At 37.2% G+C, this 112500-nt stretch overlaps 4 protein-coding genes across 4 annotated transcripts in view; 3 read left to right on the forward strand and 1 right to left on the reverse strand.

Annotated features, from left to right (window-relative positions):
• Positions 1-2239, forward strand: part of ctsd (cathepsin D) — an 8351-nt gene extending 6112 nt beyond the window's left edge. The window contains exons 8-9 of the mRNA XM_067390233.1: positions 1278-1376; positions 1612-2239. Coding sequence (XP_067246334.1) covers positions 1278-1376; positions 1612-1779 — 267 coding nt within the window. The 3' untranslated portion in view covers positions 1780-2239. The remainder of the gene's footprint in view (positions 1-1277; positions 1377-1611) is intronic.
• Positions 2240-2844: 605 nt separating this feature from the next.
• Positions 2845-37187, reverse strand: slc6a15 (solute carrier family 6 member 15). Its single transcript, XM_067389239.1, has 12 exons — positions 37070-37187; positions 35255-35738; positions 30794-30951; positions 30489-30615; positions 30171-30352; positions 24480-24590; positions 22117-22358; positions 21783-21972; positions 19201-19393; positions 18175-18334; positions 16812-16974; positions 2845-4099 (listed from the first exon to the last, which is right to left on the reverse strand). The coding sequence occupies exons 2-12, from the start codon at positions 35562-35564 to the stop codon at positions 3710-3712; spliced, it is 2226 nt and encodes a 741-aa protein (XP_067245340.1). The 5' UTR covers positions 35565-35738; positions 37070-37187; the 3' UTR covers positions 2845-3709.
• Positions 37188-66487: 29300 nt separating this feature from the next.
• On the forward strand, positions 66488-95098 carry lrriq1 (leucine-rich repeats and IQ motif containing 1). The gene is made up of 27 exons (XM_067389240.1): positions 66488-66598; positions 66918-67026; positions 67113-67213; positions 67502-67595; positions 67758-67969; positions 68087-68158; positions 70259-71201; positions 71238-71593; positions 71685-71837; positions 72370-72520; positions 72990-73183; positions 73621-73748; positions 74021-74094; positions 74686-74779; positions 77368-77535; positions 80964-81299; positions 81592-81760; positions 82318-82437; positions 83077-83166; positions 83583-83707; positions 83807-83863; positions 83999-84087; positions 86232-86330; positions 90526-90625; positions 90767-90827; positions 91027-91144; positions 94214-95098. The coding sequence occupies exons 1-27, from the start codon at positions 66488-66490 to the stop codon at positions 94345-94347; spliced, it is 4458 nt and encodes a 1485-aa protein (XP_067245341.1). The 3' UTR covers positions 94348-95098.
• A 3953-nt stretch (positions 95099-99051) lies between these two features.
• alx1 (ALX homeobox 1) lies at positions 99052-104629 on the forward strand. The gene is made up of 4 exons (XM_067389241.1): positions 99052-99256; positions 100432-100724; positions 101587-101715; positions 104013-104629. Exons 1-4 carry the CDS (start codon positions 99052-99054, stop codon positions 104349-104351), a joined length of 966 nt encoding a protein of 321 aa, XP_067245342.1. The 3' UTR covers positions 104352-104629.
• The last annotated feature ends 7871 nt before the right edge of the window (positions 104630-112500 follow it).

The raw sequence follows: 112500 nt of genomic DNA on the forward strand, positions 1-112500 counted from the left end.
TAAAATTACACATTTTTTTACTGTCACTTGACCACTGTAATGCATCATTGCTGAATAAAAGTATTAAAGGTGCCCACGAACGTTTTTTTACAAGATGTAATATAAGTCTAAGGTGTCTCCTGAATGTGTCTGTGAAGTTTCAGCTCAAAATACCCCATAGACTTTTTTTTATTTTTTTTTAACTGCCTATTTTGGGGCACCATTAACTATGCACTGATTTCACTCGACGCCGCCCCTTTAAGACACGAGCTTCCTGCCACACGAGCTGTCAACTATATTACAGCCCATTTACAAAGTTCACACAGCTAATATAACCCTCAAATGGATCTTTACAAGATGTTCGTCATGCATGCTGTATGCATGCTTCGAATTATGTGAGTAAAGTATTTATTTTGATGTTAAAAGTTTAATTCTGAGTGAATCTGAGGCTGGGCTCCGTGGCTAACGGCTAATCCTACACTGTTGGAGAGATTTATAAAGAATGAAGTTGTGTTTATGCATTATACAGACTGCAAGTGTTTAAAAAATGAAAATAACGACAGTCTTGTCTCCGTGAATACAGTAAGAAACGTTGGTAACTTTAACCGCATTTAACAGTACATTATCAACATGCTAACGAAACATTTAGAAAGACAATTTACAAATATCACTAAAAATATCATGATATCATGGATCATGTCAGTTATTATTGCTCCATCTGCCATTTTTCGCTGTTGTTCTTGCTTGCTTACCTAGTCTGACGATTCGGCTGTGTGCAGATCCAGACGTTAACTGGCTGCCCTTGTGTAGTGCCTTTGATAATGTTGGGAACATGGGCTGGCATATGCAAATATTGGAGCGTACACCCCGACTGTTACGTAACAGTCGGTGTTATGTTGAGATTCGCCTGTTCTTCGGAGGTCTTTTAAACAAATGAGATTTATATAAGGAGGAGGAAACAATGGAGTTTGAGACTCACTGTATGTCTTTTCCATGTACTGAACTCTTGTTATTTAACTATGCCAAGATAAATTAAATTTTTGAGTCAAGGGCACCTTTAATTTCTTAAAAAAAAAAAAAAAGGAAAATCATACTGACCCCAAATATTTATAATTACAATTTTTATTTACTTGAATTATTAATTTGTTTAATATCTTTTTTATTTTATTATTTTTTTTATTTTTTATTTAAAAGATTACAAAGCATGCATGCTTAATGTGTTGTTTTCCATAGTCACTTTTGTTTGAAAATATAACATTTTGATAATGTTCTCTTATTAATCATGTGTCCTCCTGTAGTATATGGTTGACTGTAAGAAAGTGGCCACACTTCCCACCATCTCATTCGTCCTGGGTGGAAAGACTTACTCACTGACTGGAGAACAGTACATACTCAAGGTTAGTCTTGTTTTGTCACTTCAGTGCTGCTGTTTAGATGTTGTACTTTGCATCAGCAGAACTGTGAAACTGAGGTGTTGTTTGAGAAAAGGTCATGCATGAGTCAGAATAAAATCATGTGCCTGGTGTTTTATTTCTTGTAAATCATATGCAGCTTGTAAACACTGCAAGTGCTTCTTTCTTATGACAATGACATTCTAAATATTATATCCCTCTTTATCGTGTGTGTTTACAGGAAAGCCAGGCTGGAAAGGAAATCTGTCTGAGTGGATTCATGGGTCTGGATATCCCACCCCCTGCTGGACCACTGTGGATTCTGGGTGATGTGTTCATAGGGCAGTACTACACAGTGTTTGATCGAGAGAATAACCGAGTGGGCTTTGCTAAGGCCACCCAGCAGTAGACCTTAACGCTTCAGATGTGTCATGAGTAATAAGAAAACTAGGAATCTTTCAATATCATCTCTGTTTAAATGACAGAGTAGCGGTATGATTGTTGTGTTTGCACTGCTCTTAGCTTTCAGATGTTTTCGTTTTAAAGAGGCATGTGGAGATGAAATGATTCAGGGATAAGTCAAAAAGATGACAAGTTACACTCGTTTGTTTTTAGCAGAGGCTTATTTGAATATCTGTGATTGAACACCACATTTTAACATTTGTTTTATAATTGTTATGTCATTGATTTAAAACACTACCTGTTTTACGATTTTTATTGTTGAAAATGACCTTCCAATGACAGAACAAATCAAAATGGACAATAAAGATGTTTTAAACCCACTCATTTTGTTAAACCTTTTTATGTAAATAAGGGTGCAGGTTTTTCCACAGGTCTGAATATTTGAATACATGCACACATACATGTGTATATATGTATATATATATTTTTTATACATACATATATACATTTTATAAATGTGTGTGTATGTATATGTATAAATGCCTTATATATACATACATCCACTCATACACATGTATATATTAAATGTATTTATACATATATACACGTATGTATGTATGCATGCATGTATAACACACGCATGTATATACACACACACACACACACACACACACACACACACACACACATATATATATATATATATATATATATATATATATATATATATATATATATATATATATATATATATATATAATATGCATACATGTGTGTATATAAATGTATGTATACATACATTTATATCTAATATATATTAATTTATAATTATTTTTTTTGTTTGTGTGTAAATAAAGACTATTTGGCTGTTTCAGTTTATTTGCCTAATAAATGACAATTTAAATTTGACAAGTAGTCTAATTAATTTTAAGCACTGTATATATCAGCCAGAATTTTAATATTGGTGCATCCTTGATATTTGTCGATGTACAGTTCTCCCCCAATTCATATTTCATTCTAGGTCATGTTGTTGTGAAGCGCAACAAAGTAGTAAAGCAAAAAAGTGTGTCTGAATCCATTATCATTTAATCTCAATACTGAGAATACTGCGTCATTGGGCAAATTCATGAAAAATATTTACAGGAAGAGGGAGGAGTATCAACACTCCTTACAATGAAAGCACATCAGCAAAAATACAAACAAACAAAAAAAGTCAGCGCATTGGATTTTTAAGCATTTCTTACCAAAAACATGATCTGTATTCCAAACTATATTAGAATAAATTTATTCATAATATATTTACAGAATACCTTAAATGTACAACATTCACTCTTTGTATTCTATTAACATTTTTAGAATTAATTAGGCACACTTTTTTTTGAACGATGAGTTAGGGGTTGTAATAAATGCAATCCATACACTGATGCACAATGATTTAATTACATCCAAAAGAAAAGTATTGCATGTTTTCCACGTTTTACGCATACATTTACATTCTAGACTTTTCCACAGCTGCTAAGCTGCCTCTAATCTCGTTTTTTTAGGACAGTAACTGCCCTGACTTGCAACATAATCTGTTTGTACAAATAGCCATTCTACAGTAGAGCATAAACCAGGGGTCTACAGGCCCCTACAGAGTAGGGTAAGTGCGTGCAAACAGTTGGGGCAATGGGTCGGGATGGGGGTAGGGTGCGTTAGTGCTAGCTACACATATAATACAATTAGAAATGTTGAAACTTTTCTTCTGGACATGTGTGGAATGAAGATGGCTGTTAGAAAGAGAATAAGAGAATGCTGTCTGTTAGCATTCCTGTTCATCTCGACGAGAGGGAGATTGTGATTGGTTACTCAGATGACTGACATTTGAAGCGCTGGTTCTTATAGGGCAAATGAAATGACGCTGGTCCTCACAGTTACAGATTACACTGGACAGGTCCTCACAAATCAGATTCGGGCATGTCCGGAATATCTGTAATATTCGGCATTACGTATCCAGTGCTGCAGCTACCGTTGAGCGTGATGTCTGCACTTGAAGGAGGGCCGCTCTGCTTGCGGTAGTTGGCCGGCATGGGCGACGGGGCTTCGCTCGGTGACTTCGTGTTGAGAAGACTTGCGTCATCTTCATCGTCTTCTCTGGTCCTACAAGCGGTGTCTTTTATAATGCGGCCCTTTTTATAGGAGACGGTGGACAGGCCTCCTGCGTTATCGTCGATGATGTTCAGACAGCGCAGAATGAAAACCACAGGCACAGGGAGAATGGCGGTGACCACCAGTGAGATGCAGACCGCTAGGCCCCAGGGCGGATAGCTAAGAGACTGTTCTTGAGCCTGAGAACAGACACAGCAATTGGATTATTCCGGCAAAGGAATAATTCCACTTTAATCCTGTGGTAAAACTATGCGTCGAAGGCCTAAGAATGACCCTGGGCTTAAAGAACCAGAGCATTTCTTTTCAGTCAAATTTCTGTGTAATGGCATTAATTTATATCAAAAGTCACATATAGATTAGTGATCATAATTGCACAAGTCAGTCACACCATTAAATGTACCCTAAGCATTTTAAAACTGACAATTACTGTAATAAGATGCACTTTATCACTGTTACAGGTTTGCTATAAGTGATTCCCTACTATATAGTAGGTGAAAAAAAGTATGTGACAAGTAGTGTGACCAAATTCACAGTACTCATAAAAGCATACCCGGATGACCTACTACTTCCAGTGAGATTCTGAAGTGTGGATAATATGGACACTTTACTATCCCATGAGGCCACAGGAGAGGATTTGTGAATGGTAGCAATGCTGGTAGGTCACATGATAATGACAACATAGTGAATGTAGTTCGTCTGGAGTACTTTCATACTACACACACTCATACTCTATAGCACATACTTTTGTAGCAGCCGTAAAGTACTTATTCAATTTAAGTATCTAATTTGATTTCGGGCACAGCTAATGTTTTTTTTTTTTTTTTTCTCATTAATATGCCTGTAATAATGTCTGTGGTTAACACAAGCTCAAAATTTTTTAAAAATTTTTATTCTATGGCATAAAATACATCAATACCCTCTCCACCCAAAACCCCTTTTTAAGTGCCTTTTAAAAAAGGCAGTTGTTAAAGGGATAGTTCACCCAAAAATTAAAATATTGTCATAATTTGCTCACCCTCAAGTTGTTCCAAACTTGAATTTCTTTCTTCTGTTGAACACAAAATAATATATTTTAAAGAATTTTGGTAACCATGCAGTTGACAGTAGCCATCGACCTTCATTGTAAGTCAATGGCCACCATCAAATGTTTGATTACCAACATTATTTAAAATAACTTATTTTGTGTTCAGCAGAAGAAAGAAACTCATATAGGTATGGAACAACATGAGGGTGAGCAAATGATGACCAAATTTTCATTTTTGGGTGAACTATCGCTTTAATAAGTGGCTAAATGGAACTACCGAAATGTTACCGCTTTTACAGCCTCACAGAGCAGATTTTTCTGCAATAATCCAAAAGAATACGGTGGCCCAGTAGTGCACAACACAACGAAATTAAAAAAGCAAACATAAGTTCACAACACAACAAAATCGAGCCACAACACAATGGAATAAAGCCACAACACAACGAAATAAAGCCACAACACAACAGAATAAAGCCACAACACAACGTAATAAAGCCACAACACAACAAAATAAAGCCACAACACAACAAAATAAAGCCACAACACAACGGAAATGCTCCCGACCACTAGGGGGCTCTCAGAGCTCGGTATTGTTAGTATTCCTTGCCAATGTTTTATAGAGTCGGCAGTGATATGAATACCACGATTAGTTTCAACAGTATATAACCACTGTATATCGACATTAAATATTAATTCAAAATCACTTGAGTGCACAATAGCTTCATATTAATACCTGTGAATGATTTGACGCGCTACCACTGCGAATGATAAAGTGAACGTCTGACAACTCCACCAAGTGGTTAAAACGTAAAATTTGTATTCATTAAAATGACTTTTAACATTTATAAACAGACATGTTCAAATTACAAAGCTTACCAACAGGAAGTAACAAGCTTTGGAATTTGAACATGTCTGTTTTTAAATGTTAAACAAAGTCATTGTAATGAATACAAATTATACGTTTTAACCACTTGGTGGAATTGTCAGACGTTCCGTAGTAGCGAGTCAACTCATTCACAGGTATAAATATGAAGCTATTGTGCATTCAAGTGATTTTGAATTAATATTTCATGTCGATATGCAACGTTTACATACTTAAAACTAATCATGGTATTGATATCTATGTAAGACTGTCGACTTTATAGAACATTGGCAAGGAATACTAATATTAACGAGCTCTGAGAGACCCCTAGTGGTCGGGAGCATTTCCGTTGTGTTGTGGCTTTATTCTGTTGTGTTGTGGCTTTATTTCGTTGTGTTGTGGCTTTATTCCGTTGTGTTGTGGCTTTATTTCGTTGTATTGTGGCTTTATTCTGTTGTGTTGTGGCTTTATTTCGTTGTGTTGTGGCTTTATTCCGTTGTGTTGTGGCTTTTTTCCGTTGTGTTGTGGCTTTATTTCGTTGTATTGTGGCTTTATTCTGTTGTGTTGTGGCTTTATTTTGTTGTGTTGTGGCTTTATTTCGTTGTGTTGTGGCTTTATTTCGTTGTGTTGTGGCTTTATTCCGTTGTGTTGTGGCTTTATTTCGTTGTGTTGTGGCTTTTTTTCGTTGTGTTGTGGCTTTTTTTCGTTGTGTTGTGGCTTTATTTCGTTGTGTTGTGGCTTTATTTCGTTGTATTGTGGCTTTATTTCGTTGTGTTGTGGCTTTATTTCGTTGTGTTGTGGCTTTTTTTCGTTGTGTTGTGGCTTTTTTTCGTTGTGTTGTGGCTTTATTTTGATGTGTTGTGGCTTTATTCCGTTGTGTTGTGGCTTTATTCCGTTGTGTTGTGGCTTTATTTCGTTGTGTTGTGGCTTTATTTCGTTGTGTTGTGGCTTTATTTCGTTGTGTTGTGGCTTTATTTCGTTGTGTTGTGGCTTTATTCTGTTGTGTTGTGGCTTTATTTCGTTGTGTTGTGGCTTTATTTCGTTGTGTTGTGGCTTTTTTTCGTTGTGTTGTGGCTTTTTTTCGTTGTGTTGTGGCTTTATTTCGTTGTGTTGTGGCTTTATTTCGTTGTGTTGTGGCTTTTTTTCGTTGTGTTGTGGCTTTTTTTCGTTGTGTTGTGGCTTTATTCCGTTGTGTTGTGCCTTTTTTTCGTTGTGTTGTGGCTTTATTTCGTTGTGTTGTGGCTTTATTCTGTTGTGTTGTGGCTTTATTTTGTTGTGTTGTGGCTTTATTTTGTTGTGTTGTGGCTTTATTTCGTTGTGTTGTGGCTTTATTTCGTTGTGTTGTGGCTTTATTTCGTTGTGTTGTGGCTTTATTTCGTTGTGTTGTGGCTTTATTCTGTTGTGTTGTGGCTTTATTTCGTTGTGTTGTGGCTTTATTTCGTTGTATTGTGGCTTTATTCTGTTGTGTTGTGGCTTTATTCTGTTGTGTTGTGGCTTTATTTCGTTGTGTTGTGGCTTTATTTCGTTGTGTTGTGGCTTTTTTTCGTTGTGTTGTGGCTTTATTCCGTTGTGTTGTGGCTTTATTCCGTTGTGTTGTGGCTTTATTCCGTTGTGTTGTGCCTTTTTTTCGTTGTGTTGTGGCTTTATTTCGTTGTGTTGTGGCTTTATTCTGTTGTGTTGTGGCTTTATTCTGTTGTGTTGTGGCTTTATTTAGTTGTGTTGTGGCTTTATTTCGTTGTGTTGTGGCTTTTTTTCGTTGTGTTGTGGCTTTATTTTGTCGTGTTGTGGCTTTATTTCGTCGTGTTGTGGCTTTATTTCGTTGTGTTGTGGCTTTTTTTCGTTGTGTTGTGGCTTTATTTTGTTGTGTTGTGGCTTTATTTCGTCGTGTTGTGGCTTTATTTCGTCGTGTTGTGGCTTTATTTTGTTGTGTTGTGGCTTTATTTCGTTGTGTTGTGGCTTTATTTCGTTGTGTTGTGGCTTTATTCCGTTGTGTTGTGCCTTTTTTTCGTTGTGTTGTGGCTTTATTTCGTTGTGTTGTGGCTTTATTCCGTTGTATTGTGGCTTTATTCCGTTGTGTTGTGCCTTTTTTTCGTTGTGTTGTGGCTTTATTTCGTTGTATTGTGGCTTTATTCTGTTGTGTTGTGGCTTTATTTTGTTGTGTTGTGCCTTTTTTTCGTTGTGTTGTGGCTTTATTTCGTTGTATTGTGGCTTTATTCTGTTGTGTTGTGGCTTTATTTTGTTGTGTTGTGGCTTTATTTTGTTGTGTTGTGGCTTTATTTAGTTGTGTTGTGGCTTTATTTCGTTGTGTTGTGGCTTTTTTTCGTTGTGTTGTGGCTTTATTTTGTTGTGTTGTGGCTTTATTTCGTCGTGTTGTGGCTTTATTTCGTCGTGTTGTGGCTTTATTTCGTTGTGTTGTGGCTTTATTTCGTTGTGTTGTGGCTTTATTCCGTTGTGTTGTGGCTTTATTTCGTTGTGTTGTGCCTTTTTTTCGTTGTGTTGTGGCTTTATTTCGTTGTATTGTGGCTTTATTTCGTTGTGTTGTGGCTTTATTCCGTTGTGTTGTGGCTTTATTCCGTTGTGTTGTGCCTTTTTTTCGTTGTGTTGTGGCTTTATTTCGTTGTATTGTGGCTTTATTCTGTTGTGTTGTGGCTTTATTTTGTTGTGTTGTGGCTTTATTTTGTTGTGTTGTGGCTTTATTTAGTTGTGTTGTGGCTTTATTTCGTTGTGTTGTGGCTTTTTTTCGTTGTGTTGTGGCTTTATTTTGTTGTGTTGTGGCTTTATTTCGTCGTGTTGTGGCTTTATTTCGTCGTGTTGTGGCTTTATTTTGTTGTGTTGTGGCTTTATTTCGTAGTGTTGTGGCTTTATTTCGTCGTGTTGTGGCTTTATTTCGTCGTGTTGTGGCTTTATTTCGTCGTGTTGTGGCTTTATTTTGTTGTGTTGTGGCTTTATTTCGTTGTGTTGTGGCTTTATTTCGTTGTGTTGTGGCTTTATTTCGTTGTGTTGTGGCTTTATTCTGTTGTGTTGTGGCTTTATTTCGTTGTGTTGTGGCTTTATTTCGTTGTGTTGTGGCTTTTTTTCGTTGTGTTGTGGCTTTTTTTCGTTGTGTTGTGGCTTTATTTCGTTGTGTTGTGGCTTTATTTCGTTGTGTTGTGGCTTTATTTCGTTGTGTTGTGGCTTTTTTTCGTTGTGTTGTGGCTTTTTTTCGTTGTGTTGTGGCTTTATTCCGTTGTGTTGTGCCTTTTTTTCGTTGTGTTGTGGCTTTATTTCGTTGTGTTGTGGCTTTATTCTGTTGTGTTGTGGCTTTATTTTGTTGTGTTGTGGCTTTATTTTGTTGTGTTGTGGCTTTATTTCGTTGTGTTGTGGCTTTATTTCGTTGTGTTGTGGCTTTATTTCGTTGTGTTGTGGCTTTATTTCGTTGTGTTGTGGCTTTATTCTGTTGTGTTGTGGCTTTATTTCGTTGTGTTGTGGCTTTATTTCGTTGTATTGTGGCTTTATTCTGTTGTGTTGTGGCTTTATTCTGTTGTGTTGTGGCTTTATTTCGTTGTGTTGTGGCTTTATTTCGTTGTGTTGTGGCTTTTTTTCGTTGTGTTGTGGCTTTATTCCGTTGTGTTGTGGCTTTATTCCGTTGTGTTGTGCCTTTTTTTCGTTGTGTTGTGGCTTTATTTCGTTGTGTTGTGGCTTTATTCTGTTGTGTTGTGGCTTTATTTAGTTGTGTTGTGGCTTTATTTCGTTGTGTTGTGGCTTTTTTTCGTTGTGTTGTGGCTTTATTTTGTCGTGTTGTGGCTTTATTTCGTCGTGTTGTGGCTTTATTTCGTTGTGTTGTGGCTTTTTTTCGTTGTGTTGTGGCTTTATTTTGTTGTGTTGTGGCTTTATTTCGTCGTGTTGTGGCTTTATTTCGTCGTGTTGTGGCTTTATTTTGTTGTGTTGTGGCTTTATTTCGTTGTGTTGTGGCTTTATTTCGTTGTGTTGTGGCTTTATTCCGTTGTGTTGTGGCTTTATTTCGTTGTGTTGTGCCTTTTTTTCGTTGTGTTGTGGCTTTATTTCGTTGTATTGTGGCTTTATTTCGTTGTGTTGTGGCTTTATTCCGTTGTGTTGTGGCTTTATTCCGTTGTGTTGTGCCTTTTTTTCGTTGTGTTGTGGCTTTATTTCGTTGTATTGTGGCTTTATTCTGTTGTATTGTGGCTTTATTTTGTTGTGTTGTGGCTTTATTTTGTTGTGTTGTGGCTTTATTTAGTTGTGTTGTGGCTTTATTTCGTTGTGTTGTGGCTTTTTTTCGTTGTGTTGTGGCTTTATTTTGTCGTGTTGTGGCTTTATTTCGTCGTGTTGTGGCTTTATTTTGTTGTGTTGTGGCTTTATTTCGTCGTGTTGTGGCTTTATTTCGTCGTGTTGTGGCTTTATTTTGTTGTGTTGTGGCTTTATTTCGTTGTGTTGTGGCTTTATTTCGTTGTGTTGTGGCTTTATTCCGTTGTGTTGTGGCTTTATTTCGTTGTGTTGTGCCTTTTTTTCGTTGTGTTGTGGCTTTATTTCGTTGTATTGTGGCTTTATTTCGTTGTGTTGTGGCTTTATTCCGTTGTGTTGTGGCTTTATTCCGTTGTGTTGTGCCTTTTTTTCGTTGTGTTGTGGCTTTATTTCGTTGTATTGTGGCTTTATTCCGTTGTGTTGTGGCTTTATTTTGTTGTGTTGTGGCTTTATTTTGTTGTGTTGTGGCTTTATTTAGTTGTGTTGTGGCTTTATTTCGTTGTGTTGTGGCTTTATTTTGTTGTGTTGTGGCTTTATTTAGTTGTGTTGTGGCTTTATTTCGTTGTGTTGTGGCTTTTTTTCGTTGTGTTGTGGCTTTATTTTGTTGTGTTGTGGCTTTATTTTGTCGTGTTGTGGCTTTATTTCGTTGTGTTGTGGCTTTATTTCGTTGTGTTGTGGCTTTATTCCGTTGTGTTGTGGCTTTATTTCGTTGTGTTGTGCCTTTTTTTCGTTGTGTTGTGGCTTTATTTCGTTGTATTGTGGCTTTATTTCGTTGTGTTGTGGCTTTATTCCGTTGTGTTGTGGCTTTATTCCGTTGTGTTGTGCCTTTTTTTCGTTGTGTTGTGGCTTTATTCCGTTGTGTTGTGGCTTTTTTTCGTTGTGTTGTGGCTTTATTTCGTTGTATTGTGGCTTTATTCTGTTGTGTTGTGGCTTTATTTCGTTGTGTTGTGGCTTTATTTCGTTGTGTTGTGGCTTTATTCCGTTGTGTTGTGGCTTTATTTCGTTGTGTTGTGCCTTTTTTTCGTTGTGTTGTGGCTTTATTTCGTTGTATTGTGGCTTTATTTCGTTGTGTTGTGGCTTTTTTTCGTTGTGTTGTGGCTTTATTTCGTTGTATTGTGGCTTTATTCCGTTGTGTTGTGGCTTTATTTCGTTGTGTTGTGCCTTTTTTTCGTTGTGTTGTGGCTTTATTTCGTTGTATTGTGGCTTTATTCCGTTGTGTTGTGGCTTTATTTCGTTGTGTTGTGCCTTTTTTTCGTTGTGTTGTGGCTTTATTTCGTTGTGTTGTGGCTTTATTCCGTTGTGTTGTGGCTTTATTCCGTTGTGTTGTGCCTTTTTTTCGTTGTGTTGTGGCTTTATTTCGTTGTATTGTGGCTTTATTCTGTTGTGTTGTGGCTTTATTTTGTTGTGTTGTGCCTTTTTTTCGTTGTGTTGTGGCTTTATTTCGTTGTATTGTGGCTTTATTCTGTTGTGTTGTGGCTTTATTTTGTTGTGTTGTGGCTTTATTTTGTTGTGTTGTGGCTTTATTTAGTTGTGTTGTGGCTTTATTTCGTTGTGTTGTGGCTTTTTTTCGTTGTGTTGTGGCTTTATTTTGTTGTGTTGTGGCTTTATTTCGTTGTGTTGTGGCTTTATTTCGTTGTATTGTGGCTTTATTCTGTTGTGTTGTGGCTTTATTTTGTTGTGTTGTGCCTTTTTTTCGTTGTGTTGTGGCTTTATTTCGTTGTATTGTGGCTTTATTCTGTTGTGTTGTGGCTTTATTTTGTTGTGTTGTGGCTTTATTTTGTTGTGTTGTGGCTTTATTTAGTTGTGTTGTGGCTTTATTTCGTTGTGTTGTGGCTTTTTTTCGTTGTGTTGTGGCTTTATTTTGTTGTGTTGTGGCTTTATTTCGTCGTGTTGTGGCTTTATTTCGTCGTGTTGTGGCTTTATTTTGTTGTGTTGTGGCTTTATTTCGTTGTGTTGTGGCTTTATTTCGTTGTGTTGTGGCTTTATTCCGTTGTGTTGTGGCTTTATTTCGTTGTGTTGTGCCTTTTTTTCGTTGTGTTGTGGCTTTATTTCGTTGTATTGTGGCTTTATTTCGTTGTGTTGTGGCTTTATTCCGTTGTGTTGTGGCTTTATTCCGTTGTGTTGTGCCTTTTTTTCGTTGTGTTGTGGCTTTATTTCGTTGTATTGTGGCTTTATTCTGTTGTGTTGTGGCTTTATTTTGTTGTGTTGTGGCTTTATTTTGTTGTGTTGTGGCTTTATTTAGTTGTGTTGTGGCTTTATTTCGTTGTGTTGTGGCTTTTTTTCGTTGTGTTGTGGCTTTATTTTGTTGTGTTGTGGCTTTATTTCGTCGTGTTGTGGCTTTATTTCGTCGTGTTGTGGCTTTATTTTGTTGTGTTGTGGCTTTATTCTGTTGTGTTGTGGCTTTATTTTGTTGTGTTGTGGCTTTATTTTGTTGTGTTGTGGCTTTATTTTGTTGTGTTGTGGCTTTATTTCGTCGTGTTGTGGCTTTATTTCGTTGTGTTGTGGCTTTATTTCGTTGTGTTGTGGCTTTATTTCGTTGTGTTGTGGCTTTTTTTCGTTGTGTTGTGGCTTTATTTTGTTGTGTTGTGGCTTTATTTCGTCGTGTTGTGGCTTTATTTCGTTGTGTTGTGGCTTTATTTCGTTGTGTTGTGGCTTTATTCCGTTGTGTTGTGGCTTTATTTCGTTGTGTTGTGCCTTTTTTTCGTTGTGTTGTGGCTTTATTTCGTTGTATTGTGGCTTTATTTCGTTGTGTTGTGGCTTTATTCCGTTGTGTTGTGGCTTTATTCCGTTGTGTTGTGCCTTTTTTTCGTTGTGTTGTGGCTTTATTTCGTTGTATTGTGGCTTTATTCTGTTGTGTTGTGGCTTTATTTTGTTGTGTTGTGGCTTTATTTCGTTGTGTTGTGGCTTTATTTCGTTGTGTTGTGGCTTTATTCCGTTGTGTTGTGCCTTTTTTTCGTTGTGTTGTGGCTTTATTTCGTTGTATTGTGGCTTTATTCTGTTGTGTTGTGGCTTTATTTTGTTGTGTTGTGGCTTTATTTTGTTGTGTTGTGGCTTTATTTAGTTGTGTTGTGGCTTTATTTCGTTGTGTTGTGGCTTTTTTTCGTTGTGTTGTGGCTTTATTTTGTTGTGTTGTGGCTTTATTTCGTTGTGTTGTGCCTTTTTTTCGTTGTGTTGTGGCTTTATTTCGTTGTATTGTGGCTTTATTTCGTTGTGTTGTGGCTTTATTCCGTTGTGTTGTGGCTTTATTCCGTTGTGTTGTGCCTTTTTTTCGTTGTGTTGTGGCTTTATTTCGTTGTATTGTGGCTTTATTCTGTTGTGTTGTGGCTTTATTTTGTTGTGTTGTGGCTTTATTTCGTTGTGTTGTGGCTTTATTTCGTTGTGTTGTGCCTTTTTTTCGTTGTGTTGTGGCTTTATTTCGTTGTATTGTGGCTTTATTCTGTTGTGTTGTGGCTTTATTTTGTTGTGTTGTGGCTTTATTTCGTTGTGTTGTGGCTTTATTTCGTTGTGTTGTGGCTTTATTCCGTTGTGTTGTGCCTTTTTTTCGTTGTGTTGTGGCTTTATTTCGTTGTATTGTGGCTTTATTCTGTTGTGTTGTGGCTTTATTTTGTTGTGTTGTGGCTTTATTTTGTTGTGTTGTGGCTTTATTTAGTTGTGTTGTGGCTTTATTTCGTTGTGTTGTGGCTTTTTTTCGTTGTGTTGTGGCTTTATTTTGTTGTGTTGTGGCTTTATTTCGTTGTGTTGTGCCTTTTTTTCGTTGTGTTGTGGCTTTATTTCGTTGTATTGTGGCTTTATTTCGTTGTGTTGTGGCTTTATTCCGTTGTGTTGTGGCTTTATTCAGTTGTGTTGTGCCTTTATTTCGTTGTGTTGTGGCTTTATTTCGTTGTATTGTGGCTTTATTCTGTTGTGTTGTGGCTTTATTTTGTTGTGTTGTGGCTTTATTTCGTTGTGTTGTGGCTTTATTTCGTTGTGTTGTGGCTTTATTTCGTTGTGTTGTGCCTTTTTTTCGTTGTGTTGTGGCTTTATTTCGTTGTATTGTGGCTTTATTCTGTTGTGTTGTGGCTTTATTTTGTTGTGTTGTGGCTTTATTTCGTTGTGTTGTGGCTTTATTTCGTTGTGTTGTGGCTTTATTTCGTTGTGTTGTGCCTTTTTTTCGTTGTGTTGTGGCTTTATTTCGTTGTATTGTGGCTTTATTCTGTTGTGTTGTGGCTTTATTTTGTTGTGTTGTGGCTTTATTTCGTTGTGTTGTGGCTTTATTTCGTTGTGTTGTGGCTTTATTTCGTTGTGTTGTGCCTTTTTTTCGTTGTGTTGTGGCTTTATTTCGTTGTATTGTGGCTTTATTCTGTTGTGTTGTGGCTTTATTTTGTTGTGTTGTGGCTTTATTTTGTTGTGTTGTGGCTTTATTTAGTTGTGTTGTGGCTTTATTTCGTTGTGTTGTGGCTTTTTTTCGTTGTGTTGTGGCTTTATTTTGTTGTGTTGTGGCTTTATTTCGTTGTGTTGTGGCTTTATTTCGTTGTATTGTGGCTTTATTTCGTTGTGTTGTGGCTTTATTTCGTTGTATTGTGGCTTTATTTCGTTGTGTTGTGGCTTTTTTTCGTTGTGTTGTGGCTTTATTTCGTTGTATTGTGGCTTTATTCTGTTGTGTTGTGGCTTTATTTCGTTGTGTTGTGGCTTTATTTCGTTGTGTTGTGGCTTTATTCCGTTGTGTTGTGGCTTTATTTCGTTGTGTTGTGCCTTTTTTTCGTTGTGTTGTGGCTTTATTTCGTTGTATTGTGGCTTTATTTCGTTGTGTTGTGGCTTTTTTTCGTTGTGTTGTGGCTTTATTTCGTTGTATTGTGGCTTTATTCCGTTGTGTTGTGGCTTTATTTCGTTGTGTTGTGCCTTTTTTTCGTTGTGTTGTGGCTTTATTTCGTTGTATTGTGGCTTTATTCCGTTGTGTTGTGGCTTTATTTCGTTGTGTTGTGCCTTTTTTTCGTTGTGTTGTGGCTTTATTTCGTTGTGTTGTGGCTTTATTCCGTTGTATTGTGGCTTTATTCCGTTGTGTTGTGCCTTTTTTTCGTTGTGTTGTGGCTTTATTTCGTTGTATTGTGGCTTTATTCTGTTGTGTTGTGGCTTTATTTTGTTGTGTTGTGCCTTTTTTTCGTTGTGTTGTGGCTTTATTTCGTTGTATTGTGGCTTTATTCTGTTGTGTTGTGGCTTTATTTTGTTGTGTTGTGGCTTTATTTAGTTGTGTTGTGGCTTTATTTCGTTGTGTTGTGGCTTTTTTTCGTTGTGTTGTGGCTTTATTTTGTTGTGTTGTGGCTTTATTTCGTCGTGTTGTGGCTTTATTTCGTCGTGTTGTGGCTTTATTTTGTTGTGTTGTGGCTTTATTTCGTTGTGTTGTGGCTTTATTTCGTTGTGTTGTGGCTTTATTCCGTTGTGTTGTGGCTTTATTTCGTTGTGTTGTGCCTTTTTTTCGTTGTGTTGTGGCTTTATTTCGTTGTATTGTGGCTTTATTTCGTTGTGTTGTGGCTTTATTCCGTTGTGTTGTGGCTTTATTCCGTTGTGTTGTGCCTTTTTTTCGTTGTGTTGTGGCTTTATTTCGTTGTATTGTGGCTTTATTCTGTTGTGTTGTGGCTTTATTTTGTTGTGTTGTGGCTTTATTTTGTTGTGTTGTGGCTTTATTTAGTTGTGTTGTGGCTTTATTTCGTCGTGTTGTGGCTTTTTTTCGTTGTGTTGTGGCTTTATTTTGTTGTGTTGTGGCTTTATTTCGTCGTGTTGTGGCTTTATTTCGTCGTGTTGTGGCTTTTTTTCGTTGTGTTGTGGCTTTATTTTGTTGTGTTGTGGCTTTATTTCGTCGTGTTGTGGCTTTATTTCGTCGTGTTGTGGCTTTATTTTGTTGTGTTGTGGCTTTATTTCGTCGTGTTGTGGCTTTATTTCGTCGTGTTGTGGCTTTATTTCGTCGTGTTGTGGCTTTATTTCGTCGTGTTGTGGCTTTATTTTGTTGTGTTGTGGCTTTATTTCGTCGTGTTGTGGCTTTATTTCGTCGTGTTGTGGCTTTATTTTGTTGTGTTGTGGCTTTATTTCGTCGTGTTGTGGCTTTATTTCGTCGTGTTGTGGCTTTATTTTGTTGTGTTGTGGCTTTATTTCGTCGTGTTGTGGCTTTATTTCGTCGTGTTGTGGCTTTATTTTGTTGTGTTGTGGCTTTATTTCGTCGTGTTGTGGCTTTATTTCGTCGTGTTGTGGCTTTATTTTGTTGTGTTGTGGCTTTATTTCGTTGTGTTGCGGCTTTATTTTGTTGTGTTGTGGCTTGTTTCCTATGTGTTGTGGCTCGATTTCGTTGTGTTGTGAACTTGTGTTTGCGTTTTTAATTTCGTTGTGTTGTGCACTACTGGGCCACCGTAATACGCCAATGGAAAAATCCTATTGGGATTTTTTGCTGAGGGAACCAGGGTGATGCTAACTTCAGGTTTGGCCTGCAAAAATATGCCATCACTGTAGTGCTCAATAAATGTTAAATATATATTCAGTATGCGAACAGATGGACAAACGACAAATTTATTACCGAAATTGGTATCTATCTTACATCTTAAATTGAGTGATTTTTAAACGTTAGTCTTAAATATATTAAACATTAATGTTTCATGTTCACAAAAACAAAATAGATAATTAACAAAACCAAGTCTGAATGGAATTGGTATGATCTTTTCTGAATAAAAATGTTCTGAATAAAATTATGGCCATGTAACTTCAAAACATTATTGTATCTTAAACATTAAAGTTTACCCACCAGTTGCTGGTTCCATGCGCTGTAACTAGGTGGCGACAGTCCCAGTTGAATGATACTTGCGGCCAGAAGACCCAGCAGCAGCACTGGTGTGACAAACTTCCACATATAGTAATAGAAACGGTATGGAGTGAAACCAAGCATGTCCTTCAGATCCTCAAAGAACCTGCATGAACCCACAGAAGACAGAGAGGCATCAGTTCCACCATCACTGCAAATTAGCTTAGAGCTGCTGCTAGCTAACTTGTGTCTTGTGAAAGCAATAGATTACGCTTTTGTAATTACTTATTTTTTATGATTACTTAATTATAATTACATGTCATTATAAAGTAGTGGCCAAAAGTGATGTCCGGCTGAGAGAAAATTTACATCTTCACCCTTTATTTAAATGATTAAAAATGTGATTTTTTAAGCATAAGGCGTAGTTGTGCTTGTTGTCAATAGTTTTATTTGTGATAACACAATGAAACATGCAAAATTGTGCAGACATTACCAAGAAATTATGAACACATGCAAAACAAGAGAGAACCAATTACATATTAATAACTGATTGTTTATTCAATGAATGCTTTTTCCTGTGAGCTTTTTGTTTTTCTATGCTTTTTTTTTTTTTTAGCATAGCATAGCATAGCATAGCAAAATAAAACCTGTAGCTGTAGTTTGCCCTTTTTAGTGTGCCCACTACATTATGTAATTTAATTATAATTATAACTGCATTTATTTTTCATTGGTTAGTTTGTAACCATTACAAATTTGAATTTCAATAAATATATAGATGACAACAAATATTTTTCATATCAATATGAAGCTCAGTATTTAGTATATTAAATGTCTTAAATCAATGAGTTATTTTAAAATTTTAGTCTTAAATATTTTAAATGGTTTTACGTAAAAAGAAATACAATAAAATGAACAAAATGAAGTATGAATAAAGTCTGTACATTATGTTATCTGAGCAAAACCACAAATACATGTCCATATTTTAAACTCAAATTTTTTTTTCAAATATCTTAAGATATCTTTTTCAGATATCTTTTTTTTTTAATCTGAAAAAAAAAAAAAAAAAAAAAATCAGAAATGTGCCAATGCCACAATCAATTCAAAGTAGATTAGTATTTGCTTCTGATTTATGTGATTTAATTGGGTTGTGAAAACAATCTATGGGGTTTTGTAATTAGGCTACTTATTTTTTTTTAAGATTACATGATTATGATTACATTTTTCTTTGGGTAGTAAAAGCCCGTAACAAACTTGAATTTTAATATAATGTATGCAGTTGATAACAAAAACTCTTCATATCATTACGAAGCTCATGCCACCAGAGGGCGCTGTAAGCTCTCTAACGGAGGCTGAGAAGGTAACGTACTTGTCGGTGCCGTAGACCCAGGCCACAGCAATGTTCTCCAGAAGAACCACGATAAGCAGAGGAAGAGTGGCAGAATAGTCGTCAAACATGGCCACAAAGTAGTTCCCAGATCGCTGGACAAATATTAAACCAATACAGAAGGCAAGTACACAGCAACCAACTGTAAAGAAAGCAGAGAGCAACAATGTATGAGATTTAGCGTATTAGAAATCAATAAGTTGAACTGCCCACATGAAAAAAATACTATAGTGTTTTTGAACCATACTATAGTAAATTGTAGTATACTGAATATATTGTTGTATTTACAACACTTTGTTAATGAATGCTACAGCATACTGTACTAACTACAGGGAACTGATAAACTGTGATAAATACTGTAGTATACTTTAGTTTTTACTGTAGTGTGTACTGTAGTATAATATACCATAAGTAGAAAACTTGTTTATATTACTATAGTTGTTATGTTACCACAGCAACTATTGAATTACCACAACAAATTAATTCAAGTACATTACTATAGTATGGTTAAAAAAAAAACTAAAGTATTTACTATAAATTACTATAGTATTTTTTTCATTTGGGTGGAAATGGGAGGGGGTACGATCTTATCCACTCAGTAGTTTACGAAAGCCCTTAAGTGAAATGATTTAGGTTTAATCTGATTAAGTTTAAACAACAGCCATGCAGTATTACTGTTTAAATGGTTAAGAAATGTTTCTTTAGCACCAAAACAGCATATTAGATTGATTTCTGAATATGAATGATTTCTGTTTAAAAATTAAGCTATGCAATCAGACTAATTTACATTTTAAAATATATTAACATTATTATTTTTCATTGAGGGTGTCTGTTCGGGTCTTGACTTGCACATCACAGCATTTGATTATTGTTATTAGTTACTATAGCATGACTTGAATTATGTAGACCTTGTTTATGAAGCCTTGTTGTGATTACAGGAACAGCTAAAACCGCAATCTAATATGGCTTCAGATATTGCAGAGTCATGAGTTTTTGGCTTTGGCTGACCTGTGAGGTATTCCTTTCGTACTTTGAAGGTGTCCACAATGGGGGTGAGGATGCCCTGGATAGTCCCGAACATGCTGCCCAGTCCCAGATTGACCAACATAAGGAAGAACATGACAGACCAAAAAGGCGAGGCTGGGAAATGGGTCATGGCTTCAGTGAAGGCGATGAAGGCCAAGCCTGTGCCCTGCACTGCCTGTGAGAGAAAAGGTAAGGGTAGGATTCTAACATGCATTCAAAAACATGAACATATAAAAGCATATAAAAGACATTGTGTGATCAGTAACAACATTGATGAGTACTACTAAGTGTAAGTGTAAGATTAGGCTTGACTTGTATCATGACAGCTTGTTTTGCACAGGCAGAAAGAGTAAAGTATACTTAATCATATTTTTTTCCATTTTTAATGTCAAGGTATTAACATTAGATTAATGCTATAGTGCAGTGGCGGCTGGTGCAAAAAAATTTTGGTGGGGCACAATTAAGAAATAGAATTAATAGAAATGCAGGAATTAATAGGCTAATTGTTAAATAATCATTTAACAAGTGATATAATAATGTATCATTACTAATCTAAAACATGAAACATTCTGTATTTAAGGCATGCATAGGACTGGGATCTAAAAAAAAAAAAAAAATCTGTATTTAATTAAAAATAAAATGTATTTCATATCCTGCCCAATATTGTCCTAGAAACAATGTTCATATTGAAGGCTATAAAAACAAACATGAACTGTGTAGTATGGATCAAATAACATTAGGCCTAGGCTATATTCTAAAATTGTAACTTTACAATGTAAAATCAAAATGTTTTTTTAAAGCAGAAGTTAAATACACTCAACTAAAAAATGAAAATAAATAAAAACAAAAGAACAGACCAATTATTATTATTTTGAATACCCTACAACAGTCACTTTACACAGTTACTGCTATAGTACAAATACACTTAGTTGTATTTTCGAAATTGTACATATGGCATAATTATGTTCGCCAACAAAACCAAATTTTTAACTACAAATATTTTTAGCAAAATGTATTTTATAGATTGAACTCCGTCTGTTTGGCGCGCATGCGCGCGGCGGCGCTCGTTCACGGAAGTTTGTGCTTGCTGAAGACTCGTCCACGCCTGACTGCAAAATGGAAATATTTTCTCGACTTTCTAACATTTGCAGATGGAGAATATACCTGTGAAATGTAAATAATGGACTGAGAAAATTATTGGATGTCACTTCATCTTAAAGAAAAATATTAATGGAGGTATGTTTGTTTTCACTAATCGCTACACAAGTTAAGGTTACGTATGATGACGAAAGCACGTTAGTGCTAGCCCTCCCGGAACCCATAGAGATTGCATTGCAGTGCCTGCAGTTCGAAAAAAAAGTTCTTTGAATGGAAGTCTATGGGAGTAGTCGGGGCAAATCTCGGCCAGACTGAAATTGCCCAAAAAGAGGCGGTACTCCACAGAGCGTGACTCGATGCTGATTGGACTATATCCAGAAGCAGAACAAACAGCCTAGCAGTGACAGCTAGCGTAACTTTGGTTGATGTGATTGAAAAATTCGTCCCTTTCTCACTTTGGTGGTGCGTTGCCCTATTGCCCTAATGAAGAAACCGCCCCTGCTATAGTGATAATGTACATACATCTGTTTAATCTGTAGTGTTAAAATGCTGTATTTTGCCTCAGCATGAATGTTTTAGGGTGAGGGTTTACCTTGAAGCAAGCAGGAACTTACAAAAATAGATTTGGGTTAAACAAAACACATCAAAGATGCATGTGTAAAGAAAGAGCCTCATTTCTAGAAGGCTGCAGCCTATGACGGTACTTGAAAGTGTGTTTGTTGTTTAATCTGATTATGGCATCACCTCAACCAACATGTACCGCATTTATTTCCGTTTGTTTCATCATGCAGTGCCTCTTGATCTCCTACACACCTCCTTCCATAACAACACTAAAGTATTTCCTTTGCAGCTTCCTTTATTTTGGTCATAATCTTTTAAGCATTTATATATCCTCTGTTTATGGGTCAATTACAAATAAGGATTTCTGAGAAAAGAAAAAAATCTAATTTAAATAAATTAATTTTTAGAAAACATAATTTTTTTAAAGAATATTTTTTTTAAAAATATTATTTTTCTACAATGTATTTGAAATATACTTATATTAAATATTTGACAGCTGAAAGGTGCATTTCCTTCAGCCTAAAGGGGCTTTACATTGCTAACAGTAGAGTTTTATTTCTAAACAAACAAGTAAGCCCAGCCCAGGTGAGAAAAAGTAACACAAAAGTAACGTAACACATGACATCCCATAAAAAGTAACTAAGTAGTTACTTTTTTTAGTTCTTGTTATTATTACTTTTAAAAGTAATTTTCCCCAACACTGCTCATCATGGACCATATGGGTTATGGGTTTTAAAATGTCACATCTTGATAGAGATTGCTCACTTGTGTTGTATTAACTTTCAAAACAAATGGCTGGAGAGAGAGCGTAACCACCAGGGTTAAATTCCATGGAAAGTTTGTGTATATCAGTTGTCTCTAAGGTTTCCCCGTGGTGTATCGGTTCACTTTAAGCTCCTCCTCACCTTGTTCAGTTCCTCTTTGATGTCGCAGTTGTCTAAGCCTAGGCGTGGGTAATCGTTTTCCATCACGCCCCGGATAATGTTGGTAATTTGCTGGTAGTCCTCTGGGCTAACATGACTGAAGTTAATGTGATGTGGGATCAAGCTTGGATTGATCTCTTTGCCAAGGAAATCAATGATCTTCTTTGTGTTCCTAAGATACATTAAAGGAAGAAATTCAACTATAGGTCATTGGATCTTTATGCAGTTTTATATCATTTGTGGACTAATTTTTATTTATTAATTTTTTGAACTTGCTACTAAACTGCTCCTCATGGTTAATTTGCTTTGAACTTACATTTCTACACATTTGTCAATCATGACGTTGGCTTTGAAGCCCAGCACAGCGAACACGACTAGAGTGGCCAACACTGAGGTGAAGAAGTTAATGAAGGAGACCAGCACAGCATCGAAGTGGCAGTTGTTGTCTCGCTTGTTGTAGCTGGAGAAGGCAATAACACCACCGAAACCAAGACCCAGGGCAAAAAAGACCTGCGTGGCAGCTTCACGCCACACTTTGGGCTCCAACATGATTTCCAGCTGTAAGAAGATAGTGTAGTTTATTATTTGTCACATGCTCAATCGGGCACAGTGGTATGCTTTTAAAGGGTTATTCTTTCATTAATTATTAATTACCCTCATGTTGTTCCACACCCATTCGACCTTCGTTCATTGAACACAAATTAAGATATTTTTGATAAAATCTGATGGCTCAGTAAGGCCTCCATTGACAGCAAAATAATTAACACTTTCAAAAGGTACTAAAGACGTATTTAAAACAATTCATGTGACTACAGTGGTTCAACCTTAATGTTATGAAGCAACGAGAATACTTTTTGTGCGCCAAAAAAACAAAATAATTACTTTATTCAACAATATCTAGTGATGGGCGATTTCAAAACACTGCTTCATGAAGCTTCGAAGCTTTACAAATCTTTTGATTCAAATTGGTACAGAGCGTGTATCAAACTGCCAAAGCCACGTGATTTTAGTAAACGAGGCTTTGTTACTACATAAATGTTTCAAAACATTTTGAAATTTTAATGGTTCACGTGACTTTGGCAGTTTGATACGCACTCCGAACCACTGATTCGAAACAAAAGATTTGTTTTGAAATCGCCCATCAATAGATATTGTTGAATAAAGTCGATATTTTTTTTTTTCGGTGCACAAAAAGTATTCTTGTCACTTCATAACATTAAGGTTGAACCACTGTAGTCACATGAACTGTTTTAAATATGTTAGCTTTCTGGGCTTTGAAAGTGTTAATTATCTTGCTGTCAGTGGAGGCCTCACTGAGCCATCGGATTTTATCAAAAATATCTTAATTTGTTTTCCGAAGATGAACGAAGGTCTTACGGGTGTGGAATGACATGATGGGGAGTAATTAATGACAATTTTCATTTTTGGGTGAACTAACCCTTTAACGTGTTATATCTGAAAACATCTGAAAATATATTAATTTGCCTATGGTTAAAGTGAGAAGTCAATAATCTCAAAATGGATAAATATTTTTTTTAATCATCCTTCAATTGCTTCTTTAAACATTGGGCTGCACCACATATTTTAACATATTAAAATATTAAAGAAATACCTTGTCTTATACACTCAGTAACTCTCTAAAAGGGAAATTCTTTCATCATTTACTCACACTCATAACTTGGAACTCACACATTGCAAAACTGTAGGACTTATCCGGGTTTTTATCTAACTAAAACTAAAACTGAATAGATAATAATAGATAAATTACATTAATAGTAAAAAATAAATAAATAAATAATTAAAGTGACAACAGCACATAACTGTTTGGTTACCATTTTTCAAACATCTTTTTTTGTGTGTGTGTTTCGCAGAATAAAGAAATGCATCAATGCAAGGTCTGGAGCAAAATCAACATTTATATGTGAGTAAAAGCCTAAATTCTGGAGAGTAAATTATGACAAAATTCTCATTTTTAGAGTGAACTATCCCTTTAAATATAAATAGAAACATACTTAATCAGCTTTTTTAGCTACTGAATTGCACCCTTGATAACATAGATGTAAAATCAGCTCTAAAAAGCTTCTTCAATATATTATTTTATTTAATAAGAAAAATCAAAAATATTTCATTACCAAATCTCTTTTCCCCCCATTTCAGCAGTGCAGTGATTGTAATCGCTCTGTACTAATTACCATTTGTGTGTTAAGCAGAAGCAGTATTCTAAAGCAGAGGCAATTAATTGTGTGTTATACAAACCACCCTCTGATAAGACTCTGAAGTGACATATAACTCAACAAGGGACACATTGACAGCCCCTTGCACTGAAGAGAAATGTGACCACATCTTGTGTCTGTGTTGTGTTGTATTATGTAAAGTAGCTGGCACAGTGAGACGGTCTGCTGCATTTCAGTCTGTGCTGATGGAGGAGTTAATTCACTTCTGCCGAGTCACATCACAAATGCATGCTGGGAAATCTGGCTAGGGTATTGTTTCCATAGATACATCTACTGGACTTCACTGAACTGAGATGAGTGATACACGTGGGAATTAGTAATGGATGATTACTGTAATTCTCAATAAATTGGATTAATTGCTGCTGTGTGAACCAGAGCATGTAGAGTAAATTGGTCAAACTATTGTGGTAATGTGTTATCTGCTCACATATACACAGCGTCTTACCTTCGGGGTGAACATGTGGATGATGCCGTCTACAGAACCCTTGAGCAGGAAAGCACGAGCCAGGAAACAAATCAGCACCACATAGGGGAACAGAGAGCTGAAGTACATCACCTGCAGTCAGACATAACCAAACAGATTATCAAATAATGTCAGTGTAAAATTGCATCTCTTTTGCTATGTTAGTGTTTCTTAAAGGGTTAGTTCACCCAAAATGAAAATTATGTCATTAATTACTCAGCCTCATGTCATTCCAAACCTGTAAGACTTTGGTTCAATCTGAAAATCTGAGAGCTTTCTGTCCCTCTAGCTGCCTTTATAACTGACACTTTGATGCTTCAAAAAGTTCATAAAGAGACTGTAAAACTAATCCATATGAATTGAGTGATTTAGTCCACATTTTCTGAATTTCCAGTTGTGAAGGCTTTCTATGGAGGGACAGAATGCTGTCAGATTTCACCAAAAAGATCTTCATTTGTGTTCCAAAGATGAACCAAAGTGCAAATGATGACAGAATTTTTGTTTTTGGGTGAACTAACCCTTTAAGCTGCAGAATCATTTTCTGCACAGAGTATGCCCTCACTTGCTGACTTTGCTGACAAACTATGAGTCGACTGAATATGAAAAAAGTCGACTCATCATTGCGCCTGCTGCAGCCATGATACGGCAGCAAAGTTCCTTGATTATTACGCTGGAATGAGAGTATAGTTCCTAGCCATATCAGCCTAGAAAATCACAACTTTTCATTTTCTGTCGGTCTTAGTACACGATTTAACTACAGAAGAGTCAAGTTTTAAATAGGAAAAATATCAAAACTCTTTGGTCATTTTTAAGCGTGATGCTAACGGTCTAATCAGATTCAATGAACTATGCTAAGCTATGCTAAAAGTGGTACCGCCAGAACCAGAGATCGGCTGAATGGATTCGAAAACGGTAAAACTCAACTGTTTAACTCTAGGGGAGTTGGAAAATGAGCCTATTTTCAAAAAAAGTGGAGTGTTCCTTTAAGTTGAAGTATTACAATTACTAAAAGTAAATGAAATAAAAAATAAAGCTATATAGAAATATGTTAAAAACTAATACAAATGATACTAGAACTAAACCAAAATATTATTGAAATCTATTATTGAAACCATAAAAATAAAAGCTCATTCAAAATTCTATTAAATACTATAAAAGTATATTGATTATATACACCGATCAGGCATAACATCATTGACAAGTGAAGTGAATAACACTGATTATCTCTTCATCACAGCACCTGTTAGTGGGTGGGATATGTTAGGCAGCAAGTGAACATTTTGTCCTCAAAGTTGATGTGTTAGAAGCAGGAAAAATGGGCAAGCGTAAGGATTTGAGAGAGTTTATCAAGGCCAAATTGTGATGGCTAGACGACTGGGTCAGAGCATCTCCAAAACTGCAGTTCTTGTGGGGTGTTCCCGGTCTGCAGTGGTTAGGATCTATCAAAAGTTGTCCAAGGAAGGAACAGTGGTGAACGGGCGACAGGGTCATGGGAGGCTGAGGCTCATTGATGCACATGGGGAGCGAAGGCTGGCCCGTGTGGTCAGATCCAACAGACGAGCTGCTGTAGCTCAAATTGCTCAAAAAGTTAATGCTGGTTCTGATAGAAAGGTGTCAGCATATACAGTGCATCACAGTTTGTTGTGTATGGAGCTGCATAGTCGCAGACCAGTCAGGGTGCCCATGTTGAACCCTGTCCACCGCTGAAAGCGCCAACAATGGGCATGTGAGCATCAGAACTGGACCACGCAGCAATGGAAGAAGGTGGCCTGGTCTGATGGATAACATTTTCTTTTACATCACGTGGATGGCCGGGTGCGTGTGCGTTGCTTACCTGGGAAACACATGACACCAGGTTGCACTATGGCGGAGGTCGGCAACCCGCGGCTCTAGAGCCGCATGCGGCTCTTTAGCCCCCCCCCGGTGTCGTGCGACCAAAAGCTACAAGCTACTTTCCGTTTTGCGTTCTGACGAGATCGTCTTCAGTGTCTTCAAATCACGAACTAACATCGTGCATTACCGCCATATATTGTTATATAACGCATCTTGCGGCTTTATCAGTTAATTGGCAATTCATCGAGAAGAGATCGCCTGATGATTATGTAAGGACAAAGCATCCGTCAACTTTTTGAGAACAAAATCTTGTTATAGCTTAGTGCGCTTATCACACGGCTTATCTAATAAAATCGGTTGCTCGGATATAAGAATATTCATGCGAGAAGCGTATGATTCGCGTCTCAAAGCTTTATAACTGCATGCTGTGAGTTTGACCTGCATTTTTCTGTGTATCCAATTTAAGTTCCGGTTCGGTTTACGGTTATAATTGGAATAGAATTTCAAAAATATTGATACAAAAATTCTAATATTTTTCTAGTCTGCATTTACATTGCTTATTCTTATTCTTATTGCTGCATATTTTTGTCCCGTGTTATGGTTATGTTAGCAATTTTAAGCATGAATCCTGCATTTATATGTAGAAATCACTTCTGAAACTGCAGAGTGCAATTGGTGGTCGGTCCTCTCTTGGCATGAAAAACAAAATTTATATTAAAATTCTGAATGTATTATATATAAAGCGTGCAAAGAGAGTCAGTGTAAGATATAGGCTACATTTGAGTGTTGTATCTTTTGATATAGTTTACAAAATAAAACGGTACGCTTTGAAATCATAATTGTAGTGCGTTGCTTTGTTTTAAACATCTTACTTAAACCTTCTTCATGAACAGTTATCCAGTTATTTTTAATAAGCTATGTCATTTAAAAAAAAAAATCAAAGTAGTTTCAATGTAGCCAGCTACTTTTTGATAGTAACCTGTAGTGTAGCTAACTACTTTTTTAAAAGGGCAGCTTGACAGTAGTTTAACTACTTTAATTTATGAGTAGCTTGTAGCTTGTCAAACTACAGTTTCAGAGTAGCTTCCCCAACACTGCCTAGTGGCTCCCTGGAGCTTTTTCAAAAATGTATGAAAATGGAAAAAGATGGGGGGTGATATATATTTTTTTGTTTTTATATGGTTTCTGTAGGAGGACAAACATGACACAAACATTCTAAACGTTTTCCATTGCTGTAAAAATGTGTATAATAAATATTAAATTTCAACATTTCTGTCAACGAAGATTTGTGTCATAGAATGCGACATACGTTTCAACGCGGTGACGTCACTTTCCTGCCAAAAGCGCGCTCCCTCAGCTGGACTGAGTGGCAAAAGAACCTGCTGTGTGACTGGATTTAAACTGCGAAAACGCGAGTAAAAACAAACAAATTACACTAAAGGTTGGACTCAAAAGTGTTTCTTACAACTTGTCAAATAAACCTAATCCATGGATATTGACATGTAGCCAGGAGTCGTGTTTCCTGACATTTATATGTGCCTGATTTGATGCCGGGGAAATACATAAAGCAAATCTGCCTGTGAATATTTTATATAACTACAATATAGGTAGGTTTAAATCCGGGTAATCACTTATATCAATGTTATATATAGTACCATATTGTCCAGCCCTAAAACATATAGTTTTATAGTATAGCTTTTGTCAGTGTTTATTTTAAAACACACAATTATGCAGAATATAAGATGGAAAATATTTAATTGATGATTTGTCAACATAATATATAACAATACAATATATAGTCATAAGTCATTTTGATAGTAGGCTAATATAGCTAATATACACTTAGAGCCTGTGTTGCATTCATATAAGGCTTATACAAGGCTTTTAATTTTTTGCGGCTCCAGACAGATTTGTTTTTTGTTTTTTTTTGGTCCAATATGGCTTTTTGAACATTTTGGGTTGCCGACCCCTGCACTATGGGAAGAAGGCAAGCCGGCGGAGACAATGTGATGCTTTGGGCAGTGTTCTTCAAGGAAACCTTTGGTCCTGCCATCCATGTGGATGTTACTTTGACACATACCACCTACCTAAGCTTTGTTGCAGACCATATACACCCTTTCATGGAAACGGTATTCCCTAGTGGCTTTGGCCTCTTTCAGCAGGATAAAGCACCCTGCCACGAAGCAAAAATGGTTCAGGAATGGTTTGAGGAGCATAACAATGAGTTTGAGGTGTTGACTTGGCCTCCAAATTCCCCAGATCTCAATCCAGTCAAGCATCTGTGGGATGTGCTGAACAAACAAGTCCGATCTATGGAGGCCCCACCTTGCAACTTACAGGTCTTAAAGGATCTGCTGCTAACATCTTGGTGCCAGATACCACAGCACACCTTCAGGGGTCTAGTGGAGTCCATGCCTCGACGGGTCAGGGCTGTTTTGGCAGCAAAAGGGGGTCCAAAACAATATTAGGAAGGTGGCCCTAATGTTATGCCTAATTGGTGTATTTACAATAATACTGGTGTGACTCAGAACCTTGCGGCAATGAGAACAGTTTCTTCTCTTTATGAGTTCAGTACAATCATGAAGTCACACCCCAAACATAATTTCATAATGTTCTACTTTACAGGAATGATAATTTGGGGACTTAATGATTAATTCTTAACTTAATTCTTAAATAATATATATATATTTAATTTTATGGACATGTTTTAAATTGGTTCATATTATTAATATTTACTGTGTATTTTAGTTTTTTATGATCATGAAAACCTCCCTGAGAATGTGTGGACCATGTGTCCGATCACTCAATAGACGGTATTTTATATTTACGTTTATTTTGTAATCTTGCTTTTACTTTATAACCACAAAGCTCAAAAGGCTACTGACTCATCTCTGATTCATCAAGGGCGGACCGGACTTTAAACTTTAACTATCCCACAACTTAGAAGATTAAAAGACACTTCTCTGTGGTTCCCCAAAAGTGAAGCATCAAAAAGGTTATACAAAGATCCATTAAATAAATCTACCCTTCTTCCTGCAGACACAACTCTAATTCTACAGTACAGTATCCTCAAACACCAATAATTGTAGTTAAGTAAGGTTACTGGTTACAGTGCCACAGAACTGTGAATGGGGAAGGCGCATATAAAACCATGGCAACCGGCATTGCCATGCTTTTGTGCACACAAAATGACAAAAAAAGGAAGAAAAAAAGACTGGCAGTGTGGGATTTTTGTGTGTGTGTGTGTGTTTGTGTGTGTGTGAAATACGCTTTTGTGGGAATCTTGAATGAGAGATTGGTATTCTTTTGTGAGGTAAATCCCAGATTAGGCTTCAAAGACTGTCTTTATCCCCTTCAGAGTATAGCATATATATTCCATACTATAATATCCTTACTGACTGAGGGGCCACACTTACAGTAGAAGAGATTGCTGTCCTTTAACTGGCAATATATTGAAGCCATTTCACTGTATGTCACAATAGGGAAGAAAAGACTATTGCAACTTCCATTTCATACCAATATTAACTGCTGATCAGAAACCTCTATAGATGATGTATTGATGGGGTTAATACCCACATGACTTGAAAATCAGCTGTCTAAAGGGAACCAGGTCAAAAGTACACTGATGTCAGAGTACCACATGTGGTCTTATTCGTTTTGATGCTGCATCGCATTTCACAAAGTTATGCAGACATGAATCACATGAGAGGCCGATGGTTCTTATTGATATAGGAAGGGTCAGTGTTTGTCTCTGTGCTACTTTTAAGACATCCCTTGAGGTCTTTATTGTGTGACTAAAGGCAGACTTTCTTAGAACAAAATACAAGACACATTTCTTACCTTTCCAGAAGACTGGATACCCTTGATCATAGCAAGACACACCATGGTCCATGCAACAAACAGGCACAAAGTCATTTTCCAGTTAAGTCCTCCACTCTCAGAGATTGAATCAGAGATATCCAGGGCCACACGATACCAGTAGAATGTAGTAGCTGAACTTTTCTCACACTCTGGTTCAACATCTACACAATAACATGAAACTTATAATCTTGTAAAGCATTATAAGATTCATAAAATGTATTGTTTCTGTCTACATACAGTATGTCATATACTAAATGTATTTTAAAAATAAAAAGCATAATTTCATGGTCTTCTTACATGTATTTGTTTTGTTTTTGACCAGGGGACACTCGTGCCAAGGAAGAGGGTGCTGGAAGGACTGTGAGAAGTAGAAGAGACTCCAGCCGATGATGACATTGTAGTAAAGTGCCACAAAAAAGCACACCTGCAATAAGAGAGAATGCAGTTAACTGTATGGGCTACACACTTTACTCAGTCTACCCAAGCCTTTAAATGGTTTAATTGGTCACCTCTCCCCTGTGCAAAGACAGTGTCTGTCTTTGTTTATTTTTATATAGTGCACTTAAAATAACCTATGTCTACACGAAAGCACTGCTATTCACCAAACAGCTGGCGAAGCCGATGCCACCCAGGCGTGGACTGATGTAGTTCCACACCCCGATACTGCCCCGTCGGATGCGCTGGCCCGCTGCTAGCTCCAGGAAGAAGAGAGGAATCCCTATCGCTATCAGCAGAATGAGGTAGGGAACCAGATACGCTCCTACAAAGAGGAGAAATTATGGTTATTTATTTAGGAACCAAACTTCCACAATTTTATACACTGGACTTACAGTATGTCAGATACAGAGTATTCATGTCACAAGTGATGGTATATAAATGCAATTAAAGCAATTACCCATTGTAATCAACCATTCTTCAAGGTCAATGTTTGATCATTCTTGAACTGTGATTATTTGTGTCATATATCTCACAACATTTTATTTTACAGTTACTGTATATTTTACACTGTATTGATTGTTTTCCCCCCTTAGTTTTATGCTTATTTATTTGTCCAATTATTAGTTTGCTTGTTTGTTTTTATTTATTTCTTAACTTATTCTTATTAATTGATTAATTTTATTAATATATTTTCTTGGTTCTTGGTTTATTTATACTGCTGATTCTGTATTTTTTTTTAGTCTAATCCACTCTTATTTTGGTATTTTTTATATTGTATTTTTAATGAACTTTTATTTTAATATTTTCAGGTTTCATTTTAATTTAAGTTTTAGTAATTTAGTTTTCTTTTGTTTTATTATTATTTAGCTTAAAGTTATCTTTATTTTATTTTTAGTAATTCAACTTATTTATTACAGTTAGTAATCCAACATTTTTAATTTAAGTTTACATAAATTTTTCATCTATTATTATTAAATCTATTTTTCGATGTTAATAGTTTTAGTTAACAATAACAACATCTTGTAATTTTTGTAAAATATGAAAGAACTGATTAACTCACTGTAATTTTTTGCAAATATTTTCTCTCTTGAATTAAACTCTCATTACACAGAGCCAAATAAGGGCGTGACTGTCATTTCAAAACTGTTTAAGCATTGCCCATGGCACAGGATAGAACATTCCTTCCTTATGGGGAACAACTTTAATACAATGGCATTGCTTTGATAGTACTGTAGGTCTGTTGCTCTTTCAACATGTTGCAGTCATGTGCTTTAACACACAGGAACCTACTGAGATTCACAGACAAGTAGGATTATTTTAGACACTACCATCTGGTATATTTAGAGAAATGAATCTAATAATTGGAAACATAAACTACAGTGTCATTTACAAAAATGAAATGAGAGAGTAGGTACTGTATTTCTCAAGCTGTTCTGTAAACTGTGCTACATTTTATTTCATAACAGCTTGGTTTGTACGATCTATGTCTTCAACCTGTGTATTTTGTTGGGTGGCAACTATACAGTACAGGCTTTGGGATATCATGAAATGCCATTAACAATTTCAAGCCATTTTGTATTGATTCCCTTTGTCATTTATGCTTAATCCAATTTCTGGAGCACCTAACCCAGGCTCTACCAAAATGAAAAAACTGAGCTCCGCCACTGATTTCAGTGTTTTAACATTAAATTTATTTTGCAACCTTATTGTAGCCATCAATAGGGGTTTTTGATCTTGTGTTACCCAGGTAACTTTAAAATAGTAGAATTTCACCAAAATGATGTAATGTTTTTGCATTTCGTTTAAGGTTTGTAATGTAGGTCAGATTGGTGCGCTGTGAGACACTTGTTTAAAAATGTATGACTCTACAGGTTGTGCGTAAGATGACATCTGGCAGACTGGGGCAGCAAAACGTCATAGGTGTGTTTCTTTGAGGACAAAATATGCTGTCATTGATGGCACATACTATAGATGGTGTGGTGGTGTGCTTGCTCTGTGCTTGCTCTTGCTCAAAGACAGAGACGGCCCACACACAGTGGCCTATTTAATCTAATTACAGATCTGCACAGCAGGTCACAACACTCACTTATTATAACCTGGAAAGGAAGACACGGAAGGGTTGTGGTCATACTACAGTTTATGAAACCCAAATGGAAGACAGAAGCATTCCTTATAAAAAATGATAACTTTTGCATAGGTTGCTTTCTCTTCTGTCTTTCTTTCTAATACAGAAATCATTCACTCTGAAAGTATCTTCTGCAAATGTTACAAGGAGAACAAGGAGAGAGACATGGGTAATCTTATCTACTGTATGTCATTGCTCTCAGGGAGACCAAGGTAAGAAGCTGTAATCTGCTTTCTCTTGACATTAAACAGCTTTGTATAATCACAGATGGGTAATATAACCTGTGATTATCCTGCAACATGCAAAACGTTTCATTTCAATGCCATGCCCGACTAATGTAAGAACATAGATTTCTCAACTATTTCTAATTTTTTTTATTTTTTTTTATTGATATACACTATATGAACAAAAGTATAGGGACCTGACCATTACACCAACAGGGACTGCATTGGCATCACATTTTAAACATAGATATCAATACTGAGGTAGTCCCCCTTTTGCAGCTATAACAGGATTTCCACAAGATTTTGCAGTGTTTCTGTGGGAATTTTTGTCTGTTCATCCAGTAGAGCATTTGTGAGGTCAGGCACTGATGTTGAATGAGAAGGCCTGGCTCACAATCTCTGTTCCATTTAATCCCAAAGGTGTTCAGTGGGGTTGAGGTCAGGGCTCTGCATGAGCCATTCAAGTTCTTCAACATGAAACTCATTCATTCCCACAAGGTTGGAAGCATGGCATTGTCCAAAATGTCTTTGTATGCTGAAGCATTAAGATTTCCCTTCAATGAAAGTAAGGGGCCTAGCCCAGCCCCTAAAAAACAGCCCCATACCATTATCCCTCCTCCACCAACTTTTACAGTTGGCATAATGCAGTCTAGCTGGTAATGTTCTCCTGGGATCGTCAAAAACCCAAACTCACCCATCAAACTGCCAAATAGGGAAACGTGTTTTATCACTTCACTGAACATGTTTCCACAGTTTATGCTTAACCCCACTCCATCTGAAGCTTAGCATTGTACTTTGTGACGCAAGGCTTGCATGCAGCTGCATGGCCATGGAAACCCATTCCATTAAGCTCCCGCCACACAGTTTTTGTGCTGATGTTAAAGCCAGCGCAATTTTGGAACTCTTCAGCTATGGAATCAGCAGAGGTTGGTGTCTTTTACACACTCTGTGACTTTGTCGTCTTCCGTCTTCTTTACTTTGAATAGTATTCACTGAGCTCTTCAGAATGAGCCATTTTTCATAGATGTCTGTAAATGCAGACTACATGCTTGATCATATACACCTCTGGCAATGGGTCTGATTGAAACAGCTGAACTCAGTAATTAAGAGGTGTGTCCCAATACTTTTGTCCATATAGTGTATTTATTGATTGTAATTGTGGTAGGCTACTACTCTTATTTCAGTGACTTTCTATGGTCTCTACAGAAGTTACAGCACATTAGCTAGAGCAGGGGGTTTCAAACCCAGCACTGCAAATGTTGTATGTCTCTTTCATCTAACACGCCTGATTCAACTCATCATCAGCTCATTAGTACAGACTGCAAGACCTGAATTGTGTGTGTCAGGGAGACTTTCAAAATGTGCAGTGCTGGGGGGCCTCCAGGACAAGTTTGAAAACCCAGAGTGCATCACTTTATTATGGTGGATCTTTGTTTGTATTGACTAAACTTTAGATGTAACTTTAGTTGCGTCTTAATTGTGTGTATTTTACAAGAAAGACCTTTGGCACTGAGGTCTGGTTTCCTGCAGACACATGCAGGAGAATTGAAGCTCCAAAATACCATTCTCTTCTTTCAATTGTGTGTATTTTACAAGAAATACCACTGGCACTAAGACCTGTTTCCTGCAGAAATGTGTCTACAGGAAATGTATATTGAGATCTTGCAAATGAGGTGTCAGGCATATGTCTGACTTTAGGTTGTCGAGGTTTTGAAATGAGGTTCCTTTGTGTTTAAGCATAAAATCAATGGTTTATTTATCAAATTTAGAGAGGAATCAAAGGGGTTCTCACAATTAAAACAAAATAATGCTGCACATTTCTGTTTTTGTCAGAAGTTTGTGTTACTGAACTGAAACAGCTCACAGTTTCAGTTTCAATTCTTGGTCCACAGACTCTCGAAGATGCTTCATTCAGTCGTGCGTGTGTGTGTGTGCGCATTACCAAATGTATCTTTCATAAGAATGTGAATAGGGACTGCAATTTAGTATGATGGTCTACTGATGGGATATACGTTTAAAAAAAAAAAAAAGGAAATTGCTGATCATATATCCATATATAGTAGTGAACATTTGAAGTGGATCAAAAAAGTTAATCAAAGTTGCCCTAAGAAATAAATTGTCCTAAGAAGAAGGTTTTAGGACAATTTAATGAAAGGTTTTGAGCCACTTCAAATGTTGACTACTAGATATTAAATTGATAATGGCCATTTTTAGACATTCATTTGGAATTACACTCTTCTTATAAAGAATTTGTTTTGCTTTAATGCTTAACCTACCACCGCCGTTTTTCTGGCACAAATAGGGGAACCTCCAGACGTTGCCCAGGCCCACTGAGAAGCCCACTTGGGCGAGGATGTACTGGAGCTTGCTGCCCCAGGCGGGTCTCTCCTCCTCTTCCTCCTCCTCCTCCTCCTCTGAGCCCACCTCAACATCCTTCTTCTTATTCTGAGTAACATCTCCTACCATTAGAGAGCTCTTCTTGAAAGAGTCCTCACATGTGTCTTCATTGGAGAGCAAATCTTTGACAGATTCCGTAACATCGTCATCGTCAATCTCTCTCTTGATGGTTTTGCTGTTTTTGGGCATTTGAAAATGTCTTTTTTGGGCGATGGGGAAGGAGAGATTCTAGGAAATCCTTTTAGGCAGGGTAGGTTTAGTTCAAAAGGGCAGGCGTAGGTCAGAGAGGAGGATTTAGTCAACAGACAAAAAAAGTGTGGGTTGATGAAAAGTTTATCTTCTCATTTTCACGGTACAGGCTTCCTATTAGAACAAGGAACAGAAACTAGACAGCTTAGTTCCCCTAAAATGATGCAATATGACATTATTTTGCATGCTTTTTTTTTTTTTTTTTTTTTTAACATGACTTATATTTACGAATTATTTTAGAAACTATTGTTTGACTGAGTTGACATCAGGCACAAATTATTATTATTAATAATATTATTATAGTATAATTTAGCGAGACTCCATCACTATCTCTTCACCCTCTAAAGACAAATCAGACAACCAGATTTAAGCAAACCAAAGCTAAGGTGATTTACAGGCAGAGAACTGTAGTTAGGATAATTAATGCATTATGTTTAGGAAAAAACCCATAGAGAGTACTTTTAATTTCGCCTTCATTAACAGCAAACTTGCTATTGCAAAACGCAAATAAGGTACAATCCAGTGTTTTCAATATAGCAGGAGGCTGTGAGTAACAGCTTCCATTTGACATCAAATGTCATTCAAACCGACTGAATCGTTCGGAACACGATCATATTTCGCATCTAAATAATTTAAGCCCTTCTTCAGAGCACGAGGTCGGTTCATTTGCATACGAACCCAAACAGACAAGAGCGCGCGTTCTGTAGTCACGTGGCCGCAGCGCCCCAGAATAAAGGTTTGAAGACTGGATTCGCAATAGATGGACAGTAAAATAGAAAATAATAGTTATTTTACGTTACTAAATCAATCTTTTGTGCCTCAAAAGCTCTGGTTTTGTACATTGTATACTAAACCACGAGTGTCCAAATGTGAATGATGCTGCGCGGCCGCTCTCGGTCGCAGCTCATGTGATTAATAGATTTCTTTCAAGGCTGCACCTTTTTTTATATAATCAGCCTCCAGCAGAGCACATTTTGGCCTCTTCGTCATTGAATTTAATGTAAAATCTTTTTTAAAATTACACCTTAATTAGCTAAACTCTTTTAAAATGAGCTCATTCAAAAAAGCATCGTTAAAATAAGGTCATGAAATCCACATAGGGTGTAAATAATATATGCTAAAGTAAATAATTTGTTATTAGCAAAGCCCATTGTGTATATATGTGTGGATCTAATTTCAATTCCGCGTATTTTAGGAAAAAAATATTACAGTTTTATAGTCCACTGACTGAAAAAAGGCAATTACGTTTATGGGAATAACAATTATTATTTTCGAATGAAATACAATATATATTTGTAAAGAGCCTCCCCCCCCCCCCCCGCCCAAATTTACTATGTCACCCATGTGCGAGGTTTCATCATACACACTGGATGTGATTGCGCAGCCGTTCTCTCATCATTCTGTATGTTAAATAAGCACAATCGAATAGAAAAAATCATTCTTACCTTATAACGAATCAAAATGAAATGAGCAAAGGTTTTGAAATGAGCTGTTTCGACCTAAATTCGGGTTATATTCGATGGTTTGGACATCTCAAATAGCCTACAATCTGATGTAAATGTGATGCAGGAGGCGCAGATGCTCTTTCTACTGTATCAGTGCCGTCCGTCCCACACGAGATGGGGGGGAGAAACTGATTTGTGTTCCCTGAAGAACTGAAATAGGCGTGTCTTATGTAGGCTATTAATATAATTTCTTTAAACAGATCAAATAATATGACAACAGAATTTTGCTTTAAAATGTGTTTTTTATGTTTGAAAAATATTTTTAAATCTAACTCCCCCATTAAATAAAACAGAGTGGTACAACCCACTATAGCGCCCACAAGCTGATTTTTAGGGGTGTACCGGTATTGTAACCTCGTGCTTGGAAATCTTGCATCAGATTTACAATAAAATGGCTGAAATTACAGATTAACACGGACTTGATTAAAGGTCCACTAACGACGCTGGAAACGCTGCTGTTGTCTGGATTGTTATTATATTTTTTGCTTTGTTTTAGAACGAAATGTACGGATCTGTAAATGATAAAAACGTGAAATTTGGACTGAAGATCTGAAATGCGCGCTCCTATTCAGGGATAAATGAAGAAATGCTCTTAAATTGCACTTTTGGGGGCGCTATAGAGAAAACAAAATTAATATATTGAGACTGATTATAATTCATGAACAATTTATAATAGTAATAAGTGTTTTAATGCACCAATTCCTTGGCTCATGCTTTTCACATCACACCCATTTATTTCCAGTCAGGAATAGTCTTTTTACCTGAGCTCAACTAAACTGGTCCAGACAGATTTAGCCTATAGAATTCTTTTGTTAATAATTATCAAAAATATTTGACTTTGAGATCAACTTGGCTTCTCAGTGAATTAGTGTGAACTATTATACTACTTATTTTTATCATGAATTTGAGGAAGCCTGCAAAATGTGATGCTGTTTAGCCAAAGGTTGGCACTTTAAATGTACATTCTAAATGTAAATAAATAGACCCTTTTCACATGTTCGGGTTTCTCGAAGCAGACATCGTCATTGTTGAATGAGAGAATACATTAAATTGTGTCCCCATTTTCTCAAGCAAAAGAAAAACTCAACAGCAGTGTTTTCATAACTTTCAAAAAGAGGGAAAAAATATATAGAGATTGGTAACAGTCAGAAGAGAGAAAGATGTAAACTTTGCCGCTGTATAGAGTACCTCAGAGATGACGTGTTTTTGTATGCAAAACCCAGAAGCGAGTTAGCATTTTAGGACTTCTGGTTCCATCGCCCTAAAGTCTATGTTTTTTTTTGAATGGGTTTTTGCTAAATCGCCTGAAATAAGGCCTGTGGTTAACAAAGGGTTGGGTTAGTTCACCCAAAAATGAAAATTCTGTCATTTGTTACTCACCCTCATGCCGTTCTACACCCGTAAGACCTTCATTAATCTTCGGAACACAAATTAAGACATTTTAGTTGAAATCCGATGGCTCAGTGAGGCCTTCATAGGAAGCAATGGACGCTTCCTCTCTCAAGATCCATAAATGTACTAAAAACACATATAAATCAGTTCATGTGAGTAAAGTTGTTCAATATTAATATAAAGCGACGCAAATATTTTTGGTGCGCCAAAAATATTCTTCAGGAAGCATCGGAGCACAAATGAATCAGTGTGTCGAATCTTCTGTTCGGAGTGCCAAAGTCACGTGATTTCAGCCATTTGGCAGTTTGACACACGATCCGATTCATGATTCGATACACTGATTCATTGTGCTCCGATGCTTCCTGAAGAGTATTTTGAAATCGGCCATCACTAAAATAAGTCGTTACTTTGTTTTTTGGTGCTCCAAAAATATTCTCGTCGCTTTATAGTATTAATATTGAACCACTGTACTCACATGAACCGATTTAGATGTGTTTTTAGTACATTAATGGATCTTGAGAAAGGAAATGTCATTGCTCCCTATGAAGGCCTCATGGAGCCATCGGATTTCAACTAAAATATCTCTTGCAGGTCTTGCAGGTTTGGAACGGAATGAGGGTAAGTAATAAATTACAGAATTTTCATTTTTGGGTGAACTAACCCTTTAAATATTTTCACGTTTTGATCTATGACATAAAACACACCAGTTATAACTCACTTGTGATTTTTTAAACCTTTATTGTGTCTTAAAAACGGAGGTTGCTAACAAGTTGCTAAAAGGGACTACTTCCTTTGGCGGAGACTTTAGACGTCATCATAACAAACAGGACATTTGGACAGCATTTCTCATAAAAAGTGGATAAGTATTCACACAGCGCAGATCATAATCAGTGAGCATGTTTTTAAATAGAGTTGTTTTCTAAATACAGTTTGAGGACCCTTGGTGGTGGTGACGTTGATCCACGACCATGGTGTGCTGTAGTCCGTTTATAGCCTACTGTTAGCTTTTTATATCTGACGACTTTATTTAGGCTTCAAAATCTATAAATGTTGTGTTAACTTGTAAAGATTATCTTGATAGACAAAGCGTGTAAGTGTCTTAACCCTTTGTTAAACACAAAGCTTATTTTTTGCGATTTTCCAAATGGGAAAAATGCATAGGCTTTCGATCAAGGGAACCCGTGTGCCGCTAACTTCCGAGTTGGCCTACAAAAACCTGTAATCTCTGATACACACCCTCAGAGCAGTGTTAACTGTTAACTAGGTTTTTTTTTTTTTTGTAATTTCTTGAAAAGGTAATACAATACTAGTGTTATAAATGTAAAAAAAAAAAGAAAATATAAAAAACTTTGCAAGATTTATGATGCTAATGAACGCGTCATCACAGTCCGTGAAAGGGTCCATTGGCATGACTGGACAGTATTTATCTGTAAAACATACAACTATTGTAGTTTAGTATAAATAATAATAATAATAAAAAAAAATAGGTAAATGGTATAAAATTATTAATTTACACAAGCCCCCCTTTTGTACTTTGCAAGCTCATGCCTCATGTTCTTTCCTAAAATTTGTTAATTTGAACATGTGTAAAAGACAAGAAAAATACAGACAATTTGAGAAAACTTTAGAATGTGCTTGTGTTAGAATTTTAGTGACTCCCACCACAGAGGGACAGTCAGTGTGAAGGTTCTGGAAAGCGACTCTGAGGGTGTGTTCACACTTGTAGTTCGGTTCGTTTGGTTCATTTGGTCCGAACCAAAAAAGAAAAAAACAAACATTTAGTCCTGGACTGATTAGCATTCAGATTGGCAATTTCATCACCGAACCAAAAGATACCGAACCTAAAGGCATAGGGATACATTCACAACCTGATTGGTCGGATTTTATGACGTAGCTATTGCCTATTTTGAAACGGAACTTACCGAACATCCAAAACAATGCTGTTTGCTGAGGTAAATGTGCTTGTTGTGTGTGCGTAGCCTGCATGTGATGGTATTTTGGCCTGCTGGAAAATCGTGAAGAGCTTATAAAATGTGTAAAGTAGTCAAAACCGCGGCGGGAATCCCTCCGTCACACACACAAACGATCTGCTGCGTGGAGAAGCGCGTCTGATGCATGGTCTGATGCCTGTGATGGGCAAACTCGCGACTATGACAAGAAAAACCGACATGCGTGAGGATTCTGTCCTTTTCATATAGCCTATCATACGAACCGCACCAGAGTTTGTTTGGAAGCGGACCGAGTCCCATCTTTTCAGCAGTCTCGGTCCCCTTGTTTGGTTCGTTCACACATGTTCAAATGAACTGCACTAACAGAGCAATCGCGCCAGGGTTCGTTTTAATCGAACCAAACATGACAAGTGTGAACGCACCCTGATACATGCTGTAGTTGTTAATTGAAAAATGTGTGACTGATTTCAAAGTAATAACTTGTTATTTAAAAGGGCACTTTGATTGCTTTCTTGTTCTCATGCAGTATAGGCTATCATCTGTTTGTGACATGTGACTGTACTGCTGATAGCTGGAAGTGATAATAATGTCAGATGTTCCTGGAACATTATGTGTTGTTACATTGCACTCAGTACATTGTGATGAGCCACAGGAGCAGTTTCCTTTGGATAAGGTTTAATCCATGACATCATTAGATGAAACATAAAGCTAATTATGCCACAGACATCTCATAAGAATTAGTAGAACTATTTAAAATATTGAAATATAACTGCATAGGAATCATTCATTATACATGTATATACGTGCATTATACATCTCCCAGGGCATCATATTGGAAATGTTTCCTGCATGTGATGATAACAAACACAAACAGTCAGTCACAGATGGCAGGTTGTTCTATCTACCTGCTAAATATTTAATGTCCTAACTACACCATGAGTCAAGTAACATGATGCATGCTGCTGTCACAAGTTGCTCTGTTCATTTTTACCCCAATACCAGATGTCCATTTAAAAATTGTGGTTGTTTTGGTTACTTGCAGGAACAACCAAATTATAATATTTTGAGTCAAAGAGTTTAATTAATCTATATGACAACTAAAAGTATACAACTATAGACACTATTCAATACATAAACAATTATTGCTTTCTTGCAGATAAAAATACCTGTGGTATTTCATGAATCCAGTCTCAAGTTTGATCCTCATTTCCTTTACTGAAATAAGTGGTACTTCCTATATATTCAAAAAACATAATGCAACAGCCATGTAATAGGATTGTGAATAAATATGCATCTGAATCAAAAACATCCATTTTAAAGAGTCCTGTACTGAATGAGTGTCCAGCAGTCACAGGACAGTAAGAGGTTTTTCACAAGACCCTGAGTGAATCAGCATTTAATGTACTCTGACACTATTCACATACCATTGAATCCCACCCATGCTGCAGTTACCTTTATCCTGATGAAAAAAGATGGATAATACTCTCCCCTCTGCTTTTTCACTCTCCCTTTATCTTTATCTCTTTCTGTCCGGTACCCTTTTATCATATCTAAACTGTCCATGTTAAAAGATAATGGAATTAATGTGGGAACTGGAGTGGACAGCGGTGCCTTCACAAGATCTTGGAGATGCTTGACAATGAGAGGATTAATTTCAATGTGGTCTTAAAAGTTTTTTTTTTCAATTTTTTTTTGTATGTCATTGGGTTCAACAAAGTCATGGGATAATCAGAGGGTTGGGAATCGTTTAAGGAATGAAACCTATGGGAAATACAGAGATACCACAGACAAAAAAGGTTTTATATCAATAGGTTCACTTTGTGAACTGCAGTGTTCACATATGAAATGGAATATTGGGTCAAGAGGGCAGTGTCATGTATTTGCACCTCTGCAAACCCCCCCAAAAAGGCAGTTAAGGTTAACATTTATAGACACTACTAGCAACATGAATGTTAGTCACCAAAGTAAACAAGTGTTAACATGAACAGAAATTAGCTGAAGAAAATCACATGAAAATGTATCAAGTGTAACGAAGCGGGATTCAGGCAGGGATCCAATGGCGAGCTTTATTAGATAAGAGCGAATCATGGTCAGGATACAGGCAGTAGATCGGGGCAGGCAGAAATCACTCACAGGTCAGGAAACAATACACAGTCCAAAGTTAGGCGGCAGAGAATCGTAAACGAGTAACAGACAGGATCGGTGACAGACAGGCAGACAGGATAATAATGCTCGGAATGGACTATATGCACGGGTTACTTCCTGGTTGTAGTTAAGCCAGCTCGAGCACTTCCGGTGAACTGTTAGCTGTTCATTCTGTAGTCGTTGTACATCGACACAAAACCATCTATGGTTGACTTTTTAATGTTGTATTTATATTTTAATGTAGTTATCACATTTACCTAATTTGCCAATAAATCAGTTTTATTGATTGCAATAAAGACGAAGCTATTGGGACTGTTTAAAAATGCCTCACACATTTTTTCCCAGCACTTCAAATGTTATTTTTAATGTGATGACCACAAACATTATTTGTTCATCCTTCTGAGATTGTCCCCATTGTAAAACCGAGCGTTTAAAAATATAGTAAATTTAACATTTGATAGAAAACACTTATCTAAAAATAAAAAAGACAGTAATTAGCATTTTAACCACCAGATGGCGGCAAAGTAGCATTTATTTGCGCACATATCAGCCATTTCTTCTAAACGTTTTTCACTTCGTTTTTGACTAAATATTAAACATTATAAAATAACTAGGTTTAAAATACATTTTGTCAATGTGAAGTATGAAATACTCACAAAATCTTATGAAAAACAATAACTTTTATTGTGAATTACACAGAAAGCGAGCACCGTGCTCTCCCTTTGTAATCACAGCAGCTGTCAGTCAGTGCAGTGCAAGATCAATGATTTCAGCACACTTGTGAAAACACACATTTATTCAATTAATCTAACTAAAGTGCACAATAAATATTTAATTTTTGAAGCTTTTTTTCCACATAAAAGTGTGAAAACTAATGGTCGAATTGAATTTAGCTGAGGAGGAACATTGAGGTACGTCTTTATTTATTTATTTTTTATGCTGTCTTGCGTTTGAATAATTAAATTAATGCTATGCCACACTATTTAAGTGACTATATTCTGATTATAAACTAAGTATTACACTACTGATGCTCAACACACCAGCAAATGACATCTCACCGGAAGTTTTCGAGCTGGCTTATATTAATGCGGAAGTTCTAAAGAACGCTCCGTGCATATAGTCCATTGTACACAGGGTGAAACAAGACTTCGCAATGAGGTGATGTGTGTGTGAGTCTTAAATAGTCCAGATAATGAGCTTCAGCTGTATGTGGCAATTGGTGATTGGTGTGGAGTGTGTGCATGTGACTGGCAGGGAGGATTATGGGAATTGGAGTCCAGGAACTGACGGAAATTGTGACATCAAGATTGAACTGTATGAACTGAGTTTAGCCACAACTTCAGTTTTTACACGCAGTGTAAAGGGAGGTGGGAAATATTTTACATCAGATTAAAGCTTAAAATAAAATAAATAAAATTCCTTTCTGCTGTGCAAACAACATATGCAATATTACCAAAACATAAAGAACTTAAAATATATATAGTTTTAGTTTTTATTAATATTTTGAATTCATTTTTATTTTTATATTTTCAATTTTCATTCTCATTTTAAAGTTGTAGTCATTTGTGTATTTTGTCACTTTTATTTATTTAATTTAGCCATTGTGAGTGGACAATATGTGAGCCCTTAAAAATGGTAAAAGGAAGAGTATATCTGCCTGTCCCTATTCCCTGCCTGTTCAAAGATCACGATTCTGCCTGCTCTCTGCCATACCTGTTTGCCACGGTTTGACCCTTGCCTGTTTAACTACGATCTCTGCTTTAATAAAGCGTGCACATGGATCCAATCCTGAGTCCCGCCTCGTTACAGTGATAAAAAGTCATGAGATAGCTTTAAAGGTGCTCTAAGTGATGTCACGAGTTTTTAAGCCAAAACATTTTTGTCACATACAGCAAACATCTCCTCACTATCCGCTAGCTGCCTGTCCCCTGAAACGCGGTCTCTGTAGTCGCCACAAGCTCCAAAAAGTCAATAAAAACAAACTGGTGCAGCCTGGACCACGAAACATAATAAACATGATCCAGCCAATAACCGACAAGAATGAATTTAAATGCGCGTTCATGACTGTTTCAGGAAGCACAGAGGGGAGGGGGAGAAGGAGGAGGAGGGAGGGTCTAGCTAGCCTCTGTTTTGTTTGACAACACTTCGAACGTCAACAGGAAGTTACTCCACCCAGGATCACTTAGAGCACCTTTAATGTTTTTGTGACTGGGCATGTTTATGCATAAACATGCCCATTGAAGTCTAATTGAAAAGTCCTACAATATGAATCATAAATTCAGTGTATCTGTCACTTGCTTTGTGGAGAAGAGAAGTGAAGTATCCTCAGCTGAACAGGGCTGCTCACACTTATACTGTTAAAGTTATAAAATGTATGGACATTTTAAGAAGGATATCAAGAACCTGTTGATAGTGTGTTGACAGTTTGTGTAGTTAGATGGTTGTGCTCCAGAAAATCAAGAATGAGGTGGCTTTGAAAGGGTTGTTTTTTTTTTTTTTTTTTTGTCTTCTAAACATTTATCACATATTCAACCCTCGTCATGAGAATTAATAAACAAATCTCGCTGTATTTTTCATATATTTTACCTTTATTCTACACCGTTGTTTCCATTGTCATTTGAACGGAATGTTACTGTTGTTTGTTAGCTTTCAATACACGGTTTTATCCTGATTAAAGCTTTACTGTAGCCGAATACATGATTGAGTAGTAGTATTTTTGTAAAAGTATCGCTTACTTTATAGCATGAACAACTGTTTGTTTATGAACATAGAAGTTGGTTGGTGATTGCAATAACTAATCTTAGGTAATAACTAGATAATAACTAGTTATTATCAGTTATTACCTAGTTATTACCTAAGATTGGTTATTACCTAGTTATTCCTAAGATTAGTTATTACTTAGTTATTACCTAGTTATTACCTAAGATTGGTTATTACATAGTTATTATCTAGTTATTACCTAAGATTAGTTATTACCTAGTTATTATCTAGTTATTACCTAAGATTTGTAATTACCTAACTAGCTAATAACCAATCTTAGGTAATAACTAGGTAATAACCAATCTTAGGTAATAACTAGGTAATAACTAAGTAATAACAATCATAGGTAATAACTAGGTAATAACTAGGTTATAACCAATCTTAGTTAATAACTAGGTAGGTAATAACTAGGTAATAACAAATCTTAGGTAAAAACTAGGTAGGTAATAACTAGGTAATAACAATCATAGGTAATAACTAGGTAATAACTAGGTAATAACAATCTTAGGCAATAACTAGGTAATAACCAGGTAATAACAATCTTATTACCTAGTTATTACCTAATTATTACCTAGATTGTTATTACCTAGTAATTACCTAAGATTTGTTATTACCTAGTTATTACCTAAGATTGGTTATTACAAGTCATTACCTAGATATATAGTTACAGTTTTTTTATTCGCTTTGATACTATTTTCACAAGGTGTACATTTTCAAAACTGTTAGTACAAAAATCCAAACTGATCACACTTGTAACACTTGTGACACGTCCCCCCCACATTTCAAAATCTAAGTTTTGTCCCCCTCACTATTTCCCAATGTCAGATTTTGTTTTGCATTGCCTGCCTATCTCTGCCGATTTCAGAGTCTCCAAATTAATCCATTCTACAACTTTTAAATGCATAATTAAATTTTTAAAAACGAAATTATAGGCTTAAGTGCATGTTCTGAAAGTTGGTCGTTTTGTCGCTATGGTTACACACACACACACGCACTGTAAATTGCGCTCTTTTATATGGCAAAAGTGGGAGACATAGAGCAAAATAAGTAGACTAGCACCAATTAAGTTTTCGTGCACTATATTCAAAGTCATCTGAAGCCATTCCATAGCTTCATGTGAGGGACAGAAGAAATATACATCGATAAGTTCACGGTCAGAAACTCGTCTTCCCTCCGCTACAGCTGTCAATCATTCAGCATTTAAACAGCGCGTCGCGTTCGGTAATGACAGTCAGCACGGTAAAACTCTCCAATATGATATATTCCCATTATAATACTTGATATGTAGATAAAGAGCTGTGGATTTGCATAAAATGACTTTATCTTGCTGGAGTTTATTGCTGTTTCTGAATGATGTCATCATACTGGCTACAGGATGTCTGTTAGATCGCACAACACAAGGACTATGAATTCGTGTCACACGCACAATAACTGGAATTTAAAAATGAAAGAAACATATGATTAATAAACTGTTAGATACAGTCAGATGTACACAGGGATTCTCTTTGTACCGTGAACTTTTCAATGCGCAGCACAACTGCGCGCTCTGACTCGATATTGCTTCAAGCGCATCATTCTGCACCCGGGATGTGCATTAGCGTTTTTTTGCTGCTGTTTTGAAGCGTTTTATATTATAATGGTTTTGCACACTGAAAGATTATTAATAGCCTATTTTGTTCTGTCGTATCTATAGCTTGTTGCCCCATTAAAAAGCTGCACAATACATTTAAAATAAGCGTATTTTAATGTTACATTAATATAAATACATATAATTATTTACATATAAATCTAATTTCATAATACAAATAGTAATTTTAAACTTTTTATTAACATTTGGATTTATAAAATTACTGTGCAAAGTTTTTAGGCTAGAATATTTTTTTGCTGCTGAATTATATACTCGCCTAGTGTAACGATTCGGGACTCATGGTAAGATCCATATGCAAGCTTTTATTAAAGCAAGAGGGTGGTCGTACAGGCAGGGGTCAGATTACAGCAAACAGGTACAGCAAGGAACAGGCGGAATCGTAGTCAGGGTACAGGCAGAAGGTCGAGGCAGGCAGAAATCACTCACAGGTCGGTATACAAAGCAAGGGTCAGGACAGGCAGCAACGGGTCAATAAACAGGAAACAGACAGGAACAGTAACAAACGGGTGAACAGGGATATAATGCTCGGAAATGTCACACTGGGTAAACAAGACTTTGCGGTGAGGTGGTGTGTGTATGAGTCCTTTATAGTCCAGGTAATGTGTGGCAGCTGGGTGTGGTGATTAGTGTGGAGTGATTGTGAAGTGAGTGCAGGTGATGAGCAATGGAGGATCATGGGAAATGTAGTCCGGGATGTGACAGGAACAGACGTGATCATGACACCTAGTTTACTTATTTATTTATTGGTCAGCTTATGAATATATTTTTATTCATTTGTTATTTTTCTCTATAATGAGATGGTGTGTTTAGTGCATTCTGGATTGGTTAACAAATCAAAGATACAGGCTCCCACTAATAAATTAATTCAACAAAGGTAACCTCTTTTGCTACATATTTTTAATGGTTTAAATGTGTACTCTACATGTTTGACCACTTACGAACTCTCATTTAGCCTACTATATGTTGTGTACATGACTTATGTGCCCTACCATCACCAATAAATAAATTACTTTTAGAGCACAAAATTGTTTACAAGAGAACAAATTTCTTTATTGATCTAGTCACTTAATTTTGCTCTCAGAATAAACCATATTTATGCATTTAAAATTAAAATGTACAAAATTTTCCCCCCTAGATGTCCACCCATCCTGTGGCAAAGCAGCCATATTGTCCATCGCATCCAGGGCGCTTGAGTCCATGGCAACCGGTGAGCTTGAGAGCGTGGCAACCGGCGAGCTTGAGAACGTTGCAACCGGCGACCTTGAGAGCGTTGCAGCCGGCGAACTTGAGAGCGTTGCAGCCGGCGAACTTGAGAGCGTTGCAGCCGGCGAACTTGAGAGCGTTGCAGCCGGCGAACTTGAGAGCGTTGCAGCCGGCGAACTTGAGAGCGTTGCAACCGGTGAACTTGAGAGCGCTGCCACTGGCGAACTTGAGAGCGTTGCCACGCTTGCGTGTGAAGCGTCCGGCAGGCTTGAGTGCGAAGCGACGACGGCGCAGGGCGATCAGCAGAGATGTGACTTGGTGTTATGATGGTAACCGCCATCTTGTGAATGTCCTTTGGCGCGGCAGCCATTACATGATTCGGCGAAGTGTCGCATTCCTCCGCGGCACCCACAGAAAAGGGAGAGCCGCTCAGCTGCAATGCCAGATCAATATAACATTCCAATGTCCCACCAGGCTGATGTAATGGCATGACGGAACGAAAAAATATCATGAGGCACTCCTCATTAAAACAAGTTAACGGTGCCAGTTCAATAAAGTCCATGACATATTCCTCAATGGATCTGTCTCCCTGACGGAGACCTATTAGCTGAGCCGATGGGTTCATGTTAGAGGTGACAGAAACACTCACGGTAGCTGCTGGATCTTGGTGTGGCGAAGTATTCTGTTGTGAATAGGAGACTCAGGCTGGAGATCCAAGTGCAGCGTTTATTAAAGTAGAGTGGTCGTACAGGCAGGATCAAAACAGGAACAAACAGGAACAAACAGGAACAGTGAGGTACAGGCAGAATTGTGGTCAAGGGACAGGCAAAGATCAGGACAGGCAGCAATGGGTCAAAAAACAGGGAACAGGCAGTAACAGCAACAAGGAACAGGCAGACAGGGAATACAGGAAAACGCTTGGAATTGCAACAACAGTTAACAATACTTCGCGGTGAGGTGGTGTGAGTGGAAGTCCTTTATAGTCCTGATAATGAGCAGCAGCTGGGTGAGGTGATCAGTGTGGATGTGGCAACAGGTGATTGGTGTGATGAGTGCATGTGATGGGTAGAGAGGATTGTGGGAAGTGTAGTCCGGGAACTGACAGGAGCAGACGGTGATCATGACAATATATATATATATATATATATATATATATATATATATATATATATATATATATATATATATAAAACCCCCTGGCATTTACTGTCCCCCCCAGGTTCAAAATCGCTCCTGCGCCCCTGTTCATTTTACATAATCACTGTTTCAAACACAATATCATTGTAATATGTAATGAGAACATTTGGTTTAATCACCGAAACACAACAGTATGATCTTCTTTCAGTTTAGTACTTTTAACAATCAGTTCATTCAATAGCAAACAATGCAAGATACATGTTTCAAATCGCCCTTGTTGCTGAAACATTTACACAGGCTACAGATGCCACAATTAGAAAATACATTTACATTACCTAAATTACATAATTGACAGAAAATCCTTAAGGTTTGTAATAGTATCTATTCAGCGTGTTATCAAAAGTTGTGAAGAATGACACAGTCATGAGGTTTTATGCAGAACAGTGTTTGCTGCCAATACAGTAAGTGTTCTCACTGTACCATATGACTGAATCTATTACTGATCTTATAGACGTTATGTTGGTATATGTGGTTTACGGGGACTCTCCATAGGTGTAATGGTTTTTATACTGTACAAACTGTATATTCTATCCCCTACACTAACCCTGCCCCTAAACGTACCTATCACAGAAAACTTTCTGCATTTTTACATTTTCTAAAAATATAATTTCATTTGATTTATAAGCTGTTTTCCTCATGGGGACAAAATTGCAAAAAAATTCTATAGAAACTATGCCTATAGAATCAATATCTATAGATATCTATAGGTGTACCAAATGATCCATTGATTAACCATTAACACTCTCGGGTCGGCGGTCACGCTGGCGTGATCACTGCGTTTTTTTTCTAACCAGTGTGAAAGAGACTCAAAATACTCTGTCAATGTTGCACATACAATTAAGAGTTATACACCATTTTAATCTGTGGAATATCTTCTTTTATTTGTGTACACTCAGAGTAACAACAAAATGTTGTGCTTTTTGTAAAATAAAGAAAACTAACATGATGCGTGATCTCTCGTCTCCCTCTGAACAAAGTCCAATCTGATAGTTCTCAGAAAATGAACTGTAACTTAGTGAATACTAATGACAAAAAAATTAGACTTATGTCTAAAAAAAACGTTGAAATGTCAGGTTTTAAATCGTGTAAGTCAAAAACAAACATTCTGTGCTTATGTAATCTGTATGAAAAGAGAGCCATGTCAGAAATCCGTGATTCAGCTCATATCCGCTAATGTGGCCACGCCCACAGAGCCAGCGCTATTCAGACGCAAATTCTGAGTCAATACATGCATTCATCGTCTCAATCATGTATTTATTGTCTTGAAAAGTGTTTTGAATAGCCATAGTTAGCGATCTCTGGCCTCTGTTAGTTCAGTTATTTCCTGGATTGCCTATTCTTCTTTAGCATTGGCATTTGTGGACTAAAAGTGCACAGAGCGCCCTCCGGCTGCGAGTATGAATTCAAAACACAGTATCCAGCTCTCATAGTGATGACAATAAATCCTGAATAAATATTACTCCTCTGTATAGAAAATTGACAAACATATGAGAATCCATCAGTATTTCTCCAAATGTGCATGCTTTTAAGCTAAAAGCCTATATGAAATGCCATAAAGGTAACATAATTGTTCAGACACTTTGCATCACAGAAATACATTATATTTTAAAGAATATAATAGAATACCATTATTTTAAATTGTAATAATATTTCACAGTATTGCTATTTTTTCTGTATGTTTGATTTACACCATGATGAGATTTGAGATATGATCAACAGAGGGTTTTTTCACAGCCTACATGACTGAAAGAGCTCATTATTTATGCAGCTCATTAGAGTTCTTTATGTGATTCTTTTGTCTTCTCAGGTGAGAATCATCCATTATTCATGATTATTCACGCCTCCACGCTGTTACGAATGGGACTCACAGGCAGGAGATCCAAGTGCAGCATTTATTTACAAGTGAGAGTGGTCGTACAGGCAGGGTCAAAACAGGAACAAACAGGAACAGTGAGGAACAGGCAGAGTCGTAGTCAAGGGACAGGCAAAGATCAGGACAGGCAGCAACGGGTCAAAAACAAGAAACAGGCATGGAATAATGCTCGGAAATGACACACTGGGTAATCAAGACTTTGCGATTAGATGGTGTGAGTGAGAGTCCTTTTATAGTCCAGGTAACAAGCTGCAGCTGGGTGTGGTGATTAGTGAGGAGTGTGTGCATGGCTGTATGTGGCGATAGGTGATTGGTGTGGAGTGAACATGTGACGGACAGGGAGAATTGTGGGAAGTGTAGTCCGGGGAGTGACAGGAACAGACGGTGATCGTTACATAACGCCCCCCTCCCGGAAGGCGCGTCCTCACGCCGTAAAAGGAACAGCTAGGGAGGGGGGGTGGGTGCATTGGAGATCTAATGGCAGACGGGGACGGAATCTCCAATGCAGCCCCAGGGACTCAGGCAGCCACGGTGGGTCAGGTGGTTCGGGCAACCGCGGCAGGTCAGGTGGCTCAGGCGGCCACGGCAGGTCAGATGGCCTGGGCAACCACGGCAGGTCAGGTGGCTCGGGCGGCCACGGCAGGTCAGGTGGTTCGGGCAACCACGGCAGGTCAGGTGGCTCGGACGACCACGGCAGGTCAGGTGGCTTTGGCGGCCACGGCAGGACAGAGCCTGAAGAGGACCACGGCGGGTCAGGTGGTTCAGGTAACCACGGCAGGTCAGGTGGCTTGGGCAGCCACGGGAGGACAGAGTCCGAAGATGACCACGGCGGATCAGAGTCCATAAATGTCCATAGTGGGCCCCAGTCCATGGGTGGCCATGACGGTACAAAGGCCGATGACGGCAGTGGCCGGGCAGGGTCCCCACCCACAAGCTCCCCACCCACAAGCTCCCCACCCTCAGGTACACTGCCCTCCCCCAAAAAGTTCTTGGGGATTTTAGCGGGGCCCGTCGCAGGTTTGTGGGCAAGGAGTTCGGGTGGCGCCGGCAGGGCCAGGCGTGTGGGTGAAGCCGGCAGCGCAAGGAGTTTGAGCGGCGCTGGCAGGGCTGGAAGCTTTGATGGCGCTGGCAGGGTTAGAAGCTTTGGTGGCGCTGGCAGGGCTGGAAGCTTGGGTGGCGTTGGCAGGGCTGGAAGCTTGGGTGGCGTTGGCAGGGCTGGAAGCTTGGGTGGCGTTGGCAGGGCTGGAAGCTTGGGTGGCGCTGGCAGCGCAAGGAGCTCGGGTGGCGCCGGCAGAGCGAGAAGCACAGGTGGCGCCGGCAGAGCGAGGAGCTTGGGTGGTGCTGGCAGAGCGAGGAGCTCGGGTGGCGCCGGCAGGACAAGACGCTTGGACGTAAGAGGGGGAAGAACAGAAGGAGCCTTCTTCCTCCTCCTCCTCTTCCGAGGATGAGGCGATGGTTCACCGACTGGAGCGGTTTCTGGAGCAGACTCACTGGCTGAAGCGGGTTCTGGAGTGGACTCCATGGCTGGAACGCCCCCTACCTCCGTGAGCACCGAAGGGGCGGCCATCTTGCCCGTAGGCACTGGCAAAGCAGCCATCTTGTCCAGCGCGTCCAGGGCGCTTGAGTCCATAGCAACCGGCGAACTTGAGTGCGTTGCAATAGGCGAACCTGAGAGCGTTGCAACAGGCGAACTTGCGTGCAAAGCATCCGACGAGCTTGAGTGCGAAGCGTCCACCGGGCTTGAGAGCGAAGCGGCCGGCTGGCTGGGGGTGCGAAGCGTCCGGCTGGCTTGAGAGCGAAGCGTCCGGCAGAGGCTTGAGAATGCCAGCCGCTCGTGCTGAAGTCAGTGGAGGATCAGCCACACTGGAACGTAATCCTCTCCGCTTTCTGACTGATTTAGAGACGTGACGTGGCTCTGGGCGATCAACGAAGGCGTGACGTTGCTCTGGGTGATCAGCGAAGGCGTGACGTTGCTCTGGGCGATCAGCGGCGACTTGACGGTGCTCTGGGCGATCAGCGAAGGCGTGACGTTGCTCTGGGCGATCAGCGAAGGCGTGACGTTGCTCTGGGCGATCAGCGAAGGCGTGACGTTGCTCTGGGCGATCAGTGAAGGCGTGACGCTGCTCTGGGCGATCAGCGAAGGCGTGACGTTGCTCTGGGCGATCAGCGAAGGCGTGACGTTGCTCTGGCCGATCAGCGAAGGCGTGACGTTGCTCTGGGCGATCAGCGAAGGCGTGACGTTGCTCTGGGCGATCAGCGAAGGCGTGACGTTGCTCTGGGCGATCAGCTGGGACATAGACTGGTGTTGTTGTGATGGTAGCCGCCATTTTGTGAGTGTCCATTGGCGCGGCGGCCATTACGTGATTCAGTGAAGTGCCGCATTTCTCCACGACACCCACAGTAAACGGAGAGCCAACAGTCAATAGCGCATAATCCAGAAAGCAAGTAAGTGATGAACGCGGTCCCTCTTGTCTAAGTTTATTCTGAAGGGGTTGATTAATGCCATCACAAAAGAAGTCAATAAGAGCACAGTCAGGCCAGTCTGCATAATGGGCAATATCCAGAAACTTCTGAATGTGGTCCTCCAGGGTACTATTACCTTGATGAAGGTGGATGAGACATATAGCTGGATCCATGCTGATGCTGAATGTGACGGAAACACTCACGGTAGCTGCTGGATCTTGGTGTGGCGAAGTCTTCTGTTACGAATGGGACTCACAGGCAGGAGATCCAAGTGCAGCATTTATTTACAAGTGAGAGTGGTCGTACAGGCAGGGTCAAAACAGGAACAGTGAGGAACAGGCAGAGTCGTAGTCAAGGGACAGGCAAAGATCAGGACTGGCAGCAACGGGTCAAAAACAAGAAACAGGCAGGAACGATAACAAGCAGGCAGACAGGAATAATAATGCTCGGAAATGACACACTGGGTAATCAAGACTTCGCGATTAGATGGTGTGAGTGAGAGTCCTTTTATAGTCCAGGTAACAAGCTGCAGCTGGGTGTGGTGATTAGTGAGGAGTGTGTGCATGGCTGTATGTGGCGATAGGTGATTGGTGTGGAGTGAACATGTGACGGACAGGGAGAATTGTGGGAAGTGTAGTCCGGGGAGTGACAGGAACAGACGGTGATCGTTACACACGCATACTGTGTTTCTTGACCAAAGATGTTTTAGAAAATTTAAATCTCTCTATTGTTTTATATGAACAAGCAGGCAGCATAATTTTTACCTCATTTTGAAGCAATTTTTTTTTTCAATAACCACGCATAAACGTTATTCCTTCAAAAACACAAACATGTACATACATGTTCCTCACATATTATTGTAGCCGAGTTTGTGCTGAATACAGTGTAATGGCACTTTTTCCATTAATATGTTTATGAACAACAGAAAAAAGCACAAATGTCAGGGCATGTCAAAACTTCTCCAAGGCCCCAAAAATCCTCAGACCCCTGAGAGTTAAGTTCAGTTGGATTAAATAATCGACAGATGTATTAAACTGAACGAAAAGAGATGCAAATCACAAGTTTGATAGTAATAGCATTATGAAAAGCAGTTACTGTGAATGAAACATTTATATAGATGAAACACTTATTTTATGTAGTGAAAAGGATACTTTGTGATTTTGTGTATTGTACTAAAACAATTGAAAATATGCTGAAATGTTTGAAAAAAGTGCACTTTTGATGATCTGTTGTGATATTAGTACTAAGAGTTTTGAAAATGTACACCTTGTGAAAATAGTACCAAAGCGAATCAAAAAACTGTATTACCTAAGATTGTTATTACCTAGTTATTACCTAAGATTGTTATTACCTGGTTATTACCTGGTTATTACCTAAAATTGTTATTACCTAGTTATTACCTAAGATTGTTATTACCTAGTTATTGCCTAAGATTATTACCTAGTTATTACCTAAGATTATTATTTCCTAGTTATTACCTAGTTTTTAACCTAAGATTGTTATTACATAGTTATTATCTAAAATCATTATCCATGTCGGCACAAATGATGTTCGACTTCGCCAGTCGGAGATCACTAAAATTAACATTAAAGAGGTGTGTGAACTCGCAAATTCAATGTCAGCAAAAGTAATTTGTTCTGGCCCTCTTCCTGTTCGTCGGAGTGATGAGATAGTTAGCAGGTTATCATCACTCAATGGCTGGCTGTCTAAGTGGTGTGCGCAGAATAATATAGGTTTCATAGACAATTGGAAAAGCTTTTGGGGCAGACCTGATCTGTTGAAAAGAGATGGTATTCATCCCTCCCGGGATGGTGCTGCTCTTCTCTCTAGAAATTTGGCAAATAGTCTTAGAGCTGAAACATGACAAACCAGGGCCCAGATCAGGACGCAGACAAACTGGCTAAACCGACCGTCTGCTAGCCGCCTCACGTCACAGAACTCAGATAATTCACAGCACATAGAAACACTTTCACCTAGATATTATCACATAGAGACTGTGTCTGTACCTCGAACTAGTAAATACAAAAAACTTCCGAAACCTTTTAAGGGTAAAAATTTAATTGATGTTCAAAAAATGAAAATCACAGATAAATCAGATAAACAAATGATAAAGCTTGGGTTACTGAATATTAGATCTATTTCTTCAAAAGCACTTATTGTAAATGAAATTATCACAGACAATAAACTAGACTTGCTGTGTTTGACAGAAACCTGGCTAAAACCAGACGATTACATTACTTTAAATGAATCTAGTCCTCAAGGTTATGATAATCGACACAATCCTCGACAGAAAGGCAAAGGGGGAGGTGTTGCTGTAATTTATAGTAATATATTCAGAATCATTCAAAAGAATTTCAAATATAATTCCTTTGAAGTGATGGTGCTTTATGTAACATTATGTAAGTTGACATTTGTGCTGGCTACTGTATACAGGCCACCAGGGCACCATACTGACTTTATCAAAGAATTTGCTGAGTTTCTATCAGAGTTAGTACTGGCTGTGGATAAAGTCCTTGTTGTTGGTGATTTTAATATCCATGTAGATAATAATAAAGACGCATTTGGATTGGCATTTGCAGATATTTTAAACTCTATTGGAGTTAGACAACACGTGTCAGGACCCACTCATTGTCGTAATCATACCCTAGATCTAATACTGTCGCATGGAATAGATATTGATGCTGTTGAAATTCTACAGCAGAGCGATGATATATCAGATCATTATTTAGTCTCGTGTATAATACAATTAGCCAAGGCTACAAAACCACCACCCAGCCATAAATATTGTAGAACAATCACGTCTACCACTAAAGATTGCTTTATAAATAATCTCCCCGAGCAGTTTCATCGCCTTAGTATACCTGACAACTTAGAAGAACTTGATGCTGCAACAGAAACTATTGGCTCTCTCTTTTCCAGCACATTAGATGCAGTCGCTCCTTTACGTCTAAAGAAGATTAAGGGAACTAATCCAACACCGTGGTATGATGAGCACACTCGGGCTCTAAAACGAGCTGTTAGAAAAGCTGAACGTAGTTGGAAGAAAACAAAACTAGAAGTTTTTCGCCTTTCGTGGAAAGAAAAAATGATTGAGTACAGAACAGCCAAAAGAAATGCTAGATCTACTTATTTTTCAAATCTCTTAATAGAAAACAAACATAATCCTAGGTATTTATTTGACACAGTGGCTAAATAAACTAGAAACAGAGATTCAACTGCTGACGTTTCCATAGAGCACAGCAGTAATGACTTTATGAACTTCTTTACTTGCAAGATTGATAATATTAGAGAGAAAATTATAAACATGCAACCGTCTACAGTTTCGCTTCAGACAGTGCACTGTAGTGTCCCTGAGGTAAAACTAGAATCATTCGCCGCTATAGGAGAGGAAGAATTATCTAAACTTATCAAATCATCAAAATCAACGACATGTATGTTAGACCCAATGCCGACTAAACTACTGAAAGAAATGCTTCCAGAGGTCGTAGGTCCACTTCTTGATATAATTAATTCATCTTTAACACTAGGACACGTGCCAAAAACCTTTAAGCAGGCTATTATCAAACCTCTTATTAAAAAACCTCAACTAGATCCGAGAGATTTAGTAAATTACAGGCCAATCTCGAATCTACCTTTTCTGTCAAAGATACTAGAAAAGGCAGTTTCAACACAACTGTGCTCCTTTTTAGAAAGAAATGGAATCTGTGAGGATTTCCAGTCAGGATTTAGACCATACCATAGTACTGAGACTGCTCTCATTAGAGTTACAAACGATCTACTCCTATCATCCGATCGTGGCTGTATTTCTCTATTAGTGTTATTAGATCTCAGTGCTGCTTTTGACACTATCGATCATAACATTCTTTTAAAAAGACTTGAAAACTATATTGGCATTAGTGGAATTGCTTTGGCATGGTTCAAATCATACTTATCTGACCGTTATCAGTCTGTGGTAGTTAATGAAGAGATGTCGTATCGATCACAGGTTAAATATGGGGTACCACAAGGCTCAGTATTAGGACCGTTGCTTTTCACTCTGTACATGCTGCCCTTAGGAGAGATAATTAGGAAGCATGGTGTTAGTTTTCACTGCTACGCTGACGATACTCAGCTCTATATTTCCTCGCGCCCTGACGAAACCTACAAATTCACAAAACTAACAGAATGCATAGCTGACATTAAAAACTGGATGACAAGAAATTTCTTATTATTAAATTCAGAAAAAACTGATATCGTAATCTTTGGACCAAAAACTTCCTCACGAAAAAACCTTGAATACTCTCTAACACTTGATGGGTGCTCCATTAAACCTTCGTCCTCAGTTAGGAACCTGGGTGTGCTCTTTGATACCAATCTTTCATTTGAAAGTCATGTTTCTAGTATCTGTAAAACCGCCTTTTTCCATCTAAAAAATATATCTAAATTACGACATATGCTCTCAATGACAAATGCGGAACAGTTGGTTCATGCATTCATGACCTCAAGACTAGATTATTGTAACGCTCTACTGGGTGGTTGTTCTGCTCGGCTTTTAAACAAACTACAGTTGGTCCAAAATGCGGCAGCTAGAGTTCTTACTAGAACCAGAAAGTATGACCATATTAGCCCAGTTCTGTCAACATTACATTGGCTCCCTATTAAACATCGTATAGATTTTAAAATCTTGCTACTTACTTATAAAGCTCTAAATGGTTTAGCTCCCCAATACCTAAGTGAGCTCTTAATGCATTATAGTCCTTCACGTTTATTGCGATCTCAGAATTTAGGCCAGTTGATAATACCCAGAATATCAAAATCAACTGAAGGCGGCAGATCCTTTTCCTATTTAGCACCTAAACTCTGGAACAATCTTCCTAGCATTGTTCGGGAAGCAGACACACTCTGTCAGTTTAAATCTAGACTAAAAACACATCTCTTTGCTCTTGCATACACATAACACATTATCAATACATTAACATTTTTCAAATCCGTTAAAGGATTGTTACGCTGCAATAATTAGGTCGGCCGGAACCGAGAACATTTCCTATAACACTAGATATACCTGTACATCAGAATAAGAATGGCATCTACGCTAATATCTGTCTCTCTGCTTATACTGAGGTTTGCCGGGTGCTGGATCCAGGCCGTATCCAGATCAGATGGAGAACCTGCGTCTGGACCTGACTACAACGTAGCCCAGGAGACAATGGGCCTAAAGATCCAATTCTGGCTGCATCTATAATTCAGATTTTTAATCCCCGTATCCGCTTACATATATTTATATATAATCTATTTTTAATCTCTATAATAAAAATGTTTAATTCAGATTTTGATCTCCATATACATTTACATATATTATATATATCTTCCAAGGGGTTTTTTCCCTCCTAGGACTTTTTTCCCAGTGCTAGCACGCTGGGTTTTTCTCCTAGGGGTTTTTTTCCACCCCTGGAAGTCAGCTGACATTGGCTTAATGTAGCACCATCTTGTATATGTTACATATTACCACGCTTGTTTGTACAGTTTATTTTTAACCACTTCCCTTTTTTCTGTGCTTCTAATATGTAAAGCTGGTTTGAAACAATTACCAATTGTAAAAGCGCTATATAAATAAATTTGACTTGACTTGACTTGATTATCTAGTTATTACCTAGTTATTACCCAAGATTTTTATTACCTAGTCATTATCTAGTTATTACTTAAATAGTAGGTAATAACTAAGTAATAACTAATCTTAGGTAATAACTAGATAATAACTAGGTAATAACCAATCTTAGGTAATAACTAGGTAATAACTAATATTAGGTAATAGCTAGATAATAACTAGGTAATAACCAATCTTAAGTAATAACTAGATAAAAACTTGGTTATAACCAATATTAGGTAATAACTAGGTAATAACCAATCTTAGGTAATAACTAGGTAATAACCAATCTTAGGTAATAACTAGATAATGACTAGGTAATAACTATCTTAGGTAATAACTAGATAATAACTAGGTAATGACTTGGTAATAACCAATCTTAGATTAAAAACTAGGTAATAACTAGGTGATAACTAATATTTGGTTATTACCTAGTTATTACCTAAGATAACAGATAATAACTAGGTAATAACCATTCTTAGTAATAAATAGGCAATGACTAATCTTAGGTAATAACTAGGTAGTAACCAATCTTATGTATAACTATATAATAACTAGGTAATAACCAATGTTAGGTAATAACTAGGCAATAACTAGATAACTAGGTAATAACCAATCTTAGGTAATAACTAGGTAGGTAATAACTAATCTTAGGTAATAACTAGATAATAACTAGTTATTACCTAGTTATAACCTAAGACTGGTTATAACTTAGGTAATAACTAGGTAATAACTAATCTTAGGTTATAACTAGGTAATAGTTATAACCTAAGACTGGTTATAACTTAGGTAATAACTAGGTAATAACTAATCTTAGGTAATAGCTAGATAATAAATAGGTAATAACTAATCTTAGGTAATAACTAGATAATAACTTGGTAATAACCAATATTAGGTAATAACTAGGTAATAACCAATCTTAGGTAATAACTTGGTAATAGCCAATCTTAGGTAATAACTAGGTAATAACCAATCTTAGGTAATACTAGATAATAACTACGTAATAATCAATCTTAGGCAATAACTAGGTAATAACTAAGTAATAACTAATCTTAGGTAATAACTATATTATATAGTTATTACCTAAGATTAGTTATTACCTAGTTATTAACTAGTTATTACCTAAGATTGGTTATTACCTAAGATTGGTTATTACCTAGTTATTATATAGTTATTACCTATCTTTTTACCTATTTAATACCTATAGTATTTACCTATCTATTACCTAATTTTTACCTAGTTATTACCAAGTCATCACCTAAGATTGTTATTACCTAGTTATTACCTAAGATTGTTATTACCTAGTTTTTACCTAAGATTGTTATTGCCTAGTTATTACCTAGTTATTACCTAAGATTGTTATTACCTAGATATTACCTAGTTATTGCCTAAGATTATTATTACCTAGTTTTTACCTAAGATTGTTATTACGTAGTTATTACCTAGTTATTACCTAAGATTGTTATTACCTAGTCATTATCTTGTTATTACCTAAAATAGGTAATAACTAGATAATAACTAGGTAATAGCTAATCTTAAGTAATAACTAGATAATAACTAAGTAATAACCAATCTTAAGTAATAACTAGATAATAACTAGGTAATAACCAATCTTAGGTAATAACTAGATAATAACTAGGTAATAACCAATCTTAGATAATAACTGCGTAATGGCTAAGTAATAACTAATCTTAGGTAATAACTAGGTAATAACTAGGTAATAACCAAAGATTAGTTATTACGTAGTTATTACCTAAGATTGGTTATTACCTAGTTATTATCTAGTTATTTCCTAAGATTAGTTATTACCTAGTTATTACCTAAGATTCATTATTACCTAGTTATTACATAAGTTTGGTTATTACCTAGTTATTATCTAGTTATTACCCAAGATTAGTTATTACCTAGTTATTATCTAGTTATTACCTAAGATTAGTTGAAGAGTCCATTTGCAAAAACAGTTAACTCTATTTTTATTAATTCTCACAAATCATGTTGATTTGATGTTTTTTTATTGTGCATTCCAAGTAACATCAATCAAACTGCAGTTGGGTTGTTTTGATAAAGTAATAATAACTCTAAAAAATACAGGTAAATAAAAAAATTAAAGTTAATTCAAAGTATGTTTTTTGTATATATTAAAAGTTTGTTTTTTAGCAAAAGTAGATAACTCCAATAGTCGTTTTTTGGCAAAAGCAGATAACTCCACATTTCATATTTCACATGTTTCAGCGTTAAACGAAACCCAAGTAATTACTTTGTTATTGCATTTAAAACACACTCAAACTCACATGTACCTAAATAGGTAATAACTAGATAATAACTAGGTAATAGCTAATCTTAAGTAATAACTAGATAATAACTAAGTAATAACCAATCTTAAGTAATAACTAGATAATAACTAGGTAATAACCAATCTTAGGTAATAACTAGATAATAACTAGGTAATAACCAATCTTAGATAATAACTGCGTAATGGCTAAGTAATAACTAATCTTAGGTAATAACTAGGTAATAACTAGGTAATAACCAAAGATTAGTTATTACGTAGTTATTACCTAAGATTGGTTATTACCTAGTTATTTAGTTATTTCCTAAGATTAGTTATTACCTAGTTATTACCTAAGATTCATTATTACCTAGTTATTACATAAGTTTGGTTATTACCTAGTTATTATCTAGTTATTACCCAAGATTAGTTATTACCTAGTTATTATCTAGTTATTACCTAAGATTAGTTGAAGAGTCCATTTGCAAAAACAGTTAACTCCATTTTTATTAATTCTCACAAATCATGTTGATTTGATGTTTTTTTATTGTGCATTCCAAGTAACATCAATCAAACTGCAGTTGGGTTGTTTTGATAAAGTAATAATAACTCTAAAAAATACAGGTAAATAAAAAAATTAAAGTTAATTCAAAGTATGTTTTTTGTATATATTAAAAGTTTGTTTTTTAGCAAAAGCAGATAACTCCAATAGTCGTTTTTTGGCAAAAGCAGATAACTCCACATTTCATATTTCACATGTTTCAGCGTTAAACGAAACCCAAGTAATTACTTTGTTATTGCATTTAAAACACACTCAAACTCACATGTGCACACAAAAGCGCACACACACTAACAGATCGACACACACACACACACACACACACACACACACACACACCCATCCACTCACTGTGCACACACACACAGATCGGCACACAAGTACTCTCTCTCTCTCTCTCTCTCTCTCTCTCTCTCTCTCTCTCTCACACACACGCATCCATGCACGTGCGCGCGCACACACACACGCAAAAGAACACCCAAGATTTCTGCATGTAAGTCGTGTATGGTGTTCAAGAAATGTGTCAAGAAGTGTGAGTCGAAATTATAAATCCTTGATCACTTTTAGTCAGCTTTGACAAAACTTCCCTCAGCTATTGCGTCTTTTTGAAGTGACTAGAAGCCTTGTCACCTGACCTGAATACTATGCGCTGATTCACTAAAACGGACTTATCGGTTTCTGTACACCGCCCATGTAAAGATAGAATATTCAAGCCGTTTATCCATTTTTTATTTATTTATTTATTTTTTTTCATTTGGCGGATTAGAACGAAAAGTGTGATTAAAACGAAAATAAAAATATGAAAATACGACTCGAGATTTGTTTATTAATTCTCATGAGGAGGGTCAAATATGTGATAAATGAATGCTTACTTCGTTTTTCTGTTACCTTGATTACTTTCCCCATGTAAGCCCTGAGTTTTCCCAGTTCTGTGTTCAGTCTCATTTGCGTTTAAGTTGGAAGTGATTGTGTTTTTCCATGATTCTCCTGCAAGTTCATTAGTAGATTGTGAAATAAAGACTTTCTGTTTATTCTCCAATGTTGTGCCCTCATTACAGCCACACAACTGTAACAGAAGACCGAACTGAGATTGGATTTATTTTTGCGGCGACAAACTATCCGGTCCAAGGCACACCTCCCAGTGAATGGTCTTCGGGGAGATTTCGCCACGTTTGAGGAGTGGGTGCTGGTGAACAATGGGCTTTCACAATCTGCCCCACTGATCACTAGCCCCATTCTGGACCCAGAGCCCAGCCAGCCACCGCCCACACACTGCACGGAGTTAATGTCAGAGCCCACCACAGATGGAGAGCAAGAGCCTGCCACGATGCATGAGCCAGATAAGAAGACTGAGCACACCATTGCCCCGGAGCCCGAGCCCCACAGAGAGTCTAACCAGGTGCGTGAGCTAGGAATACTGTGCATCCCAGAAGGTGTGCTATTGGAGTACAAGGCCATGGAATGGAGCCCCGCCCACACTACTGATGATGAGGGTGAGCTGCATATGGCCTCTGGGAATTACAATGAGAAATTGGAAGATAATATTTCCCCGTGTCTCCTGTCCCCGCTGGTTCCGCCCAGCTTCAAGTCACCTGGGTCTCCGCTGGTCCCGTCAAGCTCCATGTCTCCAAAGATCCCAGCTAGCCTCCGTCTCCCACCTCCTTTGCCCATAACAGCCAGTTCCTCAGCCCACCTCCGCTGTTTCGCTTCAGTCCCTCGGCTCATCCTCTGACTCCACTCTGCTCCACGGATCCACCGCAACACAAGGATCCCCTGCCTCTGCCTTCAGCCGTCGAGCCTATCACTCCACCTAGGCGACCATTGGCGACCAGTCGGCTCCACCTTGACTCTTACCTCCCTCGGCTCCACCTGGGACCATCGCTCCTTATGGCTCCACTGGGCTTCCTTGTCCCTCTGGCTTCACCACAGACTTCTGGGTCTCAGGCTGCTCCTCGACCCTCAACCCCTTTTGCTCTGTCGGGTTCCACCTTCCTTCCGGCTCCACCTTAGTCCTCTGTCCCACCAGCTCCGCCTCAGTCTTCTGGCACCCTGGCTCTTCTGGCACCTCAGATGCTTGTCACTGCAGCTCTGCCTTGGTTGCCTGAACCTTCAGTGTCATGTGGTCCCATCAACTCTCTGTCTCCACTTGGGTCTCCACCTCCATCGGCTACAGCTCCGTCTGTCGCCCTCCTGGTTATACCTGCCAAATCTCCACCATGGCTCCTCCCTCCATTGATTTCACAGTGGGCCTTTCCCAGTTGGCTCATCCTGCTCCTGGCTCCTCCCACTGTCATTGCCACCCTGCGCTCTCCCTCTGTTATCTCCTTCAGTGTCTTACTCTTCGCCTGCTACATGTCCTCCTCCAGAACCCCCTCCCTCCTCGGTTGGACTTGTTACAGCGCAGGATGCGCCTTCTGGGAGGGAGGATTAATGTAACGTTCTATATCTGTTTAGTTTCATTGTGTTTTCACTCTGTTCCTGAGTTACCTCAGTTCTGTGGTCAGTCTCATTTGCATTTGTTGGAAGTGGTTGTTTTTCCGTGATTCTCTTGCATGTTCATTATTAGATTGTGAAATGAAGACTTTGTTTATTCTCCAATGTTGTGCGCTCGTTACAGCCACAAACCGTAACAAACGATATGGTTCTAAATAGAATTTTTGAGTAAAGAACCTTTAAAGGACCCTCTTTTTTAGATTGCAGTAATTCTATGTAGTTTATAATAGTAGCCTATAAGGAAGAATCTACAGTCACAGATAGCAGCCCAGAGCGAAGCCACCTTTTATTCAACAAGTTCTTTCTCTCTCACCCACTCTGAAAAAAAAAAACGAATGGAAACAATTAGCTTGAGAAGCAATGACCAGATAAAAGCAACAGACCAGTAACAGAAAACCCTTTACAGTATAAACACAGGGGCACTATCCAAACTTGAGCTCTGTTCAGAGCTGAGCAGGCTTTGACTGTCCTAATCTGCAGTGTAAATCTGCAGCCACTGCCTGTCTAGTCCCTGTCTGGGTTCCAAGCTCTCAGACAAAAGCTCGGGACACTTGCCCACTAACAAAGGGGTCAATGCCACTCCTCGCTAATTGAAGCGGACAAGGCTTGCTGATGGGGCCTTTTTGAGCAATTGAACTTGGTGAATGCTTCTCCAGGATCTGATGAAACATAGACAGTTGGTTTGACTTCAAAAGCAGACTCCTGCAGCCACTCAGACGAACCTATAATCAAAATTTGTCCAGTTTCTGGAGAATAAAATATGTATTTGAATGCTCTGGATGAATTAATGTAAATAAACAACACAATCTGTCATGACTTTGCTGGTCAATAGACCCTGTAAAAGTACAGTTCAGACCCAGCTAACAGGTAACATTCTCAGAACTTCTCTAACGTTCTGGCAAGTTTCTCTCAAAGTTATGAACAAGTTCTCCCTGTAATGATAATGGAATGTTGTTTCAAAGTTATCTGGTCTTTAATAACATTATCAAAACATTAGCACAAAAAATGTTGTTTATACATCATTCATGGGATGTTCTTGTAAAACAAAGTTAATCTGCAACATATTTTTGTTAGAGATCAGAAATGATTCTGCTAGTAATTCTTAATCAATTGATTAATGTCATCCTCCTTGTGCAATCAATTTGTGTCTGATGTATGGTGAGATTGTTCAAATAGTTGCTAACAATAAAATACTATTTTCCAATTTAGTGACTGGTCTTTTTTGATTCAATTTGTTCTGATTAATCAGGCCACTAGAAGGACCTGCTTTGAATGAATTATGGGGCGCCACTAGGGGGCGCCAAATATAAAAAAATAATAATGTGTGCTGGAAATACTGTACCTTCCCATATAATGACTTTCCAGAGTTGCCTTATTTTTTTAAACACATTTACATTAAAATATAACCCTGAACTGATTACAAAGCAGTCAGAAAATATTAGCTGTTACAGCACAAGGGTTCTTCTTCTTCATGAAGTTTGTCCCTCACGCCACTCTGTACTTTGTTGTCCATAGCAACTGCAGTGGACGCAAAACTTCAAACATGAGGTAAACAGAGAGAAACAGGTGATGTGTATCCAATAAACACGGTCAGGAAAATAAAGTGTTTGTTAAATACTTACAAGATGCGTTTCTATCATCATTATTAGTATTTTTATGCTGTTGTTAAGAGTTGACACTGATATAGTTTACTTTAGTTGCATATTTGCGCGTCTCCTGTTGCCTCGCGAACAAATACATTTCCAGGGAGTTTGTTGTCTTTTGTTCCGGACTCAATGATAGTAATGGATGACATCGAACAGGCAATAGATGAGGAGTTGATGAAATTAAATCTACATCCTTCTGAAAATTATTCAGAGTCAGACGATGACATCGTTGTTTTTTTGGATGGAAATGTAAGTGGCTATTTTATTTATTTTGTTATTAATTCAGTAGACTTTTCAAAATTGTATTTCAACCCACTTTATTATGAAAACTTTATTTGAAGATTTAAACCAAAGTTATATTGTATTCAATCTTTATAAATTGAATTACTGGTGAAGAAAAATTATCATGGGTTAAAACAAACAAACAAACAAACATAACATTTACATCGAATATGATAATCTATTCCATGTTTGTGACATTAAGAAGACATAATTTATAATTCAAGAAGTTCATCCAAAAAGATGTACGTCACTACATCACTGTCAATCACCTCTGTTTTCACAAAAGCTACGTGCAGAAGATGAGCTGCCTGACTCAGTACTCCTATATGTTGAAGCTTCAAGAAATCGTATGAATGCCTTTGAACAATTAATCATTGAAGATCTTGAAGAAAAGGGTGAGAAAGTATTTTTAAAACATCTTAAATTCTATGTAAAATAGTTGAGGTGTTACATTGTTTTTCCCTTTTCTGGTTACCCATAGACTTGTCAAGCCAAGAGCTGCCTCACATTAATCACAATGATAATCCTACAAATGAACCAGCTTCAGATTTCATAGACGACCCCATGAAGTGGAAAGAGAGAGTGAGTCATGGTTATTTGTTTGTGGTTAAATGGAAATGGGATTATTATCCTATCTGAGTCATCACAGAGGAAAGGAGTGTCTGTGTTTTGTCCTTAACTTAACCTTTAATTCAGTTTGTCCCTCACAGTAGCAAATGATCTGTATATATCCCAGTTTTGTTTTGATTAGTCAATATGAAATTACCCTTGTTTATCCTCAGACATGCAGCATATTGCTCAGATAATGAATTGCATAAATCCTATTTTGTTAGTGTATGAATATTATAAAAATGCATAAGTTTTTGTCAGATAATCTCTGAATTAGAGGAACAAGTTGGACTTCTAAAAGACGTTGACCCACAGAATGCCCAGCAGGAGATTCCAAACATGTCATGCATGGAAGGTACATTTGCTGTAATGATGTGGTTAGATGGGCCTGTATTTTGAGTTTATTAACACTAGTAAAAACCTAGGTTAAATCCGCACTAATATCTGCAATGGTTTTGCATAGATTGCTTATTAACCTCTTTATATTCACAGAATTGTACATTTACTCTGTTTTTAGATGGAACCGAGCATGATACATTCACTGAGATTGAATTGCAACTTAGTCTCGAGTGGAGAGAATTAGAGAAAAGACTCAAAGAGGAAGAGGAGCAGAAATTAACAGGACATGAGGTGGAAAGACAGCTGCATTTGAACTCGGAAAGAGAAGAAGAAGAGAGAAGGCGGAGAAGACTGATGGAGTTTGAGGAAGAGCTGAGGAAGATAGAGGAGGCCACTCTGGTAGGACTGTCTAACATTTTTTTTTTATAGTTATATATATTTTTTAAATTAAAATTAGGAGAAAAGTTGATTGAATAACAAAATCAAAATTCTATATGCCAATAACAGTTTCAAAATGCTGGAGTTAAAAATGAAGTTCACCACACAGAAGATCCTCAATTGGAGCTGGATAAACAGCAGGTGAGTTTAATATGCCTAAGATTGTTGGAGATACTCTTTTAATAAATGTGGCAAAAGCCCAACACATAAAAACTAAATAAAAGTAATGCATATATGTATAAAAATAAATATTTGTAAATATATTAATAAATTGTGTTGGTGTATTATGTTAAAATCATTTAAACACACATTTGAGACAATTAGTCCAGTGTATATGTCAAGTCAAGTCACCTTTATTTATATAGCGCTTTATACAAAACAGATTGTTTCAAAGCAGCTTTGATAGTAATAACAGAAAAATGATTCAGTGATACAAACATAACTGACAAAAAGGAAATCAATGTCATTGTTCAGCTGAAGTCGGTTCAGTGTTGATTCAGTTCCGTTGTAAAGATCATCAATTATGAAATTAGTGCATTTAACCTATAAAGCAGTTCTGCTGAAAATAGTGATGTCATCTTCCAGCTCAGTTCAGTTCTTATCTGATAGTGTCAGTTCAGTCAAATCAACAATATTGTTGAATATTAAGTGACCCCTACTTAGCCAGAGGTGACAGTGGCAAGGAACCCATACTCCATCAGGTGACAGAATGGCTTTGTTGGTACCATGAAACTGATCATCAGCTTTCTCTCAGGCAACATCAGCAACGAACAGCCAATCACATGCTGTGAAAGAATGAAACAAAGATTAAAAGATTGAAGAATATGAAGTGTATAAATGCACATAGCAAGAATAAAATATGTTGCTATATCAGTGCAAGTGAAAGTTATTTATCATTATAGTTATTATCGGTATACTGTATATTTATAGTCATTTGAATTAAATACTTAATAAATTGCTTATGTGTAATGGATTAGAGGTATAATAATTATATAAATAATATATAAATCATATAAAATAATTATAATAAATGATTAGTGCTAAAAGCCAGACAATTTTGTCTTTAAAAATCTTTTATTATGTAGCAACCTTTAATTTGGAGCAAGAGAAACTGGGGGAGCTACTTTATTGCTCCAGACATGTCACTTTGCTCACAGCTGATTGGTCCAATTTTGGTTTGAGATCTTTTACCTAGAACGTAACCGGCCTTGGAGTGTAAGTTACTATGGCAGTGAACACTGCTAATAGCCAAGCCACTTTCATGGTGCCTGAAGCCCAGGGTTGGCACAAACTAAACTGAAACATACCTGGCTATCCACCAAAACTGGCTTCTGTGCATCAGAATGGGGAAGAAAGTTGATTTAAGTGACTTTAAACGTGACATAGTTGTTGGTGCCAGACGGGCTGGTCTGAGTATTTCAGAAGCTTTTGATCTACTGGGATTTTCATGCACAACCATAGGGTTTACAGGGAATGGTAAAAAAAAAGAAAAAGAAAATAGTGATTGGCAGTTCTGAGGGCAAATGCCTTGTTCCAGAGGTCAGAGGAGAATAGCCAGATTGGTTTGAGCTGATAGAAAGGCAACAGTAACTCAAATAACGTCTCGTTACAACCGTGGTCTGCAGAAGAGCATCTCTGAATGCACAACACTTTGAACCATGAAGCAGATGGGCTACAGCAGCAGAAGACCACACCGGGTGCCACTCCTTTCAGCTAAGAAAAGGAAAAGGAGGTTACAATTCTCACTGGCTCAACAAAATTGAACAATAGAAGATTGGAAAAACATTGCCTGGTCTGATGAGCCTCGATTTCTGTTGCGACATTCAGATGATAGGGTCAGAGTTTGGCGTGAACAACATGAAAGCATGGATCCATCCATGGTTCAGGATATTTTCTTGGCACATTTTGGGTACCAATTGATCATCATTTAAATGCCACAGCCTACCCGAGTATTGTTGTTGACCATACCCATCATTTTATGACAACAAATGGCCTCCACAGTCACCAGATCTCAATCTAATAGAGCACCTTTGGTATGTGGTGGGCTGGGAGAGTTGCATCATGGATGTACAGCCAACAAATCTGCAGCAAATACATGATCATGTCAATATAGACCAAAATCTCAGAGAAATAGCCCCGTACTAGCAAGGTGTACCTAATGAAGTGGCTGGTGAGTGAATGTGTGTGACTGTGTGTGTGTATATATATGTGTACCAGTCAAAGTTTTTTGGTTAATTTCAGAACTTAATAAGAAAACTGGAGGAGCAGATGGAGGAGGAGAAACAGGCTTTTGAGGAGGCTCAAGAGGAGGAAAGAAGGAGAAACCAGAAGCTTCAGTGCAGAGCAGCCACAAAGATTCAAGCTGCTCTAAGAGGAACATTAGTCCGTCGCTGGAGCAAAAAAGAGCTGAGAAGAAAGAGAGAGGAAGTGAAAAGATATGAGGAGGAGAAGAAAGAATGGGAGAAAAAGAAGAAGGAGAGGGAGGAGCAGAGAAAAAGGATTGAGGAGGAAGAGCACACACAGAGGGAGGAAATGGAGAGACGGAGAGCAGATTATGAAAGAGCGAAAGAACAAGACCGCCATCGTCTGGAGAGAGAGCAAAGACTTGAACAACAGAGGAGGAAAGATGAAAAAGATAAGGAGAGGAGGAGGAAAATTGAGAGGAAGGAGGAACAGAACAAAATTACAAGTGTAATAGATGATTGCAGAAGAAAGGAAGTGGATGCATACAGAAAGAATAAAGAAAAGGAGAGAACGGAAGTGGAAAGGAGTAGCCAGGTGGAGGAAGAATGTAAAATAGAGGAAGAAAGAGGGGAAAAGGAGAACAAAGGCGATGAGGTAATTGTGAGAAAAATAGAAGATAATAATGAAAGAATAAGACATGAGAAGAAAATGGAAATCGTATTGGATGACGACAGGATTGCGATGAAAAAACAGGACAAAACTAAAGGCATTAGCACAGAAGACACAGAAAGATTAGATGATATGAGACCACAAACAAAGAGTGATAAAGACAGAATAAAGAACCATGAAGAAGAGAAAAGAGTTGATAGCAACAGAGATCTTGATTCTCAGATAAATCTCTCACAATCAAGAAAAAGCCTTAAATTGACCAAAACCACTCCAAAATCCCACATAAATGCACATCAAGGTCTTTCCAACAACCTTGGCATTAGTCCAAGTGGTTCCTCAAATGTTGCAGATTACCTAAGCGTGGAAGTGATTCAGAACGTAGATACAGACTTGACTATGCTGGCTTCTGATTTGAATGTTGTAGTACCTGAAATGAACACTAGAGGACATCACAATACTACAGCTGTTGAGCTTAAAGACCATGAATCAGAAAGCCAAGAATCAATTTCAGTATGTCTGCCTGAGAGCACAGAGCAAAAGAGACTGGCCTGGATGATGAGCTGCACTCCCTGGTCCAAACTGTCATTGCAGAATAAAAAGAAAGTGTCTTCTGCACAACAACAGTCCCAAAAAAGAGTGCCTAGAAGAAAAAGAGTATCTAGTTTACCCCCTCTGTCTGTGGACACTATTCTCAAAACAGGAACTTGGAGCTCTCTCAAACAGGTAGAAATTAAACTTTAAAGCCCATTTCTTGGCTGAGATATGTTTTATATGTTCCTGCTGACTTTATTGTCATTGTGCCGGTAAAAATCAGGTTACAACAGTGATGCTGGAAGACCTGCCAGGTTGTAGCCTGTCTACGCTGTCTGAGTGTAACAACCTGCAGACTTTGACTCTTAGACGCTGCGGACTCACATCCTTGGATGGATTGAACCAGTGCGCTCAGATCAGATACATTGATGTACAAGTAAGAAAGAACAAACTATCAGTTTGTGCACTAGTGCAGTCTGCATTATTATTTTACACCTTTCAAGTGTCCTAGATAATCAGTCATGCATTCTATACAGTATACATTAGGTTTGGGGTCGGTAATGTTATTTTTTCTTGTATGCTCACCAAGGCTGCATTTATTTGATCTAAAATACAGTAAAAACAGTAATTTTATGAATTATTATTCCAGTCTTCAGTGTCACATGATCATTCAGAAATCATTCTAATATGCTGCTTTGGTGCTCAAGAAACATTTACTATTATCATTATTGTATAAAACATCTGCACTGCTTAACGTTTGTGAATTATTTGATGAATAGAAAGTTCAAAAGAACAGCATTTCTGTTTAAAATAGGAGTCTTTTGTAACATTATAAATATCTTTACCGTAGCTTTTGATTAATTTAACGTGTCCTTGCTTAATAAAAGTATTCATTTCTTTAAAAAAAAAACCCTACTGACCCCAAACTTTTTAACAGTAGTGTATGTATCATTGTTTCTCAAATTTAGGAGAACTCAATTACCCATGTGGATTGTGGAGGTCTGGTCAACCTTCAGGTCCTCCTGCTGGGCAGGAACCAGCTGATGAACATCCAAGGTTTTGATGGAGCTGAAAATCTGCAAGTTCTTCAGCTCTCACATAACAACATCTCTCGCATCAGTGAGTATATTCAGTAGAACTGCCTCTTTGTTTTATTTTGTGTATTCATTGCAAACACTAAAGAAAGAGAAGCTGACTGTTGGTCAGTTGTAGCTTTGTGGGTCTCTGTGTGCCACAGAATTAGCATTTAACGTTAAGTGTAGTCATTGTCCAGTAGAGGGTATCATTGTTCCAGGTTGGTGACTTCAAATGGCCCTTTGCCCTCAGTCTGCTTGCAAAATAAATCTTGATGTCTCATTTCTAGGAAAATGGCCTCATATTGAATAAATATGAATAAATGTATCATAAAGAAGTGGATAAATGCAGTTTAAAAGTATTTGCTGTCAGTATTAGATGATGTCCTGCCAATGCTGCCTTTTTATATTACATTATCTTTCAACTGGTATTAGATATTGTCACCATGGCCAAGAATTATCCTCATACATTCCCACACCAGCACTGGCTGAATGATATATCTTTGCTTTCTTAGGTGGTTTAGGACCCCTGAAAATGCTTCTGCGATTATCAGTGGACCATAACCAGCTGCTCAGCACGAGAGGTTTGAAGGAAATTTATACCCTTCTGCATCTGGACTGTTCGTACAACCACCTAAGCCATGTTGAGGGTTTGGAGAATTGCGCTCTCCTTAACACATTGGACCTCAGGGGAAACAGTCTCACTGAGGTAAACCTTACACAACCAAAGAAACAAACAAATTTAAACGATGAGTTGTAAGATGTCTTCAGAAGTAATATGAAGATCATATTGATAATCACAATTTTCCATTACTTTGTTTTGTTAGATTGTGAAGTGTTTAATGTTCTTATTAATCCAACTGAAATCATAGACTTTCATCTCGTACAATTTATAAAGTCCAGGAAATGTGTAATTTGAAAAGTGTTCATTACATGAAACCAGCATACATTAGACTGCAATCCTATGCTGCCGTCACTTTAATTTAATTATCGTTATCTGTTTTGCTTAATGTGTGGATATTAGTCATGTTCAGGATGAGGCATGATCCACCCATTTCTGCTGATGGGACCGTGTTCATTGTTGGAACAAGTTGTCAAGAAGTAATTGTTTTTTGTTTGTTTGCTTTTTTCTGGCCAATGTCATAGCTGCCTGTCCTGCAGAACCATGTTCTTTTGAGGGACCTTTACCTGGATGACAATCTTATATCTTCTATTCATGATTTGGAATCTTATTGGCTGCCTTTGCTCCAAAACCTCTCCGTGGCCCAGAACAGGTAGGCCTCAGCAGAGAATGGCTGTGTCTCAAACCTAGTAAGCTGCCTATATAGGCTTCATAGGTGAAGTCTAGGTTGGTGGCTCACAGGTTTTGAATTTCCTTATTTTTTCAAACACAACACACAGTTTCACAGTTAAATCCTACTTAAAGGTAAAGTCTTTACAATGTTTAAATGCATTCTTATGTAAAATGTAATATAAAAATTTACAAATGTACAGTGCTAAGATGTTTTATTGTTTAAAATGATGGCTCTTTTTTCTCTTTCTTTAGTGTAACTAATTTAATTCCATTCTTGGACTTGGTGTCTCTGAGGACACTGGATGCCAGTAATAACTGTCTGTCAGGTGAGTTTACAAAGTGGGGTGACTCTGCTATCTGTTATGGGGTCTTTATTCTTGAAGATGGGCAGATAACCTATGTAACAAACAAATAATTTTTTCATAAGAGAACTTCTCTTTATCACCTTTATAACATGAATGCTGTTAGACTTAAAGTCTTTTTTCTACACATAACTATAATATTATTATTCTTGGAATAGACTACTTAGAATATAGCACAAGCCACATGGAACACTTTTATTGTGCTCTTGTAGTGCTGGTCACTATAAATTGTTGTTAAATTGAATAGAGCTGCATAGGTTCTGCATGTGACTCTTTTGAAAAATGATAGCTGTTTTTCAAAAATGTCCTTTTGTGTTGCACTGAAAAATAACATTCAAGTTTTGAATGACATGAGGGTGAGACAATAATGACATACCTTTTTAGTGAATTTTACCTTTAAGTACCAGTGAGGAAAGCACTGATTCACAGAAATGTTTAATTATAGTATTTAGGTGTTTTTTATTTATTCAACATTTGGATTGCATCATCAGCAGTAAAATTATAACCATGTGTAGAGTATTTCTGAGGGGAGACACTGTTCTGACTCTCTTTTAGACTTGCAGAACGTTTGTCTGAATCTTCAGAAATGCACCAGTCTCCAAGAACTTAACCTAACTGGTAACCCGCTACAGCAGGAAAACAACTGGAGGTAGGTGCGATCCAAGGACCTAGTATAGGACCTTTTACATCGACAAATTAGTTTCTCAGATTCTTAATGGTACTACTAAACCAAAGTTCAGGAGTAAATTTGTTGTTGAGAGAGAATATTAGTATATTCTCTGGGAATTGAAATGTGGTTCCTCCTTTTATAATAGAGAGATTTATCTTGGATTGGGCAGAAGCTGTCATGTGTGCATTCCAGCAAAAGTCACTAAGCATTTCATAATTGTCCGAGAATGTGAAACTAATGTGAACAGGGACATTGGCTGGAAGTGCACCAAGCGTTTAAAGTAGAATAAACATTCCTCTTTACCGCTGAGCTTCCGGCTCATATCACTGCACCAGCCATTGTATCTGTGTCCGCTATTGGATTACCAAGTTACATCTGTACGCACGTGGACTTGAGTGCTCGTAATTCTGAAAATATTTGCTCAGAGGGGGAATATTTTTTAAGCAAATGTGCTCCTAAAGTGCCAGCAGTTTTCCGAGAGTTTTTAATTAGCAAATTTTATGTTCTTATGTGGTAGAAAAAAATGTGTAAGAGACAGAACAAGGAGATCAGGGAAGTATAGAAGCATTCATTCTCAAGTACCAGTCCAGTTCATTCAGTCAAAATGGAAAAAAATAACATCATACATACCAAAGAGGTTTGTTGACTGTCATGACTTTATAGTTCAAGGCCCAAAGGGTTTAATGTTGGCAACACATTTATTTTTCTGACAGAATCTTTCTTACTAAATTACGTAAATATGGTGTGACATTTTCTCCTTAGTCAGCAGTATAATATTTAGCCGTAGAAGTTCATTGTGTTTTAAACTTCATTTTCCACATTTTGCGTGTGGCTTCCAAGGAGAAGTCTGAGGTGAAATATATCTGTTGTGTCTTTACATCTGCTTTATTCCGTAATGACTTATAGGAAGTTCACTCAAGTCAGGCTCAGTATTCTGCTGAACTTTGTCTAACCCTCAATGCCAACAACCGAATTAGACCCAGTGTTTTTCTCGCTCTCCACTGGCCCTTTCATCCCCGTCCAGTGATAACACAGCCTAAATTAAAGCACCAAAGGATATTTCAAAGAAGTACACAGCGCACGAGCGCTCAGAGTCTGGGAGAGCAGACTTTAGCAAGATTAATCGAACTGCTGTAAGTTTCTTTGTTTACAGGGAAGTTTTCACGAGTAATGAATAGAGTCCTTTTCTTGGTAGCAATAGGAGCCTGTCGACTGGACACGAGTTGGCCAATTTGTAAAAGGGAACCAGATGAACATGTCCACCTTTTAGAGACATAACAAATGCTTAAGCTTTTATGACTTCTCACATATATAGTAACTACCTGGTAAATGCTTTGGTTTGGTTTTCATAGTCCTGATTTGGCTTTTAGTAATACTTTGACCTATTTGATCCTCTTTAATGAAAAACTAGCTTGAATAGAATTTACCAAGACTTCATCTCATTTAAAAAATATATTGTTTGGTTTTATTTCCCATTATTTGGTAGTAGTGATAAACCATCAATGCATAACTACCCATCTCTCCTTCACTGTCAATTAAAAGAAAAGAAATTAATTGAATTAACAATAGCTTTAATATACCACACCTGAAAAATATTTTAAACAAATCTCTTTAAAGTAAAAAAAAACAGAAAAAATATGTTTTTTCTTTAATATTTTAAATAGTATTCAGTATGATAACAAAAACAAAGAGATAAATCTAATATAAAATGTATTATATAATTAATAATGAATCAACAAATAAATAATGAAATAAAATAAGTGATGACAATAATTCTACAGTAATTTCAGTGTTATTGAATATATATAACTCATTAATCAATCCTTGGTTCTTAAAAATCATTTTACTTCTCTCAGCAGGATTCAGCAAAGTCTAGGCTACACCTGTGTTTTCTCATACACTCTCGCACATTAAAACACAGACCAAAAAAGCAATATGGGCTCACTTTGAATGGCTGTCACATCTCTGGAATGAGGCCAACAAACCTTTTTTCTCTTCTAATCCAAGCCGAGTTTCATCATGCAGTTTCTTACTGAGAAAGGCAGACTCTGACTAAACCTCTTACTCAATGCACAGACACTCTGTTGATTCTCTTGGGTGCAGAATGTCAAACTTATTAAAATTTTTATCCCCATTTACTAACTGATTTCATCTGCTCAATGTAAATATTTACTAAAATTTACTCGTTACTTTTTTATGATCGCAGTGGACAGTCAATGCAGTAACCTTACATATTGCACTGGACTGCTAATTGTTTTGCAAAAGATGCTGTTTAAATCATAATTGTTAAAAAAGAAACTGATTGGCCTTTTTTTGTGGCACCCTGTTTTTATTTAATCTAGAATCTTTTTTAACAGAAACTTTAAGTTAAAAGATACCAGTTTTTTATGTGTCCTTTTTTATGTTACAACACTTGCTTTAAGACTGTCTAGCTTTGTTATACATTATAAAACAAACAATCACTAACAGTTAAACTAATCATTTCAAAGAGCTTTGAGCACATTGTGTGGTCGTTTCTCCTTTCATTTTCATCAGGTAAATGTCTTAAATGTCTTTTTTTCTCTCAGGTCTTTGCTTCTGGAGACAGTGCCTGGTTTGATTAAGTTGAATAATGAGCAGATCGCAGCAGCGGCGTACCCGAATGGTCCAGAACAGAAGTGGAGTTTCCAGGCCCTCTGTCTGGCACAGCAGAAACAGCGAGATTCACTCCTCCAGCAACAAAAGATGGAGATCAGGTAGACATCCAAATTCAGTCTCTGGAAAGTACTAATAAAGATCGATTTGGTCAAAATATAAATCCTGTAGAATATTATAGTATATAGTGCTATTATTTGTAAAATGACTGATACAATATATTAGCAGACCCACACAAATTCTGTGCCCACAGTATAAGTTCCACATAGTTCTTCCCATTCCCCGCCCCTTGTGTTTATTAAATATTTTGGATAATTTGTCTATGCTTTCATCTATCAATTTGAATGAGGTGCTCCCAGCTCCACTTAATACTTTTTACAGAATTGCTTTTAGCCCTGGCTGCTAATCCCAAATTGAACAAGGTGAAGTATGAACCAGAACTATTTTAAAGTCCCTTTGTAGTCAATATTTTTTTGTGATATGTAAATTAGCCCCTCCTCCACTCTCTCACGCCAGCTCAGAGATCCAATCGGTCATCTTACTGATGTAAATGCTGCACAATGGTATCGCTCTTTACAACATCGGACACAACGGTAATTAATACGATTAGGTTTTTGCTTGACTATGTTATCAAACAGATAATGTGTTGCTAATGTTACACAAACCATGTTCCCGTTCACCATGTTAGAGTCAGACAGTATCCTTTATCCTTACAAATGCTTTGAACAACTCAGAACGTCTGTGGAGAAAGGCATATACGGTAGTTCATCATAACATCCTAATATACATCATCCATCTGTCACATTGCTAAATCTATGTGATTTTTCATATCAACAGAAAAATATCCCAGGACAATCTGGCTTCTCTCAAAACCCCCATGCTAGTTTGCTATGAATGATATGCTAAAGCCCGTCAGCACATTGATGTGATCTGTTACAAGGTAGTTTGTGACGTCACAGATTTCAGGGATTTCAAACAGCGGGTCTTTTTTTCACTGCAGTTTTAAGGAGAAAATACTCAGCAATGGTGTTGACATATTAAGTTGCACATGGTTTGTCTTAAAGCATGTTAAAAACACCACATAGACATATAAACAACATTAAATATTTGATTTTCTTTAAAAAAGAAAATCCATTTCAGCTGTCAAAAATGCATATAATAGTTTATATTTTATAATAATATTTTAATTGTAGGTAAAACCAATAATAGTTTATGCAGAGGGTCTTTGTAGAGAATGTGAAATCCAGGCCTAATCGACCTAAAATAGGGCTAAAATAAATAATTTATTATATATGTGGTATGGCAGAGAAAGCTTAATTTCATTATTTTTTAAATCTTGTGGTGTTCGTGTAGAAATGTAGCATTTGTTAATTTTGGCATCAGTGCTAATTAGTTCTTTGAGCTCATACATGCTGAATATCAATAATAATTAAAAAAAACACATTTTCACCTCTGTCAATACAAAAGCCGCCTCAGACACTGCTGCAGACCACCAGCTAATAAAGCAGAACACTCACCATGTTTCATAAAGCATGATTGGCAGAAGTCTGTGTGTCCTGTGGTTCAAGCTGAGGTCTCTTATAGCTTGGAGGACTTTAGAGATGCCCCCCAACCTCCTCCCCCTCCAAACCCTTCCGCCGCACGCTCTGCACAAAGGGTCTTTTGGACACCCATGGGGACCGCTGCAGCCGTTTAACATCTGACCTGACCCAGTGTCAGTCCCCAGCTTTGGCAAGGTGAAGACTCTGCCGTCTGACTGCGATACAATAGTAAACCAATGCCCGTGTTGATTAGAGTGACAGACTGAACTGAGGGATTTATTAATGTCATCAAACCACAGTAATAAAATTGAATTTATGCCACTGAATCATAAATAGGCATGTTGTGTTACTACAAATGCTTTGTTAGTTCTTAAAAATAGGCTAATACAAAAAAAAAACATTTCCCGGTTTTTCGCTGAGGTAATTTCAGTTGTCAGTAAGTAGGCGAACTGTGTAAGGTCTAGGATTGTATTTATTTTCCTTGGCATGCTTTTTACAGCTTGTAATAATGTTTGGCTTTCAGAATGTCCATTGCTGACTGTATATGCAATTTGACATTAATTTGTTTTAATGAGGTAATCAAATTAGCCATTTTGTTATACATCTCTGTGCTTGTTCTGTATATGAACGTTTCGACAGTAGTTTTGTTTCCCAGTACAAATGTACAACGCATTGAACTCTTGCATGGATCTTTTTAACGATTCTATTCTGGACTGAAGTGTGTGTTGGAGGGGTGCAGATGCCCCCTTAACCGTGTCAGTGGATTAGAATAGCAGGAACTCTATAGTGACAGAGCTGGTTTCTGATGTTGACATCAGATGGAGTCAGGGGTCAGGGGCAGGAGGGGTTGAACTAGCCACTGCTAAAAGAGTAATTAAAGTGGTATTGAGACAGCTTTGTAGAGACTTCCTGAAACACTTCATTATAGTATTACATCCTAAAGAAATGTCTGATTCATATGGTAGAGGCTAGTTTAAATCCTCATCAAGATGATGGTAACACTTTACAATTAGGTTACATTTGTTAACATTACTCAACTACATTAGTTAATATGAACTAACAATGAAAAGTACTTCTAAAGCTTTTATTAAAGGTGCTCTAAGCGATCCTGGGTGGAGTAACTTCCTGTTGACGTTCGAAGTGTTGACAAACAAAACAGAGGCTAGCTAGACCCTCCCTCCTCCTCCCCCTCCCCTCCGTGCTTCCTGAAACAGTCATGAACGCACATTTAAAATCATTCTTGTCGGTTATTGGCTGGAGCATGTTTATTATGTTTTGTGGTCATGAACGCACATTTAAAATCATTCTTGTCGGTTATTGGCTGGAGCATGTTTATTATGTTTTGTGGTCCAGGCTGCACCAGGTAGTTTTTGTTGCCATTTTTGGAGCTTGTGGCGACTACAGAGACTGCGTTTTTTTACAGTGTGTTCAGGGGACAGGCAGCTAGCGGATAGTGAGGAGATGTTTGATGTATGTGACAAAAAATGTTTTGGCCTAAAAATGCATGACATCGCTTAGAGCACCTTTAATATTAGTCAAATGTTAATTTCTACATTTGCTAATATTAAAATCAAAAGTGCAACTGATTTTTATTAACTAACATTAAAGCTGGAGTCTGTAAGTTTTGCCTCTTTGTCGCCATCTCTGTTTGAAACCTGCAATTGCAGTTATTTGCAGAATTATCATCTTTACGTGGGTTGTGCATCGGCACGGCTCCTCAGCACAGATGAATCTAATGTTTGCTGTCAGTCATCACATCGGTGACTATACAAATTTTATACAAATACAAATTTTATATTTTGCATTTAAAAATGCCATGTCGTGTGCAAGATGCTGCAAAAACACAAGATAGTCAAACACATCCGTCCGACGCATGTTTACAGAGAAAAACAATGAAAAAGCAGTGCAGTGGAATGCGAAAATGTTCCGTGTGAATGGTTCCTTATACGTGAAATTTGTGTGCTATTTTTCTCTCATTTTTCACGCAGTTCTGTGCCCTCACAACATGACGCCCATCTTCTTGCCATTGGTCACCAAGCAGGCCTCTTCAGATTGGCAGTGGACCAGCGTTATGCCCATGAATATGGTGACAGCTGCGTCACTGAAGATTTTGCACTGGCGGCAACTGCTTATAGCAGTTCTTGTAGTTTTTCTGAAGCATCTTTATCACAGGGACAAAGTCCAGAGAAGCAACCTCGACATACAGCAGATTGGCAGAACCCACAGAAGACTCAACATTCTCAATCTGACCTTGAGCTTCAATCGGCTGACTGCACGGAGACACAAAGTGAGAAGGAACCTGTTCAGGCACTGAACCTTAAAACGTATGACTCTCACAATATTTCTCTTACTCTGTCACATTAACTTTTACAGCATTTAATATCTGTTTGTAGAAAACATTTCCCATGCTTTGAAGGTACATTTAATTTTAGCTAAAGGTAATCAAAATAAAGCTCATCTCTAAATCATTCAGATGACATTGGAACCCTGCTGGGTTTCTCTCCAGATGTTTTAGCGCAGATGAATCATCCGAGGCTCGAGTTCAGCGACATTCATTTAGTCTCTCATGACCTTGGTGAGTCATCAGATAAAATTGTCTTCTGCACTATCACTCAGAGAGGCAGCTGTGGTGATCCAACGACGCTGGCGGATGAGATGCATATTGCGGAGACATGAGGGCCTCCCAGGCTTAATTGAAAAAACTAACAGAAAATCAAGTCTTCATAAGGTGGAAAATACCTGCATTGAGAGGCCTGAGAGGGAACGTGCTGCTGTTGTTATTCAGGTGAGACTTTTTTTTTTAACAACTCTTCACAAAACAATTCCTGTTTTGATCAAGGATTGTTTAATTTACAGCATCATATCTCTGGAAATGTATTTTCCATACCTCCTTTTATGAATCCAATAAAATAAAATTAAATCATCTTCATTACACCTATTACTGCCAAGGACTTGTTTTGAGTCAGTAGGTAGTGCTTTTGAAAACAGGCTATTCCTTTCACATGTAACTTCTAAGGGATATTTTCTCTCTCTCTTTGTGTTTAATGAGTCTCTAAGGACTCGAACCGAGAGAAAAAAATGATTAATCAGATTCCAACGTGTCGCTGGAGTGGGAGCGCTAGGGTTCTGATCTGTTAAGTCTTTTTTTTTTCCCGTGGGGAATACGCAGATTTAAAGGCATCCTGGTGTTACATTTGTCTTACAAAGCCAAAGTCACCGAAAGTTCAAACTGCAGACCGCGGGGCAATTAAACAGAGGTTAACATGTTTTATCTTCCTAATGGGATAACACACAATATTTATGCTTGCATGTGATTCATGGCTGTGTGTATTGCCCCTGCAGGCTGTGTGGAGAGGCTGTGTTCTGCGGAAAAGACTGGCCCGTGCTCTAGCTGCCGCTCAGATCACAGAAAGCGATGAGGACTTTGAAGAGGTGGACATGGACGAATTCATTTTTGATGAGGTATGAGCAGATGCGTGGTGCTCCTGCCATTACGGTGAAGTCGTCAGACAGATAGCCTGGGCCGCTGCGCTGACAGTCCTTTAACTAGCACTCGTAGCTGTGAGGCGGGAGTCTGTCAGCAGTGATTAGGTATTGAAAAAGAGCAGTCAATGAGCGGGAAATAGGGAAAGGAAAACGTTGTTTCTTTTTCTTATGTCACCTGCTATTTTCTGCCCATTTGCATCACGTTTACTCAACTTAACATTGGCTTAACCTATGAATTACGCTAAGTGAGCTCATCTGTGTAGCTTATTAGGTGATTTATTATAGTGTATTACGATGTCATGTTAAATTGATCTGTGTTATTGGTCTACATCTGAATATTCTGGAGTTTTTCATGTGTTGGGTCTCCAATTTCTGCCTGTCACGCCTTCAGGGGGAAAAAAAAAAATCTGTTTTGAAGTAGATACGTTCTCAAGTGTTTGTCACACACAGGAAACTAGTTCAGTGCTTTTAACTTAATGTGATCTGCCACTTGCTTTGAAGGAATAATAAAAACATCAAGATGCACTTTATCAACTATGCAAATCCAATCAGATGCCATTTTACAATGGCGCTGTCTGGCTCTTTTTAATTTTGTTTGTGTCCTGTTTTAAATAGAAAGTGCTGGAGAAGGACTGGATAACCCCACATTCCTATGCTTCACCGGCCAGAATGATGCCATTTTCGGAACAACTGCCATTGCCAAAGGTAACAGTCCTACGAACCCTCCTTCTGTCTGTGGGTCGGCACAATCAGAGTCTCTCTGCGTGATTAAGTGCCGAATTTATTGCCTCCAAAAACACAATTACTTTCTGGGCCGCCTCAAACTTCCTTCTCGTCAGCAGATGTCATTTTTCAGCACGGTGCTTTGTCTCCTGCGGTTTCTTTTCTTTAGCAAGAGACCGCCTTTTCTATCACGGTAGCAGCGCTGTGATGTGATGCAGCTGCTGCTGTGGAGATGTAGAGATTGTCGAATGCACTTCAGAGTTCTTAAAAGATGAAAACTGAGCAGCAGGAATACTATCTATCCTTAAATAAAAGAACAGAAAGTGTACATCAAGCAAGTCTTTTTGTTTGAAATGGCATACTGATGCTTTCTTTGATTATCTTTGTGGTACTTACAGTCTCAACTCCCTCTTCCGATGACGCCAAAGACCCTATCTGTTTTTCCACGGCAACCGAAACATGCCTGGTCAGATGAAGATGCAGCCTGCTTGGATCAAAGTGTGTCGCCTCACCTTAGTAGCAGGTGATCATTTGGCTTTGTTTCTAATCTTGATGCTTATTTAAATGAACATTATGCTAATTTTTTTTAAATGTCTATGGTTTTCTATACAAACATTTCCAGATCAATCCTCAAAATGAACAACCTGTCTGAAAAATCAGAAAAAATCCTCAAAGAATGGTATGTTTCTATGCTACTGTGTGCAGTCCTTCCAATGATAAAAAATATTACTGAAATGAATAATAATAAATAATTTTTTAATTCTACATTTTAAAAAATGTCCACTTTAGTTACTCTTGCTAACTTCTTTTTCAGGGGCATCACTAAAGACTCCACTGCCCTTCTCATGCTGAAGAGAGCCAAAAAATTGAAAGGCAGGAAACAGCAGGAGAAAAGATTATTGGGTAGGCACATCCATCCATCCATCCATCCATCCATCCAATGAGCTATACTTAAAACGATTCTAATTTAATTCAATAGATCATATATTGGATCCTAAAAGCCCACGAGAGGCCTCCGAAAGCATCATAGGGGGCCTCAACATGACTTTAAATGATTTAAAAATGATTTCTTGACCTAAGAAAAGTCACTTAAATCAATAAATTGTATAATTCCATGTGCATTTTTATTTATGAATAGGGTACAATGGGGCTAAAGGCACACCTTGAGAAAAAATGTGCTTTTGACTACTATCAAAGTGTATGATTACAGGAAAAATCTATATGTTTGTATTGACCATTGATGGAGCATCAGATTTTGTGTGAAAAGAAATCATAAAGTGGATAATTTTGTTTAAAAATCTTATAAATGTATGACGTGGTTTACCCCACACATGGGTAAGAGGCACACAGTATTCATACAAATACTTTAGCTAAAATAATATGTTTTTAATAATGTCTAGGTTAATATTTGTTGAACAGAATCACTTTAGCAAAGTTTGTAATATGTTCTGTTTATTTTGATAAATAAAAGAATACATTTTTGTTCAATAAATATACTGTTATTAAAATAAGCCTATGTTAATATAAAAATATATTTTAAAAAATACAGAAACAAAATTACTTTAAAAAGTAAAGATTCTTAAAGCATTGAATGAGATCCCATAATATTTATTATAGATTTATAGTAGTAACAATAAATTATATTTTATTATATGATTAATATTTTTTAAATATGATTGTTTCATTATAAATATTGGTATTATCTCTAAGATGGATACCCAATTTGATATATGATATTTGCCATCTGAATCTAACCATGTCATGTCAACAAATGGAAAAGTCAGCAAACTATACATTATCATGTTTAATATGTTGCCTTTTTTCCCAACAGCAGCGGTGCTTTTTACCCCAAATACCATACTTTTACATATTCTTCCGTCATTGAAAAACTGTTGCTTGAATTACCTTGAACAAAACTGAAAATCATTAAGAAGACCTTTGTCTGAAAATACAAACATTAATTTAATTGATTCTCATGTGCTACTTAAATCAACAACATTTAAAAAAAACATCAAATATTAGATCAAACTACCTCAGAATCAACTTTGCGTTGCTGCCTGCGATCGCGTCAAGGAACAGACAAAAAAAGCAGATATTTAGGAAAGTGCTGCGGCAAGTTTTTGTGCCATCTAGTGGTTTAGAGGAAAATAATACCAAAGGCGCCTTTTGCCCCACGGCGCCTTTAGCCCCGTTCTACCCTATACATTTTTAGTTAGGCCAAGCTACAAAATATTACAAAGGAAACCTTTTTAAAATATCCTTATCCTTAATCCTTATCCAGTGAATCACAAACAGCTGAAAAAGTTATGGGGCCTTTAAATATTGTTGTGGACAATGGGGTTTTCAGAAAGGTTGATAACCACTGTAGATTCCATATACAGTATTAGTATCTGGCATAGCCAGTGCAAGTACATTTCTGTCAGTAAAGTTACATTACATTATAATATTGCATATTTAGTCAAATTAAAATCACTACCGCTATCAATCAATCTGTACTGACACTCAGAAACTTCTACATCTTTGGTAAGCAGCCGTGCCACACTTAGCATGGAGCTTGTGATTCCATGAGAAGATTAATCTGCCATAACAGCAATAATAGCAGCTCCACCCTGCTCCATGCCTTGTCATGTTCGATTGGCCTGTCTGCAAACATTCTTACATATATTCCATCCAAGGGCCCAGAATCAGCTTTATTACGAGCAGCTAGGAAACATCAGCGCTCATAAGTTCAATGGGCCGTGAGTCTAAGAAGAATCCCAGACACGGTAGTCCTGGCCCTGGTCTGGATCCTCCAGGGTTGGCCTAAAGCTGGCTTTGATCAAGGTCAGGAGTGCGTGACTCTAATGCCACAAATCCAATCATGGCCCCATGAAATGAGGGCCTGTGTCAAGCTCTCAGAGCCACTTCTCCATGGGCCCTTTGGTCTCGTAATGGAAAGTGAAGCTTTGGTTTCTGTCAGTTTTCTGTTTGCGCTTGTCTGCTCGATGAATCCTGCATTCGTATGAGCTCATTTGTGGCTACGTTCCTGTCTGTGTTATGTGTTCTAGACCCAAATCCACGTCTGGCCCTGTACAGGAGGCACAGTAACCAGTTTGTTTCCACAGAAACTCAAAGAACACGTTCTGGTTTCAAGGACAACTTTAAAGGTAGGACTGTATATACAGCACAAACCAAATAAATCACTATATAAATTCTAAACTAAATCACATTTCAAATGAATTACTATATATATATATATATATATATATGTATTTATATTTATGTTTTTTTCTCTATATAATTTAATTGATTCACTATATGAATCAGTTGGTTTAATATATGAATCAGTTGTTATCATACAATATACAACAATTGATTGAGTTTGTACAATTTCCTGAATTCTGAGAGAACTGATCCATTTTTATTATTCCCCACGGGCTGGATCCATACAGTCATTTGGGACACGCTTGGATCTACCTTGTGTGTAATACACAAAAACATACACATTGCCTGATCAAATTGAATGCACATGATGGGATCGTAAATAGCTAGCTATTACGTTGTTTGGTATGGTGGAGAATAAACAAGATGATTGTATTTCAGGAGACTTTGTAGCGGACCTGAAGTGTGAAATTGAGTTAAGTACAGAGGAGGTAGGGCACTTAGGGGTTCCAGACTGAGAAAGAGTGCTGTCTGCAGCCCTAGTGACACCCTAGGGGGGTGGGGCTTTCAGCACGATGCTACCGAGGGGGGTCGAGCGTAAGAGATAAGGGATAGATGAAGGGTCACGTTAAAGAGCCGGGCAAATAAATGAAAAGATATCCTCTTTACATGCGAACGGTTGCTTTTTTCCTTTACTTTTTTTTTGTTGTTGTTCCGATTCCTCCGCCAGTCCCATGGCGTATGTAAGCCGATACCGATTTTCAAGTGGGTTACTTCATGTCCAGCACATCCACAAAAGAGAGCTTGGATAAAATAAACACAAGTGAGGCGGATATCTCGGAAAAAATCTGTCACGGCTTCGGGGGGCTAATCACCTCCAGAAGGGGGCTTGGAGCGCTCGGCTGAAATGTAAGCCCCTGCTGGGGGAGAGCAGGGGAGCGGCGGCCAGCCTGTAGCCTGAGGCTTGGGGCCGTCCCTGGTGGGGTTGGGGTTGTATTGCTGGTGCCTTCCGCAGGTCAGCAGAGGGGAAGAGCAGGTAGCCTTACCCAACCCAAAAGCCAGGACACAGTCCCATGATGCCCTGCTCATGTTGGTTTCAGTGTCTTTAATCTTAAGAAATGCAATCACCTTTTTTTTTTTTTTTTTTTTGTTAAATGCAGCGTAGTTGCTGTGCGTTAACCTGCAAGTTTTTGTGGCTCTCCTGTGTTTGATTTACACCATGTGTCCTGTATTTCCAGTCTTCTGTATCTGCTGGGCTTGGCACTGTATCACTTCTCAAGTAGATGATGCTTTTGGTTTGGGTGGATTCCTTTGCAAGGAAATCACATGAGAGTCCACAGGATTTTGTGGAAAATAATACTTTAGATCAGTTTAACTGACATATAATGTCTTACTTGGGTCATATATAGCCATCAACCTTAACAAATGACTAATTATTCAATTTTTGGGTGGTTTTTTTTGCAATTTAGTAAAATAAACTAAAATAATCAAAGAGCATTAATTAAGCATCAGTTCTTAAATTTTAAGAAATGTTCAGATAAACCAAAGACTTAAATCTCACAGTAAGATTAATCAGATTCCCTCAATTCCGGCGTACTTTTTTGATTGCTTCAGATTGATGTGATTGACAATGTGTGTGTATGTGTGTGTTGACCGCTGGTTGACCGCCTGTGGTCTGCTCTCTGGAGGTGAAGGTTTGACCCAGGGTAAAGGAAAGTGGGAGACAGAACCTCACGATAAAAGACCTGACCTCCCTCTTTGAGGCTACTCGGAGAACTCCCAAACAATCAAAGCCCCTTGGGTATGTCTCGTAGTCACACAAACACACACACACAGACACACTCAAGAATCCCCCACATGCAACGTGTGTCTTGTGGATAGTGGATAGCCTATGCTTGTGTGAATGGGGTGACTTCACTGCAGTGAAACAATTTAGGCATTTTGGACACCAAATTCCAATTTAGTAAGTCAGACCCCAAAATAACTAGAACATCCATGGAAGCATTTTTGATAGACATAAGACAATTATCTAGTGAGATTAAATATATATAAGCATCAAAAATGAAAAATCTATTGTAGATTAAAAATGCCTTTTGAAAAATGCCTTTTTTTAATTTTAAAGTCCCCTCTGAGGATGCATAATCTTTATATTTTTTTTGTACTTTGTCTTTCTCTCTTTAGATCCATGTATTTAATGTCATCATAGGGTTATCAGGGTAGTTGTTATCTTGGTTTTGTCAGGACTGACTGTGTGTCATTGCCTGAGTTTTGCTATGAAGGAAGAGCAGGATTTCTGAATATACCTGCACAGTGACCTGAAGGGAATCACTTTGACCAGCTTCTCTGAACCTACCCCCCAGCAGTTCGGTTCTGTAATCCTGACCCTCCGTGAAAGAGCTGATTCTCTGACTCCTGCCACCGCCATAGCAGCACCACACTGCCTAATGTACTTAAGAGCCCTTCTAACAGCCGTGACTCCTGGGCCTCCTAATGTCCTGAGGGTGGGATAGATAGGGGGATGCGAGTTCGAGAGCTACTGGATGCTACATGTGCATGTGTTTCTATCATATAATATCTGTGGTTAACTCTGGAGGTCCTTTCCTTAAATCTGTTTGGTCACTGATATGATTCACACAACTTCTACCCCCTTTTTTTTCTTATAGTTTTGTAACTTTTCAGTAAATAATAATTCTTATTATGAACCTGTCTTAAAGGGATAGTTCACCCAAAAATTAAAATTTGGTCAACACTTACTCACCCTCAAGTTGTTCCAAATCTGTATGAATTTCTTTCTTCAGTCGAACACATAGGAAGATATTTTAAATATGTTGGTAATATTGACTTCCATAATAGAAAAAAAAATGGCTATGGAAGTCAATGGCTACCATCAACTGTCTGGTTATCAACATTCTTTAAAATATCTTCTTTTGTGTTCAACAGAAGAAAGAAACTCATACAGGTTTGGAACAACTTGATGGTGAGTAAATGATGACAGAAGTTTCATTTTTGGATGAACTATCCCTTTAATGCATACCTTTTTATGAATCACTTTTTATGTACTCAAGTAACATTTTTATCATTGCTAAAACAGAATTATATTGAATCTATAATCAGCTAAATGCTATAAATTAAATACTAATATACATTATAAAAGTTAAATAATCATATAAACTTAAGTAGCCTACCTTAACTGAAATGTTCTATTCTATTCTATTCTATTCTATTCTATTCTATTCTATTCTATTCTATTCTATTCTATTCTATTCTATTCTATTCTAATACTTATTTTAAATAAAGTGGCCCCAAAAGTATTTGGACAGTTAAGGCACACTTCAAAATGTATGAATATCAATACATTAGATACACTAAACAATATCAAACCAGTTGACATTTATTTTAAAGAAAAATAACACAAGGACCTTTTTCAAGTAAAAATTACTTTAGGGCCAAATGGTTAAAAGTCATTGCAAAATGATTGTGTCCAAATGTTTTTTTATTGTTTATTAATCTACTGTGTATGAAAAGCTTCAAAGTCATATGAAAGCTCTGTAAAGTGCAAACATACTGCTAATGCTGGATAATGGTTTCATTTGAAGACTTTTCAGCACCAATAAATGTGGATTGCTTTTTTCCCCCATTTTCTTGATCAGCCCTTAGGGAGGAGTTAATCACTTGACATTTTTAGTGGATTTTCAATTAACCCATGACAACTGTAACCCATAAACCTTGTCTGCTCTTTACTTTTTGCCAAAACCATGAAAATGACTTAAATAAATGGCTCATTAGTTCCAGCACTTGGCCGTCAGAAGTTGTTATCAATTCATGCTAGTCTCCACCGAGAACATGTTTATTCTGAATTAAGGCTTTTTAGTGACGTGTATTGACACTGTCCATAAATTTCCCTACTTGCTACATACTCAAATGTTTTTTTTATTGCTCAGTGGACTTAAATATACACCACAGAAGTTCCCGAAACAAATGTCATTTGCATGAGCTATCCAAACTCAAAGACTTTCTTTCTTTTTAGCTCCAGTCCAAAATTTTTTTTTTTTTTTTTTTTTTTTTCACTTGGTTCCTATCAGGAATTGTCAGGCAAACAACCCCTCTTCAAAATGTAATGTTTATTTCTGTAAATGTTTAGTTGGATGTGTCTAAAAAAACTTTTTGGATGCTTTTCTTCTTGTTTTATGTCAAATGCAGTTCACAAAGCAGCGAATGAAGTTAACAAATCAGAGAAAGCAGAGGAAAAACAAACTTACCGGTGGCTCCATCCCGACGCAGACTCTACGGGCATGGGAAGGTGAGACACACTGCTCTGAACTAGTAGTTCATAACGATGATCAATTATAGTGGTGACTTGTAAATGTACATAATCTCACATGCTGTGAATATGCTGTGGTGTAAATTGTGTTAGAGATAATCTATTCAATTACTTTTTTAGGGAACATTTCCTCCCTGATATTGGCCATGATATTCTAAATGGTGGGAGAGTGCAGCTTGTGGTAAGAGCTATTATTTGGCTTTTCTGTGCTTAAACCTGTTCACTAACCTGACACTGTTCACTTTTTTTCACAAGTACTATTGGATCCTGTGCTAAATAACTGTGAAGTTACATTTAAAGTGGTTCTCAAACAACAACAACAAAAAAAACTTGCTAACAATTGCTGCTGTTTATACTTTAATTAACTTTTTTTTTTTTAGGCCATTGGGGACAGAGACAGTGTTGATTCGGGATCAAGATTTTGGGCTGACTCCACTGATGTCTCTCCACCTCTTAAAACGCATACTCGAGCTCGAAGATACTCAGCTGAAAACAAAAGTGAGTCTTTTACTTAAGTGAATTAGCATAAAAAATAAATATAAAAAACACATTTTTTTCTTAATGAGAATATCTGTGCCAGGTCTGTTTATATTTGGGAATACTTATCGAGAGACCAATTGCATATTCATGCAGTGAACATTTTTATTTATTTCTTTAATTAAGTGTTGCGTAAAAATATTGCTTAAGCAGACCATTTGCATTTCAAATGCTTTTTGCTGATAAAAAAGATTATGAAGTATGTAAATTCCCATTAACATTAGAAACATCTGTGCCCTCATTGTTGATAATATCACACAAGCAAAAAAATAATGTTTTTGGAAAGCAGTGAAACTCCCTTCTCCACTTCTGTTGTGAGTACATACAACACACTATTAAATACATTTTTTTACTTTATTTCTTTTTCTGATCCAGATTTAGGTTGTACTCAGAACATCATCATATGATTTATCTCAGTAATAATTTATGAAATGTTAAGGGATGGGAATAATTAAGGAAGAATTTAAAACACTGCGGACTTCACACAGTGATGTGAGGTTAAATCATGTGAGTCAGGTGCCAAATTAAATACTGCACACAGAGTGCAGTGGGTGTGGCATGAAGCGCTCGATGGAAACTGACATGAATGTACACATCATCTGGCTCACTTGATAACCTATTACAACATCACACAAATCTGATTTCACACAATTGAAAACCACTTGACATCACCATGCACTTTTGTTAAATGGAAAAAGCAAGTTTGATATTTTTTCCCACCAGGGAATTTTTTTCTACTCACCAAATTTAGACAAGTGAATGCGTGATAACTTTTAGACAAACATTTTTAATAATACACTGTTCAAAAGTTTGTGGTTACTAATTTTTTTTTATTTATTTTTTTAAGAAATTAGCTGTTATTTAGCAAGGATGAATTAAAATGATCAAAAGTGACAGAAAATACATTTATAATGTTACAAAAAAATATATACTTCAAAATTGATGCTGTTCTTCTGTTAACTTTTTATTCATCAAATGAACCTGAAAAAAATGTATGACAGTTTCCACAAAAGTAGCAGCACATGTTTGCAATACTGATAATAATTTTTAATGTTAATGATGCTGAAAATTCAGCTTTGTCATCACAGGCAAAAATTACATTTTAAAATATAATAAAATACAGTTGTTTCAAATTGTAATAATATTTTACAATATTACTGTTATACAGTATTTTACTGACAATAAACGTGTGAATGGTACCACACACACACACACACACACACATATATATATATATATATACAGTCACACACATATATATATATATATACAGTCAAATAACAATTATTCAGATTTTGAAATATATATATATATACACATATATATATATATATATATATATATATATATATATATATATATAAAATCGTCTATGTACACATGTGTCAGCTTAGCAGACAGATGTCAGGGTTGATGAGGGGACAGGGGGGGAATCATCTCTCGTTCAGCAGGAAACGGTCAGCGAGAGACCCCTGACACCTCACTGATTAAGTACGAGCTCTGTCACACAGTCTGTGCAACTCAGGACTCACCCTGACAAAGATCCCTCTGAGTGACACAAGCAAAGCTCAGCGCATTTAACATAGTGATGTCGGACTGTGAAGGCTTTTCACTGTCTGTCCTAATAAAGCCAAATTGGATTACGCTGATGATTTGAAAATGAAATCCACGAGGATGCTGACAGCCTGACCGACTGAATGACTGACTAGCTGTCTGAATGACTGACTGAATCATGCTTTTCACATAGAGGTATTTATAGGTGAATTAATGGAGAGAGTTTAGAGGTATGACGGCTGATTCTGTAGATCAAAGAAAATTGAAATGCATGATTCTTTTTACAGTTTGTATGCAAAAGCTATTCCTCTATAATCCACAAATATCAGTACTCATTTTCTGAAAGAGAATGTTTTATTCTCGTTGCGTGTTAGCCTGTTTATCTGCTAACATAATAAACATTTTCTCAGCCCCTCATAGGCCTCTTGTGATTTGAATTGGTTCAGCGTGAGCGATTAGGTCATGGGCACAAAGTTGACATGCTTAGTACTATGTTCAATTACAGTAAGGACTCTATAAATACTACTTAACTTTAATGCAACAAGATACCCTCTACTTACTGGGGCTGAGCCATAAAGAACAGTTTAGGGAGCCATAAACGTTTTCATTATGTGTGTAGAGGAAATCTCCCGGTGCCTCATTTTTTGCCCTCTTTCAAAGGTAATGGGAGCAAAATGGCTGAAAACAATTTGTTTGGTCACAGCGGTTAAGTGAGTGTGTGGCTGTTTTATTAAATATCAGCCCACAGAATTCGGGTAACAACATTTGTCTCTTTGAATATAAACGTCCAGGGTTTGAAGTGCAATTAATATCCATTGAGGGCTGATGTCTAGTTTTTCCACTTTAATCAACACAGACAAGGAACAAATTAAGGAAAAACTAAAATTTGTATCAGTTAAACAATTACTACATTTGTAAAATGGGTTACACTTTATTTTAAGGTAACATTGTAACAGTGTAATTACACAAATAAGTACTGAGTAATATTAATTAACTACATGTACATACTATAGGGTTAATGTTAGGGGTTAGTTACTTGAAATTATGCATAATTTACTGTTGTAAGTACATGTAATGTGAAACTGTCACCTTAAAAGAAAGTGTTTACATAACATGTATTGAATTATTGTATTAAGAGCCAAGGAACAGAATGGTACTTGAAAGATCTTTTTTTTTTAATAACTTATTTTTTTGGAGAATTCAGGGTAGTAAGATGTGGTGCACGGTAGCCTTCCGAATCTATGAAGTTTTACCTGGTGTTTCCTTTTACCGTGTATGACTTCTCGCTGAGTGCAGCCATGGTTTCTACACGTGGAACGCATCAGCTACAGAAAAAAGCTCGCTTTGTTCAATGTGTTTGAAAGAAGTGTGCTTGTTAGAAACACCAGAAATGTCAGTCAAAGTCTTAACAGGTAATTGAAAATGTATTTGCATTTTTGAAGGTGTATTTTTATAAAATTATCTTTGTCTTCACAGAAACAGAAGTGCCATCACCCACCAGAGTCAATTCAGCTCCGATCCGAAAGGAACGCATCTCGTTCCGGGACAACCCAGTGCGACACAGTGGAGGCTGGGGTGGAGGAAAGAAGAGGTCCAAATTGAACAAGTAAAAAGATAACCACATCAGCTTGTGTTTGTTGCACTGGGATAATATTGATTCGGTTTGTTCTTTTATTTTCACCCTTCATATTTGCGGCCATGTATATATTCAGTGTGTGATGGATGTCTTGTTGATGTAAGCCCTTAACAAGACTTACAATGCACATTTGATCTCCGCTGAAATTCCTTGCAGCTGCTGTTTTTACTAAAATCCAGCTTCCTCTCCTGCAAATGAATTAGAAGCAATGGATGAGATATAGCCCAAATATCTGCAGGCGGTCACAAGATACGTATTGCTTTCATGTATCACTCCATTTAACATGAGCACTGCGAGCCATGGAATGGGTGGAAACCATTTACAAATGACATGCTTAATATGCAGACAATGACAGGCAATAAAAACCAGCTTGTTCCTGTTTCAATTTACTTGAGTTTTTTTTTTCTTTCCTTATACTGGGATTTGTATATATGTGTGTGTGTATAGCGCCTATTTGCACTAATCTTAGCGATAGATGCTATTTACACTAAGTAAAAATAGCAATATATTCTATTTACCATAGCGCTAATATTGACAATAGCAGCATTTTCTTAGCGATATGCTATTTACACTATTTACACCATGTAAAAGTATCAGTTCTTTGCAATAAGTGTAAAGATGTCTATACTTTATATTGGCAGATACTATTTGCACCTTGGTATTTTTGTACATTAACAGGATGCAATAATATCATAGAGTGTATATTATTATATTTATTAAAATTATTAAATGGACGCTGCCTTATTGGGAGAATAAAACCCTCCCTACACCTTCCCCTAACCCTACCCAATAAACACTTTTAATATTATTATTTGCAGTTTGTTTCCACTTTTAGAACATTATTTAAATTTTTATTGAAAATAAATGTGAGCTCGGATTCGAACCAGCGTTAAAAGCCAGGTTTGCGAGCCTTACTCGCTACTGGTGCGTCACTGAAGACGTTGAATTTCTTGCGTCTTTTTTAAAACTTGAGTGGCCCATCTAGACATTGGTACATTGGTGGGTGGAGCTAGTATAAATAGTGTAAATGTTCTTAACGGTATGCACACACATTTATAGATAGACAAACTGACCGACTGAATGCAAAAAGATTTCAGTATGACTCTAAAGACTGTACATTTCCAAGTTTCCACTTTTGCTGAATCTCAGAATAACAGACTGAATTTGCAGACTGATGCCAGCGGGTAATTCATGCCAGTTGTTACCCACAGAAAACATAGGCAATCCCTGACAGATAATCTTTTCAACTGCCAGTGAAAGCAGATATGTATAAGGTTAGTAAAACCCTCCTGAGCCATATAAAACCTATTGGTTTGTTTGGCTTTCTAATAGACTACGTTGTATTTAACTACCCAGGAACGCATTATAGGGAAAATATATACTCATTGAATAATCCTTCACACTAAAATGAAAAGGCCTTTCAAACCAAATTTCACATAGCAAACTCAGTGCATCTGGCCTGACCTGAGCAGCTCAATCACAGCAGCTGGAAGAAGTGGTTGTGGCCAAAAACCGTTTATTATCACTTTAATTACTTAAGTGACTGCAAAGGCGTATATACACAAACCCAGCTGACACGCTCGTACTGACCTCTGACTTTCACCAGAGATTCGTTCTGTCTATAGTACATAAGAAAGCGAGAGAGAGAAACAGAGAGAGGAAATAAACAATGGCAAACATGTCACTGGCCTGAAAGCCTCATGTGGCCTGTACAAAACCATTAAAATGATTTAAGAATGTATAATGGAGAAAATCGCTAACTTCTCTCTGTACCAATTTGATCAGATTAACGAGATCCCTCTGTCAATCAGGGTTATTATTATAACTGAAAGTAAATCTTAAACCATTAAAAAAAACATTTCCCATTTTCATTGAATTCAAATAGTACTTCATGTACTAAAATAACTAAAACTAAAACAGAAATAAAATTAATAAATACTATATAGACATATTTAAAAAAAAACACAAAACAAAATGATTAAACTTAAATTTAAATTAAAACAGACACACAGACACACACGTTTGTACATTTGTTTTTGTGAATTGTGGGCACATTCCATAAGCGTAATGGTTTTTATACTGTACAAACCGTATTTTCTATCCCCCTACACTACCCCTACCCCTAAACCTACCCATCACAGAAAACTGTGCAAAAAACTCATTCTGTATGATTTATAAGCCTTTTGAAAAATGGGGACATGGGGTTATGTTCCTCATAAGTCACTCTCTCTTCTTGTAATACCTATGTCATACCCATGTCATTATACAAATTTGTGTCCTGATATGTCACAAACACACACACACACACACACACACACACACACACACACACACACACACACACACACACACAGACATAATATATATATATATATGTATGTATATGTATATGTGTCAAATATTAATTAAAACTATAATAGTATCTCAATTATATTAAATAACACTGTCATTATATTTGCTCTTCATGTTATATATTATATTATATTATATTATATCAAGGACAAGGATCCTCACTGTATGAATATTGTATGTTATTAAGACCTCATATATCATGTTAACACGTTTGAATTAATAATTTAATATTATACAAAAACAAAGTGTCGATTTGGAGGACATTTACCCATAATGTTGCGCAGTTTATATATTTTTATTTATTTGTATTTATTTTGGTATTGAAAGGATCAAATAGCAGATCAAGTGTTTTAAATATCTCATTGCTTTAATGTTCACTTTTTTGAGTTGATTTTGCAGTATTGCATGTATTTACGCGCTTAATTGAGTGAAATTAGGCCGTAAGCCACATAGCTTCTTCTGCGCTTTCATGTGCTTTGCTTCTAACGCGCAGACAAAATTTCAACAAACCACACAGAATTTCTCACATTTTCCCCTCAGCAAGAGGTCCAAATAGAAGGTTATTTCAGAGCCTTAATAAGAAACCCCCCTGCTACTTAAGAGCACCCTATTTATTTTCATTTTTTCTCAGAGTGGCACCATCAAACCCCAAGCATTGTAAGTGACCCTTAGATATGGCTATCCTGGCAGGTGGTAAGGTTTGCTGGCAGAGAGAAGACGGTGATCTCTTACACACACTTTGGAGTGAGGGTGGTATCGGATGACGCCTTTCCTGTTTGAAATACAAACGTTTAGGTGGTCGCAAAATCATTTTGGTGCCGAGCTTTTTAATCTCGCATCCAAAAATGACTCTTGCAAATTCTTAATCGGCCTCACGCTTACTGCGCGTGTCACAGCTGTTGCTGTCGGGAATGTGAAGCGCTTCGTTGTTTGCGTTATCAATGAATTCTGGATAAAGCCAAGTGTGCCAGTTGAAAAAAGTATAACAGAACAAATTAGGATATAAAAAGGACAGTTTTTCACACTTTTGTTGGACTAGCCTATGTCTCTGTTTTTCTTACAGATTCATGCTATTTTCCATTAACCAAAAACTCCTATCAGGCTTGATAATTTTTGGTTGGTAAAGCGTATTTTATCTTGAACTTCGAGAGGATGTGTTGATCATTATTAGCTTGTCAAAAGGTCTGAAAAAGTGTTAACTTTTTTTTATTTTTTATTTAGGTCACAGTAGCAGGATTTGTGTGACCGCGGTCATCATCACAAGCGCGCGCCGTCGTGATTTTATTCGTCTCTTTATTGGAAAATTCAGATTGACATTTTCATGAGACCTGCAAATACAAGTTTGTCATGCAGCTAAATGACTGTTAGAAAATAGAAAGTTATAAGAAGAAAAATAATATTTCAAAAATCCTGCAGCAAATACCTGTTTGGTTCGGTTTGGCAGGCTACCTTAAAAATGTAAAAAATACATGCAATTTTACTGGATTGTGAAAACGTTTGATAGAAGGAAAAGGTAAGAAGTACGTAATAGTTTCATTGAAAATGTATATTATATTATATTTAACAAGGCAATATGCATACTTCATTTAAAAGTATTGCTAAGATTATTTTAATAAGTTAAACGTATCACCTTAAAATCCTTAATATAATTGTAGAGCAAGTAAAATGCTTAAATAATTTAATGACTTTTACAGAAGTGTAAAATAAATGTTTTTTATCAAGTACCATGTCGTAATACCTCACTATATTTTTTGGCACTAAGATTATTCGCTGGAACATTACGCTTACTGCAATTAATATTAGGAATGTTTGATGTTTTCCTTATTTATTAATAACTTTAATTAAATAACGTAAAAAAAAAAGCATCGATGCTTTATAAAGACGACTATAACTGTTCTTTAAACATTCACCAACTTTAAATATATTTACTGAAATGCTTAATATTGTTAACAAATGGTTTAACACTTTAAATATCGCGCGATTTATACTCCTGTCGGATTTATCAGTTAAATAATCATTAGGGATATCCAAACACACGGAAAGCGAAAGCAAGTGTAATTGTTTCATTTCAGGTCATCACAGAGTTTCATAAATCTTATTTAGTGCTTGTGCGCGTGGGTGGAGTTTCACCTTCTCCATATTCAGAAGTTGGGTGGTTGCTTGAATCTCCCACTCTGCCGTATAAAGAGAGGCCCTCGGTCTCTTTAAGACAAGACAAATTAACGACTTGTACAAATAATTGGCTGCATTGCTTCATTTTTGACATCACTAAAACATTTATGGTGTCCATTGACGCGCTTCATGCTTGAGACGAGGCCAGAGGACCATGATGGAGTACTTGAGCGACAAGTTCTCCTTGAAAAGTCAAGCGATTAAAGGCAGCGATTACTACATGGACCAAGTCATGGAGACTTTAGACAATGTGCCGTACTACAACAAGACATCACCTAAATGCGTTCAAGCCTTCTCGATGCAGAGCAATGATCAACACAGCACGATGGACAGATCGTCTCCGTGTGACAACCAAAACAGTAAGTCCTGCTTTGAGAATTTTTCCACCCAACTTTGTAAATTTAGGCTAACAAAACATTTTGTAAAATACTTCTTAAAGATTCTTCAGTGGTCCTTGGCAACACATTGGTTTAGTAAAGTTGCTGTGTAGTTCTCTAATGAAGTTCTTAAAAGTTTCTTCAATGCGTTGAAGTTCAGATCATTTAAAGCACCGATTTATATGGTGAAAAGTGAAAAATTATTAGTGTCTGATTGTTCTGTGGAATTGCTATAGAAAACAATTTTTTTAATAACCTTTATTTTTATGTGTAAGATAATGACCGGTTTTGCATATTCCGACGATATTTTTATTTTATTTATTGATATGGCTACGTTTATAATGGAAAAAAGTTCATGTAAGAATTAAATGTGGAAAAATACATATTATATATATATATATATATATATATATATATATATATATATATATATATATATATAATTGCAGATTTAGCCAATATTTTTATATTAGATTTTTTTTGAAAGGTTACAACTTTTCAACAATTATGTGTTGTTACAATGTGTAATATTATTTTAAAATATTTCAAGTTATGAACAAAAACAGCTACAAAGTTGTTATGTTTGTTTATATATATATATATTTAAGAAACACCTTTAACTTTTTTGGCCTTTAAAATAATATTCTTCTATTAAACGCATTGCTCTTTCAGACTATCCGCTTATCTGTTATTAATAGGCTACTTTTGGTAATACTTTTCATTAAAAAGTAATTCGAAAACAAAATGCTGTAGATAAGTGATTCATTCCATTGAAAAAAAAAATCAATATTAAAATAAATGAATGTAATTTAATTCCCCGATTGCTCATAAATAATTGCACAAATAATAGGCCTACATGTTTACATTCCATCCGCTTTCTTTTCGCTATAAACTTACGGGCAGCTGATATATAACATGTCCATGAGCTGTTTTTTTATTTTTATAGATAAGAATAAAGTGTATATTTAGGGTCATAATTTTGAGATCATCATACAGGCCTACGGTGTAACAAAAATATATGAAAAAGTAGCCTACAACTTTATTCCACGCAGTTTCTTTGTGTTGAAAATTATTTAAATAACGTTTTAGATGCTGCTGAAACTGTCTGTAATATTATGTTAACTATACCCATTTTTTTTTTTTACTAATGATCACAGGCGTGAATTACTGCGCTCCAAAAACAGAAGACAGCAGCCTGCACGCGATGGAGAACTGCTGCAGTATCAGAGTCTCACCGGCCACAACCGGACCAGACAAAACAGAGCTGGACGACATCGGCGAAAAATGCGACAGCAACGTGTCGAGCAGCAAGAAGAGACGCCATCGCACAACCTTCACGAGCGCTCAACTAGAGGAGCTTGAGAAAGTCTTTCAGAAAACCCATTACCCAGATGTGTATGTGAGAGAACAGCTGGCCATGAGAACAGAGCTCACGGAGGCCAGAGTTCAGGTAACTGCTCAGTTTCATTTGGATAATTCTCTAACACTCTTTTGCTTTTTGAGACTTCTGTAGACATTTTAAATGCGAGTTAAATTTAAGCCTTGTCTGAGAAAAACGCCATTATGTTTGCTCACTTTGAAATCACCTTTGATTCACCATACTTGCATTCCTCAGCGTAAAAATAAAAACAAACTGTAATTGAAAACTTAACTTGAATTTCCGCATGAAATGTTAAAGTTTAAATGAAAAAACTTGCTCTTGTACGTTCATTCAGCACATTCTCACTCCCAACTCGTCACATAGGCCTATGTGCTCATTTGCTTTAAACATGTGGCGTCACACACAGACGCGTTCGACAAATGTTGCAACAATGAAATTATATATTGGGTTATAAAAAGTGACGTCGAGGGGTCCTGACCAAGCGTCAATATTTGACGAGTTGGGTGAGAATGTGTTGGTTCATTGCGCTTTTTCAACCATTTTGTTTTTTATTACTGATGAACAAAATCAAGTTTAACCCTTGAAAACTCACGAAAAATAAATTAAAGAACTGAAATTGAGACAAATTAAATGATGGAAATAAAGATACTGTCATGATGAAAACATGTTTACAGTGCTCACTAAAATACCTGGCGTTTATTACCATCATTTAGCTATAGATCTAAACTTAGCAACCCTTCCTCTATCGCAATTCATGGATTTAATGTCACAGCCCTGTAATTGGCTTCACATTTAATCAAATATATTTAAATAAAGTAAAACAACAAAAAATAAATTCAGATTTCTTTTTAAAAATTGAGCCTACATAAAATGTTACCTCAACATTCATTCATCATGGAAAAATAACTCAACTTTTCTCTTTCTTTTTAAGGTATGGTTCCAGAACAGAAGAGCGAAGTGGAGGAAGAGAGAAAGATATGGACAGATCCAGCAAGCCAAAAGCCACTTTGCAGCGACCTATGACATATCAATGCTGCCCCGGACAGACAGCTACTCACAGGTGATTCACTTATTTGCATAATTTTTACAAAAACTAAAATATAATAATTCTATAACAGGCATATTTACCTGTATTGGCAACCCTATATTGTTGTTCTGCAAGGTTTTGAATGTCTTTAACCCAGCGTTTTTGCACTATATATAATATATCTCAGAAGTAATCACATATTTGTCATACATTGTAAAGTAAATTTCATTGTCATTTGATTAAAACAAATGGTAACACTTTATTTTGATGGTCCCTTTTGAACATTCTGTTGACTATAAGTAACTTTGCAACTACATGTCAACTAAATGTCTACTAAAACAATATTAGTGGACTGTCTGCTTATTATAAGACATTCTACTGACTATAAGTAACTTTGCAAGTACATGCCATTCTACTTATTCTACCCCTAACCCTACCAGTTTACTAATACTCTACTAACACTCTTGACATGTAGGTGCAATGTTCCTTATAGTCAATAAATAGAATGTGTTAAAGGTGCAATATGTAAGAATTTTGCAGGAAAAGATCCAAAAACCACTAGGCCAGTGTTATATATTTTGTTCACTTGAGTACTTACAACATTCCAAATGTTTGCAACTATTTGTAAATCGTGAGAAAATTGCAATATTAACCAAGGCTCCGGGACGTGTGAGGAGTCGCCTGTCAATTGCGTCATACCCGCGTTACCCTCCGTTTCCAGTTTTATTTTGTTGAAACCATGGAAACACCAAAGACACTTTAATATTTACATGTTTTAATAGACAAGGGAACAACTGTTTTGATATATTTATAGACAGAAAACTAATTATTGTTATATAGCTCAACATGTTTAGTCTTATTGTTTAAATCTAATTTTCTTGATTTATTTGCGAGTACCATGCTTTACCATGCCTCAAAGAAAAACACTTTTTTGTGAAGTAGCTAACATAGCATAATCAGACACAGCTTTATTTTTAGTAACAGTAATACAGCATTTTCTCCATCATACAATATGCTTTAAAATTAATTGTATGCCATTTATCAACACAAGCCATCCAGCATTTAATATGGTATTCTAAAATCGATCTAGCTTACTGTGTCTCAAACAAGTGTCTCACAGCGGCCGCCAAGCGAACGCACAGAGTAACATTATAACATTTTCAACACACTCAAATGTATCTAATATGATAAACAGAGCTGTGTTACCTCATACTCATGACCGGAAAAGCGTAAGCGATAGCGGTGACTGCAGCATAATCGTGAAGCGTGAGTTGCGCAATCGCTCCAGCGGCTTCGTTCAGCTCCCACAACACTCGGTCCTGCTCTGCTTCATACTACAGTAACTTTAATAATCGCATCCATGAACATGATTTCTTCCCGAGTCCTATCCCAGTTGTATTCCACCGTCCGTTGAGGTGAAGACCACATGTCCCAAGATTCCTCGCTCAAACGTGGCGTCATCAAGCTACACCTTTGTTTTGAATAGGCCTCTAGCGACCTCTAGTGGACAGAAAATATTACATATTGCACCTTTAAAGGGACCATCAAAATAAAGTGAAACCAAAAAAATTATTCAAAGTGACAATATTTATTGATCTGATTACTGAAAAGTCACACAAAATTTGACCTAATTTCAGCAAATAGCATATAGTCCTTACCCAAACACAGTGTATGAATTGTTGACAGCAAGCATTAACCTTTAGAGCTTGAATCTGTTGAGACGTCAGTCAGAGCCGTCTCACTGTAACTGACAAAAGCTGCTGGGAGGATAGGAGAGGAAAATTTACATGGCACCGCAGGACCTCAGTTTCCTTCATCCGAGAGCAGATTCCTCTCTCATGCGTTTTCCATAGTCATATAACAAAACAAAAAAAACCCTCTGCCTTAATTTGACATTACAGCAGGCCCTTATTGCACCAGGCATGTTGTAAACCAGACTGCAGGGCTGTGTTTGTCTTATGCCCATGACATGTGTACAGTCAGATTTTTGTGGTGAACACAGATGCATTTTTGTGGACTGCAGGGTTTGTTTCTAAAAGCCTGGTCTGGATTCATTTAAAGTCTTGGACATAATCGTCACTGTATTTTAATGCAGATTGAGGGTGTATCTGATATGATGTCATCGGTTTATCAGAAACTTTTCCCAGGCATACTAAAATGCATAGATTTATATTTTTAAAATTGAATTAACTTTCCAAATCGGAATCTATGTTGATTTTTCAAACATTTGGATTTCTTTATTTTGATTATTATTCAAGCCTGTTTTTTTTTCCATCTCCATTTCATCTAGTCATTCATTCACATATTAAAGTGTTAATTATTTCTCACAGATTCCCAACAACTTATGGACAGGTCCCGCTCCAGGCAGCTCCGTAGTGTCGTCCTGCATGATCCCGCGAGGTTCCCCTCCCTGCGTGACATCTCCCTACCCCCACTCGCCGAGAGCCGCTGAGCACGGTTACGTGGGCTTCCCCAATCACCAGCAAAATCAGTTTGGAGTTAATCACGTGTCTCTCAATAACTTCTTCGCCGATTCGCTTCTGGCTCCTTCGCCGAACAGTCACGCCGCGTTTGAAACCAAACCTGAGTTTGAACGGCGGTCCTCCAGCATCGCTGTACTGCGCATGAAGGCTAAAGAACATGCGGCCAACATATCTTGGGCCATGTGAACTTATCTGAACTTATTCTAATAGTTGTGTTCTGAACAGTTTTTGCCTAGTAATAACAATGCAACCAGTTACTTTCAAGTGGCTGCCCAATTTTTATTATTACTTTTTATATTTTTATTGGAACAACAAAGATATCAGCCCATGATTATAGACTGTTTAAAAATTCTTTTAAAAATAATTTAATTAAAAAACCTCTTAATTGAACAGTGTTTTTTCTTCTTTTGTCTTAGCATCTCTTGTAGTTATGAATATGAAGGGCACAGAACTCAACAGTTTTACACTCTCATGACGTTAACAGAGATGTTATGGCTGACATACTAACACTATGTCTGTGTGCTTTGCAGCAAAGCTGTTTAACGCTCTCTAGCTGTGGCTAGTCTGCAGTGGGAGCACATGTATTATTTTATGGGAATAAAAGTTCATTCAAATAAGCAGTGTTTCTATTTTTTCATTCTCTTTGCTTCTGCTCTCTTTTGATAGAATACATAGATTCACCATTAAATTTTTATTTTTTATTTTTTTTTATCATATGAGCTACCTGTTTTATGAATTGGATACACTACCGTTCAATTTAAAATATTTATTTTTTCTGTTTTAATATATTTTAAAATGTAATTTATTCCTGTAATGCTGAAGCTGAATTTTTCGGTAGCACTTTATTTTACATTCCTGTTCCCCATATACATACTATGTACTTATTATAGTAATTACAATAATTAGGTAATAACTAGGTACTAACCTAACCTTAACCCATGTAGTTACCTTATATTACCTAGTACTTTCATAGGTAAGTACACATAAAATAAAGCATTTTCAGCATCATTACTCCAGTCTTCAGTGTCACATGATCCTTCAGAAATCATTCTAATATCCTGATCTGCTGATCAAGAAACATTTCTCATTATTATCAATGTTGTGCTGCTTAATTTATTTTATTTTTTTTCACATGGAAAGCGTGATATGTTTTTTTTTTTAAGGATTCTTTGATGAACAGAAAGTTCAAAACAACTTTTATTTGAAATAGATTTTTTTTGTAACAATGTAAAAGTCTTTACTGTGACCTTTGATTCATTTGTTGTCCTCGCTGAATAACATTTGTGTGCATTTTTATTATGTTATGATCTTATATTCGTGTTCCTGAGTAAACTGATAAAATAAGGTTTAGTATTGATCCTTTTTCAGCTCCTCTGTTGACAGTTACATTTTTCTCCTTTTGAGACTAACACAACTTTATCAAGTTAGTCAACTGTTTGTGGCTTTTGCCAAATAAACAACCAAAAAATGTTGTCCTGTTTTTCATCCACAAGTTTTTAAGTAGCACTGAGGTGTTTTACACTTTGTAGAAATTATAGACTTTTGTATGTTATGTATAAATAGAATTAACAGGGATACCTAGTTTTAAAAAACGAAGTCACTGGAAGAGTATCTTATATAAATTAAAAACAAAATAATCATCTCTGTGTTACATGTTTATTTAATGAGATTTAATTTTATTTTTTTTTTTCCAATTTTATGACTTGCTTGATACAAACTATTAGTATTTTGTATTGACTGTTGTGGAATGAACCTTTGTTAATATTTTTGTACTTAGATCAGTGAATATCAACCTTTTTGACTTTGATTTAGTTGTTTTAGCTTATTTTTATGTTTCTTTTGTTTTATTTTAAATCATTTTAAGTCATCTTGAGGCCTGCTAGAGGGCCCTGGCCCCCAGGTTGAGAACCACTGACTAAGGAACGTTAGATTAGCTTTAGAATAATGTTCTGGGAATGTTAGATTAACGTTAGCATTATATATACCAAAAACTAACGTTCTGGGAAGGTTAGATTAATGATAGAATAACGTTCTGGGAACTTTAGATTAATAACGTTATACAAACCAAAAACTAACTACATTTACAATGTACTAAAAATGGCAAAGTTTGACAATGCATTGTCACAACGATCCCTGTTCAAACGGATCCTCAACTAAAAACGCTGTATCATGCCAGGCCAGTAGTTGGCAATGTCACTTTGTAAAGAAATGTTACGCTCCTATAGACTAAACGCATAATACGCATGACATCTCCGTTCAAATTCACGAATTCGCGTTTTTGTAATTACATGGAGACAGCAATGATAATGTTTTCAAAAACGTGTACTTTTAAACCAGTTTTCAAAAGTTTGTGTTTTCAGGCCCCCAAAATAATATTGTAAATTAACGACCAAAACGCATAAAAAGTTTTATATTTTTAGTTGGTATTGTGTAAACGGCCCCTTAGAGTGTATATCTGTATCCATCTCTTGGTCACTGGTCTATATTTCTCTGACTCCACAGCTTCAGTGTAACACTGCTTTCACTTTAAGACTGATGGTGTAGCACGTGTGAGGCAGAAGATCCCACCACAGTCTGCTGCAGATGAGCTCCATCAGCAGGTCGAATGGGTTTGACCCTCCGGGGTGAGCCACGCTCATTAATAAAGAACCTCACACGCTTGGGGGAGTGAAACATGCGAAAGAGATAGATCTCTCTGCTGCCCAACACTCCAGACCTGCAGTTGGGAGGGGACTTTTTTTTTTTTTTAACTATGGAATACAAAAATGTACCCATGCATTAATTATTTCCCCTTTAAACAAATCAAATTAAAATAGATTTCCGTTATTGTGATTAGACTGTAATCAAAAATGATTTGGCTGTATATACATTTGTGCTCACAGTTTAGTAATATAAAGTAAAATCACTGAAAGGGTGCTGCGTAACTCACTAAATCTGGCTTTGTACATGCAGGCATGGATTTTGTGAAACACATTTCAAAGTTAAGCTGGCAAGTGCAACGGCAAAAACAAAAACAAGTCACAGGGGACTTTGTGCGGAAAATGATGTGATTGCCTCTTGTCCAAAAGTTTATGCCCTGACATTGAATAGCTCTCCTCTAGACGACTCATGTATTTTCCGTGCCCTGTATCCTTGATGGACATTTTTGGCCCAACTCTGCAATCAAGCACAACATGGTCTTTATAATTACAGTATGCATGTAAACACATTTAGGATGTATTTCTTGTGGATAGTTTATTCAGTCGTCCCCACCAAGAGGTCCAACTGGTGCTGTACCAAAAGAAATAGCACACGTCAGACATGTCATGTCACTGTCAAATCTCTAACTGTAATTCTTGACTTGAATTTTTTTATTTGTATATATGATTTGAAACTATCAGGGGCAGTTATATTCTGATGGTCAGTTTTGTGCCATAAAGTTTGCAAGCCAGTACAATCAATCACCCACATTACACTAAACTCACTCTGGGCAATAATAATGAAGTCCAGTAGAATACAACAACTGAAGAAGTGACTCACACTCTCAGTCATTCACTCACTCACTCACTCACTCACTCACTCACTCACTCACTCACACTCTCACTCACTCACTCAATCAGTCATTCACTCAGTCAGTCACTCACTCACTTAATCAGTCATTCACTCACTCACTCACTCAGTCACTCACTCACTTAATCAGTCATTCACTCACTCACTTAATCAGTCGCTCACTCACTCACTCACTCACTCACTCACTCAATCAGTCATTCACTCACTCACTCACTTAATCAGTCACTCACTCACTCACTCACTCACTCAGTCACTCACTCACTCACTCACTCACTCACTCAATCAGTCATTCACTCAGTCACTCACTTAATCAGTCACTCACTCACTCACTCAGTCACTCACTCACTCACTCACTCACTTAATCAGTCATTCACTCACTCACTCAGTCACTCACTCACTCACTTAATCAGTCATTCACTCACTCACTCAGTCACTCACTCACTCACTTAATCAGTCATTCATTCACTCACTCACTTAATCAGTCATTCACTCACTCACTCACTTAATCAGTCATTCACTCACTCACTCAATCAGTCATTCACTCACTCACTCACTCACTTAATCAGTTACTCACTCAATCAGTTACTCACTTAATCAGTCATTCACTCACTCACTCACTCACTTACTCACTCACTCACTCAATCAGTCACTCACTCACTCACTCACTTAATCAGTCATTCACTCACTCACTCACTCACTCACTCAGTCACTCACTCACTTAATCAGTCATTCACTCACTCACTTAATCAGTCACTCACTCACTCACTCAATCAGTCACTCACTCACTCACTCACTCACTTAATCAGTCATTCACTCACTCACTCACTCACTCAGTCACTCACTCACTTAATCAGTCATTCACTCACTCACTTAATCAGTCATTCACTCACTCACTTAATCAGTCATTCACTCACTCACTCAATCAGTCATTCACTCACTCACTCACTCACTTAATCAGTTACTCACTCAATCAGTTACTCACTCAATCAGTCACTCACTCACTCAGTCACTCACTTACTCACTCACTCACTCAATCAGTCACTCACTCACTCAATCAGTCACTCACTCACTCACTCACTCACTCACTCACTCAATCAGTCACTCACTCAATCAGTCACTCACTCAGTCACTCACTCACTCACTCACTCACTCAATCAGTCACTCACTTACTCACTCAATCAGTCACTCAGTCACTCAGTCACTCACTTACTCACTCACTCACTCAATCAGTCACTCACTCACTCAATCAGTCACTCACTCACTCACTCACTCAATCAGTCACTCACTCACTCACTCACTCACTCAATCAGTCACTCACTCACTCAGTCACTCAGTCACTCACTCACTCACTCACTCACTCACTCACTCACTCCTATTATCTTCACTAAGTATCTTCACTAAGTATGAAGGCCATTTTCTCAGTATCAGTTCAATGAATGATGGAATCAGTGTTTCAAATATGGAGAGAAATGTTTTCTCTTGTGATTGTCATTGTGATATTTAGGACAGATGAGTAGAAAGTGTTTCTCATCCTCTGTTTGCTGTAGATATATGTAACACCCTTATTCTTACAAAAAGTCCCTGGGTGCAAAATCTGTAAACTCATCAGGATGTGAGATATTTTGAATTTTCTCTGCAAAATTTTTGCAGCTTTTGCCATTTCCAGATGTACTTTAACGAACTCCTTGTAGAGTTTTAATCAGAAAAACATCATATTTGGTGTCTAATCTTAAGGCCTTAGCAGTGTTAACTTGCGAAGGTCTTGAGTTTTCACAGAAGGGCGTGTCTGTGGCAAAGTGACAAAGTCTGATGTTTCGCCAAGAAAGAGAAACTGTTAAATCATGCAAAACTTGGCTAAGTGCTAATGTAGGCGATTAACAATCTAACGTTCCCAGAACGTTAGTTTTTGGTTTGTCTAACATTATTCTAACATTAATCTAACATTCCCAGAATGTTATTCTAACGTTAATCTAATATTTCCAGAACGTTAGTTTTTGGTTTGTATAACGTTATTCTAACATTAAGATAACGTTCCTAGAATGTTAATCTAGCGTTATTCTAACGTTCCCAGAACGTTAGTTTTGGGTTGCCAGAACATTATTCTAACGTTCCCAAAACGTTATTCTAATGTTAATCTAATGTTCTCAGGATGTTAGTTTTTGGTTTGTATAACGTTATTCTAACATTAATCTAACATTCTTAGAATGTTATTCTAACATTAATCTAACGTTCCCAAAACGTTCGTTTTTGGTTTGTATAACGTTATTCTAAAGTTAATTTAATTTTCTCATAACTTTATTCTAGCGTTAATCTAACGTTCCCAGAACATTAGTTTTTGGTTTGTATAACGTTATTCTAACATTAATCTAACGTTCCCAGAACGTTAGTTTTCGGTTTGTATAATATTATTCTAACATTAATCTAACGTTCCCAGAATGTTCATTTTTGGTTTGTATAACATTATTCTAAAGTTAATCTAATGTTCTCATAACTTTATTCTAAGTTTATTCTAACGTTAATCTATCGATCCCAGAAAGTTAGTTTTTGGTTTGTATAACGTTATTGTAACATTAATCTAAAGTTTCCAGAACGTTATTCTATCGTTAATCTAACGTTCCCAGAACGTTCGTTTTTGGTTCCCAGACGGTTATTTTTAGGGCCTGAGCACCGATGGTGTGAGTGAGGACCCTATTGTATTTGCTCAGTCAATTATTCTTTTATCTCTGAAATTAATCATATTTTTGAGGGCCTAAACATGCTCGAAAACTCATGAAACTTTGCTCACGCGTGAAGTGGTGAAAATTTACGTCAGATATGGGTTTCAGAATTAGGTGTGGCAAAATGGCTCGATAGCGCCACCCACAAAATTTCAATTAAGCGGCATTTGCGCTACGTTTCACGTACAGCCCAGTACCTACAAAAAAGTCCCTGGGTGCAAAATCTGAAAACTCAACAGGAACCCCGCTAGAAATTTTACGTTCCCAGAACATTCTCAGAACGTCCCCACTGGTGTTAAGGATGTTGCCTAGTAACGTTCCCAGTACGTTCAGAGATGGTCACGATGTGGAGTTCTATATGGTTTGGGGGACGTTATTTGGCGGACCTTCACAGAACATTCAGGATGTTCTCTGAACGTTTAGGGAACCATATTTTATTTGGAAATGTTTTCAGAATGTCCCTGCTGCCCTTGTCAAAAAGTTGAATTGAAAATTAGAGGTAAATTGACTAACAAAAATGGCTGTTCAACCAAAAATTAATTTTTCTTAAATGTCTTACAAAAAAAAAGCTCTTTACAGGGATTTTCTAGAGTATTATAATGAAACCTTTTCTTTAAAATGCAAATCACTTATAGTAAATCATTAGCTGACAACAGCACATGCATGAGCTAATGTAACTGCTGTATCATTACACCAACAACTACGCAATTACTGTCTTTAAATAAAGCAACACACAGCACAACATCAGTGTTTCTGGATCATCACTGACTGAAGCACAGGATCTACTCTCCAGCACAATGGTAACCTCACAAACTCAGATAACAGAAACAGAACATGAGACACTAACAGATCTCTGCATGTTCATTTATTACAAACCACTCTGACTTTATTTCTTTCATTCAAAACTTCTTAATGAGGTGTTGATGTTTTATAAAAAATAATAAAGTTTGAATTCACCGTTATGGAGCTAAGCACTTGTTTTAGTTGGGCTCCTGACCCTTGACGTTTTAACTTCAATTTTTCTCTGATTGTTGTAGATGTGTTTCTAAATCACATTTATTTAAAAAAAAATTGTGAAAAAAAAACTGATCAAATGGATTTGGTTGTTTATTGTTGATGTTTTCATAATCATGCAGTGGCCTTATTCACTGATCTCTGAATATTAATTCATGTTTTTGTGGTCCTATGACAATGCATAAAATCTTGTCCTGCTTTGATATTTTGAAAGTTTTTGTCATTGCACAGAAATTATTCAGACCGGATTATGTAGACTCACACAGACATCTAGATTCTGCGTATGAACCTCAACAATGGTGACAAAATTTTCAGATAAACAGATTAACTCTGAGCATCACAAAACAAGCTAAACAAAGATTTTTGTTTACTGTCACCATTGTTGAGGATCATATGCTGATTCATGATGTCCGTGTGAGTCAAAGACAATGTATATAAAAAAAAAAAAAAAAAAAAAAGACTATTTACTACAGTAACTGAATGTTCCCACGCGGTCTTCTGTTGGTCATTTAATAATGTTCCCGATATAGGTTTAGGGGGACGTTCTATTTTGGTTATTTTATGGTTGTGTGAGAATGTTAAAAAGAGGACATTTGGGAAGTTATAAGTACGTCCTATAGTAATAGTCCCCTAAACATTCCCAGAATGTCCTGAATGTTTCCAGAAGGTCCACCAAATAACATTCCCCAAACCTTAAAAGAACTTCACATCACGACTGTCTATGAACGTACTGAGAACGTTACTAGACAATGTTCTTAACACCAGTGGGGACATTCTGAGAATGTTCTGGGAACGTAAAATTTCTAGCAGGGTAACCTGTCACCCAGAACGTTCAGAGACGGTCACATGTGCGAGGGAGCAGGACCAGATCATCCACGTACAGCAGACATCTGACCTCTGTGTGGTGTAGAGTGAGGCCAGAGTCAGTAGAGCGCTGTAGCGCTGATGCCAGACCATTTATGTAGATGTTGAAAAGAGTCAGACTCAGACTGCATCTCATCCCACTCACTCACTCATTTACTCAGTCAGTCACTCATTCAGTCAGTCACTCATTC

This window comes from Chanodichthys erythropterus, chromosome 7 (assembly GCF_024489055.1).
Source record: "Chanodichthys erythropterus isolate Z2021 chromosome 7, ASM2448905v1, whole genome shotgun sequence".
Lineage (NCBI taxonomy): Eukaryota > Metazoa > Chordata > Actinopteri > Cypriniformes > Xenocyprididae > Chanodichthys > Chanodichthys erythropterus.

What these genes read in the sequence shown, in the direction of transcription:
- alx1 (XM_067389241.1), top strand. Translation starts at nt 99,052, where the DNA reads ATGATGGAGTACTTGAGCGACAAGTTCTCCTTGAAAAGTCAAGCGATT. An exon ending in TCCGTGTGACAACCAAAACA is followed by an intron (nt 99,257 to 100,431) that starts GTAAGTCCTGCT and finishes TAATGATCACAG; the next exon opens with GCGTGAATTACTGCGCTCCA. An exon ending in GGACAGACAGCTACTCACAG is followed by an intron (nt 101,716 to 104,012) that starts GTGATTCACTTA and finishes TATTTCTCACAG; the next exon opens with ATTCCCAACAACTTATGGAC.
- slc6a15 (XM_067389239.1), bottom strand. Translation starts at nt 35,564, where the DNA reads ATGCCCAAAAACAGCAAAACCATCAAGAGAGAGATTGACGATGACGAT. An exon ending in CAAAAACAAAACAAATACAT is followed by an intron (nt 30,353 to 30,488) that starts GTAAGAAGACCA and finishes GTTATTGTGTAG; the next exon opens with ATGTTGAACCAGAGTGTGAG. An exon ending in ATTGACAAATGTGTAGAAAT is followed by an intron (nt 21,973 to 22,116) that starts GTAAGTTCAAAG and finishes AATGTATCTTAG; the next exon opens with GAACACAAAGAAGATCATTG.
- lrriq1 (XM_067389240.1), top strand. Translation starts at nt 66,488, where the DNA reads ATGGATGACATCGAACAGGCAATAGATGAGGAGTTGATGAAATTAAAT. An exon ending in TCGCCTCACCTTAGTAGCAG is followed by an intron (nt 83,708 to 83,806) that starts GTGATCATTTGG and finishes AAACATTTCCAG; the next exon opens with ATCAATCCTCAAAATGAACA. An exon ending in GACTCTACGGGCATGGGAAG is followed by an intron (nt 90,626 to 90,766) that starts GTGAGACACACT and finishes TTACTTTTTTAG; the next exon opens with GGAACATTTCCTCCCTGATA.